This window comes from Hippocampus bargibanti, linkage group LG05 (assembly GCF_051943395.1).
Source record: "Hippocampus bargibanti isolate YZ-2025 linkage group LG05, ASM5194339v1, whole genome shotgun sequence".
Taxonomy (NCBI): Eukaryota; Metazoa; Chordata; class Actinopteri; order Syngnathiformes; family Syngnathidae; genus Hippocampus; species Hippocampus bargibanti.
This window is the reverse complement of record NC_142738.1, coordinates 17787109-17931287: the sequence shown is the minus strand read 5'-3', so window position 1 is coordinate 17931287 and position 144179 is coordinate 17787109. Positions and strand designations below refer to the sequence as shown.

The following is a 144179-nucleotide window of genomic DNA, read 5'->3' as shown; positions in this document are numbered from 1 at the left end:
CAAACAACTCCGACAAAAGTTTTTTGCATACGAATTGAAACCTCTGCTTAAATGGAATACTTTCCCTGCTATAAACACCATGCCCGCTGTTGATACATGTGAACTACCATGGCTCAATCAAGTCACCATAGGGAACATGTTTCTCGGTAAACATGGTTTGTTGTCTATTTTATACAGCTCATCAACGAGCTTAGCACCATCGGCAAGCCACAAATCTTTTTCGGATTTTGTAGCTAACGCTTGCATGTCCTTCAAAACTTGTGTAGGCACTAATTCACGCATTTCTTGATTTACCAAATTGAAAGTAGTCTAAGCAGCGTTCTTGGCGGCTGCATCTGCTCTAGCATTACCTGAGCCGATTCTGTCTTTAGCCCTCGTGTGCGCTGCACATTTGCATACAGCTACACTTTTTGGAAGGAGGATAGCTTTCAATAAGCCTCTCAATAAATCTGCATGTTCGACAGATTTTCCGTTCGATGTAGTCATTCCTCTGCGGTTCCACTGAGCTGCAAAGCAGTGAAGTGTGGAAAACGCATATTGACTGTCTGTAAAAATCGTCACTGTTTTCCCTTCCGCCCATTTACACGCTTCAGTCAATGCAACAATTTCTGCTGCTTGTGCTGAATACGTTTTTGGTAATGAGCCATCAGCAATAATTTCAACATCGGTCACAACAGCATAGCCTACCCTGTTAGCCCCTGCATCTGACCTAGACGCAGAGCCGTCAACATACAGGTAGATGCTGTGTCTTTCAAGTCTGGTCGTGGTTTGCAGTTCTCATTTATTCTGTCAATGCATGAATGTGGTTCTCCGTCAACAGGTAGAGGTACAAGTGTCGCTGGGTTAATGCTATTGCACCTCTCAAAAGTTATGTGTGGTTGTTCCAGCAAAGTTGTCATGATAGACAAATGTCGTGCTGGTGACAAGAAGGTCATTTTCGTGCCTGTAATCAATAAGTCAACCGAGTGTGGTACCATCAGCGTTGTGGGATGAAAAAGTACTAGTTCAGCTGATGACTGAACTGCCAACACTGCGACACACACTGCTCTAACACATGCTGGAAGAGCTGCAGCCACTGGATCCAGTCTTTTAGAATAAAATGCAACTGGTCTCAGCTTTTGTCCATGCTTTTGTAACAGGACTGAAGTCATGTATTTGTCTTTACAGTCAACTGTTTGAACAAAAGGTTTGTCATAGTCAGGTAAGGCTAAGACGCTAGTGTTTGCTATCAATTTTTTTAATTCTGTAAATGCTTTACTGCCCTCTTCAGTTCACTGAATAGAGTCTTTCAGTGCCATCTCGTCTTGGTATATAAGTGTCAATAATGGTTGAGTAACTTGTGCATAATGCGGAATCCAAGTTCTGCAATAATTGCACAGTCCCAAAAATGTCATCATCTGTTTTTTCGTCTTAGGTCGAGGAATCTGCAAAATTGTCTGTTTTCTTTTAGTTGTCAACTCTCTTCCCTTTCTTGACAAAAGATGTCCTAGAAAAACAACTTCTTGGCAAAACTGTAATTTATCCAAAGAAGCTTTGTTACCTGTATTCGCTAAATATTGGAACAAAGTTATTGATACAGTCTTGTTCTCATCTTCAGTTGGTGAAGCAATTAAGATGTCGTCAACGTACAAAAGAATCTGAGAAGACTCAGGATGTTTAAAATCAGCAATACACGAAGACATTTCTTGTGAAAAAATTGTAGGGCTATCTGTAAACCCTTGTGGCAATCTTGTATATGTATATTTTTTCCCATTAAATGTAAATCCGAACCAATGACGTGATTTTTTGTGTAACGGAATGGAGAAAGAGGCATTGCTCAAATCAATTACTGTAAACCATTTTTTGTCAGGTTTTAAACTGTTCAATAATGTGTGTGGGTCTGGCAAAACACGGAGCACGTGATTGTATAGATTTATTTATCTGTCGTAAATCATGCACCATTCTCCAAACTCCAGATTCCACTTTTTTAACAGGAAATATCGGTGTATTACATTCACAAGTTGGGTCTTCAATCAAAATACCAGCTTTCACCATATCCCGTATTACGGGAGTGATGCCAATAATAGCATCCTGTTTTAATGGATATTGTTTAAGTCTTGGTCGATAAGTCGTTTTAGGCAGTACTTCAACTGGTTTTGCTGTTTTAAGTAAGCCCACATCTGTTTTTCCCGATGACCAAAGGGTGGCAGGGACGTCTGGACAGTCCTCCGCCCCTAAAGTGGCCATTAGTCATAATTCTAGTGAATCGACCTTTACTGGGTCTCCCATAGCGTCAACTACGAAAGACTCCAGAAAGTTCACTTTTCTGGGTTTGTACCCTTCTTCTGTTGGTATTAAAGCTATTTGTAGTTGTTGTAACAGGTCTCTCCCCAACAAATTTATTGGACACTCTCCACTCAAGACCATAGTGACCTTGTATGGAGTTAGTCCCTCATCTAAAATTTTTATTGGTTTAGAAATAGGTAACAATGTCACTTTCTCATCTGCAGATACCACAGAAATTTGTTGTCGACTCGGAGTGACACCTGGAATAGTGTCTCTTAACACTGATCTGCATGCACCACTATCGCAAAGAAATTTGACATCCTTTTTCCCAATTTTTAGCCAATAATAAGGCTTTTCATTTTCCGGCAAAGTCAAGGCAAAGACATTTGTCAAATCCAAGATTTCAACTGGTTTCATTGATCCCCATTTCCCACTGTTGTGATTGTTGTCATCAGTGTTGAAATGGGGTTCCGCGTGTCAATCTGAATGTTTTGTTTTTTGTCCTTCACCATATCGTGTATTATATGGTGGAGGTCTGTAAGATTTCCCATGTTTCCTTTTCGGTATATGTTTCTTTTTGCAGTGGCGAGCAATATGCCCTACATTGCCACAACTGTAGCATCGATCACTGGGCGGCATCCGTCTCTTCACCCGATCCTGGTATAACACGTTCTCCATTATGTTACCCATGGTAGATGCCATCACATGTTCCATCGGCGAATTTGCACCATTTCCCCACTTTTTTCTCACCACTTCTTGGGCGTGTATTGCCCACTCCATGAGATCAACCAACCTTCCAGTCCGGTGTTGGACATAATGTTTCCGAATGAAATCTCCAATCTCTGGCGTCAAATTCTGGAGAAATGTTTGCTTGAATTGGTTGACATATATGGAATTCTCATCAGCAGATTCAGGAATACAGCAGTGGTTTCGAAAAACATCTTCCAAGCGTCCTCGAAAAATGTTAATATCTTCCCCACGTAACTGTCTACAATTCTGAATCATGCCAAAGTTTGGTGATTTTTTCCATAATGTTCGGATGTTTTCACAAATCAATCTCCGTTGGGTTGTCACCTCCTCGTACGTCATGTTCGTTCCCGTCGATGTTTTCCCAGTAAAGTCACCTTTCACCCGATTCCAATGGTGTCCCAAACATCTCCTGAGAACCTTAAGCGTTTCTTGTCCATTCAACTGGTAAGAAGCACACAATTCCTCAAAATTCTCAGTCCAACTTTCCGCATTTTCAACAACATTACCTAGTCCTTTGCACGCCTCAGCGGCATCACTGTCACACCACGGCCTATAGACCAAGATCGTTTGATCATTGAGGCCAGAAGCATGAGGGTTAGCTACCTGGATAAGTGGGAAAGCTTCACAATCGCTTTCATTATTCATTTTAATTTCATTCAACTCTTCAAGCGGATACAATTGTCCAGAACAATTTGCTTTGCTCCTTGTACGCGAAGAAACACAGTCACCAGCAATCTGATTTTTAATATCAGGTTGCAATTCTCGTATTCCTCCAGTAGGGGTCATGAGCGCTCCATTCTGCTGGTCTGCCCAACAGACATTTGGAGTCATCACCGGGGGGGCCACCCGCCCCACAGGGGTTGAACAGATTGCGTCCTCCCCTTTCTTCAGCCCTGCGGAGGAGGGGTAGAAGGAGGAGGGGGAAGAGAAGGAGGAGGAGTGGTAGGAGGGGTGGGAGGGGGGCTGTGGCGCCTGCCCGGGGCAGCCTCCCGCCTGTCCCCCTCGTCTCCCATGGGGGAGTTCTGGGGATTGAAACAATGGCTGCTTTTTATTTTCCACGAACTTTTCATTAGGACGTGCAACAGATGAAGCCACAGTCTCATCGTCAGAGCTCACTTTGGAAGACATCGCGACCATTGCTTTCTCCTCTTTCTTCATTCGTTTCGCTTCAAGTTCCTCTTCTCTGATCTTTGCTTGTGCCATCCAAGTCTCACAAGCAAGGATTTCGGCCCGAATCTTCCTAAGAGACTTGTTAACCGCGGATGCCTCCTGTAATTTTAATCGAAACATGATCTCTCTCAAAGGTTGAACTTGCAAAGCACAAGAAAATTCACCATGTTCCATCCACTTCTTGCAATAAATTTCGCTTCCTGGAAATTTTTTGGACATGAATTCGACGTCCCGATGAATTGGAGTCTTTTTAGAAAATATAGCACCCATTTTCAATTTTCCAACAAACAAATTCATTCAGTGACTATCACTCAGAAAAGAGGCACACACTCCGTGATGTTGATTCAAACCCAAGAACAAAGGGCGTGATTCGCGCCAATTCTCAGTCACGATGCGCGTTCACGCACACACAAGGAATGCACTTACACATGCACACACACACACACTCTCTGGCACGCACTAACGGCTCAAATGACTTCGCGCCCACCCTTTTTTTCTCTCTGAGACAAAGAACCCTCTCTGTGTCACTATTCTAGCATAGAACAAACCATTTTAAATGCATTAATTTTTCAGATAACCCAGTACTTTTGCAGCTGCTCTTTAAAATAACATATAACGTCTGCATCAGAATTAAAAACCTTTCGGTTTTGTCAACTGAACCAGCCCTCACACAAACTGATTTCCAGATTATCACCACCTTGTGATCAATTTCTTTCGCTGGAAAACTTCCGAACCATAAGTCGGCGTGTTGAACAAAACCAGACACTCTAGTCCATAAAAGCACTAGGATGTCGCGTACACAAGTCCTTTTTTGTGCACCACCGGTTCCGTCTTCTTATTGGGCTCACCTTAGTCCAAAGAAAACCGCGTTACACCGGCACGTACATGGGTTAAATGAATAAGATACCTCTGGCCAGGAAGAGTCTCACAATACATTCAAATAATGGCTGCTAGCTAGCGCGTTACTCACCTAGCGAACTTTTGAAAAAACAGCCGTGTTGTCCTCCAGCCAGAACGTTAGGAGCCCCACCGCCACCGGAAAGGAGTGATATTCTTTCCGTCTCTCGTGCGGACTTCACAAGCAGGCTTCAGCGAAGAGCGAAAAAATCTTTGTTTCTTCCGTAGGTTGGCGCCAGCCAAGGAGCAGGTTCGCCGCGCGTCCCCACGCGTCGTCTCCCGTTGAATTTTAAAACAGGCTGAACCACCGGGAGCTTTTTGAGCTTTTTTCCCGTCTCTCGTTAACTGGGCCGCCCAGGTGGTAGTCCTCAACCGCTAAGGCTGGCAGACTGGCATCGGGTTTTGGCACCAATTAATGTTCGGTTTAAATTCTTGTTTCTTTCCTGGTTCGATTTTCAAAGAAGTTCAGTGATAAAAATATCAGTAACGACGATAGATGGTGAACAAAAAACTACTTTATTCTAATGAGAAAGAAAAAGCACTTCTCGTGTCGGTCGGGGCGAAGATATGAGCACACGGACAAAGACAGGAAACAAAGAGAACGAGCTCCCGCTCTGACAAGTTTTTGAATGTCCACAGCAGCGATCTGTTGTCCAATCAGCTACGGACAACTCAGTGTTGGGAGGGTCTTAAATTGAAGTTGGAGCCGTTGCTTCTTTGCAACGACTATTGAACTAATAAGATTGATAATGCTATTAGACTGAAATTAAACGTGCACTAATCATAATGTGTACTAAGCTAAACATGAAATAACATAATATGTTTACTAATGTGCATAAAACACTCTATCAATAATAATTAAAGGAAGACCAACACCGGACTGTACAGCTCACAAACGGTGAGGGATGAATGTAAATCTCCTGGATAGCTTCTGAGCTTTTTGGCCAAGAAGGATCTCATTGAAACTATTCCTGAAGCGACAAAGTTGCTCCAGCTCGTGCTCACTGTTCCAGCTACTACAGCATCAGTGGAGCGGTCATTTTCAGCACAAAAGACTGAAAATATACAATGGGAAGAGGACTGATCAAGGACGACTTTCTTCACTGGCAGTGACCTCCATTTAGACAGAGAGACTTGGACTTCATTTATAAGTAAAGGTAACACGATAATAAAGTTTTTTTTAATTCTTTTTTTCTCTTCTACAGTTTGTATACAGTATATAAAGAATGCTGACATGACATTTTAAACAAAACACGTTAACTGTTGCCAATCAAATGGTGAATAAGCTACTCTGTGGAGTTCATGTTTGTAAATCTTACTGTGATGACGTCAGTGCCTCACCAGCCATGAACCTCACCACACGTCACTGTCGCAGGTATAATACTAGTGGGCCGCAAGCGGCAGTACATATGCACCTAAAAGCTAGCAACCACTCATTTGACAACAATAAGGTAAAATCTTAGCAAAAGAAAAAAGATGGTTTGAGTAAAAGAAGTAAAAGAAGCTATTTTCATAAACCAGCAACATCCTTCACTAAACCGACATGGTGGTGTGAGGTTCAATTTGGATCGTTCGTACAAGAAGCAACCTAGGCTTAATTATGCTGATGAGGTGATACCAGAGCAAATAGGGCAATCAGGACGTCAGGACGTCGTCAGTCAGGACAATAGAAGCAATCAGTGGAGCCGCAGGGAGTAGTCCTCTGCTAACCCCAACCTGAGGGCAGGGACCTACCATAGCAGAGTCCGGCAACGGTCTCTGTGTTGTCGGTGCCATTCGACTGTCATCGCTGGACACTGTCACGTTTTGCAAGGTGGTGATGGCGGGTGCGGATCCCAAAAAGCAGGCAGGAGGGAGCAGGAGGTTGTATTTGAGAAATTGTATTAAAATAAAGTCAGCAGGAACAAAATGTAAAACATCAAAATCATCTGAATGGAAAAAATACAAAGTATCAAAAGAAAACCAAGATTAAAAGTCCGCCAAGATTAAACAAACACACGCACTGCACACAATGCATAAAATTGCATCCAACAGCATACAATGTGTTCAACAGGATTCAATGACATTTGACATACTGTCATGATCTGGTTGGCGACCAACGGGGGTCGCTGTCGGCCCCGCCTACACCTGCACAGGTGCTGGTCGTCCTGACCAGATTGGCGACCAGCGGGTAGCGACGTTTTGTTGTTCTTTTGACTTCAAGACGGCGCCGCGAGAGTGGCTGCCTTTCCAGCAGCTCCTGTGTTTTGCTTTTCTACTTTCATTTCTTTCATAACTTTGCTGCTGTGAAATGTAAATTTCTCCACTGCGAGACTAATAAAGGCAAATCCAATCCAATCCAAACCAATCCAAAAAAAGTCATCTGACAGCAAGCAACAGGAGACAAAAACACTGATATTCAAGCGCCTGTCGTCTTTGTGCTCATGCAGTCACACTTTCCTCAGTTTTTAAATGCTTCCTTTTGAATAAATAATCCCAATATGAAATATGTATTTGGGCATCATCTCCCAATGCTTTGGATTGTTCCTCATCTCATTCAGTCCTTTCAAGCACACAGCACACATATTCTTGGAAACTGTCGTGTGGAGCGTTGACCTGATGCAAGAGGAAGAAGCTGCACGGTGGAAATAAGGATTTACACTGAAATGGCTGCAACATCAAATGGCAGAATGAACGGTCGAAAGTAAAATACAGTAAAGTCTCGTTATATCGATATTCTTGGGAGTCCGAAAAATATCGATATAACCGGGACTATCGATATATCCGACCCTGCGCGCATGTAATTTTCTCCTTGCGTGCATAGAAATAGTATCGTAATAAGCGGGACTATCGATATAACCGATATCGATATAACGAGACTTTACTGTACATCGAATTCCTTGACAATTGGCTTGATAAACGGCTTCAGAATTGGCATGAATATTTGCAATTCCAAAAATTCAAACACCAGAGTTCACCATCCTTTCATTACATTTCACCACAAGGAAGAGCACTACTTGATTGAGATAAGATTTTCAAAATGAGTGACATCAGTTTGATTTCGATGGAACCAGCCAGTACATTCAGAAAATAAAATGTTAGTTAACCTGGAGAGAGTAATCGAAAGCACCACAGTGGACGTTGAGATTAGAATCTCAATCAGAACTAAACACAAGACTGTGCTACAGTATACTGCATTAAAGCATATTAATTAAATAAACAAAAGAACAAATTACCGCAATAACATCGTTTCACACAAACAAAGCATCCAGATATTATGAATTGGTCATCGTTTTTGTCAATACATGTAGAGAGAAACATCAATTTTTGACTTTTACCCATGATCACTAATCCAGTCATCCATTTTCGAAATGCACACGGCTTGCGCCGGGGCATATCCACACTGTCTCCGTGCAGGAGACATCCTGGACTGGTTGCCAGCCAATTGCAGGGCACCCAGACCACTCATGCTCAAAACAAATGACATGCTTGATATTGGAATGTGGGTGGAAAACAGAGTACCTAGAGAAAACCTATGCGGGCATGGGAGGAACATGCAAATTCACATAGGAAGGCCGAAACTGTAGAGAAACCTCTGCACGCTGAGTAGTAGATCGTTGTGCGACTCCATCGATGATGGTTGGGAGTAGGGAAACAGGGTGTTTCCCTCTTTGAAATGGATCAATACGAGACTGTTGCCGGACATAACCAGATGCTCTTGAGCAGTTCTTCTTGCTCAATTTAGAAACTAATTGAGCTTGGTACTGTAATCCCCGCTCTATCACCGGGGTTATGGTTCAAATCACACCCACGAAAAGTATAGTCCACAATTTATGTAAAACATTCTATGAAGCACTTTATTTTGGGTGTCTATAAAAATAATAATGACTCAAAGACATTAAAACATTTTGAAAGAAAGCAAGAACAAGGGATAACTATTTCTTGCACAATCCTTCATCGTTTACAGTACAGTGAATATTCATTTTTTTCCAAACTACCAAATTCAAGATATCACGTCACAGTTTCCATCAACCATCATTGTTTAACAATGTAACATTTGTTATGCTGATGAGGTGATACCGGGGGGAATGGGGGTAATAGGCCAGTCGTTAGTCAGGAATGTAGGAACAATCAGTGGGGCCACAGGGAGGGGTCCCCTGCCCCCCCAACCTGAGAGTAGGGACCTATCATAGCTGTGTCCGGCGCCACCATGTCTGGACATTAGGGATATATAAATGGGGCCGATACGACCAGTCAGACTTTAGTTCGCTGACGAAGCCTCTTGGATAGGAGGCGAAACGTCCGAAACCTTCACTTTTGTACAGATGACGGCTGAAGAAACCTTCTCATCGACAATGTAACATTGTACATTGTTCATCATAAAACCAATGTAATTATTGTTGCTTTGTCTTCTTCTTCTAATTCTTCTTCTTTTCGTTTCGGCTTTTCCCCTCTGGGTAATCGTTGTATTAAGTTCATCCTGTCTACTTGATATCTAATTTAAAACAGATTCTTTACTTACAGACAGTGTATTGTAGGTGTTCAAATACCTGACATGTTTCGGCGTATACTTCCGCCTTCGTCAGAGTGTCACGGATGTTGTTGTGACCTCCAGGGTCGCCACAGCGAGTAAAATGATCCCTGTAGCATCACTCTTGCACTTGGATACCTGTCATTCAAAAATATATTAATTCCTCTCCTTTCCAGGGCATACTTCCACCTCTCTAGTTTCTCCCCCACCTATTTCCTGTTCTCGCTACAGATAACAATGTCATCTGCAAACATCATGGTCCAAGTAGCTTCTGGTCTAACATTGTTTGTCAGCCTGTGCATCACCATAGTGAATAAGAAGAGGCTCAGAGCTGACCCCTGGTGGAGTCCCACCTCCACCTTGAATTCCTCCGTCACACAGCACATCTCTCAATTGTATTACAGTTATGCTACATGTCTTGCACCGCTCTGACATACTTTTCTGTCACTCCAGACTTCCTCATGCAATACCACAGCTCTTCTCTGGGCACTCTGTCATACGCTTTCTCCAGATCAAAAAAGACATAATGCAATTCCTTCTGACCTTCTTTGTACTTCTCTATCAGTATTCTTAAAGCAAACACTGCATCTGTCGTACTTTTTTTGGCATGAAGCCACGCTGCTGCTCACAAATGTTCACTTCTGCTCTTAGTGTAGCTTCAACTACTCTTTCCCATAGTTTCATTGTATGGCTCCTCAACTTTATTCCTCTGTAGTTATTACAACTCGACAAATCTCCCTTGTTCTTAAAAATGGGCACCAGTACACTTCGTCTCCATTCTTCAGGCATCTGCTCACCATCTAAGATCTTGTTAAATAACCCAATCAGGAACACCACCGGCACCTCTCCAAGACACTTCCATACCTCGATTGCTAAATCATCAGGCTCAAATGCCTTTCCCCCCTTCATCCTCTTAGCACCCTCCTCACTTCATCCTTGCTAATGTTTGCTACGTCTTGGTCCACAACAGTCAAGTCTTCTACTCTTTGTTCCTTCTCATTTTCCTCATTCATAAATTCTTCAAAGTACTCTTTCCATCTTGGCATCACACCACTGGCACCTGTTAATACATTGCAATCTCTATCCTTAATCACCCTAACCAGCTGCAGGTCCTTACCATCTTTGTCTCTCTGTCTTGCCTGTAAAGATCAGTCTCACTTTCCTTGCTGTCCAGCCCAGCATACAAGTCATCATAGGCCTCTTTTTTGGTCTTTGCCACCTTTACTTTAACCGTGCGCTGCATCTCCTTGTACTGCTGTGTACTCTCGTCCATCCACTCAGTGTCCCACTTCTTTGCTAACCTCTTTCTCTGTATACACTCCTGCACCTCCCTATTCCACTGCCAAGTCTCCTTATCGACCTTTCTTCGATTCGATACACCAAATACTTTCTGACCTGTTTCTGTGATTATGTTCGTTGTAGTTTGCCAGTCATCTGGAAGGATCTCTTGCCCACCCAGTGCTTGTCTTACCTCCTGCCTAAATGACATGCAACACTCTTCCTTTTTCAACTTCCACTTGCGGGGCATACCCACAAACAACATTTAACATCACACCTTCAATTTCTAGCTTCAGACTCATCATTCTATCTCATACTCTTTTTACTTCTAAGACATTCCTAACAAACTTCTCTTTTAAGATAACCCCAACTCCATTTCTCTTTCCGTCTTCACCGTGATAGAACAATTTAAACCCTGACCCTAAGCTTCTAGCTTTGCTCCCTTTTCACCTGGTCTCCTGGACACACAGTATGTCTACCTTCTTTCTCTGCATCATGTCAACCAGGTCTCTACCTTTACCTGTCATTGTTCCTATATTCAAAGTTCCTACTCTTAGTTCTCTACTCTTGGCGTTCCATTTCTCTCTTTTCCTCCGGGCAAACCTCCTCCTCTCCTTCTTGGACCAACAGTTGTCCATTTTCCACCGGCACCCTAAAGGTCAACAGTACCAATGGTGGCCGTTGTTAAACCAGGCCTCGACCGATCCTGTATGGGATTCAGAGGTTTGATTCACATATTTGTTTTGGCAAAACATTTTACGTCGGATGCCCTTCCTGACACAACCCTCTGTATTTATCCGGGCACCGGACCGGCACAATAAGACACTGGCTTGTGCCCCCGTGTGGCTACATTCTTCGTGTAGAATTTAATTGCAGATTCCTAAGGATGACACTAAATTGTAAAACTTGTGCAGACAACTCCTGGGTTTAGGTTCTTCCCTCTTCTCTTTTATCCCTCATAGCCAGCACTATCTTCCCAGGCTGAGCAACACACCTACTTACGCTCGCTCCCATTAGTTCTGCTTGCTCTGTTTACCAGCATAATCAAATTGCTCAGAAACATTATGCATCATTCATGAGGGCATCCTTTCTATTTTTCCCATTTAAACATTATCCCTAGCTTGTTCTACTGGACAATCCAAAACAACACGACTCCATTTTTTTCCTTAAACACCTTCCTTCATATTGGTGTGTGGGCTCTGATTAAGACAGACAGCTACCCTTTTTGGATGCCTGTGACACACGCTCAGGTGGAACCGCGTTTGGTCTGTAAGGCCATAAACTCTCAAGTAAATATTCTGTTGTTATTAAGACAAGGCTCGATTGAAGGTGTGTTCATCTCAGAATGTGTTAAGATTTGAGTTTTGTTCACAGTTGTATCACAACACTCAGCTGTTTCAAATACTTAGTTCTTATCTTTATTTTTTATGCTGTTTCTGTGCTATTAAAATCATATAACTGACTGTACGGGAAGAAAAACAACAGGGTTAAAATTCCTGCAACGAGCCAAGAACATAAATGTAGTTAAAGAAAAAGTGTGCTCCACTTGCCCAACTTTGTTGCAACTTCAATCTTTAATTATTTGGGGCAAAAATAATACCAGTATGCTGCATGTTCAATTCACAAACGGCAATGGTCCCTTATTCAAGGTATGAAGAAAAAGATTTGTGAATAGATTTTGCCCCATGTATGTTTCGGACGGACTTGTAGACGAGAAGGCAAAGTTGCTGAACAGCAATGACCTTGGTGCTGAAGTTGAGGCAGTTGCTGATGAGGAAGATGGAATTAAAGAGGTGATGCATCACTGGAGCGATTCACTGCTTCTAACATTTGCTGGGAGAGTATGACAGAGACAGAGGATGAGGACATCCAATTAACTACACTTGGGCTCCCTTATTCTCCTGTTCTCTTCTCTCTTGTTACATCTGCCTCAAATACAATCTCACGGACGCGATTGCATCACTAAACGTGTCAGTAAATGACAAAAAAAGGAGTATGAAAAACTGTGACAATTATGCTACTTTGGTCATCATCTATACTTAGACTTAGAAAAAAATGCTATAAAAATAAATGCCTTTTGAACATGTTCATAGCGATCGATACAAGACTTTCAAAATATTTTTGTGCTTATAAATGCACAAGTCAAGGTAATAATTTCCAAAAATGCCCAATTACCCAACCAACTCATGGGTTGAAAACTAATTAAATATAATGAAATAACATAAATAGTGCACCCCTGTTGCTTTATGTGAGCGGTCTGAAAGAAATTTAATAAAATAAAATGCACATTGAATTAAAATGTGGTCACAAATTTTCTTCAAGGAAGTAGTTCTTTCCCACACTGAATAGTGTTGACATGAACATTCATTCACCCCCACAACCTTTTCGATGCTGCTGTCGATTGCAAATTTTCCCATCGTGGGACTATTAAAGACTTTCTTATTCTTATTGTTATTCATATAAGCACATTGCTGGTTTTACGATGAGCAAGTTACGGTGTAGAATTAACAGCAGCATTTAGTTTAGTTAGCGGTGTAGTTAGCACATCCCAAATGCAATTTATCATGTACTAGCGTAAAAAATATGTTTCTTTTTGCCGTTGGTCAGTTGAAGGTTTTGAATGTATTTTGTGTGTGTGTGTGTGTGTGTGTGTGTGTGTGTGTGTGTGTGTGTGTGTGTGTGTGTGTGTGTGTGTGTGTGTGTGTGTGTGTGTGTGTGTGTGTGTGTGTGTGTATCTGTGGGTGTGTGCATGTGTTTGTGAAGGTGATCAGGTCAGATAATCAATTGTTGACGTGGGAGGAAAGATCTAGGGGTAGAGATAACAGCCCAGTGGACCAAACAATTTAATATGGTCAACTAGGGCAGACACATCATGTGAGGCTTTCTTCCTCATGAGATAAGCATGTATAAATGAAATATATTGTGGCTAGAAAATAGAGCTGAGGGGAGAAAGAAATTGATAGCAATTGATTGAAGGCACAATAAAAGGGTGCAGTCAAATGCTTCATTCTCAAACTGCCATCCTCGAGGATGTATTTATTTTCACCACCAAGTACTGAAGTAATCATAATGTTGATCAAGAGTGATCAGGAGTGGTTAACATCCACCAAAACTGACACTCGTATGACCAGATACAAAATTACTAATACTAATTAGAATCACAGTCAGAATCATCTTCAGAGCCAAGTTTGTAGAAGGATTTTTGTCTCCAGTAGAACACGCTGCACTAGTATCATCATCAATAAATACATGACAAATAAATATGGAAGGGCATTCCTTAATGTAAGTGTTATCCCTCAGGAACAACTGAGAGACAATGTGCAAAATATCAATCAGAGCTGAAGTGATCAGTGGTAGAATAAAATAGGAGAAAATGTGTACAGTTGGTGCAGAAAATCATTGAACCATTTTAAAATGATCAGTCATTGTATTTCAGAAAACCAGAATCAGAAAACCTTTATTCTTCCCACACTGGGGAAATTTGCAAATCAGAAAAAAATGTTGTACAAGTGTGCGATTATGCACATGTCATTGAGCGCCTCAAAGTGTCTTTTGTTGGAGATTATATAGATCAGTGACAGAGGTACAAGTGAGTCCAAAGCTGGAGCTACAATGACTATGATGGGCTGTTGTTCCATAGGGATGTGTAAAATTTCAAAGAGCCACTAAACAGTTAGATTTGGGTTACTGTTTAGAGAGTTAATGTCTCGAGGGAAGAACCTGTTAAAGCGCCTGCCTGAGAGGAGTAGCTAGAAAATGGGGTGGGCGGGATGTGGAGGGTCCAGTAGGATTTTCCATGAGGAACTCATCGCATCTTTAACTGGTTTTGGCAGTTTGAATGACAAGATAAAGTACCACACGTGAAAAAGGGGCAGGTGTGCAAATACACACCGCAAAAATATTCTTCAATTATTTAATGTCCAACATATTTTTTTGAAACACAATGTATATTCATAGGTAGCCAATGCTGATTAAACTGTTAATTATTTAAATGCTTTCAACCGTTCTTAAAATCCGTCAAGTGCTGTTTTATATTCAAGAGTTTACATCCAGTACCTGAGTTATATTGCTGTGCTAACCAGTATTTTTTTAATGGGCGATGCATACAAACAAGAGAAAGTTAGAGAAAGGACTTCATTTGCTCAATTAACCTCCTCGAGATACAATTAGCCTGCTCCAACCCGGTCCAAGAGCATAATAATGAACACAGCAGGGCCTCATTAAATGTTATTTAGATGAAGTGCAAACTGACCTTCATATGGCCCATTTAACTGCTCGCCACCAAAGCACCAAAACAGTGCGGCAGAGATGAGGAAGAAGACCCACACCGCCATTTCTGGGACTTGCAACTTGCTTGTTTAAAACTGAAGAAAGACTTCTTGAATTGGACTGTTGATTCAAGAGACTAAAGCTTTGTTTTGAATTACATCACTTGACAAGTAATTAATTCCGTTTGTATTGTATTTCAACGTAGTATATTTTTGATACGAACAGGGAAAAGAGAATGGGAACATGTAAGGTTTGCAACCGAAAGTATAAAACATCTTATTTTAGTTGTCACTATGAAACCCACAGATGCAGGTAAACTAGAGTACGTCAGTTGATGAAAAGGTTTCTTCAGCCATCGAAGTACAGATGACGGCTGAAGAAACCTTTTCATCCAATATTTTCCAGCTTTTTCCCTGCTGTGCCCACTTGTTGCTCCAAGATTTTCGTCAGATCGTTATTGACGGTTTCCCACTCTCTTTTTTCAATAGCTTTTGGCCACTTCACACTTGGTCTGTGTCCTTTGATCTTGTCCTCTTTGGGAGGTCTCTGTGGTTGGGTGGGCTCTTCCACCTGTCGTTCTGTAAGTTCATTACGATCCTCATTGACAGAGGTGTTGACACTCTGCGAACTTTGGTTTTCGTCCCATCGCTGTGCTTCACTCGACTTATTTGACGTCTGACTTCCTAAGAAATATTGGTCAATGCGAGGCCCTTGTCTCTGCTTTCCCAAGTACTGTCTTTTCTCTTGGTGGATCTTTAACCCGATAGCTGATGTTACTTTTGCCCAGCCACACACGCACACCTTGAGTGAGTGTCCTGCTACCGTTGTCTCATGTGCCTTGTTTTTGCTCGTAGTCACGTTCGTTCCTGGGTCGGTAGCCGTGTTGTCAGTCATTGAGCCATCTTGCGCCCCCGCTCTCGCAAGCTCTAGGGGTATCTTTCTCTGTATCCTTTCTGTAGCATTTAGCGGGTGTCTCCAACAAACTGAACCAGCATTGGTGACTGCCACCATGGGTAGCTAGCCCATGACAGCCCCAGTGGGGTCTATTCCCTCCTGTCAGCTGTCTCTCCAAGCTGTCACACAGACATTCCTGTGTTGTCAGCTGTCCTTTCACAGCAGTCACTGGATGACATCCAGATACTCAGAATCATGAAACACTGGAAATGATGTTATTTTGTCCGTTTGAGCCAATGGATGGTCCGCACATGAGATTTAGCCTTGTTGTTGAGAGTGGTGTGGGAGCTGTGCCTCAGGGATGGGAAGGTTGTAAAATTTGAGACACATCATCAGTAGTGCTCCAAAGAATCATTGGGTGTTTCGGCCTTTTATCACTAGACACCCTCATCGATGGTGGACAGCGACAGGTTGATCACGCCCACGCTTGTGTCTCATGCCCAATCAGATGTTCAGAAGCTGGTGAGGGGGGGGCGTCTTAGGTTGCTGACCTATGAGCCCAACAAGGGTCCTTCCTCTTCATCCAGATCCTGTGGCTGCTTCTTTCTGCCGCTTCAGAGAGTGACCTAACTGTGTGCCACAGAGCCTGTCCATGGATGCCCAGGTCTTTTAGCAGTTTGATGGTGGAGGAAGCCACAAACACTCTACATCCAACTTCAATGGGATAGACCTTGGCTTTCCATCCTCGCTGTTGCGCATCCACTGCGAGTACTGCATAGCGCAGCTTCTTACGCTCATAGGCCTCTTCAACTGAGTTTTCCCACGGGACTGTAAGTTCTGTGATGTAGACAGCCTTGAGTGAAGGGGACCAGAGCACCAAGTCTGGTCTTAGGGTGGTGGCTGCAATCTCCGCTTGGAAAACCAATTGTTGGCCAATGTCAACCCGCATCTTCCAATCCCGGCCGGGCCCTGGCCAGCTGTCCAACCTCTAGTTTTGCAGGAAGATGTTCGCCATGATGCCGACTTCTACACGCTGCCATGATGTTATGAAGTCAGGTGTTGTGAAGCACAGTTGCCGGTCTTCGAAGTAGGCTTTTACCAAGGTCGTAATCGGTAATGGAACCTGGAAGAAGTTGAAGGATTCCCAGAGAAGGTTATGGGGAACAGGTCGAGGAAGATGACATGAAGATCTCTCTTGTCTTTTTTTGCCACTTGGATTTGGTGCCAGATCATACTGGTGTGCTCCAATCAACTAGAGAACCCAGGGATGCCAGCCTTCTATACAGAAGTATCAACATACTTGTTCTTCTCCAGGTAGGTGGAAAGTCTCCGTGCTAACACAGTAAAAAAGATTTTCCCCTCAACGTTGAGAAGGCTAATTGACCGGAATTGACTAATGTCTGTGGCATCCTTCTCCTTGGGAATTAGTACGCCTCCGGCCCTTCGCCATGCCTTTGGTATTATCCCTTTCTGCCACACAATCCTCATGAGCCTCCAAAGATAGCGCAGAACATCTGGTGCGTTCTTGTAGAGCTTGTACGGAACTCCAATTGGCCCGGGGGCTGATGCTGATCTGGCATGCCGTACTGTGTTGTCCACTTCCTTCCATTTTGGAGGGCCAGTAACGTGAGAACGGGGAACAGGTGGCGGAGAAACTAGAGATGTGGAGATATGCCCTGGAAAGGAGAGGAATGAAGATCAGTCGCAGCAAGACGGAATTCATGTGTGTGAATGAGAGGGATCCAAGTGCAAGAGTGATGCTACAGGGAGAAGAAATAAAGAAGGTGGAAAATTTTAAGTACTTGGAGTCAACTGTCCAGAGCAATGGAGAGTGTGGAAAAGAGGTGAAGAAGCGTGTCCAGGCAGGCTGGAGCGGCTGGAGAAAAATGTCAGGTGTGATGTGTGATAGGAGGGTTTCAGCTAGGATGAAAGGAAAAGTGTATAAAACAGTGGTGACACCAGCCGTGATGTTTGGACTGGAGACAGTGCCACTGAAGAAAAGACAGGAAGCAGAGCTGGAGGTAGCAGAGCTGAAGATGTTGAGGTTTTCTTTGGGAGCGACCAGGTTGGATAGGATCAGGAATGAGTACATTAGAGGGACAACTCATATTAGAGACTTTGGAGAGAAAATCAGAGAGGCCAGACTGAGATGGTTTGGACATGTCCAGAGGAGAGAGAGTGACTAAATCAGGAGAAGGATGCTGAGCCTTGAACTGCCAGGCAGGAGACCGAGAGGAAGACCGAAGAGGTGGTTTATGGATGTGGTCAAAGACGACATGAAGGTAGCTGGTGTGAGAGAAGAGGATGCACACAACCGGGATAGATGGAGGACATTGATTCGCTGTGGTGACCCCTGAAGGGAAGAGCCGAAAGGAAAAGAAGAAGATTTTGAGAACATTGGAATGTTTTATCTGTGCTTTTCTTGTGAAAATCCTGATGCGGCCCAGCCTCAACCAGACTCTGCCTCCAGCGGCCCCCGGGTAAATTGATTTTGAGACCCCTGCTCAAGATGGTGAAAGAAGGCTACGTTCCTCATCAAGTGGACACTTGTTTGCCGCTCCAGCCTGCCTGGACTCCATTCCATCAAGCCATCAACAACCATCACAAAGGTAAATAAAACAAATTTATCATACATTACAGTTTATTTCTTGAATTATAATACCATAGCACATTTATTATACATAAAATAAGGTGGTGTTCTTCAACCTTTTTTGAACCAGGGCACATTATTTAACATTGGATTTTTTTTTGCGGCACACCACAAACCATCTCGCAGGAAAGAAAGAGGCAATCTTTGACATGTTGCCACACGGACGAATATTAAATTACCGTCCCAGTCTTTTCAGCACGGACACAGGACAATGATATAATAATGATTGAGAAATGAGAAAATGATTAATAAATGTTTGTCAAATTTTACATTTGAAAAAGGGGCATTGTATAGTTTCTCAGGGCACATCTGACGATCTCCCAGGGCACACTATTTTGTGTAGTTTTAAGGCCTAGAAAATTAGAAAGTAGAAAATTATGTTTTATGGGGACCTGGGATTATTCTCATTTTAATTGTTTCCTATGGGAAATTAATTTTTGGGATACACACTTTTCGCCTTACACATGCTGTCTGGGAACCTATTTAGTTCGTAAGCCAAGCTATCACTGTATTTTTGTGTGTGTTTCATTGAGTGTCACGTTGTGGGGTTTAAAATCAATCATATTAAAAAAACAGCAGTGAAATTGATAGGAATATTGTTTTAATGCATTTTGTTGGTTGGTAATTTGGATCTTTCTCTGCATTAAATTGTCCATTTCATTTAAACTTAAATTTTAATGCTGAACAAGATCCCTCTTCAGCCATTAAGATGATGATCTGAATTAAAGTGTGAATATAGAATTAATTTTTTTCTCAAGTCAGGTGGCATTTGTGATTGTATAAGTCATGTACATTAAGTATCTGGAAAGTGATTTGGCAACATCATCAAAAAGAATCTCATTTCAGTGTGGAGCCACGATCACTGACCAAACTGGCAAGTACAGCAGATTATATATACATACAACATGCACAGCCAGGTCAGTGCATACTGTCAACTTCTGTTCTTTGTTACGGTTCATTTCTTTCTGACTTTGTGCAGTTTGAATTTGTGTTTTAGCACATCTCTGACTTTTAGGCGATTCAATGGCTGTATGTTGGAAGGACACATTTTCAAACGAAATGAAAAAGTGTTCATGTGTGTGTCGATGAAGCCTACAATAGTTTGAATCCATTACTGTGTCCTGTATTATGGGTTCCTGTGTGCCTGAGAAACAAAGGGCGTTTTGCGGTATGAATGCCGGAGGGTATGAGGGTCTTACTCTTATCACATCATTCCCTATGATGGGTCTAATAAGCGAGCACTGCGCAACAAAGCCCTGGGAGTGGAGGAGCAATTGTTGGGGGCTGCTGAGCTCATTTCATTTTAGCCTAATGGGGGGAATACAGTAATGAGCTTAAAGCTCACAGAGATGTGTGCCTATCTCGCCTCATCCTTGACATTGCAGTGTCAAGGACCGACATGCAGTATGCTGCCAAAGAATGACAGGATTACGTCAAAATAAAATCCTCTGAATTCATGCACAAAGGCCTGAAGTGAACTTTTCTGATAATGCAATATGTCCTGTGCACAAACACAGTGTGAGATTTCAACCAAAACAAGCCCCTACAGCGGTAAATACATCAATTTACTGCAATTGCTAAAGATTGCAACTAACTTTATTGACATTGATGTTTTAGAGAACTGAGCAAGAACTACTGAACGTATTTTACGTTTTAAAACTTGCGCTGAATGTTCATGTCAAGTCTTGTTTTTGAGTTGGTGACGATGCCTGACGTTTCAGCACGTCTGGAACACCTCTGACCGAGAAAGCGACACACAATGCATTTTGGGTACTTTGTTTGGTCTGAAAACTTTGTGTTGATCCGTGTTGATGGCGAAATTAGAAGGAAAAAACATAAATAATGTGATTGTGAATCGTTGTGTGTTGCACCAAGACTACTATTTCATACTAGACACAAATTCCCAGCAGACAAATCAGCCCAACAGAGGTCGGGCGCAATCTTGTGCATTTTCTGGGCGCTACATTGGAGTCCAGACGCCTCAAAATGAGACGGAATGACTTCTTTAATTGATCGCACACATTTATGCTTTCCTCTTCAGAACTATTTGAATCATATTCATAATTGTGGATGAGTAACAAGAAAGCATCTTCTCCGAGCAAAGCACGGCGTACTGGCGTGACATCACGAACAAGGGGGCGGGACCTTCTGACACTGAAACTTTCTGAGGTCATTTTGAAGTAGTTTTGGGACACTATAAGTCCTTTTTATTGGTGTTTTGCATTTGACAAAAAAATATCAGCCTGTGTGTTTTGGGTATTTTAGATGCTATAAAACGTTTTTCTGATGGCAGTTAGGAAACAAAAAATGATGTCAGTTGTCATTTAAACATTAGGACTCCCGCTAAAACAGCGAGAACAGAGACTCGTCTTGATGGTCAGAAAGGAACCCAGGACAACATCTCAAGATCTGAAGGGCTCTTTTGCGGCAAATCTTTATGACTCATGATTCAGGAAGATACAATTAAAAACCTGATTTAAAAATTGCATTTGAGTGATCATTGATCAATGTTTAATCAGAATTGTCTGATACAATGTTCCCTCACTTTTGAAGTAAAACCTTCATTTGTTAGGCTTTCTGTGAGTGTTGGACAGCCCATATTAAGATAAACAGTTTAACTGGGTCAGCAACAGCTAATTTAAATTTATAAATAAATAAAACAGGGGCGGCCCGGTAGTCGAGTGGTTAGCACACCGGCTTCACAGTGCAGAGGTCGCCGGTTCGCGTCCCGGTCCGGCCTCCCTGTGATGAGTTTGCATCTTCTCCCCAGACCCGCGTGGGTTTTCTCCGGGTCCTCCTGTTTCCTCCCAAACTCCAAAAACATGCATGGCAGGCAGATTGACCACTCCAAATTGTCCCTAGGTGTGAGTGTGAGAGTGACTGTTGTATGTCTTTGTGTGCCCTGCGATTGGCTGGCAAACCCCCGCGACCCTAATGAGGAATAAGCGGTATGGAAAATGAGATGAGATAAATAAAACAGGTTGTCAGGGCGGACGCTGAGACTGACAAATAGATCGATAGATAGACTGACAAAGTGGCTCAATATCATGTCTACATTGAGGATGTTTTATTAAATTGTGTCCTAAAAGGGAAAAAAAGCTCTCCATAGAATAGATTCTTGAGCATCACCACGTAAAGTAAATTACGTTAACTGTTGAGCTTTTTGTATACTTCTGTGTAAGCTCTCAGTCGTACAGGAGTGGTCCATCGATGAGAAGGTTTCTTCAGCCGTCATCTGTACAAATTTGAAGGTTGCGGACGTTTCGCCTCCTATCCAAGAGGCTTCGTCAGCGAACTAAAGTCTGACTGGTCGTATCGGCCCTATTTATATATCCCTAATGTCCAGCCATGGTGGCGCCGGACACAGCTATGATAGGTCCCTACCCTCAGGTTGGGGGGAGCAGAGGACCACTCCCTGTGGCCCCACTGATTGTTCCTACATTCCTGACTAACGACTGGCCCATTTCCCCCATTCCCACCGGTATCACCTCATCAGCATTACGAATGTTGCCTAACCTGTTTTGCCTAAGCAGGCTATTGTATGAACGATCCAAATTGAACCTCACCCCACCAGACCGGTTTAATGAAGGATTTTGTTGTTTTATAAGAATCGCTTCTTTTACCCCCCTTTCAAACCATCTATGTTCTTTCGCTAAGATTTTAACCTCATTGTCGTCAAATGAGTGGTTGCTAGCTTTTAGGTGCAAATGTACTGCCGATTGAGGCCCACTTGTATTATCCCTGCGATGTTGATAAAGTCTTTTTTTGAGAATTTGTTGAGTCTCCCCAATGTACTGCTCTTTACAATTTTCCTTCTTAAAATGTATGGAATAAACTACATGACTTTGTTTTTCATTTGGTAGCCTATCTTTTGGATGCACTAATTTTTGCCTTAACGTGTTTATCGGTTTGAAATAAGTAGGAATTTTGTGTTGCCAAAGGACTCTTTGTAATTTTTCAGAAACTCCTGCAATGTAAGGTACTGCTACTTCTCTCTTTTTTGTATCTTGAGAATTATTGATTTCATTCCCTATTCTTTCTTTCTGACATTTGTTGAATGACCACTGAGGGTACCCACAGTTAGTGAGTGCTCGTCTGATATGTTTTGAAACAAAAAGTAAGTAAAGTAAGTATAACAGAAGTCTTTAGGAAGGCTACGCACACTGACCAATACTTACTTGCACTCACTAGTTCTTCATCAATTGTGATCTGTTTAGCTGGGTTGATAGCTTTTTGCATCAAGTGTACAGATCACTTGTGCGGGTTATTTGTGGAGCCTGATTGATGGGATATTTGAAATGTTTTCTATCCATTTTCTCACAACTCTCACACTTTGGTTTTTTGTTTCAAGCTCTGTCATCTCCCTTTCGTGTGTGTTTTTTTCACTCGCTCACTGTCTGCCTGTCTCTTTAATTTTTCACCCCCCCTCTCCCATCCACTGCTAGGTTCTTGACCAATCACGTGGCTTTAACCGAACACACCATTTTGTTTTTTGGAGAACGGCCTCACTCTCTCTCTGTCTGTAACCCCATCCCGCGCTGCTGCGTTCTTGACCAATCACGTGGCTTTAACCAAAGACTGGGGGCAGGGATTTGAGGACAAAAACAGTGGCCACCATTTTCTTGTTAGGAGAACGGGCTCATTCGCAAACGACACATCACTCATTGTGGCAGCTCCGTGTGTATCCCGAAAAATAGTTCGTATGCCAAGGTAAAATTTTCATAAATGTAACGTTCATAAACCGAAAAGTTCGTAAGCCAAGGGGTTCGTAAACCGAGGTTTCACTGTATATGTTTCCGACAAGCCAAGTCAAAAATACAATTTCTACAATTGCTGAACAATAACAGGGTTTAAATTAATGCACTGTCGTGTCGAAATAAATCATACAATTGCGTGCAGGAGTTCTCCCTCGGCTGCATTTCTTCTTTAGGACTGACCACACTGACCAATACTTACTTTTCGATTCTAACCACCCTTTACAACACAAACGAGGAGTTATCACCCTCCAGCATAGGGCTAAACTAATACCAACAAGCGTTGAAGGTAGAGAAAAGGAGTCAAAACATATCAGGAGAGCACTCACACTAACTGTGGGTACCCTCAGTGGTCATTTAACAAATATCAGAAAGAAAGAATAGGGAATGAAACCAAAAATTATCAAGACACAAAAAGGAGAGGAGGAGTAGTTCCTTACATTTCAGGAGTTTCTGAAAAACTACAGAGTCCTTTGGCAACACAAAATTCCTACTTATTTCAAACCGATAAACACTTTGAGGCAAAAATTAGTGCATCCAAAAGATAGGCTGCCAAATGAAAAACAAAGTAATGTAATTTATTCAATACATTGTAAGAGTGAAAATTGTAAAGAGTACATTGTTCATTGGGGAGCCTAAACACATTCTCAAAAAACACATTCTCAAAAAAAGACGATCAACATCACAGGGATAATACTAGTGGGCCTCAATCGGCAGTACATATGCAATACTAGTGGGCCTCAATCGGCAGTACATATGCACCTACAAGCAAGCAACTACTCATTTGACGACAATGAGGTTAAAATCTTAGCGAAAGAACATAGATGGTTTGAAAGGGGAGTAAAACAAGCGATTTTCATCTTCTTCTTTTCCTTTCGGCTTTTCCCTTCAAGGGGTCGGCACAGCGAATCAGTAACCTCCATCTTCAGAGGTATGATACGCATGTTTGTTTTGGCCCAGCTTTTACGTCGGATGCCCTTCCTGACACAACCCTCTGTATTTATCCGGGCTTGGGACCGGCACAAGAAGACTTATGTCCCATTGTGGCTACAGAACAAGCAACTCGCTCAGTAAAAGGCTCCCAAACACAAAATAGTCATCAGCACAGCAACAAAACAACAAAATCCTACATTAAACCGGTTTGGTGGGGTGAGGTTCAATTGGGATCGTTCATACAACAGCCTGCTTAGGCAACATAGGATTAGTAATAATGATGATGTGATACTGGTCGAAGTGGGGCAATCAGGCCAGTCGTTTGTCAGAACTATCAGTGGAGCAGCTGCAGGGAGCAGTCCTCTGCTCCCCCCAACCTGAGAGCAGGGATCTATCATAGCAGAGTCCGGCACCGCCATGTTCGGACAGTAGGGAATATATATATATATATATATATATATATATATATATATATATATATATATATCTATAAGCTGATTAATGTCTCTGTCATGGTCTCTGTAGCGAGAACGGGGAACAGGTGGCGGAGAAACTAGAGATGTGGAGATATGCCCTGGAAAGGAGAGGAATGAAGATCAGTCGCAGCAAGACAGAATATATGTGTGCGAAAGTCAAAGTCAGCTTTATTGTCAAACGTGCTAATATGCATGACATACAGCACAAATTAAATTAATGTCCTCTCGGACCCAGCGTGCAAGACATGCAAGGCACTTATAACGTGGCTAAAGACATACAATTGACAACAGACAATACTTGTAATTTCTGTATGTAATGAATGTGAATGAGAGGGATCCAAGTGCAAGAGTGATGCTACAGCGGGAAGAGATAAAGAAGGTGGAGGATTTTAAGTACTTGGGGTCAACTGTCCAGAGCAATGGAGAGTGTGGAAAGGAGGTGAAGAAGCGTGTCCAGGCAGGCTGGAGCGGTTGGAGAAAAATGTCAGGTGTGATGTGTGATAGAAGGGTTTCAGCTAGGATGAAAGGAAAAGTGTATAAAACCGTGGTGAGACCAGCCATGATGTTTGGACTGGAGACAGTGCCACTGAAGAAAAGACAAGAAGCAGAGCTGGAGGTAGCAGAGCTGAAGATGTTGAGGTTTTCTTTGGGAGTGACCAGGTTGGATAGGATCAGGAATGAGTACATTAGAGGGACAACTCATATTAGAGGCTTTGGAGAGAAAGTCAGAGAGGCCAGACTTAGATGGTTTGGACATGTCCAGAGGAGAGAGAGTGACTATATCGGGAGAAGGATGCGGAGTCTTGAACTGCCAGGCAGGAGACCGAGAGGAAGGCCGAAGAGGAGGTTCATGCATGTGGTCAAAGAGGACATGAAGGTAGCTGGTGTGAGAGAAGAGGATGCACAAAACCGGGATAGATGGAGGACATTGATTTGTAGCGGCGACCCCTGAAGGGAAAAGCCGAAAGGAAAAGAAGAATCGTATATATATATATATATATATATATATATATAGGGCCTAAACTACCAGTAAGACTTTAGTTTCCTGACGAAGTTTCTTGGATAAGAAGCGAAACGTCCAACACCTTCAAAGAAGTACAGATGACGGCTGAAGAAACCTTTTCATCGATGGACCACTCCTGTACGACTGAGAGCTTACACAGACGCACTACCAGGAACAATGAGAGCTGGCTTGACTAGCTGCTGCTCTACTTCCCTCTATTGGTGGTGTAGCACTGATTTATAACAAAGTCAAATCGTCAAACTCCGTATTGAATTCAAGATACTTCTGTTTACATTTAAAGCCATCCATAGCCTTGCTCCCCCCTATCTGTCTGACCTAATTCAAATCTCCCTTCCCTCTCGGGCCCTCAGATCCTCTTCCTCCCTCCACCTCTGTATGCCCTCTGCCCGTCTCACAACGATGGGGTGCAAAGCTTTCAGCCGCTCCGCTCCAAAAACTCTGTAACTCACTTCCACCCAACATCCATAACAATGACTCCCTTCCTACTTTCAAATCTCAACTGAAAACCCACATGTTTAAACTTGCTTTCATGGTTTAGTGTAATCTGCTATTTTACTATTTATTGTTTTATTCATGATTTTACTGTTTTGTGTATTGTCTTTGTTGTAAAGTGTCCTTGGGTGTTCAGAAAGGCGCTTGTAAATTAAATGTATTATTATTATTATAAATGAACGGCGCCTTATCAATGTCCATAAGCTTGCAATATGGAGATCTAAATGGCTTGCTTGTCAAGTTGGTTGTAGATAAATCTTACTTTTTGAAGGCGTGCTGTGGTAGGCACAAGGACAGTCATGGGCAAACTACGGCCCGCGGGCCACATACGGCCCGTTAGGCTTTTTAATCCGGTCCGCCGAATTTGTCCAAATTATAGTATAAACAGTGTCTGTCGTTGGTCGTCATGGTACACAATGCAATGTTTGCGTTGCGTTGTCTGCTACAAGCCACAAAGCGCCTTTCATAACTGTCAAGTACACTTTACAGTCACGGTATGATGTAAGTTTACATTTTGTAGTGTCACAAATTTTGTTAGCTTCTTTTGAATCTTTCTTCTAGGCTGAGGTTCTGTGCATCTATTTTGGAAAATAATATGCAAACGCACGACCTTATAACGCTTGGGAAAGTCTGAAGCACGAAGCAGGCTACTGATTGGCTGCCGTGCCAAGTAGGCAAATTTCAACTCCAGGTAGCCTATGTCTGTGTGCTTGGCAACGATACACGTGTACTGTTTGCGCGTGAAGGCAAAGTTTAACACAAATAGATATTATTGAGCTTGAGTATTTTGTTGTGTAATATGTTTTGAATGTTGAAAGTGATTAAATTTTCAATAAATGTTGATTTCTAATTTAAAACATTCTTATCTTACAGACAGTGTATTGTCGGTGTTAAAATACCTGACATGTTTCGGCGTCTACTTCCGCCTTCGTCGTTGACGCCGAAACATATCAGGTATTTGAACACAGACAATACACTGTCTGTAAGATAAGAATCTGTTTTAAATTAGATATCAAGTAGGCAGGATGAACTTAATACAACTAATGTTGATTTCTTTATCTTTGCACCTTTGATTGAAATTTATTAAAAACAAACGAAATCTTGATAAATCACAGTGCGTATGTTATTTTAATCTATTTCCATTTCCTCCTCCCAGTATCTGTGAAATAGTATGTAAATGACATATCTTGCATATTCTTCAGCATACCTGTCAACCTCCACGGCTCCATGCCCTTACAAACTGTCGTATTTTCCCTTACAAAATACAAAATAATCGTACACCATATTTTTTTTCAAAAGTGTTTATTTATGTAGTTTAACATGTTATATCATACATGTTTCGTTATATCATTCTGTACATATTCTTAATAAATGATGAATTTACAGGTGTTACTTAATTACTCCAGTGTTCTCTATTGTATGCTTTTGTATAATCGATATGTTTTCCAGACTTCTATGTTTTTGGCGGGGTTCTTTGTATCAAAATGCGTCTTTAAATCATAGAAACTGGAGGCAGCTACTTTCACGTATTTTTTGCAAGCAACACAATACGAATATTCCACACCTCTCTTCGAAGCTTGTATCAATCCCTCGTATCATGCTGACTTTCGCTTTGTTCACGTGATCGGAATGATGCAATGGGAAATCCCCAGGCGGCAGACACATGCGCACAGTAGCATCAAACTGCTCGCTTCGTTTGCAACAAAAAAAAAACAATACGGAGATAGAGGCTACCGCGCCAAACTCGTTTGACTTGATAGATTTGCCATTTCATGATAGTCGGTGCCTACCGGATGGTACCCATAATGGACAAGTTTTTCCGTACAGATTTTCTTGTACGCCATACACGTTTTAAAATGCATAATAAATGTACTTTGTACAGCAAAAACGCACAGGTTGACAGGTATGCTTGAGACAAATGTATTAACTGATAAGGGCTATTTTTCACATTTGGAAAGTTAATAAATTGGGTTGTACTGTTCTGACTGTTCTATGAGGTTTGCACACACTACATTTAATGCTTTAGTATATCCGGGCCAAACACTCCCTCCAAATGCTCCTGGCCTGGCCCCTCTGTGAAATTTTAGAACCCATTGTGGCCCGTGTAACCGGCCTCAGGGATACCTGGGTCGGTCCAAAGGCGTCACAGGCAGGTAGCACTGTGAACGACGAGGAAAAGACGACACGAGACAACCGTATTAATCAGCTTCACACTTTTTGCATTTATGACAACTGCGCATGCGTGAGCTGAGCCTACATCGCCTTCCTCTGTTCCATTCACAGGCGCGTAGAGCTCTCTCCTGACTTGGTAGTCTAATCGAATAACATACAGTAACGGAGGTCGTTTCTAACCCCCTACACTCTCCCCTGCTTTAAAAGATGTCCCCCGACATCTTGACTATACCAACAACAAGTAGTCAAGTACCAGTAGAAGCACAGTCATCTGTCTGGTCTCCGTAGGGTGGTGTCAGTCACATTCAAATGCAAGTCTGCTGTCTAATACGTCTATACCGTCGGGGTAGGGTAGTAATAGGGTTCAGGTCGCACTAGATAATGAGTCGTGGGGTAAGGCATGCAAGTATACAAGATATTTGCCCCAGGTCTCCAGGGCTGGTATGATGGATGACCCAAGTGTTCATATGTGAATATCTCTCTGGGTCTTAAAGTACGAGTGGACCTTCTTGGAGTGGGACCCCATTGAGTGCACAGGAGACCATACATCGCTTGCCAATTACTTGTGCTACACGTTTTTTTGATGTTGACTGACACTGGGTCGTCAGACTTATGGATGTTACTGGTTCAACCGAGTTGTTTTGTACTGGAGGCTTGTCATTGGCATTGATCACTGGAAGCCTCACTCCAGTGACCTTACCCCATTTCCCGGTGCCTTTCTTCGCAGACAGCCCACAGCTCTATGTCCTTCCTGACCACAAATGAAACAGTATACAAAAATACAAAGTATCAAAAGAAGATCAAGTGTAAAAGTCCGCTAAGGTTAAACAAACACATGCACTGCATACAAAGCATGCAACAAACATGCAGCAAACAATGAACCGACACCGGATGGTCGTGCCGGGTGTCCTTTTAAGTGTCAGTGATTAAACGACCAGCACCTGCGAGGCTGCAGGCAGGGCTGACATCGCTACCCGTTGGTCGCCAATCTGATCGGGACGACCAGCACCTGTGCAGGTGCAGGCGGGGCCGACAGCGCCCCCTCTTGGTCACCAACCAGATCATGACAAATTCAGAGTCAACTCTGGTCTGGTTAATCTGGTCAGTTTGATTAGTTTGAGCAGCATGGACATTTACAGATCGATTTTAGTCACCGTACCGAGGTGTTTCACCCTCTCAGCCTCTTCACTTGTGGACTTTGTAAGTTGTTCTAACAGGACATCATCACGAACCTGTAAATCGGTAAGGAATGGTTTGAGATCACATCTGACATGATAATTCTTCTCATTTAGCCCTTGATAGAGTGTGTGCAGAAATGTACCTTGGACAAGTTTTTGATCGTAACCAAAATCTGCACCTGGTTGTTGTGACTCAAACATAATTCTCTGCTTCAAACCCATCAGTCTATATAAAAATTGCTGTGGAGACTCACTGTCTCGCTGCTGAGCGGTACTGAGCTCGTTGAAGAGCTCAGAGCTGCTCTTATCTCTGATATGTGATCGTAAAATTGTTTTTAACTGTGACATTGTAAGACCCTCTGTATCACTTAGCATGTCTCGGAATGTCCCAGGTTTAGTTATCTTCGACACAGTGCGGATAACCTCAGACTCGCTAAACCCTTCTTGTAGTCCCTCATCCATTTGTCTACACAGGCAACGGTATGACAGTTCAGACCCGGTGTCAGAAATCTGACCACCATAAATTTTGAACTCCCTCCGTGGAAACAGAGCAGCTACATCCGTGTACTTCACCACCTGCTCCCCCATACCGGAGGATAAGTCGGCATGTTCAGGAGGATCCTGAATGGCGATGGAGTGGTGACGTTCCTGACCGGTGTGGGGATGTCTCTCAGTGGAAGAGGTGTGACCTCAACTCCTCCTCTCAGGTCAGCTCCTTCCCCAGTAGGTTCCTCCGGGGCATCTAAGAGCTCGCTGATCATGTCATTGAGGTGAAGGAGCTGAGACATGCCTTCATCTTCTATGTGTCTTAATTTGTCACCTCTGACGTAGTCAATAATCACATCAAAAAGTTCTGGTTCACTAAGGGCTACAAGGTCCTCAGTGTCACTCTCATCCACTGCGCTGGCAACAGTTAGTAGCTGATTGACATTCAAGGCTAATAGTCTCTTTTGGATCTTGAAAATCAATACCCGTCGTGGAGTTGTGGGAGCCATCGTTAGCCCCTGAAGCCTCTATTCTCTGAAGAACGGACAGCACTACAGTCTTCCCTGAAGCTTTAGGCACAGGTTCTCTTCGTAGCAGCTCCCACTCTGCCCACTAGCGGCACGTATCCCGGACGAGCCCCCAATTGTAACCGGCCTCAGGCCTAGGGGATACCTGGATCGGTCCAAAGGCGTCACAGGCAGGTAGCACTGTGAACGACGAGGAAAAGACGACACGAGACAACTGTGTTAATCAGCTTCAGACAGCGGCATTTATGATAACTGCGCATGCGTGAGCTGAGCCTACATCGCCTTCCTCTGTTCCATTCACAGGCGCGTAGTTCCCTCTCCTGACTTGGTAGTCTAATTGACTAACATACAGTAACGGAGGTCGTTTCTAACCCCCTACACCCGCGAGTCAAAAAGTTCACCCACCACTGCACTCGGACCATGCATCTCACCCAGCAGGTGTAAAGCAGGGGATGTGTTTATGTTAAGAATATTTTACTGCATTGCTCCATGTTTGAGTCAGATCCACTTGTTAGCAGTTGGAATAAACACTTGTCTGCAATCAGTCATGTGTGCTCCTTCTCAACTGCTACAGTGCCATATTTTCCCTCTCCCACTCTCCACATACATACATACATACATACATACATACATACATACATACATACATACATACACATACATACTGTAATGTCATGAGAGGCTAGCTCTCAGCGGGACAGGACAAGGAGCGCAATGGGCGACAGGTTTGAATACAAACAAAGGTTTTAATAAAGGGTTTCAGAGGGGAATTCACAAAGGCAAGAATAGGGTCTCTTTCAATATTTAAATCATAATAAAAGTCTCTTCTGAGGTGAAACTGAAGACGGAGTGCTTTTCCAAGAGTTTCTAGGCCTCACCCCTCTTGACGTCCTCCTCATGTAGCCTAGCCACCTTTAGCAAGGTCCGAATCCAGTGTCCTGTCGTGTGGTCCCAACTGGCAATGAGTTCCACGCGGCAATCAATTTCTCCACAGAGCACAGCAACAGAGTTTGTCTCCCCCCGGGGCCCACACTCAGAGGCTCTCCGCCTTAAAAGCCTTGCCCGTGTTTGAATTGCTGCCTTCCACCAGATGGGGCCAAAACTCTCTCTGGGTGAAGCCATCTTAGGGGGATGTATTTGCCCTCCAGTACCCAGCCTCTCGTGAAATCACACATCCCCCCCCTTGAGACCGACGTCCTTGGCGGGGTGAAGGATGCGAAACAGGCAAGGAAGGCCTCCCTTCGGGAGAGGGCATCCGCATTGCCTTGGCGCTTGCCAGCCCTGTGGACCACAGAAAAGTTAAAGGCCTGCAGGCTCAAAAACTACTTGGTTATTCTGCTGTTGGTCTCCCTATTTCTGGCCATCAATTGTAGAGGAGGATGATCAGAGACCACCGTGAAACGTCTACCCAGGAGATAGAAGCGCAATGACTCCAGCGCCCATGTAATGGCAAGACACTCCTCCACTGTGGAATAGTTCTTTTCTCTGGGCAACAGCTTTCTGCTAAGGTAAAGGATGGGATGTTCCTCTCCTCCATGTACTTGCGAGAGTACAGCCCCCAGACCAACTTCTGATGCATCCGCTTGAACAATGAAGTCCTTGCTGAAGTCTGGTGCCACCAGGATCGGACTGGAACACAGCGCCTGTTTTAGATTGGCGAAGGCCATTTCGGCCTCTGGGCTCCATTTCACCAATCGGGAGTGTTTTTTGGTCGTCAATTCTGTCATGGGGGCTGCTATAGTAGCAAAATCAGCGATAAAGCGTCTATAGTAGCCAGCCATGCCTAAGAACGACTTCACCTCCTTCTTGGTAAGGGGTTGGGGCCAATCTTGTATAGCCCGTAGTTTTGCTTCTTGAGGCTTCACCAGCCCCCGTCCTATAGTGTAGCCCAGGTAGTTGGTCTCGCCAAATGCCAACCTGCACTTTTTCGGGTTTGCTGTGAGACCTGCTTTTCTGAGGGAGTCAATCACAGCTTGCACTCGGGGTAAGTGACTCTCCCAGTCGGGACTCTGTATGACAACATCATCCAAGTATGCTGCCGCGTACCTCTTGTGGGGGGTGAGAATCCGATCCATTAGGCGCTGAAATGTGGCGGGTGCTCCATGGAGACCAAACGGGAGCCTGGTGTACTGGTAGAGTCCCTCAGGTGTGGCGAAGGCTGTCTTCTCCTTTGATGCCGGGGTCAGGGGCACCTGCCAATAACCCTTTGTGAGGTCGAGAGTGGTGATGAAGCGTGCCTGTCCCAGGGAGTCAATAAGATCATCAACACGAGGCATCGGATACGCATCAAATTCAGACACCTCATTCAGCTTCCGATAGTCATTACAGAATCGTATTGACCTGTCTGGCTTGGGAACCAACACACTCGGACTTGCCCAGGCACTTTGGGAGTCCTCAATTACTGCAAGTTCCAGTATTTTCCTTATCTCCTCCTGTATAGCTGTCTTACGGGCCTCTGGCACACGGTATGGACGTTGGTGGACTGTTTTTCCGGGTGTGGTGCGTATCTCGTGTTGCACCACGCCTGTGTGTCCAGGTATGGAGGAGAAGACGTCTTGGTTACGCTCAACCAATTCGAGCGTACGCTGGCATTGGTGTGGGGACAAACTTGGGCCCATCTGAACTTCTTCTCTTGCCGGTTTCTTAGCTACGCTGGGGGGAGACAACTGAACAGCGCCTCTCTGGCATTCCATTTCTTTAGGAGGTTAACGTGGTAAATCTGCTCAGGTTTCCTCTTACCAGGTTGCCTCACCTTGTAGTTTACCTCCCCCATGCGTTCGATGACCTCAAAGGGCCCCTGCCAGGATGCCAGGAATTTGCACTCCACCGTTGGCACCAAGACCAGCACTCTGTCCCCTGGCTTGAACTCTCGAGGCTGGGCAGGTCTATCGTAGGAGGCTTGCTGCTGTCGTTGGGCCGCTTCCATGTGCTCTCGCACTATCGGATAAATGGCCTTCATCCTTTCCCTCATGTCCCCCACATGCTCGATGAGGGTACGTTGTCGGCACGGCTGCTCTTCCCACGCCTCTTTGGCGATATCCAGCAGTCCCCGGGGTCTGTAAGAGTACAACAGCTCAAAAGGTGAAAAACCAGTAGAAGACTGTGGTACCTCCCTCACGGCAAACAGCAAGTACGGCAGCAGTTGGTCCCAGTTTCGGCCATCTTCTTTGATCACTTTCCTCATCATGGCCTTGAGGGTCTTGTTGAACCGTTCTACCAACCCATCCGTCTGTGGGTGGGAGATGGAGGTTCTCAGTTGCTTGACCTTGAGCAGGGCACATAGGTCCTTCATGACCTTGGACGTAAAGGGGCTTCCTTAGTCTGTCAGTATCTCCTTTGGGATTCCCACCCGGCTGGTGAGAGCAAATAGTTCCTTTGCAATCTGCCTAGTGGTAGCCTTTCTGAGGGGAACAGCCTCTGGAAACCGAGTGGCATAATCAACCATAATTAAAATATATTGGTGTCCCCTAGCACTTTTTGGTAGAAGTCCAACTATATCCAGCCCATGCCTCTGAAAAGGGGTCTCAATGATGGGTAAGGGAATGAGCGGTTTCTGTATGTGGGCTTTGGCGCCACCTGTTGGCACTCCGGGCAAGAACGACAATAGTTCTCCACATCCTTGTGCACCCCTGGCCAGAAGAACCGTTGCAAGATTCTCTCTTTCGTCTTTTCTACCCCTAGGTATCCTCCTAGCAGCTGTGTGCCAAGTCCAGGACTGTATCTCAGTGTGGTTGTGGTACTAGAAGTTGTTCACGTACTTCAACATTTTGCTTCGTTACCTGGTATATTAAGCCCCGGTCAACAGCGAAATTGGGGTATGTGGGACTCGTCCGCTCCCCCAGTACTACACCCTCTAAAACCTGCGCATTTTTCATGGCGTTGGCAAGGGTAGGATCCTGTAACTGGGCTGTATCATACCGGCCTGTTAGAGGAGGCAGCTTCTGGGTCCCTGGGTTCTCATCACCACTGGAAGCTGGGAGATTTTCTGAGACTGGAGTCTCCTCGGCTGTCTCTGGGCCAGACTCCGTCTCCGGTGGTGCATTTGCTGTCCCTAGGAGAGCACAGGCTGGGGAGAGTGAATCAGGGGGGTAGGCTTGAGCATTCACGACACGCGTCTTACCTCTCCCCTTCCGAGGTAGTCGGGCCAGTCTTTGCTGTGTTTCTCTCCACAGTGGGTGAAAGGCCGGGCAGTCGCGTCCAATCAGGATGGGGACAGGGAGAGAGTCAACCACGCCAGCTACTATGCGGATGATTCCCTTGGTTGTGGTCCTGGTGAGTTCGGTGGTGTGGTACTCTCTGGTGTCTCAGTGGACACAGGAGACTGGAAGGGTTTTCTTTGGAGACAACCTGGTTGGATCCACCAGTGTTTGGCGCACCAAGGCGACCAGGAATCCGGAGTTCAGTAGGGCTTCAACATCCTGTTGATTCACTGTCACTGGACAGGTGGGGGGTCTTGTTAGTGAGCTGTTACTACCCCCCAGGAGGGAGGCATAGTGAGCAGGGTGGGCACTGGAAGAGTTGGCATGGACTCTTCCGTTGGTTTTCCACACTGCCGTGAGATGTGCCCCGTCTCTCCGCATCTGTAGCATCGTCTGGGCTCAGTGCCCCTGGGTAGCTGCCACTGCCTGGGTGGGCTTCTTTTGCCGCCTGGAGCCATCTTGGCTGTGTTGGGGAGCTTGGGCGCCTTTGTGCGGGCCATTCCAGTCCTGGGTGGGGATGTGTTGCCAGTTTCCTTCCTGGTTGTTCGCAGCATCTCCGCTGTGGCCTGGTACTGTTCCACTGCTGCCACTGTTTGACAGGCAGTAGTCAGCGACTGCTGGCTGATGATTTTTGCCTCATAGGGCAGGGCTCGTAAGTAGCGATCCACGACAATGGCCTCGACCACCTCAGCTGTCGTGCTCCTTTCCGGTTCCAGCCACTTCCAGGCGATGCGGGCCAATTCGTGCATCTGTGCTCGTGGAGGTTGGTCTGGCTGGAACCAGGTGTGGAAGCGCTGTGCCATTCCGAATTTGGTAAGCCCATGTCTGCTGAGAATTTCAGCTTTTAGATAATCATAGTCTTCTGCTCTGTCTGCGGTCAAGTCCAGGACAGCATTCGGTGATTCCCCTGTCAGGAAGGGTGCAAGCAATCCCACCCACTGCTGCTTGGGCCACCTTTCTCGAGTGGCTGTTGCTTCAAATGCATGCAGGTACGCCTCAATATCATCCGTCGCCCCCATCTTGGCTAAAAAATCACCCGCCTTCACCCGGGGAATGTTCTTGGCGGCCATTTGTTTTTGCAAGAGCAATTCCTCTGCCTTCAGTTCATTTGCTCTCTTTTGCTCCTCTAGCAGAGCCAAATTGGCCTTATATTAGGCTTCCTGACTTGCGAGAAGGGTTTTCAAGATATCTTCCATTTTTTATTTTTTTTTGTAATTGAAGATATTTTCAATTTAGAAAAAACATAACACAAACCATCTATGTCCATGCACTTATTAACGCTTGTCCAGTGCCCGCATCCTCCACCATATGTAATGTCATGAGAGGCTAGCTCTCAGAATCAGAATCAGAATACCTTTATTCGTCCCGCAATGGGGAAATTTGCAGTCCACAGCAGCAATTGAAGAGGGATGGGGTTGGGGTGGGAGTGAAAGGATAGAAAACAAGATATTCTAAGCATAACAAAATAAAAATGTCAACTGTATACTGTGCAAATGTAGATGTGCAAAAACCGTTCTATAAACAAGACTGTACATAGTGCAGAATCAAGGGATGCATTTAGATATATTGCAACAACCCATATTTACAAGTGTCCAGTTTTTTTTTTTTTTTTGTTTTTTTCACATGTGATCATTGGGAATTGTGAAGCCTGACAGCAGTCGGTAGGAACGAGCGGCGGTACCTCTCCTTCTTGCAGCGCGGGTGTAATAGTCTCTGGCTAAAGGAGCTACCCAGAGCTGTCAGGATGGGCAGGAGGGGGTGGGAGGGGCTGTCCGTCATAGCTTTTAGTTTAGCTAGCGTCCGTCTGTTGCCCACCTCCTCTAGAGAGTCCAGCGAGCAGCCCACGACAGAACTGGCCCGCTTGACAAAGCGCTCCAGTCTTTTTCTGTCCCGGGTGGTGATGCTGCCTGACCAGCAGACAATGCCATAGTGGATGGCTGATGCCACCACAGAGTCATAGAAAGTCTTTAGGAGTGACCCCTGAACTCCAAAAGACCTCAGTTTCCTGAGGAGGAAGAGGCGACTCTGTCCCTTTTTGATTAGGGCATCCTCAGCGCAATGGGCGACATGTTTGAAAAACTCTCTCTGGGTGAAGCCATCTTAGGGGGGTGTATTTGCCCTGCAGAACCCAGCCTCTCGTGACAACACAATACATACATACACACACACACACACACACACACACACACACACACACACACACACACACACACACACACACACACACACACACACACACACACACACATACCTCAGTTTTTTTTAATTATAATTTTTTTGGGTGTGTGTGTGTGGTTATTAATGAGTCCATATCAAACCATTTTTTTTCTTTTACTTCAATTAACTGTTCCAAAATAAATTGAGTTGCTTCCACACTAATTTACAACGACAACTGAAATGAGGTTATTGTGATGCTACCGGTGCAATTCATATGAGCAGCATTGGAACCAAGGAATGTAGTTGACATGAATGGAAGTGAGGCTTAATTGCCCCATTAATAAACAACAAAAATGTGTGGACATAAACTGCTATTCATTTTGGTCAGACTCTCACAAGGGTTGCTGGAATATAGCACACATCCGGGCTCTTTGAAGTGCAGCCTATGTAGCAATTGGTGAGTGTTATTTTTAATTATTGTTTTGTACTTTTTTTCTACAAACCCATTTGCAGCAGGGAAACAGATGATGGTTAGCACATCGACCACACATACAGTAAAGTCTCGTTATATCGATATCGGTTATATCGATAGTACCGCTTATTACGATACTATTTTCATTTCCCTTGCACATTTCTAGTCTTTTTATGTATAATTAGTACCGTTTAGTACGATACCCGGTTATTACGATAATCCGGTTATTACGGTGCTCCTTTTCATCCCCCGCCGGCCATTTTTGTTGTTTATATCGATATATCCGTCGCGCCATTGGTCAACTTGGTCACGTGTCTTGTTACGTGAGCCGCCATCGGTCGCGCCATTGGTCGACTTGGTCACATGAGCCGCCATCGGTCGCGCTATTGGTCGACTTGGTCACGTGTCTTGGTTACGTGTCACGCCATCAGTTGCGCCATTGGTCGACTTGGTCAGGTGACTTGGTTACGTGCCCAGCACCCGTGTAGCAGAGCCATTTTCATTTTCAGACGCTAGCTCGTGTGTAGCAGACGAGATTGAAGTGTTTGTGTTAAAAGGTAAAAATGGGAAGCAGAAGAAGATTGATGACTTTTTTAAATTGTATACATAATACAGTAAGATGTAAGCGTTGCAGTTTCCCTGTTGTGTTATGTACATGCCCACTGTACTGTATATGAATGCAATCGTTTTTTGCAACAATGTTTCTTGTTTTGTCTGCTGAAGCGCGATGATTTTGAAAATTATTAACATTCCATACTGTGTATTAAAGGACAGCCGATGTCACTTTTTATTCAAATGCAAATAAAAATGACTTCACGCCAAGACGTCTTGCATTGCTTGTGAATCCAAACAATGGCTTCAGATTCGGATAATATGCTTTCTTGTTACACATCCAGTTATGAATATGTTTCAAATACACTGTAGTTCTGAAGATTAAAGCATACATGTTTACAATCATTAAATAATTATATGTGCCATTTTGAGGCAACATTGGGGGAACATCTCTCACCCAAAAAAAAAGGAGCTAATGGCCAGCTCCGTTTCTTATATGGCGCTTGGCTGCCCTCTTTTGGCGGCTTTTGTTTAATGCAGTTCGGCGCAGGATCGGATATATCGATAGTCCCGGTTATATGGATATTTTTTCGGACTCCCTTGAATATCGATATAACGAGACTTTACTGTATATGAAGTGCTCTGGCTTTCCTGTGTGCTGTTACTACCATTATTCTCATTTATACTCATTAATGGTCCTCACATAGATTTTCTTTGAGCATACTGTACTGGTTTCTTCCTGCGCTCTAAAAGTAAAGCATGGTAGGTGTTGGGGTAATTCGGCATACAAACATCTCTAAACATCGCTTTCTAATCTTTGTTTACGTTTAGGACTTCCTGATACGTCATATCCTGCCTTCCCTTACATGACGTCGCATCTACATTACGTCACATCCTATCAGGGATGAACGATCAAAATAAACCCATTATTATTGGTGCCGGAAGACTTCGGGTCCTAGCTGATGGCTTCGGGGGGGGGGGGGAGAAGTGGGACATGTGTTGCTTCCAGTGAACGAAGCTCTTTTTCTTTTGAGAGTGTTCGGAAAAGAGTGGGCCGTCCCTCCCTTCTGGTGTACGTCACTCAGGATTTTTTCACGGGTGAGTTGGCACCACTAGAATGCAGCTATGTTGAGTGAATGTATTGTGGAATTTTTCCGGCCAAAAGAATTCTAACTACGGTTACTCTGCGCATCGCTGAGCTTGAGGGCAGGTGAATGTAAGGTAGACCAATTCTAGCCGAGCTCTGTGGGTGTAGACTTACTACACCAGACTCTAATGCTTGTATGGGTTAAGAGTCGTATTCCCTGCGCTCGGCGTACGATAGGGCATAAGACCGAGACCCACGCGCAAGGGCTGGCGAAAAATTGATTTATTAATTTGGAGCCGGACGATTATGTGTTCTTTTTTTGTTTAATTGCAGCTGCAATAGATCGTGTGTTACCGTAACATTAATGCATTCACCAACACTAGCGCATTGTCAGCAATGCAGTACTACGGGGTTTCCTGGGGCAGCTCGTGGAGACAAGAGAGGGGTGGGCTGGGGGGGGGGCATTTGGAGGAGCCATTTGTCTTGTGTCTTTTGTCTTCCCTTTTCGTGTGTTTCATTGTGTGCTTTTGTGTATGTTCGTGCATTGTATTTGTGTATTTATGTGTATGTGTGCGCGTTGGACTTCCTGATACGTCATATCCTGCCTTCCCTTACATGATGTCGCATCTACATTACGTCACATCCTATCGCGTCACACCCTGTGCGCCATATATAAATGCTCTCCCAGTTTTTCTCTCTCTCCATGCCTCCTCTTCGCCGACACAGCGGTGTCTCCTCTCTCTTCAAGGTTAAACCAACTTTCTGTTCAACACCTGGCTTCCTGATGATTTAACCATCCTCTGCCATCAACTGCCCGAAGAAGCAATGAATCAGGGACGAACGATCAAAATATTACATTAGTAAAATAAACAGTAGGTTTATTAAGGCTTCTCAAGTGTCTATTGGTGTGAAATTAACATTGAATGCCCTTTTGCCTCGACATGTTCTGAGATTGATTTGAGACTAGCTCAAGTAAACTGGAATAAAGTCTTGCTGACTAACAATATTATTAAATTAGTTTCAAATAAAGTAAAATGCAATACAGTGAGACCTTGGCTTACGAAATTCATTGGTTCCCAGACAGTGTGTAAGGCGAAAAGTGTGTATCCCAAAAAATATTTCCCATAGGAAACCATTAAAATCAGAATAATCCGTTCCCAGATCTCCATAAAATATAATTTTCAACTAAATAAGCCTTAAAACTACACACAACATACTTTATTCTATGTATAATAAATGTACTATTGTATTGTAATGAAAGAAATACACTGCACTGTATAATAAAGTCACTTTATTTACATTTGTGATGGTCGTTAATGGCTCTTAATTGACACCTGTTGCTTTCTGACTTGTAAGATCTTACGAAACTGAGGCATCACATTATCATTCATCATGTTGATGATTCTCATAGCCTTTTCTGGATGGAACTGTTCAATAAAAAACTGCACATCAACTCCTGAATGGCCTGCTTCTGCTTGTCCTCTTGAAGGCAAATCAAATTATCTTTGTTGAGGACCTCATTATGATCAGCAACAAGCTCCTCGATGTCAGCTGCATCCACTTCGAGTCCCATAGGTGCTGGCAGAGATTTTATCACAATAAAAGGTGCGAGTCCGATGATTCCACGGACGCGGAATAAAACGCGACAAAAGAAGGCGGGGCGATCCGTCCAGCCTGTCAAGCTCGGCAAAATAAAATGGCACACTCGCGATCCCAGAAAGCAACAAACTTACACGATCGTGGCTAACAATCACCTCGGGCAAAGCAAACTCTTGGACTTGACAGCACAAGACACAGGGAGGCGCGAGGCGTCGTAATCATGTCACTGGTGAGGTGACAGCGACTTGTTGAAATGTCCCAGTATCGGTGATTAGGGGATCAACACGCACACCATGAACAGTCGTGATCCCGGAAAGCAACAAACTTACGCGATCGTGGCTAACAATCAACTCGGGCAAAGCAAACTCTTGGACTTGCCAGCACAAGACATAGGGAGGCGCGAGGCGTCATATTTATGTCACTGGTGAGGTGACAGCAACTCGTTGAAATGAAATGAAATTGAAGTGTCTTCTTCGGCTGGCGGAGGTCGCGAGCGGCGGTCCTGCCCCAGCTGTCAACTCGCACGTGACAATTTCGGTGTCATTAGTTACGTGGAAGCATCGACGAAATAACACCTTTGTGTAAAGGATGGTAGCAATGGTGGACTTTGGTGGATTTGTAGAATGGTCGTAGAAAGTTACTCTCAGGGAAATGACACACAGCGTAAGAGATGTGTCGGGCTGAGATTCACATGCAGCCGCGGTGTGCACATGTGACGCCACAAACACACACTTCGTTCGTGTTTCTCAATGATCTCCTTCTTCTCCTCGACGGTGATTTTGTTTTCTGTCTTCTTCGGCTGAACACGAGCCTGTGGTGGGTTTTTTTTTCGGTCCCATAATAGTAAAATTATCTGCAAAAAGGTCCTTGGAGGCGATCGACGTGTGAATTCAGAGAGACACCTCCTCTCTGAAAGGTGCGCCGGCTGGAGCGCTGTTTGGTCGTGTGCTTCCGACAAAGATTCAAAGATCACTCCGCCAGCCGTGGTGGGTGTGTATCGCGAAAAGTAGTGCCTATTCCAAGGTTTAATTTTCATAAATTTGACGTTCGTAAACCGAAAGGTTCGTAAGGTAAGGTGTTCGTAAGCCGAGGTCTCACTGTACCAATTTCCAAAGTAAATTATCTTTGCCAGATTGCCAATACTGACTTCAGCCAGCAGAGGAGCTGTATCACAACTTGAGTGAACTTGACTTAACAATCATGAGGATGGATTGTTTAGGGGAAACCACCATCCGTTATTTGCCCAGGAAGCAGTGACTAACATACAAGTGATTTTGTGTATTATGGATTGTGATTGATGAATACAGTTTGTAGCATCTGTTTGCAGTGGCAAGTGTCGGAGACGAGAAACCAGTGATTTTTATAAAATGAGAGAAGATGATGAATGTGATGAGAGCAGCTCAAAAATGTCCAAATTGTAGTAAATCAAGAAGACGAGAAAGGGAAGTAAAGTCAGGTAAGTATGAAAGAGTTGCACAGTTGGAAACATTGCTGACACAAATCTAAAAGAGGAAGTTCCATAATATGACGTTGATTCTTCTTAGTTGGATAGGTTTGCTAGGGTAGAGACGACAGCTCATTTGGCATTTTCATTTAATGGCTACTCTGATCTATTCTCGTTCAGAGCACCCCCAACAACACCCCATGTGCAACTCCATTCACTGAAACTGGACCTCATGAGGCACTTTTATAAGGCAGGCCTGCAGTTGGGCAATAGAGGAAACACTTTCTCACTTTGTAGGCTTGCTTGATGTTTAACTGAAGTTTTTACCTTGTTGTTGTATTTTCAGTGCATCAGTAGAGAATATTGTCCGGTGTAAGAGTGCAATCAATGGACTATTTTGCACAACTTTACTGACAACAGCTATACAAACCATTTAATGGCAGAATGCACCCAAACTGTACCCCCTGAGTACCAGTAACAACACAACAAGGAGAAATACTCTGGAATGCAAAATTTCCCAAATCTAATATTTGATCAGACAATTTAATATTCTGTTGAATCAGTTTGGTGTCAATAACAACAAATTCTTTTTCCAAGCATCCTCACAAAAAATGACTATTTTCAACCAATTCAGTGTGTGTATAGTATATCCACACACACAGACTTGCATGCACATGCACACACGCACGCTCCCCCCCCCCCCCCCCCCCCACCCACACACACATTAAATTCAAGGTAGGTGAGGATGCACCTAACATCACTTGCTGCTAAAATTTACAAGTTTTTTAGGGGCAGCGCCTTGGTTTATTGGGTAGTGCGTCAGCTTCACAGTGCATAGGTCAGGGTACAATTCCAGCTACGACCTTTTTGAGTGGAGTTTGCATGTCTGCGCGTTTTTCTCTTGGTACTCTGGTTTCCACCCACATTCCAAAAAAACATGCATGGCAGGTTGATTGGGCACTCCAAATTGTCCTTCAGTGTTATTCACAGTATATTTGTATAGGCCATAAGACTCCACTGTATCATACATACAGACTGAATGATGAATAAGACAATGAAAATGTGTGGAGGGGGAGGGCTTTTGAGACAGTGCTTTGATATTTCAAAGTTTTCCAATGGGCCCCCTCTTTTGGCAAGACGGGGGAGTTGTTTTGCATGCTACACTATTTCCCATCACTGTGCCAACAATATTCAGGTGTCATGCTGGTTACCTGAAAGTCGATGCCGCTTCGTGGTCACACAGTTGGTGTTTTGGACGGAACAGCAAAGATGGAGCATTGCCAACATGGTGAGGATCATCACCACACTCTGGAGCAGCAAAGTGAGCTCAAACTGTTTTCCTGTCCTGCACAAGTGGAAGGGAGCAAATCATCAGTTAATGTAACATACAGCACTGATTTTGAATGATAACTTGTTGAGTACAACAAACAAGTCATATTTAGAGCAGCAGTGTTATCAATTTTTGCATTTTGGAGAGGGTGGTCAGTCTTTTAAAAGGCTCTTAACGGCATCTTTGTAGCAACAGACTGCCGTGACTGTGTTATCCTTGTGCTTTTCGAGTCTACTCCATTTGACAGTAACGTTAAACCTATCAGCTTATCCTGTGCAGGGTCGCGTTGAAGCGGTGCTGGAGCCTATCGCAGCTGACCTTGGTCAGCTCCATTCTGAACTCATCCACTTTCAGTTTCAGGACACATAAAGGCCAACAAATTGGGTTTGAGGCTGGGTTGCTATTTGGCAAACGGGTCCTTTTGCATTGGTTTCGCTTATGTGTGGGCTCACAACAGGAACCTCTTGTGTTTTGTTTATGCCTCACTTGTTTAGTTTATTTTTGTGAAGCTGTGGTCGCGAACACTCACAAAACTGTCAAGTCAAAGTGTTTAGTATATTAACATTCATTCATTTTCTGAACCTCTTTATCCTCATTAGGTTCGCGGTTAAAACTCCTTGTCCCTTACCAAAAGAAGATTCGCAGGATGTTGGCATTGAGCAAGACCAGACACATTTTAGTAGAAAACCCATCAGTGTTGCTACTTCTCTGGAGCTCTTGGTACTGGGGCACAAAAGGCAGGACACCCCCAATCACCATGAGGCAGGATGCCAGCCAGGACAACAGCATACATAATCCTTCGGTTTCCTCCTCCTGCAGAACTACCTGGGAATTCCTCATTGTGGGGGGGGGGGGGGGGGGGGGGGTCAGCAAAGTCCTGAAAAGAACAAAAGTGATTTACATGTATTTGTATGAGCACGATGTAATATTATTAAATTAGATTAGCCTTTATATAGCACGGCGATCTTGGTTTATGATAGCCTAGAAATACATGTATGCATTATGATCACCGACACACAGTGAATTTACCCATGCAGCAATATTACAGTAATTACAATTTTACTACTGTGCTAGTGGAAGTTACTGACAGAGAATGACATGTTTCTCATAAACCAAGGATCCCTGTAAATAAATTACTTTGCTGGTGTATTTGAAATGTGGATGGCAGTCAATGTGTAGCATGCCTGGTAACACCCCAGTCTTGAAGCTAGAGGTAATGTTGAGTACTAACCGAGCATGTCACGGCACTGGAGGCTCGAGGGTAGGACTCGAGTGACGAAGGAAAGCGGGGAGGTAGGATCCGAAATACACGGCGAGACAGATACTCAGGAACAAAAGTCTTTACTGAGACACACATGCAAAGATAACAACTGGACGAGGTAAGTGACGGTAATAGATAAAGGCAGACCTGACGGCAAGGCAGTCGCGAGGGTAGCTTTCAGAATACTCCGACGGAGACGCTAATGTGCGATCGGCTAATATAGTCAGAAGGCACAATCAGTAAATGACAAACAGCTGTGAGAACCCAGGTGAGTGATGATGGGAGGGGCCGTCTCCAGGGAACAGCGGAGGAGGTGACAGGAAGGGCGGGGCGTGCCCAGGACGGCGACGAGATGTGACAGTGCCCCCCCCTCAACGGACCCTCTTGGCGGCCCACCAGGTTAGGATGGGTGAGCCGCATGGAACGCCCGGGTGAGAGACGGGTCGAGGATCCAGGAACGTGGGACCCACTGTCGTTCCTCCGGTCCATAGTCCTCCCAGTCGACCAGGTACTGCACTCCCTTGCCCATGCGCCTGGAGTCCAGTATCTCCCGCACCGTGTAGACCGTCGTCCAACATCCGAGGGGGAGGTGGGGGGTGGGCGTGGGGGCTAAGGAGCTGGTTTCCACTGGCTTGAGGAGGGAAACGTGGAATACGGGGTGGATCCGCATGGTGGGTGGCAGCCGGAGCCTCACCGAGACCGGGCTGAGGATGGCCTCGATGGGGAAGGGACCCGTGAAGCGTGGGCCCAGTTTGGCTGAAGTCCCTGCTAGCCGAAGGTCCCTCGTGGACAGCCAAACCTCCTGCCCGACCTGGTAGCTGGGTGCTGTTCGATAGACGGGACTTCCACCTGGCCCTCCTGGGTGGGGAACAGAGGCGGCTGATAGCCACAGGCGGACATGAACGGGGACCGAACTGTGGCTGTGGAGACCAGGGAGTTATGGGCGTACTCCACCAAGGGTAAGTGAAGGGCCCACGATGCCGGAGTGTGGAGGCACACGCACCGGAGGGCCGCCTTCAGATCCTGGTTCTTCCTCTCCGTCTGTCCGTTGGTCTGGGGATGGTATCCAGACGACAGGCTCGCCGACGCCCCTAGGGACCGACAGAAACGCTACCATACCTTGGACACGAACTGGGGTCCCCGGTCCGATACGATGTTCGTCGGAATCCCGTGGTTAACGGGACGAAGTGGGCCGACTTGGAGAATCGGTCCACTATGGTGAGGACGACCGTCTTGCCACGAAACGGGGGGAGGCCTGTCACGAAGTCGACGGAGATGTGGGACCAGGGTCAGGACGGTACCGGTAGTGGCTGGAGGAGTCCTGCCGGGGGCTGGTGGGAGGCTTTCCCACGGGCGCAGGTCGGGCAGGCTTTCACAAAGAGGGTGATGTCCCTCCTGAACCCCGGCCACCAGAACCGTTGGGCGATGAGTTGGATCATCCTGTTGACCCCCAGGTGACAGGCTATCTTGGATGTGTGCCCCCAGATGAGCACCTCTGTGCGTAGAGGAGGGGGGACGAACAGGCGATCCGTGGGACAACCCCTGGGGATGGAGGCCGTCCCCTGGGCTTGCTGAACTTTCCTCTCAACCTCCCACCTCAAGGCGCCCAGGATGCGCTGGGCCGGCAGGATGTTGGCGGTGGTCTCCTCCCTTTCTGCCGGCTCATGAATGCGGGATAGGGCATCGGGCTTGGTGTTCTGCGACCCTGGGCAGTTGGTGAGAGAAAAGTTGAAACGGGTGAGGAAGAGTGACCATCGGGCCTGTCGTGAGTTAAGTCTCTTGGCAGACCGGATGGCCGCCAGGTTTTTATGATCCGTGTAAACGGTGAAGGTGTGTTTAGCTCCCTCAAGCCAGTGTCTCCATTCCTGCAGAGCCAGGACGACCGCCAGTAGTTCCCGGTTGCCGACGTCATAGTTCGCTTCGGCGGGGCTGAGCCGGCGGGAGAAAAAGGCGCATGGGCGTAGCTTCTGGTCAGTGGGAGAGCGCTGGGACAGGACGGCCCCTACTCCGGACTCGGATGCGTCAACCTCGACCGTGAACGGGAGGTCCGGGTCGGGATGACACAGGACAGGGGGATTGGTGAAGGCTAGGCGGAGGCGGTTGAACGCCCCCTCCGCGTCGGGCGTCCACCTAAAGGGAACCTTGGTGGATGTGAGGTTAGTGAGGGGGAGTGCCTTCTGACTATACCCGCGAATGAAGCGGCGGTAGAAGTTGGCAAACCCCAGAAACCACTGGAGCTGCTTACGCGTCTTCGGGGTAGGCCATTCTACCACCGCTTTGGTTTTGCCGGGGTCGGCCCTGAGCTGCCCCTATCGGCCCTGAGCTGCCCCTACTCCACGACGAACCCTAGAAAAGACAGGGAGCGGACATGGAACTCACACTTCTCTGCCTTCACGTAGAGCCGGTTTTGCAGGAGCCGCGCCAGGACCCGTCGGACGTGTTGCCGGTGCTCCTCTGAAGAACGAGAAAAAATAAGAATGTCGTCAAGGTCGACGATCTCCTTAGGGGAAGGAGATCGATCAGCTGACAGCCCAACGAGTCAGCCAGCTGGGGATCGATGATGCACCCGTCGGCCCCCGAGTCCACTAGCGCCCGCACGGTTTGGGAGCTGGAAGGGCCGATTAATTCACTGTCCAGCTCCAACCGCGTAACGGGGGTCGTGGGTTTGACCTCCAGAGGTCGCCGTGGTTGGCGTTTCAACTGGGACTTGCGGGGACCGGAGGGCTTAGGCTGGGGGCCTTGGGTGCAACGAGCTCCGGGGTTGGTGTGGTCGTTCCCTCCCGCTATCAGCATGGGTTCGGGGGATTCCTCCAGGTGCCGCACGCGCTCGCTGCCGGGTGTGGTAGTCCTGGACCGGCTTTGGGGCTCGTTGGACCGGCGGCCGCGCTGCTCCCTCTGCCGCTCCCGAAGACGGTGATCCAGGCCGATGACTATGTCGACCAGGTCGTCGAAGGTGGTGCCAGCGTCGTGGGTAGACAACTCGTCCTTGAGATCGGCGTTCAAACCGCGACGAAACACCCCCCTCAACGCTCGGTTGCTGTAGCCGCTGCCAGCGGCCTGGATGCGGAAGACGACGGAGTATTCCGCCGCCGAACGGGCCCCTTGGACGCAGTCGAGTAGTCTTCCCTCAGCTTCGACCTCCGTCACCGGATGATGGAAGACCCGGCATATCTCGGCGACGAAGTCCGGGTACGAGGCGCACAGCTCCGGTCGGGAGTCCCGGACAGCCAGCACCCAGGTCTCGGCTTCTCCCGTGAGCAGGCTGGTAATGAAGGCTACCTTAGCCTCATCGCTAACGTAGGCGTATGGATCTTGTTCAAACACGCGCGTGCACTGCATTAAAAACTGTGCACAGTGCCCGGTTTCGCCTGCGTAGCGTGAGGGAAGAGGTAGCTGTAGAGCGCACCTACTCACGGGCGGGGAGGACTGGGCTGTGAGGGCGGCAATGCGTGTCTCGACCGTCTCAAAGTGTTGAGCCAGCGTGGTGGTAATTTGGCTGACTGCCGCGATGGCTCGGGCCAGCTGGCTCGAACGCTCCGCTTGGATGGTAAGGGCGGGGAGGAATCTGTCTTCGCCGGCGGGATCCATGGGTGGTCGGAGTATTGTGTCACGGCACTCGAGGCTCGAGGGCAGGACTCGAGTGACGAAGGAAAGCGGGGAGGTAGGATCCGAAATACACGGCGAGACAGATACTCAGGAACAAAAGTCTTTACTGAGACACGCATGCAAAGATAACAACTGGACGAGGTAAGTGACGGTAATAGATAAAGGCAGACCTGACGGCAAGGCAGTCGCGAGGGTAACTTTCAGAATACTCCGACGGAGACTGTAATGTGCGATCGGCTAATATAGTCAGAAGGCACAATCAGTAAATGACAAACAGCTGTGGGAACCCAGGTGAGTGATGATGGGAGGGGCCGTCTCCAGGGAGCAGCGGAGGAGGTGACAGGAAGGGCGGGGCGTGCCCGGCACGGCGACGAGATGTGACAGAGCACCGACAGACAGCACACACAAAGTATTTTTCTGTGTTTCTCTATTTGCTGAGTAATTGCGAACTGTACCGATAATGGCCCAATGCAACTGAAAAAGTAAAATTGTATTCCAAAATATGGGATTTTACCTGGAACTGCCCAAAAAATGTATTGGGTTCTTCCTCACCATGCCAGTAGCCCTTCAAGAAAAAAACAGCTATGTGGAAACGTATTATTTTTGTTTTCATAACTTTGGTAACTGACAAACAGAAATGAAAATGCAGCAAGTTGAGCAATTCACCAGATTCTTGTAGATATCTATGAGTCAAGCCAATTGCATGATACGTCTTATGTGTTGGGACTGCCTTTCCAGTGCAAAAAAAAAAATAGTTAAATTGAACAGCAAGGTGTAAAGGCCTGTGTGTTGACACAGAAATGCTACAAGCATTCATTATCTGATCCCGAGTGAGTGGATCACAGCCACAATGACTCATATGATGTTGCATTTCTGGCCTACTCTTGTGACGTTAAGTATTCACTGTAAATATTACAACCACATAAATAATTATTTCCCACACCTCCTAACGAGCACCTGCATTGAAAAAAAGAACACATTTAAGAATTCAAACAATTATTTATTTATTTGCCACTGTAGGATTTGCAATACTGCCAAATCCAGGAGCATGCAAACATGAGCCAAACGCTTGCAATCTAAATAGACTGTAGATTGTATGCACTTGGTGAATATGATTGTATAATCCAGGTGGGGCAAACTCATTTTTTGTCGCAGGCAACTTTGGAGTAATGTGTTGCCTCGGAGGGCCACTGCAAAATCACTGTTGTTTTATATCTATGGGGATTTGACATTTCCGTACAGATTTCAGCAAGAATAATTTAAGTTGACAGACATAATTTGCTCCCACGGGTCACACACGATGACGAGATGGATCGGATTTGGCCCCCCGGCCTTGACTTTGACAATGTGGTCTAATCTAAGATCAACACCGAAAGGTGTCTTTGTCCAATACAACATTGTTTCGTTGTCAGATTAGATGGAAGTTTTGGAAGTCCCGAAAAAGTATTCATACCAATGTGCAAAAATCACCATAACACATGTAACATTACATTTTGGCGTTAATAGAAAAACTAGCAATTTTTAACTGGATGAGATAAACGTAATGTTGAACAACTTTCAGTTTTACCTGTTGGCTTCATCCAATTTCCTGCACCGAAGCCAAACACTGGAACATTTGTGGTTTCTTGACACCTCAAACTTGAGAATCTAAACTCGTAGAGGAGACGAGATAGTAGCAGGGACGCGCCCGTATATACAATCTCCTTTTCCGAAAACCGAATAGTGTCCTCTCAAAATGAGTGTACATCAACCATACCAATAGCGCACATCGCACGGATGCTGGTCAGCCTTCAAAGCTTACGGAGTATCCTTGGCGCTTTCCGTGTCACAGGCTTCAAAGCAAAACTACACGCTCCTGTGTATGGCCCTCCTACAAAACACAAAGTCCCACATTCCTTTGAGTGGCGCTCTGAACTCTCGCGCGAGTTTTTTTCTTTAGCGGAACAGCTGACTGAGCAGTGGCCTGGTCGTATTGCTAATAATTCCCAACAGGGTGTCCTCATATTGCGAAAATCCAAAGGGACCTTTCGGGTTTTTAATTTATTCACAGCAGATAATGGCTGAGACAGATCCCAAAACCGTGCAGGACTTTACAAATGTGGTGAGTTGTAAGCTTTGAGAGCAATCTTACATTCGCTACAGTAGTTTAGCTAGACGTGGCTAACGAAGCTAACGTAGTTGGAGAGAAACGGCTGGTTTGCGAGGGTTTTACGTTCAATGTTGACTTGCCACGCTAGTTTTATAAAATGTTTGTCGTGCGAACGAAATCATGATTGTACGTAGCGGACACCGGGTCCTATAAATTTCCGTTTTGTCTCAAAGTAAACAGTCAATGAACCTGACAACTATCCTGGTCAGTTATTTTGTCTAAATTTTATCCAATCGGAAAAAGGTTTGTGTTCATCGTGGATGGCATAATTCAGGGTTGCCGGACGATTGCCATGGAAACAATTCCGACGGGAAAAGCGCATCCTCCCGAAACGCTCACGTTATTCTGCGGTTTTTCCACTGGCAACTCACCCGCAACAAGGCCATTATTAATTGTTGTTTTGCAGGTGCAAACCTTGCTGCAACAGATGCAAGACAAGTTCCAGACCATGTCGGACCAGATCATTGGAAGGAATATCCAGCCATTTCAAATGATTGTGTTTTATGGTTCCAATGTGAAGATAGTGTCACTTTTACTCAACAGAATTAATGATGTAAATGATCATACTAATGGCTTATAGCCCCACATTTTCATCTAACTTGACGCATGTAAAGTTTGATGAAGCCGGTCGTTGACCCACTCAGACGTGCGATTGATGCAGGATACCTTAACTGCTTCTTTACTTGATGAAATGAGCACACGGATTGATGACTTGGAGAAGAACATTGCTGACCTAATGACCCAGGCTGGCGTAGATGAAAACGGGGCAATCCCAGAAAAGCAGAAGGAAAGTCAAGGTTTATCATGAAAGTAAGAGATTTCATCAAGTCTGTTCAAATGGCCGTTGGCCCGGTAGTTGATTGATTCGCACACTGGCTTCACAGTGCAGAGGTCGTGAGTTTGAGACTCGGTCCAGCCTCCCTGTGTGGAGTTTGCATATTCTCCTCTGGCCTTTTCTCCGGGTCCTCCCACATTCCAAACGCATGCATGACAGGCTGATTGAACAGTCCAAATTGTCCCTAGGTGTCAGAGTGACTAGATCAGGCATGGGCAAACTACGGCCCGCGGGCCACATACGGCCCGTTAGGCTTTTCAATCCGGCCCGCCGAACTTGCCCAAATTATAGTACAAACAGTGTCTAAAACTCATGACAAAAAGCTAGCGAACAACAGGGCAGATAACTGAAAAGTTGCCTGCCCCTTTTTCCCAACTTGAAGCAAAATGAGACCAATCCCAATTAGAAACATTGTCACAAAGTATAAAGTTTATTTTTAAATCAAGAATGCACCAACTACAAATGCTAGCTTGCTTAATTTACGTCAAATGCGCATGGCTGTAAATTTCGCCACAGTAGTTGATTGTCATTGTGGTGCACAATGCAACGTTTGCATTGATTCCTACGAGCCTCTAAGCCCCTTTCATAAGTCTCACGTACACTTTACAGTCACGGTTTAATGTAAATTTACGTTTTGTAGCGTCACATATGTTGTTAGCTTCTTTTGAATCTTCTAGTTTGAGGTTCTGTGCATCTATTTTGGAAAATGACATGCAATTGCACGACTTTGTAACGCTTGCGAAAGTCCGGAAGAAAGAAGCAGGCTTCTGATTGGCTGCCGAGCCGAGTATGCAAATTTCAACTGCAGGTAGTCTATGTTTGTGTGCTCGGCGACGGTACACGTGTATTGTTAGCGCGTGACGGCGAGAGCGTCAGTGAGGAGTTTGTTGAGCGCGCGGTCAGGACAAACCATCTATGATTTGGCGGAATTTAACACAAGTAGGTATTATTGAGCTTGAATATTTCGTTGTGTAATCATATGTTTTGAATGTTGAAAGTGATTCCATTTTTCAATAAATGTTGATTTCTTTGCCCCTTCGATGGAAACTTAAAAACAGACGCAATCTTGATAAATCACAGTGCATATGTTATTTTAATCTATTTCCATTTCCTCCTCCAAGTATCTGCGAAATAGTCTGTAAATGCCATATCTTGCATATTCCTTGAGACAAATTTATTAACTGATCAGGGATATTTTTCACATTTGAAAGACAGTTAATAAATTGGGTTGTAGTGTTTTTACTGTGCTATGAGGTTTGTACATACTACATTTAAAGGACAACCGGCACCATTTTTTGTTTTTGTTTCCCACTGACATCAGAAAAACGTTTTATAGCATCTAAAAACCCAAATCAGGCAGGCTGATATTTTTAGTTAAATTAAAAACACCAATAAAAATGACTTTAAAATGAATCCGGAAATGGTCAGTTTCAGAAGGTCCCACCCCTCTGTTCGTGACGTCACGCCAAGACGTCTTGCCTTGCTCGAGAAACAAAACAATGACTTCAGATTCGGAGATGTTTTCTTGTTCTTGTTCTTCTGAAGAGGAAAGCATAAATGTTTGCAATTGATTCTAGGAGTCCTCCCATATCAATTCGAGCCGTCAATGACAGCAATGTAGCACCCAGAAAAAGCAGAAGATTGCGCCCAAGCTCCGTTGGAAATGGGCTGATTTGTCAGCTGGGAATTTGTGTCAGCGAATATCAAATAGTAGTCTTGGTGCAACACACAACGATTCACCATCGCTTTATTTATGTGTTTTCCTTCTAATTTCGCCATCAACACAGATCAACACGAAGTTTTCAGACCAAACAAAGTACCCAAAATGCATTGTATGTCGCTTTCTCGGTCAGGGGCGGTCCAAACGTGACGTCACATGGGGATCGTCATCAACTCGAAAACAAGACTTCATATATTCAGCGCAAGTCTTAAAACGTAAACTATAGCTATATGCTGTGGAATCTTTGTAAAATACGCTCAGTCGAAGTCATTTGAAGTGATTTTATAAATTATGGACATAACTTGTTCGGAGTATTTCCGGCCCAAACACTCCCTCCAAATGCTCCTGGCCCGGCCCCTCTGTCAAATTTTAGAACCCAATGCGGCCCGCGAGTCAAAAAGTTTGCCCACCCCTGGACTAGATGTTTGTCTCTGCCTGCCTTGCGATTGGCTGGTAATCATATACAGGGTGTCAAATGGCATTTGATTCTTCCCAAATATTAAAAATAACAAAATAATCAGATAATAAGACTTGAAATAATCTGTTTCATCGTGAGCAATGGACTTCAGCTGGCCGATAAGTGTGTTCAAAACAATTCTGAGTCACTATAAAATCAGACTGACAAATATTGTTCTTGCCAAGGGATTATTGAAGAAAGATGGAGAAGTAATGCTAAGTGGCATTTTTGATTTCTTGAAAGTTTGTGATAGTACTTAGGACTGTCCCTGACAGTGGTGATATTTGCACAAAAATCCAATGACCCATTGTGTACTGTAATGTTTGCTTTATGAGAAGTGAACACTTCTGTGTTCCCTGCAGGTCCAAAGAAAGACGGCCTGATGCTATGTACTGGAGCTGGGGAATTCCAATCCTGAAAATGACTTGTGTGACATTGTTTTTATATATATTGACTGTGGTGACAAATGGTTATGTATTGATTTAAAGATAAATGGAACGTTATTTGTGATATAGACTTGCGTGCTTTGCTTGTTAGTACTTTAGCTGTGCAAAAAAATACAAATGAATGCAGTTTGTGCACTGACAGGGATGTTGTCCTTGATTATAATTGACTTTTTGTGACATCTTGCTGGCTGATGGGGACACTTTTGCCCAGGCCTGTCATGGTGTCACTGCAAGTCAATAGGTTGGAAGAAATACCTTTCAAAGCCCAGAAATTAACATCTGATGCCTGTATTACTAGACAAGCACTGTTCATGAGCTGTGAGATGCATTACTTCTTAACAGATTTTGTTCTATGAAATACATATTAATAAAATGGTGTTGAATTACATTGTATTCGGTGTGAGGTGCTCTTAAAGGACAACCGACATCACTTTTTTGTTTCCTAACTGACATCAGAAAAAACGTTTTATAGCATCTAAAATACCCAAAACACGCAGTATATTTTTAGTCAAATGCAAAACACCAATAAAAATGACTTAAAGTGTCTAAAACTTCTTCAATTTGAAACAGGAAGTGGGCAGTTTCAAAAGGTCCCGCCCCCTTGTTCGTGGTGTCACGCCAAGACGTCTTGCCTTGCTCGAAAATCAAAACAATGGATTCAGATTCGGAAAATATGCTTTCTTGTTACTCATCCAGTTATGAATATGATGCAAATAGTTCTGAAGAGGAAAGCATACATGTTTGCAATCAATTAAAGAATTTATTCCGGTCATTTTGATGCATCTGGAGAGAAATGTAGTGACAAACTCTTTAGTACTCACAGTACCCAAAAAAGGCAGAAAATGGCGACAAAGCTCCGTGGAAATTGTCTCCTGGGAAGTTTTGTCAGCGAACATCAAATAGAAGTCTTGGTGCCACACAACGATTCACCATCGCATTATTTATGTGTTTTCCTTCTAATTTTGCTATCAACACGAAGTTTTCAGACCAAATGCATTGAGGTGATGAAAGGAACTGCGACAATGTGTCCTTTCTCAGTCAGGGGCGTTCCTTACGTGACGTGAGGACTCGTCACCAACTCAAAAACAAAACTTCCGGAATATTCAGTGCGAGTCTTAAAACGTAAACTATAGCTATATGCGGTGGAATCTTTGTAAGATATGCCCAGTAGAAGTCATTTGAAGCGATTTTACAAATTATGAACACAACTTGTGAGGAGGTGTTGGTTGTCCTTTAAGTATAATCAGGTGTTGCTTTTTGTAAACAACCGTTTTACTAAGCAAATTAATTGCACGATACCTTTTTACTCTGTACACTAGTTATTCAAAATAAATGGTGTAAAAGACACTCGGCACTTCAATGCACAGCACAAACTTTAATACAAATAAATGCAAACAAAACTGTAAAAACAAAATACAAAAGTAATCTAGGAAAGTAAAAGGCCAAACAAAGCAAACCTGTCGACAGTAGAAAAAAAACAGTAATTGATCAACACTTCATCAAAAACAACAATAGTGTGAGAACCTCTTATCAATGTTATTAAGTCTACTGAACAAAATGACAGAGGTCATCTAATTGCAACTGTCCAAGTGAAAAGTTAGAATTCAAAGTCAATATCTGTCATGTCAATAGCCCAGGCAAACTTGTCCCTATGGCTCTTATTATATATTTTTTCAAGCGGTACCCCCATTCTTTTGCACCTGAAATAAGTAGAAAAAAGAAAGTATCAGATGACACCCAGTCAAATATTCCAACAGAACAGCTTTTTTTGCACAGGGTTTTAGGAGCATCATGCCTATGCCCGAAAGTCTTGGGGTTGAAAAGCATTTGGGAACTACCTCCTTGAAAACTCATTTCACAAAAGCAAACCATAACTCAATTTACTGTAATGCTACTAGGTGAGCCAATTAGCACGGTGAATTATAAACAAGACAATATAAACTAATGACAATTTATCAAGGTCATTTATGGATAGTGTTTGAGGACATACCTGTGTTCTGACTCATTAACAACTGATGGATTCATCAAGGATAACCATTGTTAGTATATGGGTTAAATACTACTCATTAACAAAAAATGAAATGCCTCACATAAAAACAATTTGGGGTCTTGCAGGCACTGTTTGCAAATTGTAAGGTATAAAAATATACTGTACACCAAAATAAATTGTTCAATATTAATTTTGGTCATCTTGCCATAAACTAGAGGGGTTGCCTCATGTACTCACCAAGCCACGCTGATACGTGGATCCAAATAGTTAAGCTTGGAGGTACCCAGCGCAATCTGCTTGTTTTCCTCTCGATCAGTGGCCTGAACTTCCAGCTTAAGAAGCCTCTCCTTACAGCGCTTCACAGCTGCTTCCTTCTTTTCCATTGCTCTTGAGTATCACAACAGACAACTCACAAAATGACCTCATTTTCAGGAGCTCAATGAATGTCCCTAATCAGAGCTCAAAGTCTTGCTAAAATAGTGATTCGATTTGTGCTGTACAACTGTGGACTGCAGGCCAAGTCTGTTGATCATTGCCATAAAATTTTGTCTGTGATATAAAAACTACTTAATTATAGTTTGATGTACACTTCTGGTTTAAATACTTTGTTTCTCCCTGCTTACACCAGCTATTCAATGATTTTAGGTAATATATAGCAGTTGGGCACTGTCTCATCCCGCCACGGATGGTGGGAGTCCACTATACATTAAAAATGCATCACATTGATCATCAATCAACCGGTGGTCTATTTACATTTAGGCTAAAAATGCATTGATGGCGATAACAAAATAACGTTTAAGTCATCTTGATGCAGCTTCTCATGAGGAAATAAGCATTCATATACATATGTAATAATACTGTCAGCGAATTTTTGATGTTTTAAATACTTACATCTGTAGCTTGGGGTCTGAGTTGCCTTTTTCCTTTGCATCCTTTTTAGCTTGCTTCAGCTCCTTCTTGGCAAGTGCCAGCTCCTCCTTTCTTGCATCAATCTTGATTAAATGAGAGACAGTTGTGATGTATAAGGGTCAGAAATGTTCAAGGACTGGTGTAACATAAGACACATTTCAAATTCAAATTGCAATCGTTCCCCTTGAGGTATTCCTGAACAATTTCCCAGTCTTCTCTGCCTCATGCACTCCTGGAAGGATTCTTCCTAGATGCTTTGGAGGTCTGCCATTACCGCCATCTGGATGTCATCCATGTCTTCAAAATGGGGACCAAGGATGACTTTTGAGCTTGGGAAAGGTTGGTGTGTGTGTGTTTTGGGGAGCCACACACGGAACCCAGTCAGGTGGGTAACAAAATTGCCAGCATCTGTCACATGTTCAGAACATTGTGAGCAAGAGCGTTGTCATGGTGAAGCAGCCAAAAGTCTTGCCTGTTCAACTTCCACACGGATCTGTTTGGACATACTGAATGATTGTCTGTCCCACAATTGGAAGGGAAGACCCAGCTTATCGTGTGGGTTAGAAATATATTCTTTGTGACACAAATTCTGCAACTTTTCTGCCACAACTCATATGTGTGGTTGAAATATTCAGTATATTATGTAAATAGAAAAAAACTAAACGGTTGTTGCTGGTCTGATAATTAAAATAGACAAAAGATATGAAATGCCACCCTTGACACGAGCGACGTCAAGTAGGTAGTGTTGGGAAAAAAATGCTGCCACACAATATCCCTTTTGCCGAACATACCTTTGCCTGAAGATTCGCCATAGACTGCTCAAAAGTCTTTGGCGGTGCCCGCTGATGGTTACAGAGAATTGCAACCGCTCTGTTGGCTCTATTGTAGCACAGCAATTTCTCCGCGTCATTTTCCATGGACTCTTTGGAGGGCAACGAAAAAAAAGCTCGCATTGAGACAGTTCTGACGGGGAACACTGGCTTTCAATAAACATACTCTGATTTGCTGGTATATTAATTACCCTGCTCGACTCTCTCCTCATAACTATCAGACAAGCAATCACAATTTCAAAGCACTGCACTCAAAAGTCTACTAGGTCCCTTCTATCTTGGGAAGTAGTGGATCAAGAAGATAAAACCGTAAAAAAAGTGTTGGAATTTGTATTTAAATGCACTTGGAAAAAGAAACCATAAATTGGACAGATATTATGATATAAATAATTCAGACATGAAAGGCAACTCATTTGGGGCATACAGCTATAAGGTGATGTCGTCTTTAATTGCCACCGCAATGAGATGACAACATCAAGGAGTGCACATCTACTTTTTCCAAATACAGTGATACCTCAGCTTACGAACTTAATTGGTTCCCAGAAAGTGTGGAAGGCGAAAAGTTCGTCTGAAAAACATTTCCCATAAGAAACCATTAAAAATGAGAATAATCTGCTGAGACTGCTTCATGTCATCACAAAGAGGGTACAGCAAGTCCTGAAGAATGAATGTCTCTCTGTGTCTTTGTTTTGTCATGCTGTCTCTATGCTGCCATATTATTTGTTATTTAGTTTTTTTTTTGTTCTTTTGACTTCAAGACGGCGCCGCAGGAGTGGCTGCCTTTCCAGCAGCTCATGTATTTTGTTTTTCTACTCTCATTCCTTTCATCACTTTGCTGCTGTGAAATGTAAATTTCTCCACTGTGAGACTAATAAAGGCATATCCAATCCAATCCAATTCAATAATCTGTTCCCAAGTCCCCATAAAATACAATTTTCCACTAAATAAGCCTTAAAACTACACAAAATATACCTTATTTTATGTATAATAAATGTGTTATTGTATTTGTAATGCAAGAAAAGCTACTATACAATAAAGTGCTTTTATTTACCTTTGTAATGGTCGATGTAGTTGCCTCTGTCCCCTGCTAGCTGCTTTTCGTGAATCCAAATCAGAAGTTTTTCCAACCTCTTATATTGCATGACACCGTTGCTGAGACAACACAGAAACACCCTTAGCCACACGTAGCAATGGTCGACTTAGCGTACTGGTACGCAAAGTCACACAAACGCACCCCTCGTTTGTGCTTTTCGATGATCTCCTGCTCGACCGTAATTTTCTTTTGTGTCCTCTTCGGCTTAGCACTAGCCTGTGGTGGGGTCTTTTTCGGTCCCATAATAGCAACAGTACTCCACTCGATAACAAACCACGGGGTGACGAAAACTAGTCCGCCAGCCACCGTGGTGCTGTGTGGTTTGGTTTGTATGCCAAGATTATATTCTCGTGAATTTAATGTACGTAAGGCAAAAAGTCCATGCGCTAAAGCATTTGTAAGCCGAGGTATCACTGATTTGTTTTTTTCAGGGTTCTACTGTGAGTGGGAAAAATGTTTAGCGCTGGATCAGGGTCATTGAAATCCGGAAGCGAGAACCAAGGTCCAACAACAGGGTTGAGGGAGCTTACATGCTACCTACCACCTAGAGCAGTATCCTGGAGGGACGAGCAGAGAGCGGGGCGGCGGGGGGGGGGGGGGGGGGGGGGTGTGACTTGCCTTGTCTGCTGGCAAAATAGTAATATTTTTGTCTTTTTGTAGAGTAGTTAACGCCTTTCTCTCTTCTAATGTTATGTTGGACGGAGGTAGTTTGGCACTACTGAGAAGGGCTGATATTTTAATGCGTAGATCATCAGCCTCTGCATACGAAAGTTTGTTATTTTTAATAGCCGTTTCAGTAGCTGTGATGTAATCTATTGTAGGTATTGTTTTAGGAGTCACTGAGAAATTTAAACCTTTGGTTAGTACCGCCTTTTCTGTCTCTGAGAGATCTCTGTCTGACAAATTTTTGATCAAATTCTCCCTTGAAATCTGCTCATTCCTAATTTTTCACGTGTTTATCAGTATCTGGGATTGTTTCAGTAAAAGTAATTTTTGAAATTTACCCTTTTGTCTCTCTTTGGGTTTGCTGTGGTGCCTCATATATCCGGATTTAGTAAATTCACCCACTTCCTGATAGATTTTGTGGGTAAGTTTAGTTTGTAATCGCTGATAATAAGTTTCTATTTCTGACTGTTTGTTTTTTATCTACAGTACAGTTGCACCTAAAAGCTAGCAACCACTCATTTGACGACAATGAGGTTAAAATCTTAGCAAAAGAACATAGATGGTTTGAAAGGGGGGTAAATGAAGCGATTCTTATAAAATAACAAAATCCTTCATTAAACCGGTCTGGTGGGGTGAGGTTCAATTTGGATCGTTCATACAATAGCCTGCTTAGGCTAAACAGGTTAGGCAACATTCGTAATGCTGATGAGGTGATACCGGTGGGAGTGGGGGAAATGGGCCAGTCGTTAGTCAGGAATGTAGGAACAATCAGTGGGGCCACAGGGAGTGGTCCTCTGCTCCCCCCAACCTGAGGGTAGGGACCTATCATAGCTGTGTCCGGCGCCGCCATGGCTGGACATTAGGGATATATAAATAGGGCCGATACGACCAGTCAGACTTTAGTTCGCTGACGAAGCCTCTTGGATAGGAGGCGAAACGTCTGAAACCTTCAAATTTGTACAGATGACGGCTGAAGAAACCTTCTCATCGATGGACCACTCCTGTACGACTGAGAGCTTACACAGATGTAAGGTAATTGAACACCTAAAAAAGGCAGTCTGTAAGAAAATAGTATTTTGCAAATTAGATAAGTAGACAGTATGAACTTAACACAAATATGTTTACGGAGGTTGCAAATAGAGAAATGGCATTTGACCATCGACGCTCACTTCGCACTAGGCCGAGAAGCGGTTGTAAACAGTCTTAGCTAAAAAAAGGAGCATAAAAGTAGATAATGTAAATGTAACAGAGTACATCTGACATAGTACAAGCCACCTCGGATCGAGCGTATATATATCACCGCCAGGTTCAAGTCACTATGAAGTATCTCTGGTAAACTGTGAAGCTCAAACCTCACCGGATGAAAGCCAGTAAAAAATGGAAAGGCCGAGGGACATCAGCATTCTTTTGAGCACAGATGCCACAGAAGTGCCACACAAACTTGGATAAATGCGTGCCCGCCAATCCATTTGAAATTCAAATTCATATCGCTGCATGTTTTCAATGGTAATTTGCATGCATACCACATGTAACAAATCTTCAAAGCCACTTCCGATCGATTCTTGAGACAAAATGTGATATGAGCAGGCTGCTGGTGTACATTCAATGAGAAACAGCAACCGAGACAAGTGAAGCTTGTAAATAGTGTGGTTCGAACACCTTAAATTACCATTTGTGAGTTTTTGGAGTTGCTGCTGCAGAGTGATGGAGGCATTGTATGTCCTGAAAACCTTTGCCGTCAGACCTGGCATGAGGGTACTCAAATGCTTATTCAGCATGCTGGTCTGTCATGGGAAGAAATAGAACAGGATTCAAAGATTAACAAGGTGTAATCAATATATGAAGTGATGGAATACCACTTTAATGCCACGAGGTGTCACTGTGGCATTCAGATCCCACGTCTAGGCTGTCGTCATCAGTTCTCATTTCATAAAGTTCACGGACACCTTGCACCCTCTGGCAGTGTGTAGGTATCATAAGTTTGACGTGTCATGGGCAGCAGCAGACCATTGGAGGCAACAGGGATGAAAGGCTGCAATACCACTGTGCTAACATTCACTTGCGGATCATTTAGAGGTTTGTCCAAAAGAATGAATTATTCAGATTAAAATTGCAATAATGATGACGCTTGGTTTAATCAAAGCGGGGCCAGGACCCTGCTTTCTGAGGGCATATTTTTGCATGAACATGAGATGATTAAATAGAGCAATTGTGTCAATGGACATGTAAGCATCCATGTGCATGTTGAAAGACATGGTGCACACATCGACTGCTGCCTTTACCTGACGAATGAGGGGCCTAACTCTGCACTGGCCATGCTAATGAAGGTGTCGGAGAGTCTGAGGGGTGAGAATAATTCCCCTTCGAATTCATTGTATGTACAAATGTGTGTTCTTCTATGTCCTTTTCTGAGTACTTGTAAAAAAATTACGGTAGAATGTTTTAAAAACGGGCAAACTATTATAGATCTAAGTAAACATTTTGATTTAAGTGCCTCTAGTGTCAGTTTTCTATATTGTTGCTCTCCAAGGAAAGTGAAGAGGTGCATCAAGTCAAAACCTGCACAAATTCAGTTAAAAGCATACAATTTGAGTTATGTGCGCTCACATTCCCTGCAATGCTATTTATCATTATAAAACGAGCAAACAAGCAAGCACAGAAGCCAATGCGCTCTGTCATTTGATTCCCATGATTGTTCAAAACCCAGACGGCTGCCTTTTAGGAATGTTATGTTGAGAATGTGGCTATAGATTTGAGAAACCCTAATGTCTCCTGACAGAGTTGCATTTTATACTTGCATGTAGTTGAGAAGAATCTAACATGATTAACTCAGATCCAGTCGCTCCTACGTCTCAGACTAATAAACCGTCATCAATCAGACTTGAGGCTCTTCTTCACCTTTTGACATCCCCCCTCTCTTTTCAGCTGTAGCCCTGCCATCATATACCATTTGTTATTCCTGCACTCCCCTCACTACATCTTTCCCCCGCTCTTTGGTGGCCTGGCCTTTCTGTGTGTCAATCAGATCTGCCCAAAGCAGCCATTACCATGCCACCTCCAACACACCCTGACATTTTCTAACGTGCCGAAGGCAACGCAGGAGAAGCAGCGTACATTTGGCGCCAATTGCCCCCCATCTAATCCTGTTTCAAGTCTTTTTCCACAAGCTGGAGGTGGAAGACCGACAGACCCTCTCATGCTTTATCTAAACGATTTTCTTTCAGCTTCATGCAAGTCTTTTGCTACAAAATGTCAATTCAACTGTTGTATATGCCCTCACCTCCAGCCCAGTTGCGCTAGAGAAAAGTGTTCCTCAACAGTCAAAGCACTTAACACAGGGTCACCTGTCTGTGCGCCGACAGCATGACTGCATTCCAAGAAGCGGTCCTGAACGGGAGATCCCAGCGAGGACAATCTGTTACCACGGGTTGTGTTTTCACATGACAAACTGTTGCAATCCTTTGCCAGCAGCTAGTTGCCGAAAACAAAAAAGGCATTTTTCTCAGGAGACATTCATCAACCTGCCATGTTCACTTCGTGGACGGTTTTATTTTGTTTCAAACCTTCAGTTTTTATTATCTCAGGGCAGCACGAAGGTCAAGTGGTTAGCACGCCGACCTCACAATACAAAGGTACAAGGTTCAATTCCTTCTCCGTCCATATCATGGGGAGTTCGTCTCGCTGGGCCTGCGTGGGTTTTTTCCGGGTCCTCCGGTTTTCTCCGACATTCCAAAAGCATCCATGGAAGGATGATTGAACAATTCAAATTCTACCTCGGTGTGAGGGTGAGTGTAAATGTTTTTTTTTTTTGTTTCTGTGTGCCCTACGATCGGCTGGCAACCGTTTCAAGGCGTCCCCTGCCTACTGCCCGAAGAGTGCTGAGATAGCCTCCAGCATCCCAGCTACCCTAATGAGGATAAAGCGGTTCTGAAAACGAATGATTGAATGAACGTTTTTATAATCTCCTTTTCCACCACCTGTCTGAAACAAATTCATCTGTTCTGCTCATCTACAACCTTGCATAGCAACAAGTCCACTTTTGAAATTTACACTCCACACTTCTGACAGCCTCCTGCTCAGAATATATCTCAGAGCATAAAATATTGTTTTCCAATTCAACCAATTCCTGAGTTTGTTCAACACGTACTCCAGATATCCACTAACTAGCAATTAGTAATTAAGTTACTCTGTGGATAACACAATTGAGCGAAAATACTGACAGAAACGGGGAGATAGGAAGCTATTAAGACACTTACAGTTAGGCGGTCAAAGAGCTCATCTCCAGGGTCCTTATTTTCAATGAAAATCTTCAGATTCTTAAAGACCTGTTGAAAGGAAAAACAATATTACAAATGTTGTTGTTGGAACTGCACAATGAATGTTAAAGAACCTCAAATGTCCAGCTTGTGTGTCAAGATAACCTCCCAAATTTAAAAATTGGGTCAACTGAGCTCCCAGCTCACACTGCATGACATTACCCTTCAATCTTGAGTGCAAAGATAAGGTAAACCAGAGGTATACCATCCTGTGCATTTCGGACTCGTGGATTTCACAAATGGAAATGTTTAAAATTCAGAGTGACATTTGGCAATCTCACACATTTCATGGGAATCAGTTTTGCTATCAGGCAGGGGACCAATTAATACTGTCAAGTACATTGCTTTTGCATACACTCATTTAACTGCGCAGGTCCGCACACACAAACACGCACACACAAAGCAGACACTATGAAACAGATATAACATTTCTAAGACTCCGAAGATACAGTATTTGATTGGCCATCCTGATTAAATGTATGACATTTTGACCAAGCCATTTACAAATAACCTTCACTTTCTGATTAATGTCCAAATGTATTGATGAAACCTGCATTCCATGCTAGAGAACAAACATTCCTCTCTACAGATACTAAACCCCCGAGAGCACATTTACTTTTGTTACTCTAAAAAACACCACCTGGTGGAGAAAAAAATACCAAATTGTCTATTGAGCCGAATATGATGCTGAGCTGTAATGTAAAATCTTTATAGCCTCAAAAATAATACAACTTTACCTTAGTGAGCATAAGAGTGAAGGACACTTCAAAGTCTCCAGTAGGGATATAACCCCAACCCATGGATGCATTATATCAGGGGTGTCCAAAGCACCTGATTCAAATCATCAGGACTGTTTTGATGCTGCTTCAGAGATGGCTGAAGAGCTGATAATCTGAATCAGGTGTGTTGCAGGTGGGTCAGGTAGAAAACAGACAGGACAGTGGCCTGGAGCTGGACATGTCTGTACTATATGTACTATATCAGAAAATGTAAATTTTTTGTCCGTGTGTGCGCATGTGAAAGAGAGAGAAGCTGTCAATGAGCTGAGATGACATGTTCTTTTACCTTGTTGATGACTGGAACCTTATTATAGTAGCGAATGGAATCTTTGCCCAAGAAATCAAATTCCACAACGCAATCTTTGTCGTCCAGATGCTTGTGGAGTGTGATGTGCTCAACACGTAGTGAACAGCAACCCACTGTGTCGGCCGTCTCTCCCTCCTCCTTTTCATTACCAGCTCTCAGCGCCAGCTTTTTTGGGTCAAAAGATGCAGTGATTCATATAAAATTTAAACCAAGCACGGATAATGACAGAAATTCAAAATAAGCATCTCCCAATAAAATCAACAAGACACAGTTCAACGATTTTACAGAACTAACATCAAATTCAGGTTTTACTCCATTCCTGGCCAAAATCTGGAAGTAGCATTTGGAAATATCAAATATAATATGAAATATCAAAATACCAATATTGGTAGCTGCCCGTCCATTCTTTCATCAGGTGGTTAAGTAAATGTCAAGCAGTTTATATAAAATAGTTCTACCAGAAATTAATTGAGAAGCCTTGAAATAGGCAGTCTGAGAGGGCCTCACGTGGACAGAGTTAACAACTTGGTATAAAACCTGCCCCCATGCGGGCGAGGAAAAACTTCCCAAAAGCTATTAGGGAAAGAGAAGGAACCTTGAGAGTGAACACAGGAGGAGGAAGGAAAGGTTACATCTAATTAAGTCTACCCTTGGCAAAAGCTATTTTATCTTATAAGGCAGAAAAGGTTATCAAGACACCATTGATTTTCCATATGCTCATGTCTTCAATTTCGACTGGAACGTTAATGGGAACTTGGGATCTGTATTACTCGAGTCATATATTGAATGTACAATTCAGACCTTGTCTATGAAGTAGAGGGCCACGGCTCTTTGTCGAATGTTCATCTCTCTGGACTTCATATCCTCAAGGTACTGCTTCCGAATGCCATCCACATGCATCTTTAGCTTGCGAGCAACCTCAAATTTCTCCCAGTCTTTTTCACCCTGTTACAAGGGGAAAATATGTTTTATTATTAAAATGGAATATCAGAAGTTAAAAAGCAACTATGTAACAATCTTGTACGTATTTAATGCAAATGGTTCAGTTGTGCAGATGTCAAGAAAATTTGCTGACTTTGAGTTTGGAGTTGGCATTAAGCATGACATATTTAATGGCCCCCTGGATATTTTCTGTCCAACTGGCCAGCCATGTCACAGAGTTGTCGTGTCGAACTTCCTTCCAGTGATGACCGGCGGGAGGCACAGGAATGGAGGATTCTCTGTGTCACAGTAAGCAGGAAAGAATCACCAAATACCCCAAGTGCATTTTATTGCAAGAAATCTCAAATGTCACTTAACTGTATTGTGCATTTTTTTCAAACGTGAAAGAACACTTCCCATTAGAATGCAGAACTTGATTTCCAGAGGGGAAGTGAACAGGCGTCAGCTACTGTTATATCTTGTTACGCCAAATTAATGTTTGACAGTCAGATTTAACATTTGGAATCAAATTTGGAATCCTGGCAGACAAAACAATCACGAAGCTCTGGCCAAGTCAGCCTTTACTTTTCCTTTATTTCAAAGTCACATTTGTGGCTCAACGTTTCTCACTTACTTGCTGCAGTTGATTATGACATCTTCGGGCTGGATCCTTTTCTTCAGCATGCCTTGTTTGGGATGCTCGCCTCGGCCCCTGAACAACCCCGGAGGCTCAATCTTGAAGTTGCCAATACGTTCTCTGTGGTGGTCTAGTAGACAGTAGCCAAACTCCTCTACTATCTTCTGATTGGCTTCTTTCAAAACCTCAAATGGATTAAACATGTTACCAAAGTCCAAATGAAAGAAACTGAAATCAGTCACAACAATGCATCAAGTAGTAAAACGGCCACAGGCCGAATCCTACCCGCCTCCACATTTGGTCCAGCCCCGTGAACAATACCAGACAGTGTTTAGATTTGTTTTCCATCCAGGTGTATTTGTATTTGATCATAAAGTTGGGCATTTGCAATTAAGTGTTCCTTAGTTCTGAAGTAATTTCATGATTACTTCTTTATGATCCACGATTTAATAAATACAGGTAACGTGATATGTGACCCATCCTTCTGCGGTCTGTGCTGTTATCCATTGTGGGACGAATAAAGGTTTTCTGATTCTGATTATTATTTCTTTTTTTCAATGTAAAGAAAAGGCTGTCTGTCTAATCAACAAAAAAAAAAATAAAACAATCTGCAGAGACACTATGAATCACATGTACGACAGCTTGAATGGCCAAATGGGAGCAGACAAACTGTCAAAACTAATATGTGGAATGCTGGCTAATTAAAACACATTTGTACACCAAGCCTAGTTGAGTCAGTCATCTGTGTGCAAGCTTTCGGGTTGCTCAACTGATAGCAAGCAGTGAAGCTTTTACTGATTTTACCGAGTTTGTCTAGAAATGCTGATGCAGGAGGGCGGGCGGTACTGAGACGAAAGACACATTTCATACTTGCGAGTCTATCAGCGAGTACAGTCACCAGATGTATCTACGAAATGGCAGGTAATGTATATGCCCAGCAGCAGCAGTAGAAAAAAGTATTTGAAATATTTTCATTTGCATTGAAAGATATGACGGATGTGCAGACACTACTAATTTTTATTTGTGGAGTTCACACAAACTTTGAGATGTGTGAGGAGCTGCCGGCCCTCCGAAGTCTCAAGGCCTATGATGGGGGAGAATATTTTGGCCAAAGTGTGCCAAACTATGAAAGAGTTTGACGTAGACTTGTCAAAGATAGCCTGCAACAAAACTGGCGAGGTTCTGAGTATGGTGGGCGCGTCATGGGGGTTAATCAGACGCATGGACTGGATGGAATAAGGGGGTTTCAAATTAATCAATTAATCACCAGCAAGCAGTGTTGAAAGTTGTGGTGTCACGCATGAATTTCAGCGCAAAGTTGATTTCCTGGCTTTTTAACTGTGAAGAATGCAGGAAGGCTAATTTGGGTGTTCATTTCATTAATAATGTTATTTATTTCCTGACCTGTGTTCTGTGAAAAATCCAGAAAAGGTGATTTGATTTTGTGTGGGTTTCTGGAAAATATATTTTTTTACATTTAGCTCCTCTTACAGTCACACCTTTTCTGTTACAAACTGTTTTTACATTTCCAGTCAAAAAGTCTTTTCATCAGGAGAATGATCTGTGATGCATCTAAAATATTTGACACCACCAAGATTCCTCATCGTATGATGAACTTGCAATCTTCAGCAGCAACGTAACCCACATTTGTACATAAGTCAGGATGTGTCCTAGACTATTATTCTCTGATACTTAAGCAGTAGTAACATCACAGCAAATAACTATATGGAAAACACTTAGAAGCCATAAATAATAAAACAGCATATGCCTTGCCACTGTGCAAATTTCTTTGCCATGCCTTATATTGTTGGAAGCGGGAACCATCATAAATTGAGGCTTGTCCGTACCCACCCACTCTCTTCACCCAAGCTGTTTTTATTTTATTTTTGGGTTCCGACCGACAGATGAGAAACCCTGCACTCACATGCAGAATTTCTAACCAGTTGATGCTCGAAATTCGAACACATCCACAGTTGCAAATAAATAAGTGACATGACAATATCTGCTATAATTTTACTTCAGTGATTTATAATTGACAATGCATATGCTGGTCGCTGAGGAGCCCCTTGAAGCCAAAACACGTTTACTAAATACTGTACACAGTTTATTAATATTGACAAGCCGATGCATACATATATCACACTGCAATCTTACCAGTTTGTCCTCTTTGCTCATGTTTCTCTTTTCCTCAACCTTAGCTTTATGCATTGCATGAATCTCTCCAAAATCACATTTGTCAATATCTTGAATCAACAGCTTCTCGTCCCGAGTCATCACCTAGAAGAAGTGGAAGTTTAGTTACCTGTACATTTTGCTCCAAGTGCAAGGAGGGAAATATGGTGAAAAATGTTTGACACAACACTCACATTTACATATTTATGGATATCATCATTTCAATGCAAAAGCCATTGGATTGAAATGGGCTGTGTTTGGGTACTTCTTTGACACTTCCCTTATAATACAGTATATGGCATCTGTGACACTAATGTGACAGCTGTTTCATAAAAGGCAGTCTTCAAGTTATTGATAAAAGGTTTATCTCTTCAAAGAAACTGCTGAAAAGGAATCAAGAAATTGTTTCTCCATATGGACACTTGGTGGAATATTTCAGATTTTTAGGATGGGGAAAAAATCATGGCAACATATGGGAGTATTTATATTCCTCAAGCTGTCAAACTGATAACAATTTTCAAGACCATTTAATCGAATAAAATACTTTTTAAAAATCATGACAATGTTGTTCCTGTTAGTGCCCCCAACTGTGCCGTGTTGCATCATATGTCACATACACAATGAGTCAACTAGTTGCAATTTGGGCTGAAACAATTATACTGCCAGTTGACTAAAAACATATTTCACCAGGACAGCCTACAAAGATGAAGACAGTGCAATGCAACCAAAACAAATGGAATCTGATTTTTTGATGCAAACCTTTTGTCTCTGACCAAGTTTTTTCACTATTTCCTCCCTAGCAGGAATTTTGCATTTCTTCCCCCACAGCCTACAGAGCCTGCAGCCTAGCTTTGTAGTGTGCTCGAAGAGAGCCTTCAGGGGGAAATTCATAACATGTGTGTTCAAATAAACTGTTATAACTTCTTTATTTGTTGTTCAATCTTTATGAAACTTTCAGTACATTTTCATAACATATAATAGAATAAGATAACGTTTTTTTTTTTGTGAAATTGATTGAAGTTTTAGAAAATTATTGCACTGTTAATGAAGAATTTTTTTCCAAAACTTGCAAATTACAACAAAATACATTCACACCAAGTCACATATGCATGAAATAAACCTAGAATGCATTTAAAACAATTCAGGATGTTTTTCTTTGTGGTATGGTTTGACACATGGAATGCATAGGTTCACCTTGCATTGCTCACAACCTGTTCTTGGTTCGCGACAAATTTTCTTCTTTGCATGTTCTCTTTTTATCTAATTCTATTGGCCAATGAAGGAGGGCAGAAGTGTCTCCTTCATGTGTTCTCTTTTTCTTTTCCTTCTGTAATTGCCAAACAACTGGTGAGCTAAGTTTGTCCTGAATTCTAACTGAGTCCTTTTTCGGAGGCGACCTGTTCTGGCTTTCACTTGATGGTTTGGAGAGAGTTTCATCAGTATAAATCCATTGCAAATACAAATATCCACTAGAAACCAGAACAGGTATTTCCACCATTTGAGTGATTTCCTGGAGATAGCGTATAAAGCACGTAGTTCAGGGGTGTCAAAGTAATTGTTTGCCGCGGGCCACATTGTAGTTAAGGTAAATTTGGGGAAGCCATTAGAATGTTGAATCCCCTCCACATATTACATATAGAGCGCACAACAAATTAATGAATAACTGGTTTTCAAATCTGAAGTCAAGAAGAATGACTGTTATTGTGGTTTACATCCAAAAATATGAAAATTTGGTTCAGATTTTAGCAAGCATCATGGAATTTTACAAGTTTGATTTGTTTTCACGGGCCGAAAAAAATGATGTGGCGGGCCAGATTTGGCCCGCGGGCCTTGACTTTGACACCTGTGACGTAGTTCATCAGCCCGATCGACGCCGTTCATGTGTTGCGTGTAATTCTTCAGGGGTACTGGGCAAATCACAGTTGTAACAGTACCATTGTTCTGCTTCTGTTGCACTTCGCCGACTTCAGCTGGATTGGTATTTGTTGCCAATAACAAGACAGTTCGCTTATCATGCCAGGCAACCGACGTCATATTTCCTTTTTGCATCAGAACAAAGTCACCCTGTTTTTTTAACTTTGTCTTTTTGACGGCAGCAGGCAGGCATTTCCGGTTCGCTCTAACAGTCCCGCATCCGTACGTTCCATGTTGTAATAGGTGTTCGAACAGCGGCACTGATGTAAAGTAATTGTCACATGATGGTTTTTATCCTGAATGTTTCTCGTCAAGTCCTTGACAACGCGTTCTCCGAGAGCCTTTTCTGCTGCACCATCCGTCCCTTATACACGTGAAACTGGTTGACGTATCCAGTGTGAGGGTCTGCCCGCATCCACACCTTGAGTCCGCGTTTGATCGGTTTCATGGGCATGTACTGTTTAAATCCCAACCGACCATTGAATGCAATCATGGTTTCGTCAATGGAGACTTCGCGATGTGGGTTATAAGTTGCTTGGCATTTATCTATGACAATGTCCATGATGTGACGAACATGGGCGAGTTTATCGAAGCCAGGCTGTCCACGCGCAGGATTGTTGCTGATGTCGTCGACGTGGCAATACTGGTTTAATTTATCCAGCCAATCTCGCGTATAGCGTTCACTTAATCCAGTGGATTTGAGTGAAAATATGTATCCTGGTCGGGTGCAGCAATTATCCCCATAATAATTTGCACTGCATCTCCTGTGCTGTTGTGTCAGTGCAGTATGGATCCACGCAACCCTTCTGCTCCTGTATCCTCTTTGCGTAATTGTTCGTTTCCATGGCAATGTAGTCAGACTTCTATAGGAAACATTTGTAAAAAAAAATGTAATTCTAATTTATCACTACCTAATTCACTAGTAGGCCCAACACTTTGTACAAACTCATTTATGTTTACGTCCGTCAGCTGTTTGTGCGACTCGATTGCAACATCGGCGTCGTCATCGCCATCGCTTTCCAACGAGTTGTTATCGTCTTCACTGCTCAACTCGCTAATATCTAAATCAGAATCATTTAATGACTGTTCTAGATTGATTTTAGCACAGTTTTCCTCAGCTTTTCGAACATCATCCACAGTAAATCCGTCGAAGTCAGACTCGCTGTCGCTCGAGGAATATGACGGCATGTTGTCAGGTCTTACCAAATATGGTTCGTTTTTTCTGACGTTCGTACTATTTATATCACCGAACTTTGCCGAAGATAAATCGGTCAAGACACGTGTAAACTATTTTTCTATTGGCTGAAATATTTATTTAGACTACACAAATGAAGAACGGAACCAGGAAAAGAACAAGATTTAACCCAACATTAAGCAGTACAAAATTAATTCTGCATTATATGCCCACCGGCTGAGTGCATCCCTGCACAAGACACCCTGACTGATACCAGTCAATGATGGTAGCTTTACTTGCATGTTATTTAAAGGACAACCAACATCACTTTTTTTGTTTCCTAACTGACATCAGAAAAACGTTTTATAGCATCTAAAATACACAAAACACGCAGTATGATATTTTTAGTCAAATGCAAAGCACCAATAAAAATGACTTAAAGTGTCCAAAATCTGCAAAAAAACGAACCCGTAAGTGGCCAGTTTCAGAAGGTCCCGCCCCTTTGTTCGTGGCGCCAAGACGTCTTGCGTTGCTGGAGATTCAAAATAATGGCTTCAGATTCGGAGAATATGCTTTCTTGTTACTCATCCAATTATAATATGATTCAAATATTTCTGAAGAGGAAAGCATACACGTTTGCAATCGATTAAAGAATTTATTCCGTGCCATTTTGAGGCAATAGGGGGGGGGAGAATGTAGCTTCTGCCTCTTTTTGGTGCAACATGAAGTTTTCAGACCAAACAAGTACAGCAAAATGCATTGACGTGATGGAAGGACTGCTACAATGTGTCCTTTTTTCGGTCAGGGGCGTTCCTTCAGTGACGTAGGATGAGGACTCGTCAGTAACTCAAAAACAAGACTTCCGGAATATTCAGCGTGAGTCTTAAAACGTAAAATATAGCTATATGCGGTGGATTCTTTGTAAAATACGCTCAGTAGAAGTCATTTGAAACCATTTTACAAATTATGGACACAACTTGTCCGGAGACGTTGGTTGTCCTTTAAATATTTATTGAAACATACATTGAGAACAAACCTGGAAAATATGCAGGCAAAACAATATTTTTTTTTCAATCTAAGAAAATATATTGTGTACCTTAAAAAAGTTGTGTGGACCTGATCTAAAATCTAAATCCAATAAAGCAAATTTCCCCATCACAATTCTAAATACCAACATGAAAAGTGTTCTTTTTTAAGTAACAAAAATCTCAGGAGCATCCTGTTTCCATCAGCTAATTGGAGTTCATTATGTCTCCATTAAAGTTCAGAATCACTACGACGACATTTTTCGAACCGCCTGATCCTCACCGTGAACAAAGGGGGTGCTGGAGCCTATCCCAGCTGTCTTTGGGCAGTAGGCGGGGGCACCCTGAAACGGTTGCCAGCCAATTGCGGGGTACAAAGAAACAAACAACCATTTGCGTTCACACTCACACCTAAGGACAATTTAGAGTGCTCAATAAGCCTGGAATATTGGAGGAAACCGGAAGACATGGAGAAAACAGAAGCAAGCACGGGGGGAGCATGCAAACTCCACACAGCATGGCCAGACCTGGAATTGAATCAAGTACCTCTGCACTGTAAAGTCGACGTGCTAACCACTTGACTACAGGGATACCCTCGTATGTTAACATTGCTGACTAAAATGTAAGAAACCATAGTAAACTAATTAAACATAATCATTATTTTTAAATGTACATTTAATAACTTAAACATTTTAAAAAGAGCCATGTTCATTGACCACATCACCTGATAAACACAACAATACACACACAGATACTGCAAATAAAATGTTATCTCAGGTTGACCCTGAAAGGATGAACCTCCACAAAGTGAGATTACACTTTTGATGTGAAAGACGTAGCAGCACTGGGTGATCATTTAATGACACTGAATATCCATCAGGAGTTACATTATGTTCTGTTGAATTTTACATAAATATGGGTAATCCCGGAACGCATGCTGAGTTGGAATAGTATCTCGGTGGCTTAATTTAGCACGGACTCACTTTGTATTTTGTAAAACCCCCACAAGCATAACAGATGGTCAAGCTTTTTGAGAGGAAGCCCACATCCTATGGGTTGTTAAAAAAACTCAGCACAACATTGGTTTTTAATGTCACGTGTGTGGCGTGTCTCATTTCACTCTTTAAATTACTCCACGTCCACAAATGGTTCACAGTACACATGTGCAAGTCTGCTTGGCAGTGTGTGCCACTGGGGGCCTGACAAAATTCGGACACTTTGCCATTTCTAGTCAACCACTTGCAAAGATTTGCAATGCATTATGGCATTGTTTTTTATTATAATAATAAGCACCTTTCAAAAACGACTATTATACAATACACTTCATTTCTTTAAGTACAATACCATAGCACGTTTATTATACATAAAATAAGGTATATTTTGTGTAGTTTAACGGCTTAGAAAATTATTTTAATGGTTTCCTATGGGATATTAACGTTTAACGTTAGCGAGCTATCTATTAGATATCTGGCTGTCTTTGTGTTCTCAATGACAAAAGTGTGTTGTTTGTCCAGCAGTCATATGTCCTGAATACATCACGTCTTGCCAGAACACACATGAATTTACCACATGTTCAAAATGTGGCCTAAAAGTAAAATACATATTAATACAAATGAATATTTTTCAGCGCTAATGCCTTTTTCCAAGGCACACTTATTAAATACTACTCATCAACTCACGCATGCAAAATTAATGAATCTTTCCTTCATTAAATTTTCATCAATCTCACCATATTTCAAGTTGCTATTATAGTGTTGTGCACAGAATTTATAAAGTGAAAAATAATCCCTTTCAGAATTATACTGTAAAATAAATGCACCAATCTGATCACATAAACGGAGCCATGCACATTTTTATAATAAAGGTTTTATAATTCATTAATGTGATTATTAATTTTATTCAGTTAAAGTAATGTGCTGAGGATTTAAGCCTCTTAAAGGGGGAAAAATAAATTTAAGCACTATTAAAAAGCTAATAAAATAGTTGGACTTATTGAAATACTGTAAAAATTACAAGAATGCTATACAGTAGGGATGCCAAAGTTGGGTCCTCGAGACAGACGTAAATAAATTGATCAGGACCATTATCAGGCCTATCAGAATTTGCTGATGTGCTGGTTTTGAATTTGATTTGAATCTGAGGTATTTGATAAAACAGGCTGAATAGGGGCTCCCGAGGATCAGACCTGAGCACCCCCTGCTCTATAGTATGTACCATCAGGGATGTTCCTACAGCATAGTAGCTTTATTCTTTTGAACACCAATTTGTATTTACCCGTGTCCAGTCAGTGAAGAAGTTCTCACGAAAAACCTTCTTAGTAGTGTATTCATGATCTAACATCTGAGCAAAGAACACAGCAACTTCCTCTGCTGCCAGGCTCAGCTTCACTGGCTTACCTGTGCACAAATACAGGCAAAAATAACACTGTGATGATCTTGTTACAATGCAAGATGATTTATTTGTATTTATTTAATTTATATATTGATATGGACATAGAATTAATAAATTCCACATTAGGTAAGTACTCCTAACACAAGTGACATTAAGAATAAAATTTATCATGCAGCAAAATTCCAACACTTCTAGAGTCCCGACAAACTAACTATACTTAGAGCAATTTATCGACGTTGGCTCAGGGGGAGAAAATGGCATTCTAACCACTTTACAAACAAAAACATGCACCCTAAGGATGTCAGGATGAAATTATCTTCCTACGGTAAAAAGGCTCAGGAGTGACAGCCTTGAATAAAGCCGGCCAAATGGCGTGGATTCGGGACTAGTGCAATCATGATGCAATACAGAGTGGAACTGCAGGCATTCAAGAAATTACACCACACTTTGGCCATCAACACTTCATACGGCGGTTGTAGTAATATCCCTCAATTGACAATATCAAGTGGTCAGCAACAACAGTGGACAACATGAGTCACCAAATTTCCTTTTCTCCAAAACATCACAACTATTTTTGTTTTCAAGCTGCTTGAACAATTTCACCTCTTATGTATCTATTTGTTGTGCATCCTGAGCAATAATTGTTCCAGACACTTGTCACCATGATAATGAGCCACAACTTGACAATCGTCATATAGCTAACGCAGATCAAACATTCAACAAAGGAAATGTTACAATAGTGAGGTACAGTGTAAGTTAATATTGATATCACTCTCAAAAATGTGGGTTGGACCTAAAACACAGTTGATGTCTTCAAGCAAGGTCTATGTGACGAAGAAATCTTGTCACAGTGCACATTTTAAATTGAAATGCTCCATCACATTCACCATTTTTGACACATTTTTCTTGCCGTCCATCAACCACATGTGGCAAATCAACTTTTATAGGGATAATATTAAAATGCTAAATGTCAAAACAGTTCAGGTTCGAATTTTTCTTTGATAAGTTGTATGCATGGGCTGTGCACCAAGTGTGCAATTGTGCACAAGCCCAGCTAAGAAGGAACGCTGACAGATAGTAAATTTATTGACAAAATACCATGGTACCAATCATACCTATCAACGAACCTCACCCACTGCTGCCACTTTATGTTGATTCAATGCAAGACTACAACCATTATTAAGTGTTATGTCACACAGAGACAGTGAACAAGGGCACAGCCACATAATAATAAATAATAATAATAATAATAATAATAATAATAATAATAATAATACATTTCATTTCTAAGCGCCTTTCAAGTGCAATGAACTCTGGTACAGTGGGAAAAAAATGAGAAAATAATGTAATTCATCGGAAAAAAGATGATTGGTTATTTGAATTGCGAAATGAGTAGAAATTAATTGTATAACCACACTTACACACAAACACAAATCCCAAATGAAGAGTGAAAATATGACACCTTAGATAACATCTAACGCAGCGTAGCAACAGGCAGCAGCCACCCTCGAGTCAAACATGTCTCGTACCAGTTTTACCAGCTCATGACCTTGCCTAACTCGGCCCGAATTGAGCGTTAATTACTTCTTCACCCCCCCCCCCTGTTTGGGCCGTGTGGATTGGGAGGGGTTCATATATAATAGATCAGTGCATTGCAGACCAGACTTGATTAATTATGATGGATGGATGTGGAAGCTGCAGTTTTTTTCTGGGTGAAGGAGGTTAGTAATCCTCAATATCAGAGTTGGCTGCTCTGAGTTGAACAAAACGATGTTCACATAAAAATAAAAGCATCGTTCATTTTCTATCAGGTCATTTGTCAGCTACTGCTTGATGCAGGAAAAAAGTTTTTGGTAATGAAAAATATGAAGCAAATATCTTGAATCATAGGCAATCTTAAGAGATTTTCCTTGAGTAAATGTCTGCATGTTCTGTTGGCCAGATCTCTTACCTTTGTAGTAGAAATGAACATTGTCTGGTAGAGGCTGGTAGTTGGGTGGGAAGTAGGGTCCTTTGTGTTCCAAAAACCTCCATTTTACCCCAGCTTCATATTTCTCTTCTTCCCACCTGACAGGGTGTGATGTAACGATATATTTGACAATAGGAATTGCTCAGGTGTGTGTGTGTGTGTGCGCGCGAGAGAGAGACAGAGAAAGACAGAGGGAGACAGAGGGAGACAGAGGGAGACAGAGAGAGGTGTGAGAAAAAAGAAATACGCAAAACACCAGGATCGGTTCAATACAAGTTAAGAAGCAGCATCTTCAAACCATCGCCAGCGCTTCTGCTCCTCTTCTTCCTTCTGTCTCATCTTCAATTCTCTTGCTTCCTTAATCTCCTCCTTTGTCTTCTTCGGCTTTTTGGAAACTGTTATTTCTCCTGTCTCTACCTTCACATCCTGTGCAGAGAAAACCACATAAAATGTGAGTTCAATTATTCCCAGAACTAAAAATTCTTACAACTCCTACGTTATTGCTGGTGAAAACAAATTTACCGTTTCACTATTCTTCTTTGCGTTCTTTTTGAGAGGTTCGCCATGATTTTCTTCCACTGAAGGTTGTTTTTTCTTCCTTTTGGTGCTGTATCCAGATAAAGGCAATATTGGTCTTTTAATGAGGTTAAATAATTTAAACAATATTGATTTACATAACAATTTAACAACAACTGAAGCTATAACAAAACGTTAACATGGACAGTGTCATGATCTGGTTGGCGACCAACGGGGAGCGCTGTCGGCACCGCCTGCACCTGCACAGGTGCTGGTCGTCCCGATCAGATTGGCGACCAACGGGTAGCGACGCCAGCCCTGCCGGCAGCCTCGCAGGTGCTGGTCGTTATCACTGTCACTTAAAAGAACACCCGGCACGACCATCCGTTGTCGGTTCATTGTTTGTTTGCTGCTTGTTTGCTGCATGCATTGTGTATGTGTTTGTTTAACCTTGGCGGACTTTTACTTTTGGTCTTCTTTTGATACTTTGAATTTTTTCCATTCAGATGATTTTGATGTTTTACATTTTGTTCCTACTGACCTTTATTTTAATACAATTTGTAAAACAACCTCCTGCTCCCTCCTGCCTGCTTTTTGGGATCCGCACCCGCTATCACCACCTTGCAAACCGTGACAGAATGAACCGACCCACCATCGGATCCCGCAGGTACATCGGACCCGTCTCATTTCCACCCTGTGCCTGGCAATTCTACGTCCACGTTAGCGCAAGCCTCGTCGAGTTTGAATTGCGTCACTCGACGAGCCGCAACGTCCACGTAAACGTCCGGCCGAGACCTCCTTCCAGGTGGCCGTCCAGGGTGACACTGGGTGACTGGCATTGCACGCCCACGTCCAGCCACGCTGTCGTCGTGCATGACGAATTGAGTCTCATCCACAACGAGCCGTGCAACGTCCGCGTCAACGTCAGTCCGAGACCCCACTCACCGCTGGATCCCGGAGCGGCTCTGGACTGGTCTCGTTCCCCCGGAGCCGGGCAGTTCACGCCCACGTCGGCGTCCGGCCGAGACCTGGTCCCATACGGCCGTACGGGATGCCATTCTGCGCCTGGCAGTTCGACGTCCACGCAGAGCCATGCGCCGTCGCGTGAACGTGCGAGAGGGATCGCACTCACGCCCACGACGATCCGTGCCGCGTCTTCGTCCACCCCAGGCCGAGTCCCGTTCCCATCAGGCCGCCGCCCGTCGTATGCTGGAGAGGCAGCGGTTGCCCTCTCCACCGACCGTTCCCTGGCGAGTGGACCTTTTGGGAGACTGTCGGGACTTTGGAAGCAGCCCCTTGAAGGGGGGGTACTGTCATGATCTGGTTGGCGACCAACGGGGGGCGCTGTCGGCACCGCCTACACCTGCACAGGTGCTGGTCGTCCCGATCAGATTGGCGACCAACGGGTAGCGACGTCAGCCCTGCCGGCAGCCTCGCAGGTGCCGGTCGTTATCACTGTCACTTAAAAGGACACCCGGCACGACCATCCGTTGTCGGTTCATTGTATGCTGCTTGTTTGCTGCATGCATTGTGTATGTGTTTGTTTAACCTTGGCGGACTTTTACTTTTGGTCTTCTTTTGATACTTTGTATTTTTTCCATTCAGATGATTTTGATGTTTTACATTTTGTTCCTGCTGACCTTTATTTTAATACAATTTGTCAAACAACCTCCTGCTCCCTCCTGCCTGCTTTTTGGGATCCGCACCCACCATCACCACCTCGCAAACCGTGACAGACAGCTATCATATATAGGCAAACATCCTGACTTTTTTGTAGAGGGGGAACTCCTGGAAGGAAGAAAAATCATAATTAACAATGTACTTATATGTACAAAGTAATTTGGTATGATAACAGTTATTGATTGCTTTGATGGTCTCATCCTCGTCACTTTCATTACCAAGATTCAACTGATTAATAGCGCAAACACATTGCATTACTCCAAGGAAGCATAGAGGTTGTACTTTGTTTTGGGAAGCCCCATTTTATTTTACCAACAACAGAAAAAAATATATATAGTGCCTCCAATAATATACAGCAAAGGTCCTCGCCGACAAAACCTACATGTGCGAAAATACACCCCAGAGTGAAAAAAAATCGTCATATATTAAAGTTCTGCTTCCCTCTACAACAAAAAGATCCCCTGCATAACACGAAATAATCTTCTCCACCTTTGCCAGGCAATGAGGTTCACTACAATGAAAACAACAATCCTTCCGCAAAAGTCGAATAATCCAACCTCAGCCTGCCACAGAGAATCCTACTGCTTAGCTTGGAAATAATAATACATTTAATTTATAAGCGCCTTTCAAAACTCTCAAGGACACTGACAATCACCACACTGATTTACACATGTTCAGTCATGCAGGAAGTATTTGTTAGTTTCAGACGCAGCATGAATGTTGTGTTGACAAAATGGCGACAAAATGGACCTTTGCAGACCCATGGGTTAAGAAAACAGAAACTAATGCTAGAAGGCTGATAAAAGTACTAAAAATTAAAGATGGAAGAAGCAGAGTAAGAACATTCTGCAATAAATTGATTTAAAAATGAATGCTGAACGTGAAGTTTGCAATTTCTTTCCTGTTTTGATGAGTCAAATGAGTGTATGCTCATACATATGCACTATTCCTTCATTTTCCGAAGTGCTTTATCCACGCTAGGCTGGCATAAATTCTGCTGTCCACAGCGAATGTCAGTGCCTCCGTGGACGCGTTATTAATGCTTGTCATGTGAAACCCCAAGAGCCGTATTGAACCGGTCCAAGAGCCACATGTGGCTCGCGAGCTGCGTGTTGGCTGATGAAGAAGAAAATTCAGTTTTAAATATGAGTCTCTCTGTAGCAATGCGATTCATTACTTCCTTTACAGTGACACAGTTTGTTCACTCAACACCTTCAAATGCTGACATTAACTTACTTCTGTGTGTCACTGGTGGCAATGTCAGCAGGTTCATCTTTGATTCTTTTTCTTTTCGTGCCTTTCTTCTTTGTAGTGAAATTACCGTCGTCCAACTCCCTATTGCACACAATAATAAACATAAAAAATAAAAAAACACCATTCAGGTGACATTACGTTAAATGTCTGTCCACCACGATTGCTTGAGATGCAAAAACCATCATTGTTTGAATCTTTGTTAAAAAAAAAAAAAAAAAAAAAACGCCATCTCAAGAACCAGAACCAGAATCCACATAGCAATTAAAGAACAAAACAAATAATTTTATCTTTTTTTAAAATATACATATCATTAAAGGACAACAGACACAATTTTTTGTTTCCTAACTGACATCATAAAAACGTTTTATAGCATCTAAAATATCCAAAACACGCAGGCTGATATTTTTAGTCAAATGCAAAACACCAATAAAAATGACTTAAAGTGTCCCAAAACTACTTCAAAATGACCTCGGAAATGGAGTTTCAGAAGGTCCTGCCCCCTTGTTCGTGACGTCACGCGAGAACGTCTTGCCTTGCTCTAGAATCAATACAATGGCTTCAGATTCGGAGAAGATGCTTTCTTGTTACTCATCCAGTTATGGATATGATTCAAATAGTTCTGAAGAGGAAAGCATAAATGTTTGCAATCGATGAAAGAAGTTTCCGTATCATTTTGAAGCGCCTGGACTCCAATGTAGCTCCCAGAAAATGCACAAGATGGCGCCCAAGCTCTGTTGGAAAACTAGTATAAAATAGTAGTCTTGGTGCAACATACAATTCACCATGGCATTATTTATGTGTTTTCCATCTAATTTTGCCATCAACACGGATCAACAGGATGTTTTCAGACCAAACAAAGTACCCGAAATGCATTGTGTGTCGCTCTCTCGGTCAGGGGCATTCCTGACGTGACGTCACGTCAGGAATCGTCACCAACTCGAAAACAAGACTTCCTGAATATTTAGCGCAAGTCTTAAAAGGTAAAATATAGCTATATGCGGTGGAGTCTTTGTAAAATACGCTCAGTAGAAGTCATTTGAAGTGATTTTACAAATTATGGACAAAACTTGTTCGGCGGCGGAGTACAAATTACCCGAAACTCTTCGAAATTGTGACACCTCTAGTATTTGGTACTATTATGTGTGCAGTAAAGAGATTTTTCATGTTTTGCAGGTATAGGTCTATGTTTTATCTTAAAAATAAGATTGGAAAAACAATGGTGTATGCTGTAGGTTTTGAGGGAAGGGAAGGACAAGAAACAGACAAAAATCACGATGACAAGTTCCTCTTTTTAATGATGATTAGTGATAGGCCACCCTTATCGTGCACCTCCATCCATTTCTCCACTGCGAGACTAATAAAGGCAAATCCAATCCAATCCATCATTAAGACATTTTAAAATGAATAACATGACCTTGGGGGCCCAGGAGGAAGAAACAAAAAACATGACACACACGGGAGCGATTTTAAAATTGGTGTCATGTGCTACCATGCTCAAGTATTCCCAGGGCACGCGCTACTGAGTTCTGCAAAGACTGTAAATTAGAAACCCATTGTGGGGAAAGAGGAGTAAGAGCATGGCGATAACATCGGACTGCACCACATCTTCGACCACCTTGACAACACAGGAACCTACGCAAGGATCCTGTTTGTGGACTACAGCTCTGCGTTCAATACCATCATCCCAGGACTCCTCATCTCCAAACTTCTCCAGCTTGGTGTGTCCCCTATGATCTGCCAGTGGACCCTCAGCTTCCTGACAGGACGGACACAACAGGTCAGACTGGGAAATATATCATCCACAACACAAACCATGACCACTGGAGCCCGCAGGGATGCGTCCTCTCTCCATTGCTCTTCTCTCTCTACACGAACGACTGCACCTCAACGCACCCAGCTGTCAAATTCATAAAGTTCGCAGACGACACCACGGTCATTGGTCTCATCAAAGACGGCGACGAGTCTGCGTACCGACAACAAGTGGAGCAGCTGGAGCTCTGGTGCAGCCGTCACAACCTGGAGCTGAACACGCTCAAGACAATTGAGATGATCGTGGACTTCAGGAAACATCCATCACCACAGCTACCCCTCACACTATCCAACTGCCTTGTGTCAACCGTTGAGACCTTCAAGTTCCTGGGAATCACAGTCTCCCAGGACATGAAGTGGGAGGTCAACACCAACTCTATCCTGAAAAAGGCCCAACAGAGAATGTACTTCCTGAGGCTGCTAAAGAAGCATGGCCTGCCACAGGAGGTGCTGCAACATTTCTACACGGCTGTCATCGAATCCATTCTGTGTTCTTCCATCACCGTTTGGTTCGGGGCCGCCACAAAAATGGACAAAATCCGACTTCAACGGACAGTTAGGTCGGCGGAAAAAATCATTGGCATGTTCAATATTTGATGTGTTATTTATATGTGTTATTATTTGTGAGTTTTGGAATTTAATTTCCACTGCATCATCCACAGGGAGCAACTCGTGTCTAAATTATTGAATTTAGAGAATGTCATGAAGCCTGTGAAGGAAATCGTCAACTCCATCCACACTCATGCGCTTCACCACAAACAATTCAAGAATCTCATCGCTGAGCTGGACCAAGGGCTTCCAGGTGACCTGCCGCTGCACTGCACTGTGAGGTGATTGTCAAAAGGCAAAGTACTCTCTTGCTTTTTTGAACTGTTGGATGCCGTGAAACTGTTCATGGAAGAGAAAGACAAGGACGATTCTGTGCTCTCGGACCACGAGTGGATTATGGATGTGTCTTTTTTGGTCAACATGCTGTGTCACTTGGACAAACTGAACCTTACCCTGCAGGGTAAGTCAAAAATTCTGCCCGACTTGGTGCAAAGTGTGTTTGCGTTTGTCAACAAACTGAAGCTGTTCAGGGCGCATATTTAAAAGGGAGATTTAACACATTTTTCAACTCTGCTAAAAGCCAGCGGGCAAGTCACCAGCAATAAGAAAAGAGCCAGATATGCAACACTGGTTGAAAACTTGCACAGAAACTTTGTGACCCGATTCCGTGATCTACAACTGAAAAGGCCGCAGATTACGTTCCTTGTCGACCCGTTTAATGCGGAGACGGACTGTGTGAAAGCCCCGCTAGTCACAGATGAAGCTGCAGCTGAGTTAGAGATGATCGATCTTTGTGAGGAAGATCAATTGAAACCGGCTTTAAGGGAAGGGACCATTGAGTTCTGGAAATGCGTGCCAATGGAAAAATACCCCAATGTCAAACCGGCTGCGCTTAAGATACTGTCAATGTTTGGGTCAACATACGTCTGCGAGTGTTTTCTACCCTGAAACATGTGAAATCAAAGCATCGATCGGTTCTGACTGACACTCATGTAAAAGAATTGCTTCGAGTGGCAACAACAGAATGCAAGCCAGATATAATGAGGATTGTCCAAGACAAACAATGCCAGAAGACCCACGAAGCAACATGCACACTTTTGTAAATTATTATATTTTTGTTTGTGGACTTGGTTGAACTGAGTGTGTGTGTGTAAAGACAGTGTTCTTTGTTACCTGTAGTTTTAGTGCTCTAGAAGTCAATTTCCGATATATTTGTTGGTTTTGTATTTAAAATGTGATACCTATAATAAATCTGTCTGAGCAGAGGTCTGTGTGTGTGAGGGATGGGGCGATGGGGTGTTCATGAGTGCCCATGTTTATCAAAGTCAGCGTTAGTGTTAAATATGCTCATATGCACGACATACAGCACAGATGAAATTACTGTCCTCTCGGACCCAGCGTGCAAGGCACTTATGACTTTAACAAACATAATAAACACGAAAACACCAATTTGCCGGGAGTGAGAGGGTAGCCGCTGCGTGATCACGCGCCGTGATCTTGATGTGGCTCTTTGCAGTAACATAGTAAAAAATGTCTTAGTCTCTGACTGGTTGGCCACCCCTAGGTTAAAGGATATTACTTGTCCTTTGTTTAGCTACCTCACTTTCATCCTTGTTAAGCTAAAATGTTGACAATAAATTGATGTTGACTGGCATCAAGGTTTTGATGTCTAAAATGCAGTTTAAAGCAAAGCATCTGTCGGCCTTGTATGATCAAGAGACAGCTGCATATGATAAGCATAACTATGGCCATTTCCGATGTGCCTTCTGCTGACACTGCCACTGTATAAATTGAACAAAAAAAGTAATAACCACACCTTACTTCATGCACTTTGAAAGACCCAACTCGACTACTCACCTTTAAACTTGATGTATCAACTCATGTATTTCTTTTTTCTACTTTCATTCCTTTCATCACTTTGCTGCTGTGAAATGTAAATTTCTCCACTGTGAGACTAATAAAGGCAAATCCAATCCAATGTCATAATAATTAGTTTTTTTTGTAATAATTTGTTTTCGAGCGTATGAGATGTCACTCTTCATCGAGGGTGGAGATAAAACCACAAATGGGTTACAAGTCTCCAGAAACATTTTAGTGAGACACATTTGACACAGCAATACTTTGGCCACCGTCTTCCCTCCCGGGCAACACCCCGTGGAGTTCCCAGCTAATCATACCATGTAAACTCATTTGTTACTGTACTTTGCTAGAAAGATACAGACAGAGATTCAACACAAAGTAGATGTGTTTTTGTGGGAAGGTCAAACATGTTCTATGAAACGCAAATGTGTTTTTTAAACAAGATTGAGAAAATGAGATTTTAGGAGCAATCATTGAAGGGTACACTTGTCACATATTATTTGGGGCTTAAAGAAACACAGCTCTACCTGGAATTGTTAGGTGAGTTCAACTTCTCAATTTTTGGTGCTTTTTCCTGCAGTGAAAGACAGAACAAAACTCAAAAATGGTGAAACACAATAAATGTACAGAAGCTGATTAAGATGGGTCCTCTGCTAATCTGGGCATTAAATATTTTTTAAATTATAAATAAATAAATTGGGATTTCTTTCAAGTCATAGCTAACACTGAGAACATAGATGTGCTGTACACATGAAAATTTGGAAAAAATAACAATTTGGTTGCATATTATTAATGTTTGCATAAAGTTTTTTGTGTGTGCATATTTTAAACTTTTGCATCAACGTTCTGAAGTTTATAGTTCCAAAGTTTTGAAGTTTTGTTTCCAATTTGATACTTTTGTTTCCGAAGCCATACTTGTGGGCAGGTCTTCCTTTGAACAACCTTACAAGCCTTTTCATTGGTCAATTCAGAGTGATTGGGGACCATTTTCAGTGGTAAGCTTGGAGCTATGGTGTGACAATGACTTTCAATTTCAAAATGATACATCTTACACTTTAGTATATTTGTATTAATTATATTTAATTAAATTTTATACTGTACATGTGTGAGCAGGCAAAGTTACTCCCATATATTTGGTTACTGTGAACAATTGGAATACCCCCACATACTGTGACCCACCAAAAACATGACGCCAACAGATATCATTTCTACTTTTAACTTTTTACAGTCAATAAAAGACATTGCATTAATGTAGCCACAAGGGGGCACAAGCCAGTGTCTTATTGTGCCCGTCCCAAGCCCAGATAAATAGAGAGGGTTGTGTCAGGAAGGGCATCGGACGGAAAAATTTTTGCCAAAACAAATAGGCGAATCAAACCTCTGAATCCCATACCGGATCGGTCGAGGCCCGGGTTAACAACGGCCGCCATTGGTGCTGTTGACCTTCAGGGTGCCAGTGGAAAATTGACTACTGTTGGTCGAAGGAGAGGAGGGAGGTGTGCCCGGAGGAAAAGAGAGAAATGGAACGCCGAGAGTATAGAACTAAGAGTAGGAACAATGACAGGTAAAGGTCGAGAGCTGGTTGACATGATGCAGAGAAGGAAGGTAGACATACTGTGTGTCCAGGAGACCAGGTGGAAAGGGAGCAAGGCTAGAAGCTTAGGGTCAGGGTTTAAGTTGTTCTATCATGGTGAAGACAAGAGAAATGGAGTTGGGGTTATCTTAAAAGAGGAGTTTGTTAGGAATGTCTTAGAAGTAAAAAGAGTATCAGATAGAATGATGAGTCTGAGGCTAGAAATTGAAGGTGTGATGTTCAATGTTGTTTGTGGGATGCCCCACAAGTAGGATGTGAGCTGGCGTAGAAGGAGAAATTTTGGTTGGACTTTGATGAAGTCATACAGAACATCCCGAGAAGTGAGAGGGTGTAATTGGTGGAGACTTCAATGGACATGTTGGCGCAGGAAACAAAGATGATGAGGAGGTGATGGGCAGGTTTGGACTCCAGATGAGGAACACTGAAGGAGAGATGGTGGTTGACTTTGCTAAGAGAATGGAAATGGCTATTGTGAATGCTTTCTTTCAGAAGAGACAGGAACATTGGGTGACCTATAAGAGTGGAGGCAGAGGTACACAGGTAGACTACATTTTGTGTCAACGGCGCCATCTAAAGGAAATCAGTGACTGCAAAGTAGTGGTTGGTGAGAGTGTAGCCAGACAGCATAGGTTGGTGGTGTGTAGGATGACGCTGGCAGTGAGCAAGACTAAGAAACCAATGGCTGAAGTGAGGACAAAATGGTGGAAGTTGAAAAAGGAAGAGTGTTGCATGACATTTAGGAAGGAGGTAAGACAAACACTGGGTGGGCAAGAGGACCTTCCAGATGACTGGCAAACTACAGCAAACATAATCAGAGACACAGGTCGGAGAGTACTTGGTGTATCGAGTGGAAGAAAGGTAGATAAGGAGACTTGGTGGTGGAATGGGGAGGTGCAGGAGTGTATACAGAGAACGAGGTTAGCAAAGAAGAAGTGGGACACTAAGAGTACGGACGAGAGTAGACAGCGGTACAAGGAGATGCAGCGCACGGTAAAAGTAAGGGTGGCAAAGGCCAAACAAGAGGCCTATGATGACTTATATGCTCGGCTGGACAGCAAGGAAGGTGAGACTGAGTCTGAGACTACGTGGCCAGTAGTGTGATGGCAAGATGGAAAGAGTACTTTGAAGAATTAATGAATGAGGAAACATTGCCATCTCTATCCTTAATTACCCGAACCTGCTGCAGGTCCTTACCATCTTTGTCTCTCTGTCTCGCCAGCCTGTAAAGATCAGTCTCGCCTTAACAGGCTGGCGAGACAGAGAGACAAAGATGGTAAGGACCTGCAGCAGGTTCGGGTGATTAAGGATAGAGATGGCAATATATTAACAGGTGCCAGTAGTGTGATGGCAAGATTGAAAGAGTACTTGGAAGAATTGGAATTGATGAATCAGGAAATTGAGAAGGAACAAAGAGTAGAAGACGTGACTGTTGTGGCACCAAGACGTAGCAAGCATTAGCAAGGATGAAGTGAGGAGGGGGCTGAAGAGGATGAAGGGGGGAAAGGCACTCGGGCCTGAAGATTTACCAATCGAGGTATGGAAGTGTCTTGGAGAGGTGGCGGTGGCGTTCCTGACTGTGCTATTCAAAAAGATCTTGGATGGCGAACAGATGCCTGAAGAATGGAGACGAAGTGTACTCGTGCCCATTTTTAAGAACAAAGGAGATGTGCAGAGTTGTATTAACTACAGAGTAATAAAGTTGATGAGCCTTCCAATTAAACTCTGGGAAAGAGTAGTTGAAGCTAGACTAAGAGCAGAAGTGAACATTTGTGAGCAGCAGTATGGCTTCATGCCAAGAAAGAGTACAACAGATCAGAATCAGAATCATCTTTATTGCCAAGTATGTAGAACACACAAGGAATTTGTTTCCGGTAGAACACGCTGCACTAGTATCGTCGTCAAAAAAACTGCTAAGTGGCACTGTACAGTTCCATTTTGGCTACTGTTGAAGAGTTCAAAGAGTTAATGGCTTGGGGGAGATGCAGTGTTTGCTTTAAGAATGCTGATAGAGAAGTAAAGAGAAGGTCAGAAGGAATTGCATTGGTTCTTTGTAGATCTGGAGAAAGCGTATGACAGGGTGCCCAGAGAAGAGCTGTGGCATTGCATGAGGAAGTCTGGAGTGACGGAAAAGTATGTCAGAGCGGTGCAAGACATGTATCATGACTGTAAGACAGTTGTGAGGTGTGCTGTCGGTATGACTGAGGAATTCAAGGTGGAGGTGGGACTCCACCAGGGGTCAGCTCTGAGCCCCTTCTTGTTTGCTATGGTGATGGACAGGCTGACAGACGATGTTAGACAAGAATCTCCTTGGACCATGATGTTTACAGATGAGATTGTGATCTGTAGCAAGAGCAGGGAACAGGTGGCGGAGAAACTAGAGATGTGGAGATATGCCCTGGAAAGGAGAGGAATGAAGATATGTGTGTGAATGAGAGGGATCCAAGTGCAAGAGTGATGCTACAGGGAAAAGAGATAAAGAAGGTGGAGGATTTTAAGTACTTGGGGTCAACTGTCCAGAGCAATGGAGAGTGTGGAAAAGAGGTGAAGAAGCGTGTCCAGGCAGGCTGGAGCGGCTGGAGAAAAATGTCAGGTGTGATGTGTGATAGAAGGGTTTCGGCTAGGATGAAAGGAAAAGTGTATAAAACAGTGGTGAGACCAGCCATGATGTTTGGACTGGAGACAGTGCCACTGAAGAAAAGACAGGAAGCAGAGCTGGAGGTAGCAGAGCTGAAGGTTTTCTTTGGGAGTGACCAGGTTGGATAGGATCAGGAATGAGTACATTAGAGGGACAACCCATATTAGAGGCTTTGGAGAGAAAGTCAGAGAGGCCAGACTGAGATGGTTTGGACATGTCCAGAGGAGAGAGAGTGACGATATTGCAAGAAGGATGCTGAGCCTTGAACTGCCAGGCAGGAGACCGAGAGGAAGACCGAAGAGGAGGTTTATGGATGTGATAAAAGAGGACATGAAGGTAGCTGGTGTGAGAGAAGAGGATGCACAAAACCGGGATAGATGGAGGACATTGATTCGGCTGTGGCGACCCGGGTCGCCACAGCCAAAAGAAGAAGAAAAGACATTGCATTGATGTCTTTCACCATATGAATAAAGGGTACTTCTGGGTATGGATGGATGGATGGATGGATGGATGGATGGATGGATGGATGGATGGATGGAAAACGAATGTGACTTACCTCATTGTCTTTTCCATTAGTTGAGTCTGTAGATTTTGTTGGCTCAGCACTGCAGGTCAAAAATAGAAAAGAGAAAATTGAGGCGTTGTGTGCAGTGTATAAAATACAAGCATTGACCTGAATTAATGGATTAAAAACTTGCTTTAACTTGACATATTGGCTTGTTTTATCTGTCTTTCTTTTATAAAAGCAGCCAAAGCAGCAGTTAGGCTCATGTCTTGAACCGGTTGGTTTTCTAATAAGACGATGTAGTAAAATGTCACCAATTAGTGGATCAGTGCCTCAGAAGTTCCCATACAGATCTTTCACTTTTCTTCTCTGGCTAACCTTTACACAGTTGAGAAGCAAGACATCGCATTGAAATTATGAGCCAGTGTCGTCACTGTGTCACCTCTCCATGAGTCGTCACCTTACCGTGGTGGAGGGGTTTGTGTGTCCCAATGATCCTAGGAGCTAGGTTGTCTGGGGCTTTATGCCACTGCTGGGGTCACTCATGGCAAACAAGTCCTGGGTGATGGACCAGACAGAGTACGACTCAGAAGACCCCATATGAAGAAAAACACAAATGGATTTGGTTTTCCCTTGCCCGGATGCGGGTCACCGGGGCCCCTCTATGGAGCCAGGCCTGGAGATGGGGCCTGGTGGCCGGGCCTACACCCATGAGGCCCGGTCGGGCTCAGCCTGAAGAGGAAACGTGGGTCCCCCTTCTCAAGGGCTCACCACCCATGGGAGGGGCCAGAGGGGTCGGGTGCATTGTGAGCTGGGCGGCAGCCAAAGACGGGGACCCTAGCGGTCAGACCCTCGACTGCAGAAGCTAGCTCTTGGGACGTGGAATGTCACCTCTCTTACAGGGAAGGAGCCCGAGCTGGTGCACGAGGCCGAAAAGTTCCGACTAGGCATAGTTGGGCTTGCCTCCACACACAGCCTGGGTTCCGGTATCAGCCCTCTCAAAAGGGGTTGGACTCTCTTCCACTCTGGAGGTGCCAACGGTGAGAGGCGTAGAGCAGGTGTCGGCATACTTATTGCCCCACGGCTCGCCACCTGTACGTTGGGATTCACCCCGGTAGATGAAAGGGTTGCTTCCCTCTGCCGTCGGGTGGGGCGACGGGTTCTGACTGTTGTCTGTGCATATGCACCAAACAGCAGTTAAAAAAGGATGTGTACACATCCTTTTTGGAGACCTTAGGGGGTGTGCTGGAGCACTCTCCCTGGGGACTCCCTTGTTCTGCTGGGCGATTTCAATGCTCATCTGGGCAATGACAGTGAGACCTGGAGGGGCGTGATTGGGAGGAACCCCCCCCCCCCCTGATCAGAAGAGGATTGGTGTTTTGTTATTGGACTTCTGTGTTCAACACGGATTGTCTATAACAAACACTTTATTCAAACATAAGGGTATTCATATGTGCATGTGGCACCAGGACACCCTTGGTCGCAGTTAGATGATTGGTTTTATAGTTGTATCATCGGATTTACGGACTCATGTTTTGGACACTCGAGTGAAGAGAGGGGCGGAGCTGTAAACTGATCACCACCTGGTGGTGAGTAGGCTCCGTTGGTGGGGGAAGATGACAGTCCGACCTGGCAGACCCAAACGTGTTGTGAGGGTTTGTTGGGAACGTCTGGCGGAATCCCCTGTCAGAAGGAGTTTCAACTCCCACCTCCGGCAGAACTTTACACATGTCCCGGGGGAGGTGGGGAACCATGTTCCGTACCTCCCTTGCTGAGGCGGCAAATCGGAGTTGTGGCCATAAGGTGGTTGGTGCCTGTCGTGGCTGATAGTAAGGGATGCCGTAAAGCTGAATAAGGACTCCTACCGGGCCTATATGGCCTGTGGGACCCCTGAGACAGCTGACAGGTATCGATTAGCCAAGCGGAATGCAGCCTCGGTGGCATGGGAAGAGTTCGGTGAGGCCATGGAAGCCGACTTCCGGACCGCTTCGAGGAAATTCTGGTCCACCATCCGGTGTCTCAGGAGGGGAAAGCAGTGCACCACGAACACTGTGTACAGTGAGGATGGGGCGCTGCTGACCTCGACTCGAGATGTCGTGAACCGGTGGGCAGAGTACTTCAAAGACCTCCTCAACTCCACCAACACGCCTTCCTTGGAGGAAGCAGTGTCTGGGGACTCTGAGGGGGGCTCTTTGATCTCTGTGGCTGAAGTCACCGAGGTGGTTAAAAAGCTCCTCGGAGGCAAGGCCCCGGGCGTGGATGAGACTCGACCGGAGTTCCTAAAGGCTCGGGATGTTGTGGGGCTGTCCTGGCTGACACGCCTCTGCAACATTGCGTGGTCATCGGGAAAAGTGCCTCTGGATTGGCAGACCGGAGGGGGGACCGGAGGGTGTGTTCCAACTACAGAGGGATCACACTCCTCAGCCTCCCTGGAAAGGTCTATTCAGGGTTTCTAGAGGGGCGGGTCTGTCGGAAAGCCGAGCTTTAGATTGAGGAGGAACAGTGTGGTTTTCGTCCCGGCCGCTGAACAGTGGACCACCTCTACACCCTTAGCAGGGTCCTCGAGGGTGCATGGGAATTCGCCCAACCCGTCTACATGTGCTTTGTGGACTTGGAGAAAGCTTTTGACCGTGTCACTCGTGGAGTTCTGTGGAGGGTGCTCCGGGAGTATGGGGTACAGGAACGCCTGATACGGTCCATATACGACCGATGTCAGAGTCTGGTTCGCATTGCCGGCAATAAGTCGGAATCGTTTCCAGTGAGGGTTGGGCTCCGCCAAGGCTGCCCTGTCGCCAATTCTGTTCATAACCTTTATGGACAGAATTTCTAGGCGCAGCCGAAGCGTTGAAGGTTTCCGTTTTGGTGGCTGCAGTATAGCAACTCTGCTTTTTGGAGATGATGTGGTACTGTTGGGGCCTTCAAGTGGAGCTCTCCAACTCTCTCTTGAGCGTTTCGCAGCCGAATGTAAAGCGGCTGCTATGAGAATCAGCACCTCCAAATCTGAGACAATGGTTCTCAGTCGGAAAAGGGTGTAGTGCCCTCTCCGGGTCGGTGAGATTTTGCCTCAAGTGGAGGAGTTTAAAGGACAACCGACGTCACTTTTTTGTTTCCTAACTGACATCAGACAAAAAGTTTTATAGCATCTAAAATACCCAAAACACGCACTATGATATTTTTATTCAAATGCAAAACACCAATAAAAATGACTTCAAGTGTCTAAAATCTGCAAAAAATTGAGCTGCGAATTGGGCATTTTCAGAAAGTCCCGCCCCCAGTTGGTAACGTCACGCCAAGACGTCTTGCATTGCTGGAGAATCAAAACAATGGCTTCAGATTCGGAGAATATGCTTTCTTGTTACACATTTTTCCAAGTTTGCAATCGATTAAAGAATTGATTCCGTGCCATTTTGAGGCAACATTGGGGGAGAAATTGATCACTAAAAAAGAGGCAGAAAATGGCCACCAAGCTCCTGTGAGGAATTAATCAGCCCGTTTCCACAGGCTGATAAATTCCTTCCATGGAGCTTGGTCGCCCTCTTCTGATGGCTTTTTGGTGCAACACGAGGTTTTCAGACCAAACAAGTACAGCAAAATACATTGACGTGATAGAAGGACTGCTACAATGTGTCGATTTTTCGGTCAGGGGCGTTCCTTCAGTGACGTTACATACAGACTCGTCACCAACTCAAAAACAAGACTTCCGGAATATTCAGCGCGAGTCTTAAAACGTAAAATATAGCGATATGCGGTGGAATCTTTGTAAAATCCGCTCAGTGGAAGTTATTTGAAGCCATTTTACAAATTACGGACACAACTTGTCCGGAGACATCGGTTGTCCTTTAAGTATCTGGGAGTCTTGTTCAGGAATGAGGGTGTAAGGGAGCGAGAGGTCGACAGGCGGATCAGTGCGGTGTCTGCTGTGTTGCAGACTTTGTACCAATCTGTCGTGGTGAAGAAGGAGCTGAGCCAAAAAGCAAAGCTCTCAATCTACCGGTCGATCTACGTCCCAACCCTCATCTATGGTCACGAACTATATGGGTTGTGTCTGAAAGAACGAGATCCCGCATGCAAGCGGCCGAAATTAGCTTTCTCCGTAGGGTGTCCGGGCTCTCCCTTAGAGATAAGGTGAGAAGCTCGGTCATCCGGGAGGGGCTCAAAGTCGAGCCGGTTCTCCTCCACATCAAGAGGAGCCAGATGAGGTGGCTCAGGCATCTGATTAGGATGCCCCCAGGACACCTCCCTGGTGAGGTGTTCGAGCATGCCCCACTGGCAGGAGACCCCGGGGGACGACCCAGGACAAGCTGGAGAGACTATGTCTCCCAGTTGTCCTGAGATCCATCTGGACGAGCTAGAAGAAGTGGCTGGGGAGAGGGAAGTCTGGGCTTCCCTACTGAAGCTGCTGCCCCCGCGACCCGACCTCAGATAAGCGGCAGAAGATTGATGGATGGATGCCGTCACTGTGTTTTTTGAGACAATTAATAAATAAATAGATTAATTAATTAATATGTCCGCACATATGAACATATTGACACAAATCGGTTCTATGGCACTGGAGGAAACAAATCAATCAAATCAAATGTCTTTGTAATGCTATATTCTAGTATTAAATAGACGCCTGAGAGGGCTGCCTTCACAGCAGCTCATATATTTGCTTTTCTATTTCTTCCTTTCGTAACTTTGCCATTGTGAATTGGGAATTTGTCCTTTGTGAGGCTAATTAAAGTTTTCTAACATTATCTTATCTTACAATGAGTGACATCATGCATGTTACCACGACATCTCTGATCAACTGGTGAAAGGAGACTTATAATGAGGATGTTGTCATCAAGAATTGCTTCAAGCAACAATGCCATCCTCTTAAAATTATGGATTCATGCCGTGTTTTTAATTTTTTTCAGACAAAAAAGAAATATTTAACTGCATTGTGATCAGCTTTTATACGTTAATTTCATTTCTGGCATAGAACTGAATGATCTGTCTCACTAAGGACATGGCCGATTTTGCCAAAGGTGGTCAGCATCCTGAAGAGATTTACGGCAAAAATAATAATAAAATAAATACATACATGTTGTAAAAAATATGACTTGATTAATGTTTCAGATATTGCGTATTCTACTCATGTTTTATTTTGTGTTCTATAAAGTGCTTAGATACAGCTGCAACTGTTGCGAAAGTGCTAGCAAATGAATTTGAGATGAGTTTTTGCAGTATGTGCTGGTGTCAATTTCAAAAAATACTGCCAGATGCCTTGGTCACTTGCATTTTTCTGCTCACAAATAAATGAAAATACATTGTTCATTGTGACTGTATGATAGATTGTACAGTGGCTATCGAGTAGATCAAGAAAACTTTCAGCTAAGTTTGGATATACTTTGGAGTGAAAGAGAAAACGTGTTCAAACCATTTGACTGTTTGCACATATCAGATAGTATCCATTTGCATTTGTGCTCAGGGCACATAAATGGATTGTGCTTTCGATTTGTGTGAAATGCTGGTGAATTTCATAGTCACTTTCTGTTCTAGGTTTGAATCTCTTTGAAAAGGTTCCAGTGTTCAATTAATGATCAGTTTATCATTATCATCATGAGTAGTACTAATAGTAAATGAGGAGTGGTAGTTGTAATTTTCTTAAACATAGTATTGTGTTAAATGAATGCCAATTTAGTCATTATTATAAATTTGTTGGATCACATGGGAACATCACTGTACATATTCGTGGTAAATATTAAACTCACATGTAATTTATACCGTCACCTGCGGCCCCAGCAAGCTCCTTGTCATTTAGCCTCTTGTTCAATTTAGGGACTGTGTGGTTGGCCTTTCTGGTTTCTGCAACGTTTTTCTCTCCTCCCATCTCTCACCAGTTCCTTTGACAAACATTTGATAAGATACGTGAATTAACAGGTAAAAAACTCCACAAATTACTTCATTTAATTACCGTCCAGTCGCGCTAGGATAAACACGTCTTCCGATGTTCGCCAATGAACACAAACTAGTCAATCCAGCTGCAGGTTAACTACAGTACTTCATAAAATGGTGGGGTGTCACGTACATTTTTTTTGTACGCACCCGATGTTGCGAAATAAACTAAACAGCGTTTTTCTGCACACGTAAATACAAGGTGAAAGCTAAAATGTAAGCAAACTTTTCACGTGGTTCTATCACGAAAGCAAGGAACTAATGCTGCATTCACTGACAGAAGGAAGTCCCATTTTCTGATCTTAATAAAAATCTTTATTATAGCCGAAAACAAGGACAGGACAATATACTGTTTTGCTTTTCTACATCTTCGCACATTTGAATCATAAAACAACAGTACACTAGTGTGGATAGGAGGCGAAACGTCCGAAACCTTCACTTTTGTACAGATGACGGCTGAAGAAACCTTCTCATCGATGGACCACTCCTGTACGACTGAGAGCTTACACAGAAGTACACTAGTGTGCAACATGGAAAACCAACCATAACGACAGTGCCAGGTGTTTCATATACCTACTGTACAGGGTGTTCCAAAAGTCTTGGGCATATTTTTACATTGAATATCTCGGTAACTATTCAGGATACAAAACGCATTTGGTAAATTTAGAATGCTTTTAATCTCAATTTTTACATTGGATGTTCAAAGATGTTCAATGGAAGAACCATTGGCTAAACAACACACATCGAGCCTATAATTTTTGAAAATTGAAGCACACAAAACCTTTTTCTATTGGAGTGAACGTCTTAATTGCATTTTGCATTGACAAGTCATAAAAAACAATAACCTGTATAAAAAAACCAATGTAATTAGCTTTAAAATGGCACCTTTATCTTATAACCATTTATTGTGAAGGGGATATGGCGACTTCAAATGTGCCAAAGACTTTTGGAACACCCTGTACATTCAAACACATTTAAAGTATATCTGAACTCCAACCAGGAAAAGTGCATCAAAACTTCACATAAACTGTGGAATCCAAAATCGCAAAGGAAATGAATATGTACCTCATTTTAATCGACACGATTCAATGTGATGTCCCTCGACAATGACGAACCTAAAAAGAAAACACAGCGTGAAAGACAAGATGGTGTAATGTCTCGTGCTTGTTAATTGAGGCTTGCGTCACCCCCCAGCTCACTCCCACCCGATGCGGTTCCCCGCACACACACCGGTGTATTCACGCTGAAGTGCACTCGTTGGGCTCAGTTAAAGGGGCGTTTACCTGTTTCAACATGACGGCCACTATCATCCAATCAACATGGCGCTTTCGGCCATTCTAGGTCAGTGTCATCCAATCAAAATTGCGCTTTCCGCCAACTGCAGCGCCAACGGGAAATGAACGGCGAAAAAAAACGACGAAACGAAAAAGTAAATACATATTTTAGTTTTATCGGCGAGCCATATGCAATCATCAAAAGAGCCATATATGGCTCGCGAGCCATAGGTTCCCGACCCCTGCCCTACGGCAACATCAGACGCATCGGTAGTCAACCTGCGCGTGAGATCAGGTAGACCAGAAGAGTTGCACCCGCAAGAGCTTCCTTGGCTCGTTGAAAGGACTATGCTCGTTGCGGGGGCCACTCGACGGGGTCATTAGCCTTCTTTTTTCTCAAGGCGCCGTAGAGAGGTTGTAGGAGGACGGCTGCGTGAGGGAGGAACCGGTTGTAAAAATTAACCATGCCCAAAAACTCCAGCAGAGCCTTAACTGTGGCCGGGCGGGGATCCACCACTTTGGCAGGTAAGGGGATGGCACCCTACGGAGATGGCTTCAATCAAACGACGGTTAGCAATGTCCACAAGTAGTTCGTGAGCACATAAAAAAATCGCGCTGATTATCGGAACTGTGATCGAGGCAACAATAAAGTTCCATTTGAATTCCCGTCCGGCGCACAGTCACCGACCTGGAGCCAAAGTTGCCGATGGGTGAGCCGTTAGCTGCGCACAGGGGAGGCCCGCATCCACTTGCCGTCTTGTCCGCGGCGGAGGGCGCCAGCAGGCTTACTTGTGCCCCGCTGTCCACAAGAAAACGTCTTCCTGACGAGGAGTCCGTGATGAAAAGCAGCTCGCTTTCGTTGCCGGTGCCCACGGCTGCTACTGGGTGCCGGGCATTGGAGATTCCCGGAGCCTCGTAGGAGCAGGGGGGTACGCAGTGTCGAGCCTTGGCGCCGAACCGCTGATGGAAAAAGCAGATGGCTTTCCCGCGCTGCTTCTGCGATCCCACTCCGGCCACGGCGAACCACCGTGTTGCCAGAATCACTCTATCTGCTTCTTGCGCCAAACCACGATAGTCGCCGGTGGCTAGGTACGTCGAGTTAGCTAGTACGGCGCGCATTGCGGGTGGTAGCTGGTGAAGGAATATGGAATCCGCCATCATCCGAATTTAACAGCGACAGCATTTTGTCCATGAGATCCACTGCTGTTCCGTCGCTGAGTCCGGGAAGGGAAAGAAGTCTGTCTGCTCTCTCAGAGTCTGATAGCGTGAACTGCCTGAGCAGCAGTTGTTTGAGCGCGTCGTACTTCCCGCATCGTGGAGGCGTGCGCAGAAGTTGCATCATGCGATGTGTTGTCGGTTGGTCGAGGGACGCCATGACCATGTATAATTTTGGCTCAACTGTCATGATGCCTCGTAGGTGGAAAAGCGCTTCCACATGCTGGAACCACGAATCTGGCTCGCTGAGCCAGAACTCGGGCAACTTCGTGCCATAGGCAACAGCCGCGAGTTGGGGCGTCGGTCGTGGCGACATGGCCGTAGAAGACACATATTCGTCTGTTGCCATGAACATTTTCAACGTCGGGGTCACCAGTGTTGCCGTTGACGAAAGAGCACACACGACTGAATGTGGAGACGTGTTTATTCCAACGGCTAACAAGTGGATCTAACTCAAACAGAAAATGCAGTGAAATATATGTAACATAAACCCGCCCCCTCCCGTGCACCTGCTGGGTGAGATGCCTGATCCTAGTGCCCGCCACATATATGTAACGGAGTTGTGCGCTTAGATTATTAAATTATGAAGGAAGTGACGCAACGGCGCACAGTGTGGCACTATGTCCCGCCCATAGTTTCCAGAACAATCTCGAGGAGATTCAGGGTGAGTCGCAATTTTCTGTTGGTCTTGATTAACGCGCATTTTCATGACAATATCTTATTTTGTTTCCCCTTTTGTACTGTCTAGTGTTATCTAATTAGTTCCCTTATTCATTTCGAGTCCAGGCGCACCGCGTGTTCTGCCGAGTCTCCGCCCATGATACGTTCAGGGACATCTTGTAAATAACAGTGAACTTGTGTTGTATTCTCTTTTTCTGTAAATAACCACTATACGATCACACGTTAATTCTGTTTTGTTATCTACAATGTTTTGCATTTGAGAACAATCTCGAGGAGATTCAGGTTAATCACAAGACGAAACCCATGCGACTTCACCCATCCCTTCTGCCATACTGTGTTGCAGAAATAAAAGAAATAAAAAGACACATCCACGCGTCTCGTCTTCATTAATACGGCAGCATCGTGGAGATGAAGACAGTCACTGTTGTGACACCCGTCACATATATACAGTATTTCGACATATTAGTGTTACGTATACAGTACATTACTGAGTTTTTTACGAGCTAACCTTGTTGCTGTTATTATATATTACCCATGAGTTATTATTTGATGTTTACAACCAAGCAATCAATCAATAGGGCCAACGTGGAAGCAATTTATGACCACAATACCAACGGATCCTCATTCAAGGTGCTAAATGTTCATCGATACACAAATCATCATTCCATTTCAAGGAGTCCTATTCGTCAAAAAGACTGGCATCACAATAAGATGCACTGTCTTTTTAAGAAACCCGGAAACAGTTACTTTTACGTGACGTCAATGTTTGTGTCTCCTAACACGCGCTGATCCCACTCAACAATGCTACCCCAACCTCTTATGTGTCTCCTTCGTGGCACTCTGAAGAGCTGGCGACACCGGGCTGTCCTAAAAACTTCATTCGGGGCGTTGGACTTCGGCAAGTGCCGTTGGTTGTCTTCGCCAACAAGCGGGTCCGTTTTTGTTATGGAGGAAATTTTGGCGAGAGTTGTGTCACCTTTACCCACATACGAAACAAGAGAGAAATCTCCCCCTCCTCCAGAAGCCAACAGTTTGGAGTTTATGCATTTCTACAGAACTCTCGACAAGCTAGATAAACTAGATTTCCTGGCGAGGCTGTCAAGTAACTTTGGGGTGGATCATAAAAGCGTTTCGGAGTTCGCTGGGAAGCTTCTGCACACCCGACTCAGGGATTTGGCGACCATTTTGCAAGTTGAAGATAGACTTCGATACAGTTTGACCCCACGCTATAAACAGTTACTTAACCACATAAGCAGGGTGGAAGGGGGAGTGAAGTTTCTGGTGGACCTCAGAGCCGACGTGCTTGACATCATCTCATCAAAAAGTAGCGAGAGCCCGGACCTCAGGGTAAACCATGTTGTCTGTTTACATTTTTCTACGGGTGGTCGCATGATTCAAATCATACGCATTGTACGGTTTTCAAGAACATATATTCGGTAATTTAAAAACAAAATCCTAATGTAGCTTGATACACCAATCTGAGTAACATTTGGGTGGGAAGCATTTAACCCACACAGACATCATTGACCAAACCATAACCCATAAGCGTGGTTCACATTTCAGCGCGCACTGCCACAACGCCCTTTACCCCACTTACAACGTACTGTCATAGAGGAAGCATGGCTAAATAGTTTGCAAATCAAAGGATACCCCCACCCCACCCTCTATTTTTTTCTCATTGCATAATGAGTCTGGACTCTGATAATTACAAACCTACAATACATAACACTGCATTTACTGGAAATACATGTATGTTTGGTTGCTGTATCCCAGCCAAATATCATCTAGGGGGACGATCAATTAATTTAAAGGCATGAATAATAATAATAATAATAATAATAATAATAATAATAATAATAATAATAATAACAATACACTTCATTTATAAGCGCCTGCCAAAATTGGCCAGAGTCAAACTCAATAATACAAAGTGACCTCGCTACATGAAAGTAAATTATAGTCTCAATCATAATTTGTAGAGTACATTGTTGCCTGGTTTGGGTTTAAATTTCACACATTTTCAGTGTTTAGGTGCCAAAGTGTATGACTCAAGGTAACAGTCGTCATTCGCAATGAATTGGCGAACCTTAAAATGTTATTTATACTTCTACAGCTGTATGCTTAGTTCGTCTCTTGCTGGTATGGAAATAAAATGGAATTTCCCCTCAACTTTAGCATCACTTATTTGGTACATGCTTGTTTATGTCATTCACTTATGTAGAGTTCCAAGCCTTACGTACGACTTCTGACCATTTAAATCACTATATTTTACAAAACCATTTGGATTAATACAATCACAATAGTAATCTTGCGTGTGTGTGTGTGTGTGTGTGTGTGTGTGTGTGCACGTAACTCACAATAGGTCAATTTAGAGCACAGGTGTCAAAGTCAAGGCCCGCGGGCCAAATCCGGCCTGCCACATCATTTCTTTCGGCCCGCGAAAGCAAATCAAACTTGTTAAATTCCATGATGATTGCTAAAATCTGAGCCAAAATTTCATATTTTTGGATGTCAACCACAATAAAAGTCATTATTCTTGACTTCAGATTTGAAAACGAGTTATTCATTAATTTGCTGTGTGCTCTATATGTAATATTTGAAGGGATTTAAACATTCTAATGGGTTCCCCAAATTCATAACGGCCCTCGAGAGGAAACCATAACTACAATGTGGCCCGCGGCAAAAAATGACTTTGACACCCCTGATTTGGAGTAATTAAAAAAACAATTGAGATGCTAACTAATTTTGCATGCGTCAGATCTACTATATCAGTGACGTCGGTCAGTGGTGTGAGTTACATTAGTGTCAAGCTGGCTATTTTTGCACTGTACTAACCGAACCCTGGAGTGTATCTGTGGCACCCATCTTACTGGGGTAAAGGTATCAGCATACTGAAGTGGTCAGTTGGATACATACCTCCTTTAAGATTCCTGAGGTGACCTTTGCTCTAATGGACCCAGTGTTACTGTGACATACAGCAGCACTGAAAGTGTGCAGAGCTTACTAATGATATTATGAAACCTGGAGCCATCCAATGGAGCTGTTTGGATTCCACTGTGTGAGTGCCTGAGTGTGGGTTCATGAACACATCAGTTGTGTGTCTGCAAGATATTTGCTATCACTGTCTGACCTTTTAAGGGCATCCACCCTACTCTAAAATGGCAAAGTGCTTATTGAAGAGGATTCTGGGTAAATATTACAAGCTCAAAAACATCATTACTCATAATGTGGGACTCAAACTGCATACAGACGTCAGGGAACCATGCAGCTCACAATGGGTCCATGGTATACAGGTATGTAAGGTAATTTAAGTAATACTGCTCAGACATACTACGATATGTGGGGATTCTTACATTAAAATGGATTATTTCTTTAGTCCTTTAGTTTGTCGCCGTGTAAATTATGAGAAGAATTCTCCAGTCTTCATGACTCACTATCCTCTCTGTTAGGACCTGAATGGAACTCTGAAGAGCTTGCTGTCAGAATGGTTCTCTGTCGGTCTGCTGCGACTTGAGCGGATCACCTGGCAGTCACCCTGTGAGATACTCCAAAAGATCAGCCAGTAAGGCAGCAATTGTTACTCTCAAGTCTTTTAGTAACAAATGTTTAAACATGAATCAAGCATAATTCTTGAAAATGAAAAATGTAATAACAAATCCTCTTATCAGGTATGAAGCGGTGCACCCAGTTAGGAACTGGGCTGATCTGAAACGCAGAGTTGGGCCATACCGTCGTTGCTATGCCTTCACCCATGCTGCCATGCCCGGGGAGCCTCTGGTTGTGCTGCATGTCGCTCTCACAGAAGAAATCTCAGATAACATACAGGTTGGATAGAAAGGATTTGGAGAATGTCTCGGACTTTTCCACACAATAAATGCCAGTGGGAATATATCATTCCTTGAGAAAATGTGCACCTTATCAGCAAACTCACACATTGTTCTTTTTGCATTAATGTGGTCCGCTTCCAGTTAATTTATATTGACCAAAGGAATGAGCATCAGGACTGCTCGGTAATCAAGTTAGCACGTTGACTTCAGTACAGAGATTCCAGCTCTGGCCTTTATGTATGGAGTTTGCATATTCTCCCCGGGCCTACGTAGGTTTTATGCGGGTCTTTGGTTTCCTCACACTTTCCAAAGACTTGCATGGCGGGCTGATGTAATTGGACACTCGAAATTTCCCCTAAGCGTGAGTGTGAGTGCGGATGGTTGTTTGTTTCTGTGTGCCCTGCGATTGGCTACCAACCGGTTCAGGGCGCCCCCCCTGCAGCCTGTGACATCGCTGGGATAGGCTCCAGTGAGAATAAAGCAGTTTGTAAAATGAATGAAAATCAAACAAACTTTAAAAAGGCTCAGATTGTGAGGTTTTAGCTTGCCAAAATATTTTCCAAATGCATCTTTATGTCATGCAGAATTTTTAAGCAAACTGTGATTCCCTCTCAGAGTATTGTTCGTGAAATATCGATTCCTGACCTGGAAGAAGATGTAAACAAGGTGAATGCAGCCGTCTTCTACTCCATCTCCTCCACTCAAGCTGGTCTACACGGTGTTGAACTAGGAAACTATCTCATCAAGAGGGTTGTCCGGGAACTCCAGGTGGGCACACTGTAGACAATTGTACTAGTAGTTGTTTGTACAGAAGCTGTGAGTCAATACAGTACAGTACAGTACAATCGATGAAAAGGTATCTTCAGCCGTCATCTGTACTTCTTTGAAGATGTCGGACGTTTCGCTTCTTATCCAAGAAACTTTGTCAGCAAACTAAAGTCTTACTGGTAGTTTAGGCCCTATATATATATATCCCTACTGTCCGAACATGGTGGCGCCGGACTCTGCTATGATAGGTCCCTGCTCTCAGGTTGGGGGGAGCAGAGGACTACTCCATGCAGCTCCACTGATTGTTCCTATTGATTCTGACTAATGACTGGCCTGATTGACCCACTTCCACCGGTATCACCTCATCAGTATTACGAATCCTAAGAGCATTAAGTACATTGGGGAGACTAAACAAATTCTCAAAAAAAGACGATCAACATCGCAGGGATAATACTAGTGGACCTCAATCGGCAGTACATATGCACCTAAAAGCTAGCAACCACTCATTTGACGACAATGAGGTTGAAATCTTAGCGAAAGAACATAGATGGTTTGAAAAGGGAGTAAAAGAAGCGATTTTCATAAAACAGCTAAATCCTTCATTAAACCGATATGCTGGGGTGAGGTTCAATTTGGATCATTCATACAATAGCCTGCTTAGGCAACATATGATTAGTAATACTGATGAGGTGATACCGGTGGAAGTGGGGCAATCAGGCCAGTCGTTAGTCAGAACAATAGGATCAATCAGTGGAGCTGCAGAGAGTAGTCCTCTGCTCCCCCCAACCTGAGAGCAGGGACCTATCATAGCAGAGTCTGGCTCCGCCATGTTCGGACAGTAGGGATATATATATACATAGGGCTTAAACTACCAGTAAGACTTTAGTTTGCTGACAAAGTTCTTTGGATAAGAAGCGAAACGTCCGACACCTTCAAAGAAGTACAGATGACGGCTGAAGAAACCTTTTCATCGATGGACCACTCCTGTACGACTGAGAGCTTACACAGAAGTACAATACAATACAATACAATACAATACAATACAATGATTTATATATCATCCTCTGTCCAAGCTATCCATTCGCAGTTCTAAATTTAGCATCCATCATAGTTAGTATATCTTCAATTATTATTCATACCTGACTAACATCACTTACTTCACCAGTAATTACGTGTGTAGCCATATTGAAATCTCATCCAGCTTTCCCCAAAGGTTTAGAAGGACTTTTCATGTCAGCCCACTATTGCTAGAAATGTTTGAAACAATGACTGGAACATCAGAAGCCACTTTGCCAACTTTTGGGGGTACAACTAAACAAGATTGAGGTGGAGAAAGGAGAAAATGTCATCTCCACAACCGAATCATGACATTGAAATCAAGAAACATTAATAAAAAAACATTGGCAAATTGGCGCTCTTTGAGCTGGAGTTGTGGCACGGCACATGACAAATATGATACATGGCAACCAAAGAAAAATGTTCCTATTTAATCCATAATTACTTTCTTTTTGTAGAGTGAGTTTCCCCACCTTGCCCAGTTTTCCAGCCTCTCCCCGATTCCAGGCTTCTCCTTGTGGCTCCAAGGACTCCTCAGCCAACACCGTAAAGAAGGCCGTGGTTTGGACCTCTTATCTGAGCACGAGTGGCAGGAAGTTGAGCAAGTCACTGACTTAACGCCAGGCAACAACAATGCTATAGATGGCCTTCGCAAGTTAATAGCCACAGGCGAATGGATGCGTTCGGAGCGACTCTCTCATTGCCTGGAGCCTGTCCTGATGCGACTCTGTTCCTGGTATCTCTACGGGGAGAAGAGGCGAGGTTATGCACTGAACCCAGTGGCCAATTTCCACCTTCAAAATGGCGCTACCATGTGGCGGCTTAACTGGCATGCTGACACAAGCCCAAAGGGTGTCACAAACTCCTGCAGCATTATGGTGAACTATCGTTACTTCTTGAATGAGACATCAACGAACAGTGCGCTTTACCTGCAGAATAAAGTCATCACGGCATCAGATCAAGTTCTCGGATTGGTGTCGCAGTTTCAGAAGTACAGTAAACTCTGAAAAATGAACTACAGTAAATTCTCGTTATATCGATATTCTCGGGAGTCGGAAAAAATATCGATATAACCGGACTATCGATATATCCGATCCTGCGGCATGTAAATTTTCTCCTTGTGTTCATAGAAATAGTATCGTAATAAGCAGTACTATCGATATAACCGATATCGATATAACAAGACTTTACTGTATTTCAATTATCTGTACGACACCATATAGAGTGTATACCAGTGACGTGCGGTGAGGTTCATGGCCGGTGAGGCACTGACGTCATCACAGTCCGATTTACAAACATATGAACTCCACAGAGTAGCTTATTCACCATTTTACTGGCAACAGTTAACGTGTTTTGCTTAAAATGTCATGTCAGCATTGTTTGTATACTGTATACAAACTAGCAGAGAAAAAAGTAATTAAAGAAACGTTATTATCGTGTTACCTTTACTTATAAATGAAGTCCAAGTCTCTCTGTCTCAATGGAGATCACTGCCAGTGAAAGAAAGTCGTCCTTGATCAGTCCTGTTCCGACTGTATGTTTTCAGTCTTCTGTGCTGAGAATGACCACTCCACTGATGCTGTAGCGGCTGGAACAACTTTGTCGCTTCAGGAATAGTTTCAATGAGGTCCTCCTTGGCCAAAAAACTGAGAAGCTGTCCAGGAGATTTACATTCATTCCGCACCGTTTGTGAGCTATGCAGTCCGGTGTAGGTCTTCCTTTAATTATTATCTCCTGATTCGATTGAAAGTTCAGTTTAGAAAATTCCTTCAATTTAGATATGTAATCCACCATTCTGAAAATAAGGCCAAGCAACACGAAAAAATGACTGGATGGTTGCACTTAACTTGCTAACTGTTTACTGTAGCTTGCTGTCACTAATTCTATTATTCTGCAGACGAGGACTCACAAGAAGAATCTAATCACCAGCGCCCCCTGTCAAGAGGTAGGAGAACTGTGTGCCTCACCTTTGCACAGTTTTGATTAAAATAAAATAAACACTGTAGTACAGTGTTTATAATGTACAGTGACTCTACATTATATACATCAGCTAAACTGTAGAAATTTAGTTCATATACTAAAAGCTTTTGAACACTTTAATAGCGACATGCAGAGGGACAGCAATGCGGTCTCACTGCAGAGCAAGCAGCACAGTTAGCAGAGTGATTGCACAATCCATGGTGAGGCTCAGCTGGCTGCTGCCTCATCGCTCGTCTCCATTTAGTATGTGAACGGTAAATGAGAAAATTCAGCGATTTTGAAAAAAAATCCAAAAATGGTGAAGTTAAATGGAAAAGAACGTTAAAGTACAATTCACTAAATAAATACAACTGTTTAATTTATTTTGTCATTTGATATTTCCATGATGACAGGTGAGGCTGTGCCTCACCTGCCTCCCCTGACTGCACGTCACTGGTGTATACTGTGACAGTCATAGCAACATCCACAAGATAAAACAATCTTGTTTGGTTGAGGGACAGCTTGGTGACCATCCCTTCGATTAAAGCATCTGGTATTTGAATTACATTCATGTTTTTTTCCTCTTTTTTTGCATCTGGTTGCCTTATCTGATGAATAGAGCCTGCATCGAATGAAGCATCCAACATCATTATACATTTTAGCAGTATGCTACTGGTGAAATAGGAGCAAAGAACAACACTGGAATAAATGATACTTACATTTCGTTGCTCTGTCTCTTAGTAAACAATAGGGGAGTGCATTGGTTTTCTATTTTTAAGCCTACGAACGGCTACTTTTTGTGTCACATATTTCACTTGGTCACATTTTAATTCAAACTGGAAATATTCTTGAGAATCCAGACAAAAGAGGTTTTATAATTGTCCACATCATGGATCACCTCAGATGTTAGTGGTGCTAAATGTCATGGCAACATCTCAGGCTTTTGTTATATGGTCTATGTCAAACAAATGTCTGAAATGAATGTAATAAAGGTAATCTGTCCACATAATTAATGACAGTACAGTATGTCAGACCATGATGATGAACATTTAGCAATGCTTTCATTATATTTCCCATCTATTGTGACCTTCTTAATTTACCAATTTCTCCCCTGAAGCCTTAGGATGGATCATTTCGATAAATTTCCCCCTTTTTCCTTTCAATAATTTTGCTGACACACAGCGGCTGCTCCCCCTGAGAGCCATTGATGACGTTCTAACATTTCTGCAGGTGCCGAGGAGGGCTCATATCTTCCCAAACCCCATTGTTGTGAAATAATACATCACACCAAGTTGACTGTGAAATTACATTTTATGTCTCCAAGGAACCAACTTTATTCCAATTTTTTTCCTTTCATGCTTTCCCCCCTAGGTTTTCTCTGAGTGCTACTCTCCGTCCTGAAACTAATGGAGTGAGAAATAAAATTAAAGTAAATGGTTAGATTGATGGTGTTCAGTTTCAGAGAATTGGGGAGGAAAATAAAGAACCATAAAAAGGACTGTTGGTTAAAGGATGCACTTGAGAGATGTGTTTGCCTCTTCAAATATCTGTGGTGCTCTGTATACATGTGGAAGGGATGCAAAGAAGGCTGCCACAGCATGTTAAGACTGAGGAGGATGTACTGCAGGGTTAACATGAAAAAAAGCAAATCCATTGCAAATCCATTGCAAAACCACCTGTTGTTTCTTGAGTCACCGCTGACCAGAAAGGTACAACATAAATGACCACAGCAGTTTATGAGGAAATAAACCATAGCTTCTAATCATGGAATTAAACATTTTTATTATGCTGTAAAGTTAAAATAAATATTTTTTTAAATTGTAATTCTGACATTTCCCATTAGACTAAGAAGACAAATTGCTTGTTCAATAAATGGTGATAGCACTGAAATTTGATTGATCGACATTCCATCCTTCTAAATGAAATGATTCCAACTTCATCAGTGGAAGCATTTTAACAATCTGAGTTAATTAGGTGAAGTACAACTGATAGAGTTTGAATTATTTTTCTCATGATATGAAACTTGTTTTCATATTGAAATCAATTTCAAAAATACTGATAAACACACACGCACGCACGCACACACACACACACACACACACACACACACACACAATGTCCATCCATCCATCGATCTTCTGCCACTTATCCGGGGTCGGGTCGCGGGGGCAGCAGCTTCAGTAGGGAAGCCCAGACTTCCCTCTCCCCAGCCACTTCTCCTAGCTCGTCCTGGCGGATCCCGAGGCGTTCCCAGGCCAGCTGGGAGACATAGTCTCTCCAGCGTGTTCTGGGTCATCCTAATCAGATGCCCGAGCCACCTCATCTGGCTCCTCTCGATGTGGAGGACAAGCGGCTCGACTTTGAGCCCCTCCTGGATGACCGAGCTTCTCACCTTTTTGGGGTAATTCGCGATACAGACATCTGTAAACATCGCTTTAGAATCTTTGTTTACGTTTGGACTTCCTGATACGTCATATCCTGCCTTCCTTTACATGATGTCGCATCTACATTACGTCACATCCTATCGCGTCACACGCTGTGCGCCACGTATAAATGCTCCCTCTCTCTCTCTCTCTCTCTCTCTCTCTCTCTCTCTCTCTCTCTCTCTCTCTCTCTCTCTCTCTCTCTCTCTCTTGCCATGCTTCCTCCTTAGCCGACACCGCGATGTCGCCGCTGTCTTCAAGATTAAACCAACTTTCTGTTCTACACCTGGCTTCCTGATGATTTAACCATCCTCTTCCATCAACACCCGTAGAAGCAATGAACCAAGGGCGAACGATCAAAATAAACCCATCACACCTTATCTCTATGGGAGATCCCGGACACCCTACGGAGAAAGCTCATTTTGGCCGCTTGCATCCGGGATCTCGTTCTTTCGGACACAACCCATAGCTCGTGACCATAGATGAAGGTTGGGACGTAGATCGACCGGTAGATTGAGAGCTTTGCTTTTTGGCTCAGCTCCTTCTTCACCACGACAGATTGGTACAAAGTCCGCATCACAGCAGACGCCGCACCGATCCGCCTGTCGACCTCTCGCTCCCTTCCATCCTCATTCGTGAACAAGACTCCCAGATAACTCCTCCACTTGAGGCAAAATCTCCTCCACGACCCGGACAGGGTGTGGTGTCACACGTGTGTATGATTTTGAAGTGCGCCTTTCAACCCTTTCATGTCTTTCAATTCCTTGATCTCCTTGATGTGCGTCTCACCCTGACGCATAGCACACGCTGGAAAATGGTATAAAAGGAGCTGTCGCTCGTGGGCGAACCACGGGGCAGACTCATCTCGGACTCACAGACTCAAAGAGACTTGCAAAGCCCCGCACAGGCACGCCCGGCTCGTGCCGGGCGTCGGCCGGACATCACAACACGACTTGCTCGACTGCACGCCACGATCGAGCTCTGCGCGTCACCTGTCTGGGAGATCTTGTTGAGAAAGTTACATTGTATCCTCATTTTATGTAATGCTGTAATACTGAACTGATCTGGCAACCTAGCCACGACGCGACATCACATGACTTGACAGCGATAAAAGCCAGTTTGTGTGTATATGTTTTGGACTCCTCGTACGACGATGAACGCAGCGGTTGCTGTCTGTGCTTCGGCAATAAATATCCTACTTGTATGATCTAAACAAGAGGACCATCTCGACTCTTTATTCTCCCAAATGCATCGCAAAAGCGCTGAAGATCTCAACAGATCTGACAACGAACCTACTTACAAATAAAGAGAAACATCAAACTCTTTATTGGCGAGCTAGCCAGGAGGATTTTTTTCCCTCCTCCTCAGCCCAATCAACTCTCCAAATGGAAAGACCCAGATTTCCCAGCCGCCCATGAACCCGGCATCTTCACAGCAAGACCCCTCGAGCCGAGCTCCAGATGGGCCGCAACCACCCGTGGGCGCCCCGACCCCACCGTGAAACCTGCCGCACCCTGATGGCCAACACCGTCCAATTCGCCTGGCGACTGCAACTAGCTGCATCGTTTATGTCCACGATCGGACATCGTATATGTCAGGGGTCGGGAACCTATGGCTGGCGAGCCATATATGGCTCTTTTGATGATTGCATATGGCTCGCCGATAAAACTAAATACATATTCTCGTCTTTTCCGCCGTCGATTTCCCGTTGGGGCTGCGGTTGGCGGAAAGCGCAATTTTGATTAAATGACACTGCCCGTCAGTCGAAACAGGTAAACGCCCCTTTAAATGAGCCCACGAGTACACTTCAGCTTGAATGCACAGGAGGATTCATTAGCCTTTGAGGAGAGAAAATGTTATGATTCTAATTTGCAATGAAACAACACCATCGATGAAACAGTCGAATGTCAGTGATTTTAACAATCCCCATGTTAATGTTAGCATCAACATACTTCTGCCACAAGTAGATTGCAGATAGCAAGTGTGGAAGCTTATGAGCCGTGCACAGGCTAGCTAGCAGTAACTTCGCCTCTGGACCGGCAAGTTGAATTTCATTCCGATCGTTTGCCTGGATTTTTACCAATCGCGAGGAACGGAAAACCATTCATGTTAGCGGTGAGTACTATCACAAAGTTATATTAAATAATACATTCTGATATTTGGTTGAAAAGTGGCCGCGCGTGTTTGTGTGTGTGTGCGCGCACGCCGTGTGTGTGCGCGCGCGCGTGGCTCTCGCTGAAGAACATTTCTAAATATTTTACTTTTATGGCTCTCTTAGTCAAAAAGGTTCCCGACCCCTGGTATATGTCCACGATCGGACATCGTTGGACATCGATTATGTCCACGATCGGACTTCGGGAAGACGCTTCATGGCCGACTCGACCGCCGACGTCAGCGTGCTTCCTCAGCGTCCTGCAGAGTGCAATGGCAGCGCGATCAACGCCACCGTAGTCGATGACCGGCCTGTTCGTGCCCGGCAGCATGACCAACCCCACGCTCCTTCGTCCTCACACTCCCTCATCGATTCCCCGACTCGACCGACCCCAGGTTAACGACTCCGCGGTGAGAAGACCTTCCGGAATCCACTCGACGGCCGCGATGAAAGTTTCCATTGATCGAGTCCAACTGGCAGTCGCAGAGCACACGTTGCGCGTGCTCCTGTACAACGACTTCAGGCACCACCGAAACTTCCTCTGCAACCTCCCCACCGACGCCTACCATGCCCAGTGATTGACCGTCATCGTGCCTGGCCTCTCCGTGTCGCAGAATGAATTTTGTTTTTATTTCTTTTTCCTTCATCGCTTTCACCGACTTCGGATCCAGGAGGGGAGCCCTGTGGCATCACACGTGTGTATGATTTTGAAGTGCGCCTTTTAACCCTTTCATGTCTTTCAATTCCTTGATCTCCTTGATGTGCGTCTCACCCTGACGCATAGCACACGCTGGAAAATGGTATAAAAGGAGCTGTCGCGGGACAGAGAGATTGGGCGAACATCGGGACAGACTCATCTCGGACTCACAGACTCAAAGAGACTTGCAAAGCCCCGCACAGGCTCACGCCGGGCGTCGGCCGGACATCACAACACGACTTGCTCGACTGCACGCCACGATCGAGCTCTGCGCGTCACCTGCCTGGGAGATCTGACAACAAACCTACTTAGAAATAAAGAGAAACATCAAACTCTTTAAGGGCACTCCACTCTTTTCCGACTGAGAATCATTGTCTCAGATTTGGCGGTGCTGATTCTCACCCCATGCAGCCGCTTTACATTCGGCTGCGAAACGCTCAAGAGAGTTGGAGAGCTCCACTTGAAGGCCCCAACAGTACCACATCATCTGCAAAAAGCAGAGAGGCTATATACTGAGGCCACCAAATCGGAAACCTTCAACGTTTTCGGCTGCGCCGAGAAATTCTGTCTCACCGTCAAGGCTGCCCTTTGTCACACACAATGTGAATCTACAGATATCACTGTCCTGACAGTACAGATCGACAGGCCGTGCTTTCTCACCTTTAAATGAAGAGTGCTTCAAATGTACAATGCATCTTGACATCATCCGCACCAGAAACACCATACTCTATTTTAATTCATTTCCAATTGACTGTAGCTAAGCTCGAATGTGTGAAAAATTAAAGAACACAACTTCAAAACTGAACACATACAACCGTTATTTGTGTTTTGCTATTACCGTCTGACATCTAAGTACGGTATATTTGGAATGACAGGAAAATATAGATGAGAGCTCCATTTATTTTATGAAACAGTACACACAAAACAATTCAAAATTGATCTTACAGATCAACTTGGATTGTGTTGGTGTACAGCAGGGGTCGGGAACCTTTTTGACTAAGAGAGCCATAAAAGTAAAATATTTAGAAATGTTTTTCAGCGAGAGCCACACGCACGCGCGCGCGCACATACAAACGCTCGCGCGGACACTTTTCAACAAAATATCAGAATTCATTATTTAAAATAACTGTGATAGTACTCACCGTTAACATGAATGGTTTTCCGTTCCTCGTGTTTGGTAAAATTCCAGGAAAACGATCGGAATGAAATTCAATTTGCCGGTCCAGAGGCGAAGTTACTGCTAGCTAGCCTGCACACGGCTCATAAGCTTCCACACTTGCTATCTGCAATATACTTCTCGCAGAAGTATGTTGATGCTAACGTTAACATGGGGCTTGTTAAAATGTCACTGACATTCGACTGTTTCATCGATGGTATTACGTCTGTGTAAGCTCTCAGTCGTACAGGAGTCCATCGATGTTTCTTGATCTGTACTGAAGGTTTCGGACGTTTCGCCTCCTATCCAAGAGGCTTCGTCACGAACTAAAGTCTGACTGGTCGTATCGGCCCCATTTATATATCCCTAATGTTAAAATGTGGCGCCGGACACAGCTAGGTCCCTACTCTCATTCGGGACCCCCCTAGTTTCATCGATGGTATTGTTTCATTGCAAATCAGAACATTTTCTCTCCTCGCCGTCTTGCTGGAGCTCAAACACTTTGAAAATATTTCAAAAGGAACAGGCCAAGATTCCCCCGTGCACGCCCGCATTCGGTGATCGAAAGCCGGCTTGAAGACCTCCGCAGACGCCCGCTGTCACACTTCCAGGGAGGCTGCGTCACCCCCCAGCTCACTCCCACCCGATGCGGTTCCCCGCACACACACCGGTGTATTCACGCTGAAGTGCACTGTTGGGCGCAGTAAAAGGGGCGTTTACCTGTTTCAACATGACGGCCACTATCATCCAATCAACATGGCGCTTTCGGCCATTCTAGGTCAGTGTCATCCAGTCAACTGCAGGACCATGTATAGGAAGGCGTTTTGAGGCGATAAAAAGACCATATATACTGAGGCGTTTTGAGGCGATAAAAAGACCATGTATAGTAAGGCGCCAACTGCAGCCCCAACGGGAAATGAACGGCGAAAAAAAACGACGAAATGAAAAAGTAAATACATATTTTAGTTTTATCGGTGAGCCATATGCAATCATCAAAAGAGCCATATATGGCTCGCGAGCCATAGGTTCCCGACCCCTGGTGTACAGTATTGTTTTTCTGGCCAGCGTCCATGCAGTACAACTTTAGTGGTTGCCCAGGACCACTTAATCTCCTTTCAACGTTGCACGCACATGCTTATAGATTTAAAGTGAATAGGGTATCCTGTAGCAGTTGAGGAATGAGAACACACGGTCGATTGGAGTACGTCTTTATTCCAACTGCTAACAAGTAGAAGAGAGACACAACGGAAACTGCAGTGAAATATATGTGATATAAACCCGCCCCCTCCTGTACACCTGCTGGGTGAGATGTCTGGTCCTCGTGCCCGCCACAATCCCATGTTTTGTTATTAAAACACAGATCAATCATTTTAGGCTTGAGCCATTTAAGTGATGTGACGTTTACACTGGAGATGTTTGAAATGTGAATTCATAGCAGCCCTACGGTAATTGATGATGGAATCAGATGTGTGTGGGCGCGCGTGCGTGCGTGCGTGTGTGCGCGTGTGCGTGTGCGCGTGCGTTTTCTGTGTCCACTTGGGGCTGCTCCAAAGATTGTCTGCACCAGTATTCTCCTTCACGTGTATCTGTAGGCGTAATTTAGTCAGGGAAAGGACGTGGGGAGGACGTGTGGTAATTCATTCTTGGTTAGTTGTCGCTGGCCCTCTGTCATGCATCTCACCACACACCGTCACCATTTTCCACCTTCTTCATGTCCTGCTAAATTCACATTGTCTCCACCACTTTGCAAATCAATGATCCCACAGTCCCACTCCACAAAAGGTTTCACGCTTTGGGATCAATTATCAGTCTTAGACACACTGAGGACTTAAAGAGTTTGATGTTTCTCTTTATTTGTAAGTAGGTTCGTTGTCACATCTCCCAGGCAGGTGACGCGCAGAGCTTGATCGTGGCGTGGAGTTGAGCAAGTCGTGCCGTGATGTCCGTCCGACGCCCGGCGTGAGCCGGGCGTGAGTCTGAGATGAATCTGAGATTATTCTGCCCCGTGGTTCGCCCAATCTCTCTGTCCCGCGACAGCTCCTTTTATACAATTTGCAAGCGTGTGCTATGCGTCAGGGTGATACGCACATCAAGGAGATCAAGGAATTGAAAGACATGAAAGTGTTGAAAGGCGCACTTCAAAATCATACACGCGTGTGACGCAACAGACTCTCTTTAATTTGCTTGTTATAGTCCATAGAGGGCAGTGGTGTTCTACTCTTTCATTCTCCTGTTTGACCGTGACATCTCTGTGATGTTTTCCCTCACTTCTCCATAACTTACCGTGTTTTTCATTTATGTCAAGTGACACCTGTCCTTCCGTTTCTTCCATCATGGGTTCCTCCCACGCAGCCATCTCGTTATTTTTCCCACTTCATCTCGATCACTCTGTCAGTCCACCAGTCACGGTAACACGGTAAGATTGGGAAAGCTGCCACATCTGGTTGCAGGCTGTAATTAAAACTCATTTGAATTGCTGATGGTATCCCCTCGTTATTTATTCCAATTGGTCATTATTAGCTGACCTGGTGTCTTGTATCATTTTGAATTATTAAATTGGGGGGGGGGGGGGGGGGGAAGGTTAACAGACAAATGTAATATTGGCAACAAATGGAGATGATCTTCTGCAGGCTTGATACAGTTAATAAATAATTTGAAATGAGAGTCCAGTATCTCCACTCACAGTCGTGCACTTTTCAGATATTGTTTACGAGCGGACTCTGATTGTGTGTGTTGTTTAATTGTGTTAGGTCAGAATATTACAAGCTAATATTAGCGTTAACAGTTACATTTAATCTTTTAACAATTTTGAACCTGAATTAAATATTTACCTTATTGTGCATCCTTTTAACCTAACAATAGGCATGTTCGTTATGAGAGGGATGACCAAAGTCCAATCTTAAATGTCCAGCCAAACATTTAACGACCAGCATCACCAATTACAGACAATTTCAAAAATGAGTTTGACGAATAGTTGTATTAAGTTCGTCTTGTCTCCTTGATATCTAATTTAAAACCGATTATTTTCTTACAGACAGTGTTTTTTAGGTGTGCAATTACCTGACATGTTTCGGCGTATACTTCCACCTTCGTCAGAGTGTCCGGTTGATGTGTGTCAGAGAAGGACACTCTGACGAAGGCGCCTAAAAAACACTGTCTGTAAGAAAAGAATCTATTTTAAATTAAATGAGTTTGACGAATGTTTCTATGTAATGATCCAAATAAGGTCCGTTTCAAACTTCTCCTGAAAAGTTGATTAACCTTATTTATTATGAATTGAAAGATCTCACACAACATCGAGTGAAAGACGGTGGCCCGAGTAATGAAATAGGAATGAATCTGAGGGTGCATTAGCTCTTTCGTATTTGCAGTATGTCCGGAGACAAACAGAATGAGTTAAAAGCTTTTCTTATCAACAGACTGCCAAGCGTATTCCAACTTATTGCATCTCATCATGCTGTATTGTGAAACCTCCCTAGAATTTTCTCACTCATTAATCAGCATTTGTTTCCTCCATCTCAACTTCTTTACCATGTATGCCTCCCTCTGTGTCGATTTTATTCACACTCTTTATCCAAACTGCTCGCTTGCTGCAGCATTGCATATTGGAAGGAAACGCAGTCTGATTTCCAGTTGCTGTGAGTCTCGTTTAAAAGATGCTGGAAGCAACTGAAACGAAAAGGAAGATTGTATGAGGCATCCATGGGAGGCAAGCTGATGATGTTCTGACAAATTGCATGTTCTCATTTTATCATTCACTGATTCATTCCTTATATGTATCGCAGATTACACTACGGTGACAACTAACAACAACCTGCACTCTCATTGACACAATTATTCACCCATCCTGTTGCACATCTTGAACTACGCTGTTGAACGGTAGGCTTGTATTGGTGCTTATGACCGAGACTAATTGGCTATGGCAAGTCTTTGGGAGAGGGCGGCCTGGTAGTTGAGTGGTTAGCCCACCGGGTTCACAGTGCAGAGGTCGCCGGTTCGTGTCCTGCCCCGGCCTCCCTGTGTGGAGTTTGCATGTTCTCCCCGGGCCCGCGTGGGCTTCCTCCGAGTCCTCCGGTTTACTCCCACACTCCAAGAACATGTATGGGAGGCAGATTGACTACTCCAAATTGTCCCTAGGTGTGAGTGTGAGAGTGACTGTTGTACGTCTTTGTGTAAACTGCGATTGGCTGGCAACTAATTCACAGTGTCCCCCGCCTCGTGCCGAAGACAGCTGAGATAGGCTGCAGCACCCCCGCGACCCTAATGAGGAATAAGCGGTACGGAAAATGGATGGACCGATGGATGAAAGTCTTTGGGAGACTGGAGGATTTTAGCAGCAAAATGATGGTTGTGTCACAGTGTTTGGATTTTCAACACCCCAGCAAACAATGTAATGAATGTCTATGAAATAATATACCGATTTCCCATACAAATACACACACAAAGGACCTCGACATATAAGTTTGAGTTCAGTCATTTAAAAGACTGACACGGAAAATGAATGAGCTGTTACAGTCTCTGTTTGTTGACTTGCTATGGTTGGTTCTTTGAGAAGATCTCGACGGTTTCTTCTTAAAACAGCACCTTCCTCTGTCTGAATGTTGTATGACCTTGGTTGGACCTGACGCAGAACAGTCCCTTTCTGTGACCATGTGTCTGTTTTGTCTTTGTACTGTACTTGGTCACCGGTGTGTAGTTCAGGTAGGCTCCGTGTTCCTCTGTCATGGTAGAACTTTTGTCTTTGTTTGTGTTGTTCTTTGATTATCCTCACTTTCTCCCCTTCCTTTGTGTTTAGCAGGTTTTCCGGGATGGGAAAGTTGGATCTCAGCACGCGTCCCATGAGTAGCTGGGCCGGGGACATACCACACTCGAGCGGCGTTGTGCGATACACCAGCAAGCTCTGGTAGAAATCCGTTCCACTGTCTGTTGACTTGTACATCAGCCGTTTCACAGTCTTGACAGAACTTTCCACCAAGCCATTGGATTGTGGAAAATGTGGACTTGAGGTTATGTGTTTAAAGTCCCATTCCTTCGCAAACTTTCTGAACTTCTCATTGGCGAATTGTGGACCGTTATCAGAAAACACTTGGTTTGCAATCCCGTTTCTAGCAATGGTCTTCATGCATGTTATCAGTGCATCTGCTGTTGTAGCTTGCAGTCTGCAAACTTCTGGATACAGGGAGTAGTAGTCTGTGACCAAATGATAATCTTTTCCTTGACACGAAAACAGGTCAGCATCCACCTTCTGGTATAGTTTTTCTGGTGCTTGGTGTGGGTGTAGTGGTTGATTTACTTGATATTTGAGGCAAATTGTACATCTCGACACTTGATCTGTGATGTCTTGATTCATTCTAGGCCAGAACATCAGTTGTCGTGCCCTTTTCTTGCATGTCATCCATCGAGGCATCAACTCCTTCCAAATGCTCATATATCATGTTGATTGTTTTGTGATAAACTTCAGGAGCTGAAGCAATGCCAAAAGTTAGTCTTAGGAATCTGTATCTTCCAAACGGAGTGTTGAAAGTACATAGTTTGGAACTTGGCTCATCCAGCTTCATCTGCCAAAATCCTGAAGAAGCATCTAGCTTGCTGAAATACTTTGCCTTTGAAAACTGTGCCATAATCTCTTTACGAGTAGGTAGATTGAAGTGTTCTCTCTTGATGGCTCTGTTTAGATCTCTTGGTTCCAGGCATATCCTGAGTTTTCCATTCTTTTTCTCTACGACAACGAGGGAACTCACCCAGTCTGTTGGCTCATCAATTTTCCTTATCACATGCCTGTTTTCCATGTTGTCCAATTCTGATTTTAGCTGCTTTTGTAGAGCAAATGGGACTTTCCTGCATGGATGTATGACTGGTGGCACACTTTTGTCCACTCTGATTGTGAGTTCTCCTGGTAGGCAGCCTAACCCTTAAAACAAGTCTTTGTACTGCTCCATCAGTTGATCATATACTGTCTCTTTTTGTCTGTCCACGACAAAAACTCTTCACTAGGTGTAGTCTCTCACATGCCGACAATCCTAGTAGACCCTGCACATCCCTTGGAAATATGACGAAAGATAGCTTATGTAATTGGCCTTTATGTGGCACATTCACAATGCATTTTCCTTTCATTGGTATGACTGCCCCCGAATAAGCTGTAACTTTCATGTTTGCCCTATGTATTTTTGGTCTCGGTCTGAACTTCATGAAATCACTCTCTGAAATGACATTCATGCTGCTGTGAAATGTAAATTTCTCCACTGTGAGACTAATAAAGGCATATCCAATCCAATCCAATGCTATCCACATTGGCTCCAGTCTCCAATTTGAGTTTTAGATGAATGTCGTTCACCTTGTGCAGTGATCCAATCTTTTTCTTCTCTTTCATCTTTTAAAGCATTTACATAAAGTTCCTCCTCTTCATAATGATCATCTACTGCATCAATCTTGCCTTTCATTTCTTGGTTCCTGCAGCAACGAACATAGTGATTTGCTTTGTCGCAATTTTTACATATTTTGGACACTGCTTTGGGGGATGTTGCGTACCATGAGTACAAGATTTTTGTTTGAATATCCTATTGTTGTTGGGTTGTCTCACTTTTGCTTTCATATCAGCAGTCTTGTTTTTGTTGAATCTGTGTGCATTTCTTTCCACTGCATCCACATTGCAGCTAGAAGCAGCTCTTTAGCCTGTGATTTAACAGTCTCAGCGGCTCTACACAGTGCTAAGGCTTTTTCCAGGTCCAGATCTGATTCTCTGAGTAGCCTTTCTCTCAGTTTATTGTCCCAATGCCATATACTATTCTGTCTTTGATCAGTGATTCTGTTAATCCACCAAACTCACGTCTTTGATCTGTTTCTCAGCTCATTTGCATATTGGTCAATAGTTTCTCCAACTGTCTGTACATGTGAAGAATCTGTGCCTTTCAAACGTTTCGGGAATGCAGTAAGCTTCAAACTTTTCCATTTTTTTGAAAGCTTCATCTTGTCATCCTCAGCATCAAATGTAAAATTATTGTAGACCTCTAGAGCCTCCTCTCCCACAATGTGCAACAACATGGATGCTTTCATCTTCGAATGGCTTTCATCAGCTCCAATTGCACACAAATCCAGTTCAAAACGCTGCTCAAATCCCTTCCAGTTTTCAGCCACGTTACCTGTTGAGCTATGGGTGGACGTAAAGCTTCAATTTTTGCCGTTTTCTGCCGGGGGTTGTGCTCAATGTCTTTCCTCCGTGGAATTGTGGCGTCACCGGTGCGCACTGCAGCTTTAATGTCTTTCAATTCAAAGTCAAAGTCAAAGTCAAAGTCAAAGTCAGCTTTATTGTCAAACGTGCTAATATGCATGACATACAGCACAAATGAAATTAATGTCCTCTTGGACCCAGCGTGCAAGACATGCAAGGCACTTATAACTTGGCTAAAAGACATACAATTGACAACAGACAATACTTATAATTTCTGTATGTAAAGTGAGGTAGTGTCGTCTGGAAAGTGAGGCAGTGACATATGTAAAGTGAGGAAGTGACGTACATAAAGTGACGTAATGTCGTAATTGCAAAAACAAACAACAAGAAAGGATTGAAGTGAGGTCTTGCAGAAAAAAAATTAGAAAGAACAAAAAAATAGAGTTCAGGATGATCGTACAGCATGTAGCGTGTACTCAGAGTTCGGTGAGTGTGGCAGTGGGAAGGGGCAGGCTGGGCAGGGCTGGGAGGGAGTTGAGTCTCCGGACTGCCTGGTGGCAGAAACTGTCCTTGAGCCTGCTGGTCTTGGCTCGGAGACTCTGCAGTCTCCTACCCGATGGCAGCAGGCGGAAGAGGATGTGGGAGGGGTGTGTGGGATCGCCAGCGATCCTGATGGCTCTGCGGGTGAGGCGGGTGTTGTAGATGTCCTGAAGGGGGGGGAGAGAGACACCGATGATCTTCTCAGCTGTCCTCATGATGCGCTGCAGAGTCTTACGGCAGGACACGGTCATTTCCTTGATCTCCTTGATGTGCGTCTCACCCTGACGCATATCACACGCTTGAAAATGGTATAAAAGCAGCTGATGTGGGACAGAGAGAATCAGACTCATCTCGGACCCACAGACTCAAAGAGACTTGCAAAGCCCCGCACAGGCATGCCCGGCTCCTGCCGGGCGTCGGACGGACATCACGGCTCGACTCCACGCCACGATCAAGCTCTGCGCGTCACCTGCCTGGGAGATCTGACAACGAACCTACTTACAAATAAAGAGAAACATCAAACTCTTTATTGGCGAGCCAGCTAGGAGGATTATTTTCCCCTCCTCCTCAGCCCAATCATCTCTCCAAATGGAAAGAACCAGATTTCCCAGCCGCCCGTGAACCCGACATCTTCACAGCAAGACCCCTCGAGTCGAGCACCCGATGGGCCGCCACCACCCGTGGGCGCCCCGACCCCACCGTGAAACCTGCCGCACCCTGATGGCCAACACCGTCCAGTTTGCCTGGCGACTCTGCAACTAGCTGCATCGGGAAGATGCTTCATGGCCGACTCGGCTGCCGATGTCAGCGTGCTTCCTCAGCGTCCTGTAGAGCGCAGAGAGAAGACCTTCCAGAATCGACTCGACGGCCGCAAGGAAAGTTTCCATTGATCGACTCCAACTGACAGTCGTAGAGCACACGTTGCGCGTGCTTCCGTACAACGACTTCAGGCACCACTGAAACTTACTCGGCAACCTCCCCACCGACGCCTGCCATGCCCGGTGATCGACCGTCGTCGTGCCTGGCCTCTCCGGGTCGCAGAGTGACTTTTGTTTTTATTTCTTTTTCCTTCATCGCTTTCACCGACTTCGGTTCCAGGAGGGGAGCCATGTGGCGTCACCGGTGCGCACCGCAGCTTTAATGGCTTTCAATTCCTTGATCTACTTGATGTGCGTCTCACCCTGACGCATATCACACGCTTGAAAATGGTATAAAAGCAGCTACTACGAACAACGAACCTACTTACAAATAAAGAGAAACATCAAACTCTTTAGAATCTTCCGTTCCAAGTCCTTTTATCGTCCTCTTGTCTTTCAGACCAATTCTGACACCATTTGTTGCTTTGTGTAAGCGGGTTCGGTAAATGATACAACTTCTGGATAGAGTTGAGGTTCTTTATTAGGACGGCTGTGTTGGTTGGAGGGAGAAGGCAATTGACATGTGTGGGTCTCGTAGGCTCTCATCAGACGGACTTGCAGCAGCGCGCATGCTCCTTTGGTCTATAGCCAGGCATCACTCGTAGAACATGCAAATACGATTTGCTCATATCATTACAGCATGTTGACAGCTGGGGCGGGGCCGCCGCTCGCAACCTCCGGCAGCCGAAGAAGACACTTCAATTTCATTCCAGTCGCTGTCACCTCACCAGTGACATGATTACGATGCATCGTTCCTCGCTGCGTCTTGTGCTGGCAAGTACAACAGTTTGCTTTGCCGGAGGTGATTGTTCGCCGCGATCGCGTAAGTTTGGTGAATTCAGGGATCGCGAATGTGCGTGGTGTGCGTGTTGATCCCCTCATCACCAATACTGGGACATTTCAACCAGTCGCTGTCACCTCACAATTAACATGATTATGAAGCCTCGCTGTGTCTTGTGCTGGCAAGTTCAAGAGTTTGCTTTGCCGAGGTGATTGTTAGCAGTGATGGCGTAAATTTGGTGCTTTCCGGGATTGCGAATATGCTGGACGGATTGCCCCGCCCGCCTTCTTTTGTCGCGTTTTATTCCACGTCCATGGAATCATCGGACTCTCGCCTTTTGTTGTTATAAAATCTCTGCCAGTACCTACGGGACTCGAAGTGGATGCAGATGACATCGAGGAGCTTGTTGCTGACCATAATGAGGTCCTCAACACAGAGGATTTGATTTGCCTTCAAGAGGACAAGCAAAAGCAGGCCATCCAGGAGTTGATGTGCAGGCTTTTATTGAACAGTTCCATCCAGAAAAAGGCTATGAGAATCATGAACATGATGAATGATAATGTGATGCCTCAGTTTGGTAAGATCTTACAAGTCAGAAAGCAACAGGTGTCAACAACCATCACAAATGTAAATAAAGTGACTTTATTATACAGTGCAGTGTATTTCTTTCTTTTTATTATACATAGAATAAGGTATGTTGTGTGTAGTTTTAAGGCTTATTTAGTTGAAAATTATATTTTATGGAGACCTGGGAACGGATTATTCTTATTTTAATGGTTTCCTATGGGAATTTTTTTTGGGGGATACACACTCGCCTTACACACTCTGGGAACCAATTAAGGTCGTAAGCCAAGGTCTCACTGTAATACAATGTGGGGTTCCGCGGAGATTGCGATTGGAACAATTCCACGAGATTCTCAGTTTCCTTCTATATAGTATAACAAAGGACAAACAAACAAGACTCGCTGGTTATGCAAATAGAGTTAGCATTGAGTATGTAGTTCTCCTTTCTGTTGACGATGGCCCAATTGGGACTTGCAGTTTTTGCTCTAATGTAAATGGCATATTCTCCATGAAATAAACATTGGACCATTTTGCTTCATCTCCTCTTCTCTTTCATCATGATTGGAAATTTACTTTGTGGGTGGCTATATTATTATTATTATTATTATTATTATTATTATTATTATTATTATTATACTTAAATTCTGCTATCCATTTGGCCTCGTCTTTTTTATTTAGGCTAGTGTACATATTAACAAACACGGCCATTCTTTCTGCACCAACAATGCGTGCCTCTCCTGATTACACCATCTTTGTTTTCACACAAAAAATAGTTGAAAAATGTATGTGTCCTATAATTAAGTGCAGCCAAAAATCAATTTACATATTTGGCAAAATTATGTAAAAGTACTTCCGCCTTGCTCAAGTGAATTGGCGAAAGAGACTGAGACTTAGCAGGCATGGGAAATTCAAAATGTCAGCGATATCGCTTCAAGATGGAATATGTTTTGTCTTTGTCCTGTTTCAACACATCATATCGTGACATTTTTATGAGTAAATGATATTCATGATTTTCACTTTTGTATGGAAACTCCATCCATATTTATTTATTTACATTTCTAATCATATCATAAACCCACATTTTTGCTTGCTATTGGGGCATACAAACCTTTTTTTGGGTCACATGATCTCCATCATATAGAGGATTAAAGGACAACCGACGTCTCCGGACAAGTTGTGTCCATAATTTGTAAATATTTATTGCAGTTCACATTTTCAAGTGCATTTTTGTTAAGAAGCCACATCACTCAAGTAAGCGACCCAGAGAGGCGTTTTAGCACCCTTGCCAAATAGCTTTCTCATTTTCAGACCCACACGCTGGCAGGAAATGTAATCAATGCACATTTCTGAGCTGTTGTGGGAGGAGGCTACTCGAGGCCATGCATCTATCTTACCTGTCACGTTGGCTTGCTCTTCTGGGTGAACCCTGAGGCATATCCAGTCCAGAAGGGATATGTAATCCCTGCAGCAGGCTCTGGTTTTGCTTCGAGGTTCCTCGGGTGGATGTGGTCAGAATAGCTCCACAGGGATGCATGTGTGAAGCTGATTCTTTTGAAGGCAGCGAGCTGGCTCTAGATTTTACAAAACTCCAATTTATTGAAATGTCAGAACTGCAAAATAAATTCATCTTCGTCTCTTTTTTCCCCTCACTCAATTTATTTCAGTAAATTCAGAAGAGTTCACATATCGTTCATGATTGTAATGCAGCCTTTTTCCTGCCAAAGCTGCAGTGTGCCCTAATTCTTCAATATTTCTTCGCAACCACACACATTTTATCTACAAAAATGACTATTTCCCCACGCTTACTGAAATTGTCACTTCATGTTGAACTAAATGGAAAAGAAATAGCACAACAGATATTAAAAAAAATCTCAATCACTCGAAGGACAGGACCAGGTAGCTGGTGTGAGAGAAGAGGATGCACAAAACCGGGTTAGATGGAGGACACTAATTCGCTGTGGCGACCCCTGAAGGGAAAAGCCAAAAGGAAAAGAAGAGGAATAGAAGGACAGGAGCAGCCCCTTAAAGGACAACCGACGTCTCATGACAAGTTGTGTCAATAATTTGTAAAATGGCTTCAAATGACTTCTACTGAGCGTATTATAAAAAGATCCCACCGCATATAGCTATATTTTACGTTATAAGACTCGCGCTGAATATTCAGGAAGTCTTGATTTTGAGTTGGTGACGAGTCCGTACGTGACGCCACTAAAGGAATGCCCTCTGACCGAAAAAAAGACACATTGTAGCGGTCCTTCAATCACGTCAATGTATTTTGCTGTATTGTTTGGTCTGAAAACCTTGTGTTGCACCCAAAAGCCGTCAGAAGAGGGTGTCCAAGCTCCATATAAGGAATTTATCAGCCTGTGGAAACGGTGGTGGCCACAGGAGGTCGCCATTTTGTGCCTCTTTTCTGGTGATCGTTTCTCCCCAATGTTGCCTCAAAATGCTATGGAATAAATTCTTTAATCAATTGCAAACATGTATGCTTTCCTCTTCAGAACTATTTGGATCATATTCATAACTGGAGGCGTAACAAGAAAGCATATTCTCAGAATCTGAAGCCATTGTTTTGATTCTCAAGCAATGCAAGACCTCCTGGCGTGACGTCACAACCTGGGGGCGGGACTTTCTGAAAATGCCCAATTTGCAGCTCAATTTTTTGCAGATTTTGGACACTGTCATGATGCCAAAGAAATGTTAAATAATTTTGTGTGTTCTGGATTTTGGATGGGAGAAAGGTACGCATTTCTCCCCATCCAAAACAGTAGAGTTGTGCGACCACTAATTAACTCTGAGGTGATTTCAACCACCTGGGAATGGCCAATTGCCGCTGGGACCCGATTGGCCAGAAGCTCAGGTGAAGCACCTTTAAAGCCAGACTGAGCGAGTCACTTCGAGGAGGAAGAAGAGGGACAAAGGACAACCATTGTCGTGCGGCGAGACAGCAAGCAGGTGGAAAGTTGATAAAAGTTCACTCAGCCAGATGCAGGAAGGGTATTGTGAGTTTTCTTTATTTGAAGTTCGATGAGAAGGTTTCTTCAGCCGTAATCTGTACAAAAGTGAAGGTTTCGGACGTTTCGCCTCCTATCCAAGAGGCTTCGTCAGCGAACTAAAGTCTGACTGGTCGTATCGGCCCCATTTATTTGAAGTTGTTTTCGGCAGACCCCAGGTAACACTGCTCTCCAGGTTGTCCCTCTTCTTCCAAGTCTGGTTGAAAGATTTAAAGGGACATTAAAACAAATGCTGAGGAAGTTCATTCATGAAACTGGTAAAGACTGGGACAAATGGCTGCCTTTTCTATTATTTGCTTATCGAGAAGTGCCCCAAGCGTCAACTGGTTTTTCTCCTTTTGAGTTGCTTTATGGTAGACAGGTTCGTGGACCCCTGGACATGCTGAAGGAGAACTGGGTGGCTGGAGAGGCGACGTCACGCAGTGTCATCTCCTATATTCTTCAAATGAGGGACAAGTTGGAGAACTTCAGGGAGATGGCAAAGAAGCACATGGAGGAGAGTCAACGAAACCAAAAGGTGTGGTATGATAAACACGCCAGAGAGAGAGATTTGCACCCTGGACAGAAGGTGTTAATATTGCTGCCTACGGGACCAAGTAAGCTACTGGCAAAGTGGCAGGGCCCGTACACTGTGACAAGGAGAATAGGACCTGTCACATATGAGATTCTCTGCCCTGACAGACAAAAGAAAAAGCAGATTCTACATGTGAACCTCCTCAAGGTGTATGCAGAGAAACAAGCGGAACCATTGAGCTCCCAGAGCCTATTCATCAGAGAAATCTCGGTTACTGAGAAGGAGGAGATGGATGAGGCTGTGATGACACCCAAGAGGGAATGGGGTAATTCTAAAGAGACCTTGTTACACCTGACCCCAAAGCAACAAATTCAGTTAGCAGAGGTAAGGGAATCATTTCCTTCCCTATTCAAAGATAAACCCGGACGAACTAATCTCATCACCCACAAGATTGTGCTCAAAGAAAATAAACCTGTACGTTTGAGGCCATATCGGATTCCGGAGCGGCAGGTTGAACCACTGAAGCAGGAGGTACGAGCAATGCTTGATATGGGGATCATCGAACCATCTAAAAGTGAGTGGTCTAACCCAATAGTGTTAGTACCTAAAAAGGACACCGCTCAACTACGATTCTGCTCAGACATGAGAAAGCTCAATAGTGTCTCATGTTTTGACTCCTACCCTATGCCTCGTATTGATGAGCTGCTGGAGAGATTGGGGCGAGCGAAATTTATTACAACGCTGGATCTGTGTAAAGGATACTGGCAGGTCCCTCTCGATCCCACCTGCAAAGAATACACAGCTTTTCAGATTCCGGGGTTAGGGCTCTTCCACTACACAGTTTTACCATTTGGTCTGCATGGAGCACCAGCGACCTTTCAAAGATTAATGGATATTATCCTGAAGGACTGTTCCAGTTTCTCAGCTGCCTATCTTGATGACGTCGTGATCTACAGTGAAGGTTGGGAGGACCATCTCCTGCACATCAAGACCGTCCTTGGGAAAATACAAGCGGCTGGACTCACCATTAATGAGCAAAAATGCTCCTGGGCACAAGATGAGGTGCGTTACCTGGGACATTTGATTGGGAAAGGAAAGATTCAGCCCCAGGTGGAGAAAGTGAAGGCCGTGGAGAAGATACCACCTCCCCAGACCAAGAAGCAATTGAGGTCATTTCTTGGGCTGATTGGTTGGTATAGGCGGTTTATTCCACACTTTGCTACATTAGCTGCTCCTTTAACCGACCTGACAAGAAAGAACATCAAATCACCTCTACCATGGACAGCAGCATGTGACCAAGCTTTTAGGGCATTGAAATATTTCATCAGTCAAGCTCCTGTCCTACAGAGTGTAGATTTTTCCAAGGAGTTTCTAGTCCAGGTGGATGCTTCGGATGTTGGTCTCGGCGCAGTTCTGGTACAGGGCAGTGCTGGAGAAGAGAGACCCATCCTGTTCCTGAGTAGGAAACTCTATGAGAGGGAGAAGTAATACTCCACAATTGAGAAGGAGGCCCTAGCCATCAAGTGGGCAATTGACTCACTCCGTTACTACCTCCTAGGACGGGAATTCAGATTACAGACTGACCATCGCGCCCTGAAGTGGATGCACTCCATGCAACACCAGAATGCGAGGATACTGCGGTGGTGTCTTGCCCTTCAGCCATACCAGTTCACCATTGAGCATTGCCAGGGTAAGAAAAATGTCATAGCTGATTATTTGTCAAGAATGTCTGAACTCTGAGGAGAGGGTGTGAATGATGTCATGATGCCAACAGAAATGTTAAATAATTTTGTGTGTTCTGGATTTTGGATGGGAGAAAGGTACGCATTTCTCCCCATCCAAAACAGTAGAGTTGTGCGACCACTAATTAACTCTGAGGTGATTTCAACCATCTGGGAATGGCCAATTGCCGCTGGGACCCGATTGGCCAGAAGCTCAGGTGAAGCACCTTTAAAGCCAGACTGAGCGAGTCACTTCAAGGAGGAAGAAGAGGGACAAAGGACAAGCTGGAGAGCGGTGTTACCTGTGGTCTGCTGAGAGCTGATATCAACTTCAAATAAAGAAAACTCACAATACCCTTCCTGCATCTAGCTGAGTGAACATTTATCCTCTTTCCACCTGCTTGCTGTCTCGCCGCATGACAATTGGTGGCAGTGGTGGGATCGTTTCACCCTGCATGAAGAAGGTGGGATCGTTACGCCTTGCTCAAGTGGAAAAGATAAGAGGAAGCCGAGAGGAAGAAGGTGGGACGAGTAAGAAGTTGTGTAGCACGGGCCAACCAAACTGGACTGAAGAGTTCTGAAGGGGATCAAGGGAACCAGAAGCTTGAGTTGCCCCAAGAAGATGCCGTTCTTCTTTTCCATGAGGCGTCTGACAGTTGCCAAGCCAAGGATGGAACTGAGCAGAGTGAGATGGAACCAGTGGTGAAGCCTAAGACTCAGACAAGTCATTTTTATTGGTGTTTTGCATTTAAATAAAAATATCATATTGCATGTTTTGGCTATTTTAGATGCCATAAAACGTTTTTCTGATGTCAGTTAAGAAACAAAAAAGTGACGTCGGTTGTCCTTTAAACAAATGGTTAGTGCCTTAACCTCACAGTGTAGAGATACCAGGTTTGATCCTGCATTTTGAATTACATCCTCAGAAATCTCCGAACCTGCTGCCAATTGTTCAGAAGAATCAGAACCCGGATAATGCCAGAGATGTCTGTCTTCCCGTCACACCAGCACTTGACACTTGGCTTTCCTTTTCAATGGGAACATAAATACCTTGTTTTTTGTGGTGCGGTGGTGCCTAAGTGTTTCACAAAGCATGTTTACGTTGCCACAAACATCACAAACCAAGTCTGAGATATTTGTGTTGCTAAAATGGCTCCACACATGAATGTTTACGCTCTGGATTAGTGCCATTGTTTATTTCGTGTTGAAATGACAGAGTGAGTACTGAGATTCCGCCCCAGGGGAAAGACAAAATACTTCCCACCTGTTTTAACAGTTAATTCACCTAAATTACCTCAAATGACTTTAGAAGTAATTTTACAGCATTGGATCTGGTACTGGCGGAATCAATATTTCATTGTGCTTCTTTACATCACTACTGAGCAGTTTCACAATTAAATCAGAAATGTTCCTCCTGGTAGACAGCTGTGACGACCGCTCTGTCAACATACAATCCTAAGCTTGACCCAGTCAAAAATCATTGCAATGAATTGGAACAGAAACATTCGGTGGTGAATTGATCTATAATTGTCATCTTCTAGAAAATCTTCCCCAAGAGTGGAAGCTGTTATTACTACAAAGCAGAGATGAAGGCCATATTTTCTTCAATGTGTACAGTACATTGGCAAGGTGTTCCAATATGATTTGCTTATATATGGTTGTGTGGGCGGCCTGATTGTCTACTGGTTAGCACGCCGGCTTCACAGTACAGAGGTTGCCGGTTTGCGTCCCGCTCCGGCCTACCTGTGTGGAGTTTGCATGTTCTCCCCGGGCCCGCGTGGGTTTTCATTGGCACATTGGCAGGCAGGCAGATTGAACACTCCAAATTGTCCCTAGGTGTGAGTGTGAAAGTGACTTGTTGTTAATCTTTGTGTGCCCTGTGATTGGCTGACAACGAATTCAGGGTGTCCCCCGCCTGATTCCTGAAGACGGCTGGGATAGGCTCCAGTACCCCCCGCGACCCTAATGAAGAATAAGCGGTACAGATAATGCATGGATGGATAGATTGTTGAAGGTAGGAGGCCAAGTGGTTGAGTGCTGAGCACGTCGACCTCTCCGTGCAGAAGCTGTGGGTTATATCCTGGCTGCGGATTTCCCCTCAGGAGTTTGTATGCTCTCCCCTGGTTTGCGTGATTTATCTTCTGGTACGTCGGTTTCCTCCCACATTCCAAAAACATGCATGGCAGTTTAACAGAACACTAAAATTGTCCCAAGGTGTGAGTGTGACCGCAGATAGTTGTTTGTCTCTGTGTGCTCCGTGATTGCCTGGCAACCAGTTCAGGATATCCCCTGCCTACTGATCAAAGTACCCTGATTCTAAGCAATATATGTTCAAATTTAAATCAGATTCTTTACTTACAGACAGTGTATTGTAGGTGTTCAAATACCTCTTTGTCAGGTATTTGAACACCTACAATACATTGTCTGTAAGTAAAGAATCTGCTTTAAATTAGATATCAAGTAGACAGGATGAACTTAGTACAACGAATATATGTTCAGTTATTTAGACTAGACCAAAATTGTCTTGTTTTTCAGCTTGTTACACCAAGTTATGGATGCAAAGAGGGAGGTGTATCCACATTGGACAGCAGGATAATGACATTACAACATTAGTGAATTATTTCCTCATTTCAAAACAAATTGATAACATTCAAAATGCAAGAATCATATTCTTGATTATTTTTTGGGGGGGAATTTAAGAGGGAAATATGGTCGCCCCCCCACGAGTCACTTAAACACTAAAACTGTCATGTTGGAAAAGTAAGTCAAAAGTATTTCATACATGCGCACACACGCACGCACACAGACGCGCGGACACACACACACACACACACACACACACACACACACACACACACACACACACACACACACACACACACACACACACACACACACACACACACACACACACACACACACACACACACTCTTCTAGCTGTCCATCATAGGTGATGATGACGCTTGCTCCCAGGGAGGGGATGTTGGGGCGGGAGTTAACGACGATGTCGCTGGTGCCACTTTTCATGGGCATAGAGCCCAATCCTTGAGCCGCAGACACGTCCACAGATGGAACATGGGAGCCCGGATGTCAGGGGGGTACCAGCCGCCCGCTGGTGCCGTTGAATGCGTCTCTCTAATTGTCTGTCTATGTGGATTTGATGTATTTCAGAGATTATCCTGGCACAAGTGGTCTGCCAGGTTTGTCGGTTTGAGTCCAAAGTTTCGAGCTTCGTGATGTTGATGTTGGCTCGTTTGAGGAGGTCCCTGGTGTAGTCCTTGAGGCGTCGCTTTTGCCCCCCTGCAGAGCGCTTCACATCTTTCAGCTGTCCATAGAGCACTTGGCGGGGCAGGCGGTGATCGGGCATGCGGATGGTTAGTCCAATCCACCGAAGGTGTTTTTTTGCAACTGCCGCTTCCATGCAGATGGAATTTGTGCGCTGAAAGATGTCTGAGTGGGGAACTCGATCTTCCCAGGACAGGCCAAGGATCTTCTGCAGGCTCCGGATGTGGAAGGCCTCAAGGGTAGTTAAGTGCCGGCGGTATGTGGTCCATGTTTCTGCCCCATAGAGGAGAGTGGACAGACATACTGCGTTGTATATGGCAATCTTGGTTCCAATTCTCAGGTTTCGGTTCATAAAGACTCTGCTGCGTAAACGTCCAAACGATGATGAGGCTTTATTTATACGATTGTGTATTTCCATGTCAAGGGAGCAATTGGTGGACAAAGTGGAGCCAAGGTAGGTAAAATAATCTACTATATTTAGTGAAATGCCATTGATGTGAAGGCTGGGTGGTGTGGGAGTTGGCGACACAGGTTGGAACATGAGCTCTGTTTTTTCAATGTTGATCTGGAGACCAAAAGACTGGTACAAGTTAGAAATGGTATTGAGAGCCTGCTGCATAAATTCTGAGCTGTGAGCTAGTACAGCACGGTCATCAGCATACTGAAGTTCGCAGATGTGGCAGATATTTGTCTTTGTGTGGGCCTGGAGCCATCTGATGTTGAAGAGGTTTCCATCGAGGCGGTACTCCACGCGGATCCCATCTTTATGTCCGATGCCTTTGTGAAATAGGCACGTGACGGCAGAAAGGAGGATATTAAAGAGCGCTGGAGCCAAGACACAGCCCTGCTTCACCCCAGTGTTCACCCCAAAGAGCTCTGACTGGAGCTCTCCGAAGAGTACTCTGGCTTGCATCCCGTCATGCAGCTGCTGGAGGATGCAAAAAAACTTGGGTGGAACCCCAAGTTTGGAGAGATGCTTCCATAGCAACTCACGGTTGACGGTGTCAAATGCTTAGTTGAGATCTATGAAGGCTATGTAGAGGTCCAGGTGATGTTCTCTGCTCTTCTCCATAAGCTGCCTTAATATAAAAATCATGTCTGTGGTGGATCTTGTCTTCCGGAAACCACACTGCGTTTCTGGAAGCACAGACTCTGAGAGATGCTTGACCAGCCTACTGAGCATGATTTTGGACAAAATTTTCCCTGCGGTGGAGAGGAGAGAGATTCCTCGGCTATTTCCACACACTGTTTTGTCCCCTTTCTTTTTGTAGATTACAATGATGTTGGCGTCCTTCCAGTCCTGTGGGAGTTTCCCGTGTTCCCAGATGTTATGTATAAGGAGGTGCAGACGGCGCGTGAGGAGATAACCTCCGTGTTTGTAAACTTCTGCAGGGATGCCATCAGGTCCAGCACTTTTGTTGTTCTTAAGGCTCATGATGGCTTGCCTGGTCGCCGAAAAAGATGGTGGGGTGTCAAGGCTCATGATTGGCGGCAGGTCTGGAAGATTGTCCAGAATTTTTGAGTTGACGGGATTGGTGGTGTTGAGAAGGGTCAGTGCTGTGCAGCAGAGCTTTCCATTGGGAGCTGTCCTTGGACGACGGGGATGTATGCGTATAAGGAGTTTGGATCTGACCATATGGTGGTCAGTCCAACACTCAGCTCCACGCATGGCACGGGTGATAAGGACATCCTGTATGTCCTTCTGACGGACAATCACATAGTCCAGGAGGTGCCAATGTTTGGAGCGGGGGTGCTGCCAAGTGGTCTGAACCTGTCTTTCATTTGGAAGATGGTGTTAGTAATGACCAGGTGATGCTCTGCACAGAGGGAGAGTAGCCGAAGGCTATTGGTGTTCATCTTTCCCACTCCATGCTGGCCAATAACTTTATTCCACACGAGATGTTCCATGCCCACCCTCGTATTGAAATCTCCCATGATGAGGAGCTTATCCGTGGCCGGAGTTTTCTGCAGGATGGTGTCCAGAGCTCTGTGGAACTAGTCCTTGACAATGTGGTTGGCATCCAGAGTTGGTGCGTAAGCACTGATGAGTGTAGCGAAGCGTCCCTTTGCCAAGGGAATGCGCCAGGTCATCAGCCTTTCATTGATGCCAATAGGGGATTCCGGAATGCATTGCAGCAGTTGGGACTTCACAGCAAAGCCAACTCCATGGATACGGGGGTTGCCTTCGGGGACCCCTTTCCAGAAGAAGGTATACCCTGCACCAACCTCTGTCAGGGAGTCTTCTCCATGTAGTCTGGTCTCGCTGAGGGCTGCAATGTCGATGTTGTATCTTGCGAGCTCCATGGCTACAAGTGCTGTCCTCCGGTGGGGCCTCTCAGCGGTTTGAGCCAGGTCCAACAGCGTGCGGACATTCCACGAAGCAATGCTGAGTTTTTTTGTGATTCGTTTTTTGAAGTTTCGACCGCAGGAGGGATGCTCCGACGATTGCGGTTTACCGTCTGGAGTGTGGAGAGCAGACAATTTTTAGACCACTTTTTCTAGGTCCTTCCCCAACACAGGGGTGAGCAGTGTGGAGCTGCTCAGACACAATGGAAGCTGCCGAGGAGATGCGCTGCTCCATCAACGACCATCACTCCAATGTTGCCTGCGTGCATGGTTTGGCTAGGCACTTCCAGCCACATCCTTGGCCTGTGCCCACCGCCATTCCACATCGCCACAGGACTTTGGGTTTTTATGGGATGGGGGGGGGGGGATTGGGGCAAGAAGCTTGCGCAAAGGTAGAGATTAAGGTGAGTGTGTGGGTTTATAGTCCACACTTCCACCATCTTCACTCTTACCAGATGAGATTCTGGTGGCATGAGGACACTCATGACGACCATTTTCTGGAAGGCGTTGTATTAGAAGGAGTTGCGTTATTGGCTCAATTCACACACACACACACACACACACACACACACACACACACACACACACACACACACACACACACACACACACACACACACACACACACACAATGCTGCAGCCTCTCATTCCTGTTGCACCTTCATTCTGGCCAATATCAGGACACAGATTGGACAGACTGATTAAGTTGCTACTTCGTGGAACAATGCAGTCATATTAAAGAAATAAGGGCATTATGGAAGAATCCTTCCTTCATACTTTCCTCAGGAAATATGTTATTTCAGTTTCTTCCAATTATAACCATTCTCCTTACAGAGCTCAATCGGATGCTATCTCTCTGTTGTTTTAACCCGTCATCGCTGTCATCCTTATCAGTATGTGTGTTCGATCTGGCCACATTTTATCTTGCTTTCTCAGGCAAAGTACAGATCCAAGTCAAGTTATTGCTGGCAGTGGTGCCTCTTGATGAAAACTCAGGGGATGTGCTAAGAATTGCTATCATTTTGAAAAGATTGGGCCATTCTGTCCTTTTTGTGTTCAACACAGCCAGGCCTAGTTATTGGCTCAATTCAGAACAAATGGGTTTCGCTCCTCGATTTTTCTTCAGTCTTGCTCTATCTCTTTTGTTGGCACTAAGTGTACAGTTGTAATTAACTTGCTCTGGTTTCTCAGACCAATTGAAACGGAAATGGCAACAGATTCATATGATTTTTAACAGAATGCACACAGAGAGAACATGTCTGCTCAAGCATAATTTTACAACTGAGAAAAGGATGAAATGCGCAATCTGTTTTTAGGATCCAGCCAAGAACAAAATGAGATGTTGATTAAAGACAGGGCGCGGACTCTTCTTTACAGCGGACTGAGTGGGTTGTCGATGAATGCTGGATAAATGTCAAGTTGTGAGCTGATTAAGTTCTAGTTTTTAACCCCTGATGTGTCTCCTCTCTCAATTTTGGCTCCCGGTCTCTGATTCCCTTTTGTAGTGGAAAGGGTACAGGTTTATTTCAATAGACGAAAAGCCAAGAAAAAAAATATGTAAAGCAAATTTTAAAAAAATGGTCAGAAAGGGGCTTGCCTAACATTTAACAGAAATTCATTGCAGAAGGAAAGACCACCAACAGAAAATGTTTGATCACCTCTTAAGCTCGGCCTAGCTCTGGGCACCTCCAGTAGCACACGCTCCACGCACCTGACTCAGCGAATAGTTGCAAAGTGCTGGAGGAGCTCAAAGAGGTAAGATGGGTGGGTAAGGTCATTGAAAGATTTTAAAACAAATCTCAAAGTATCTATAGATGGACTCGAAATTGTACGGGGGGGACAGTGAAGGGCTTGAATTGTGGTTTTTGTCCCACAATTTACCAGATCTAGTTAGGAGGCAAGCACCAGCATTTTAGATCAAACAGAAATACCTTTGGGATGCTTGGCTCTCTCCAAAATATTGTGCATTACAGTAATCCAGCCATTATATAATGAAGGCGGGGATTACTGTTTCTAAATGCTGCCGCTTGATGTTGTTGATGTTGAGCAACTGGGTCCCATAATGGCTCCCAAGCAACTGCATCTCGGGTACCTGCAGACCCAGTTGGTGGTCGTTGATTGGGAACTGTTCGTAGCCCAAGGCACACCCACTTGGTGGTCGTTCCCGACTTGGGCGGCAGGTGCTGTTGGTGATAAAGGAACAGGTTTACCTCAGACAGCTGTGTAAAAAAAAAACAGTTGATTTAACAGGAATACAAATTCATGATGCACTATTATGTCTTTTTTGAAAAAAAAAAAAAAAAAAGGCATCCTGTAGGAAAGCTGCTCAGCAGTCCAAGGACAACAAGGGGTTGTTAAGTATATCTACACACAGCTATTGTTGCCTTCTGCTCAGCTCCTCTTCAGTGTCCCAGAAATCCCCTGTGTGATATTGATTGTGTTCAAGTAACAGGCGGCAAAATGGCCATCTCATTATTTCTAATGGGTGTTTGAGATGGGCTTCATTGCCATGCTGTGCTGTCATTTATAAAACCAGGAAGAGGAGCTGAATTAAACAAAGTGACTGAGTTGTGCTGGGAAGAAACGTCACTGACAGAAGTCTGTTGTGGCACACTGTTTTCAGACGAATGTCATTGGCCTGCAAAACAGTGACATAGTAGGAGCAACCGAGAGAAAGAGTTGTTACCTGAAGCAAAACTATGTTTGCATATGGACGGTGTAATTCAGGCCTTTGGAACACATGCTTATTGCATTCATTTTTCAATCTATATTAGACAGTTGGCTGGTGGGTTCTTCTTCATTCAAACACTGTGATTAGGCACAGATACAGTTGCTTATACAACCCTGGAGGTTCCATCAGGTCCCCAAGAAAATGACCCCCCCCCCCCATCCTCAGCAGTTTTTCATCTAGATGATTTTTAATATAAGTCTCCTCCCGGTTCTCCCCTGTGGCTGCTGTAATCAGACCACGGAAGCTCTGCCTTTTTCTTGCTTCTTGCTTAAAGGACCTCACAGCATCCGTACCACTCAAATGGCCTTTTCATTTTTTTGTTTGTTTTATGTTTTTATTATTGTTTTTACCTCCAGAGACCTCTTGGCCCCTGCTGAGAATTACATTTATTGTTGATGCAGTGCTGCAAAAGGCATGCTATTGATCATGAAAGTGATATTGTTTGGGCCATGATACACAGACGCTTTGTGGTTTACGCTGTGACTTGTGGGCGAGTTCTCTCGTCAAATTCTGACATTATAGGCATTGGAAGATAAATCGATGAGAAGGTTTCTTCAGCCGTCATCTGTACTTTTTGAAGGTGTCGGACGTTCCGCCTCTTATCCAAGAGGCTTCGTCAGCGAACTAAAGTCTGACTGGTCGTATCGGCCCTATTTATATATCCCTAATGTCCGGACATGGCGGTGCCGGACACAGCTATGATAGGTCCCTACTCTCAGGTTGGGGGGAGCAGAGGACCACTTGTCCTTGATTGTTCCTACATTCCTGACTAACGACTAACGACTTTGCCCCACTCCCACTGGTATCGCCTCATCAGCATTACGAATGTTGCCTCACCTGTTTTGCTTAAGCAGGCTATTGTATGAACGATCCAAATTGAACCTCACTTATGAGAATTGCTTCTTTTACCCCCCTTTCAAACCATCTATGTTCTTTCGCTAAGATTTTAACCTCATTCTCGTTAAATGAGTGGTTGCTAGCTTTTAGGTGCAAATGTACTGCCGATTGAGGCCCACTAGTATTATCCCTGCGATGTTGATAGTCTTTTTTTGAGAATTTGTTGAGTCTCCCCAATGTACTGCTCTTTACAATTTTCATTCTTACAATGTATTGAATAAACTACATTACTTTGTTTTTCATTTGGTAGCCTATCTTTTGGATGCACTAATTTTTGCCTTAACGTGTTTATCGGTTTGAAATAAGTAGGAATTTTGTGTTGCTAAAGGACTTTTTGTAGTTTTTCAGAAACTCCTGAAATGTAAGGTACGCTACTCCTCTCCTATTTGTATCTTGAGAATTTTTGGTTTCATTCCCTATTCTTTCTTTCTGACATTTGTTGAATGACCACTGAGGATACCCGGTTATTACGATAATCCGGTTATTACGGTGCTCCTTTTCATCCCCCGCCGGCCATTTTTGTTGTTTATATCGATATATCCGTCGCGCCATTGGTCAACTTGGTCACGTGTCTTGTTACGTGAGCCGCCATCGGTCGCGCCATTGGTCGACTTGGTCACATGAGCCGCCATCGGTCGCTTTTATTGGTCGACTTGGCCGTGTGACTTTGTCACGTGACACGCCATCGGTCGCGCCATTGGTCAACTTGGTCACGTGTCTTGGTTACGTGTCACGCCATCAGTCGCGCCATTGGTCGACTTGGTCAGGTGACTTGGTTACGTGCCCAGCACCCGTGTAGCAGAGCCATTTTCATTTTCAGACGCTAGCTCGTGTGTAGCAGACGAGATTGAAGTGTTTGTGTTAAAAGGTAAAAATGGGAAGCAGAAGAAGATTGATGACTTTTTTAAATTGTATACATAATACGTGTTAATAAGCGTTGCAGTTTCCCTGTTGTGTTATGTACATGCCCACTGTACTGTATATGAATGCAATCGTTTTTTGCAACAATGTTTCTTGTTTTGTCTGCTGAAGCGCGATGATTTTGAAAATTATTAACATTCCATACTGTGTATTAAAGGACAGCCGATGTCACTTTTTATTCAAATGCAAATAAAAATGACTTCACGCCAAGACGTCTTGCATTGCTTGTGAATCCAAACAATGGCTTCAGATTTGGATAATATGCTTTCTTGTTACACATCCAGTTATGAATATGTTTCAAATACACTGTAGTTCTGAAGATTAAAGCATACATGTTTACAATCATTAAAGAATTATATGTGCCATTTTGAGGCAACATTGGGGGAACATCTCTCACCCAAAAAAAAAGGGAGCTAATGGCCAGCTCCGTTTCTTATATGGCGCTTGGCTGCCCTCTTTTGGCGGCTTTTGTTTAATGCAGTTCGGCGCAGGATCGGATATATCGATAGTCCCGGTTATATCGATATTTTTTCGGACTCCCTTGAATATCGATATAACGAGACTTTACTGTATCTGACATCTTTCGCGTATACTTCCGCCTTTGTATCCGTTCCGCATTCCTGGTTGGGATCGGGTTTTTAATCTTCAGACTGGCCGACTGGTTGCTAGCTTTTAGGTGCATATGTGCTGCCGATTGAGGCCCACTAGTATTATCCCTGCGATGTTGATAAAGTCTTTTTTTGAGAAATGTTTTAGTCTCCCCAATGTACTGCTCTTTACAATTTTCATTCTTACAATGTATTGAATAAACTACATTACTTTGTTTTTCATTTGGCAGCGTATCCTTTGGATGCACTAATTTTTGCCTTAAAGTGTTTATCGGTTTGGAATAAGTAGGAATTTTGTCTTGCCAAAGGACTCTGTAGTTTTTCAGAAAAAAATACTTTATCAACATTGCAGGGATAATACTAGTGGGCCTCACTCTGCAGTACATATGCACCGCAAAGCTAGCAACCACTCATTTGACGACAATGAGGTTAAAATCTTAGCGAAAGAACATAGATGGTTTGAAAGGGGAGTAAAAGAAGCGCTTTTCATAAAACAACTAAATCCTTCATTAAACCGATATGGTGGGGTGAGGTTCAATTTGGATCGTTTATACAGTAGCCTGCTTAGGCAACATAGGATTAGTAATACTGATGAGGTGATACCGGTGGATGTGGGGCAATCAGGCCAGTCGTTAGTCAGAACAATAGGAACAATCAGTGGAGCTGCAGGGACTAGTCCTCTGCTTCCGCCATGTCTGGACAGTAGGTATATATATATATATATATATATATATATATATATATATATATATATATATATATATATATATATATATATATATATATATATATATACACAGTGACACCTCAACTTACAAATACCTTATCTTACAAACGTCAAATTTATGACAATTAAACCTTATAATAAGGACTATTTTTATAATACATACCCACCACGGCTGCCGGAGTGATCTTCGGCGGAAGCACACGACCGAACAACATCACAGGTTAAGTTACCAACAGTCCATATGGAAGGTGACTCTTCTTCCATAAGCCATCAACGACCATCAAAAAGGTAAATAAAACTGCGCCTCTCTTTCCAAACAGCAATTCCCTTTGACCTTAGACCTCCAACGGCATTCCATCAAGCCATAAATGACCATCACAAATGTAAATAAAGTGACTTTATGATACTATGCAGTGTATTTCTTTCATTACAATACAATAGCACATTTATTATACAAAGAATAAGGTATGGTGTGTATAGTTTTAAGGCTTATTTAGTTGAAAAGTATATTTTATGGAACCCGGGAACGGATTATTCCCATATATATATATATATATATATATATATATATATATATATATATATATATATATATATATATATATATATATATATATATATATACAGTAAAGTCTCGTTATATCGATATCGGATATATCGATAGTCCCGGTTATATCGATACTATTTCTATGCACACACGGAGAAAATTACATGCAAACAGGGTCGGATATATCGATAGTCCCGGTTATATCGATATTTTTTCGGACTCCCTTGAATATCGATATAACAAGACTTTACTGTATATATATATATATATATATATATATATATATACGTATATGTAAAGGAGTCCAAGATGGCGCCCGAATAGGCAGCCGTCAGCAAGTGCTCTCATGAGCCTTGCTTTCTTTTGTTGTTTTTGTATTGTTTTGTGTTTTCTTTTGTCACTTTGTGTTGTTGTGCGTCGTGTGGAATGGATACGGATTGTTTTTCAGCATTTTTGACCACGACATTCATTAAGGAGGAGACTGTGCTGAGCGGTTGCGCCTTTTTGGCAGCATGAATATGCCAGTACTGTTTTTGAATTGAATTGGATTGGATTTTGGATTGGATTGGATAGGCCTTTATTCGTCTCACAGTGGAGAAATTTACATTTCACAGCAGCAAAGTGGGAGGAATGTCGGTGCCATTCGACTGTCATCACTGGACACCATAGGGGCCATTGTGCTTTTTTGCGCCTGTAATGGGCAGCATCTTCACAGCCCCGCTTTGTTCAGCGGAAGGTCGGTGCTGTTGGACAATCTGCGGCTGGATGGATACATTGCTTGAGGAGCCCGCGATAAGAAGGAGCGCCGATGCGTATGTGGAACTGTCGCGGCTTGGAATTAAAGTGGATTTATGTGGGACAGGTGATGTCACACAATCTCTTCGTCAATGGATGCTACAGCTGCGTGTTTGCTTTCAACATTTAGCTTGTAGTCGACGTGCACATTCCACCATGATGTCCCTGATCCACTGGTGAAGAGACGCTTTGATCCTCTCCTCTTTCATGTGGAACTGCTTTGTGTAACAAAGACGGTACAGAACGTGCTTAAGAATGAATGACTCTCTGTGTCTTTGTGTTGTCATGTTATTTGTTATGGAGTTTTTTTTGTTCTTTTGACTTCAAGACGGCGCCGCGAGAGTGGCTGCCTTTCCAGCAGCGCCTGTATTTTGTTTTTCTACTTTCATTCCTTTCATAACTTTGCTGCTATGAAATTTCTCCACTGTGAGACTAATAAAGGCAAATCCAATCCAATCCAATCCATCAAAAGAAAAGTGCATGTGGTAAATAAGCGATGTCTGCACCACCCTTTGCATTTCAAATTAAGAGGCTAAATGTTATACCAATGGCTACATTGTCTGCCAATTGTGATATGATGTTCTTTTTTCTGAAATTCTGTGTTACATTTGGGGTTAAAATTCATGGAACGGCGGTCGATTGGCTTGCACGTCCGCTTAACAATGCAGAGGCCGTGGATCAAATCCTCTGTGGAGATGGCACGTTCTCCCAATACTTGAGTGGATTTTGTCTGGGTACTCTGTTTTCCTTCCACATTCCCAAAACAATCATGGCTGGCTAAATTGTGTGTCGCTGTGACTGTGTGTGTGAATGGTGGGTTGTCTATGTGTGCCTCATGGTGTATCCTTCATACTCCTCAAAGGCAGCTGGCATGGCTCCAGAATGGCCGCAACACTTTTTAGGATAGACAGTGCGGATAACACATGAATATTTAGGTGTTGGTGACTTTTCTTGAGGGTTTCTCTGCTGAGTGCTACATAAGTTTGTTGCTTTTATTGTAATGCCCATCCATCCGTCAATGCGTCAGTCCGTCCATCGATTTTCAACGCTGCTTATACTGAAGAAGGTTGCAGGGACTTTTGGAGCTGAATTTTGGTGGAAGGTAGTCTACATCACAAATTGGTCACCAGTCGGGCACAGGGAGAGATATAGAGACAAACGACCTTTCACACCCGCATACACACCATCATTGAGTCGGAACTGATCCTACGCTTCCCGCACACAAGTCAGGCGGGTGTACCTCTACACAATCAATGACCTAAAACATCATTTGCAGTCCATCTCCACACCCCTGAGCCTCGTAATGGACGTCTCTGGATTTGATCCTATGTTTTGAAAAATTCAATGTGGTAACATTGACCACTCGACGACAGGAGGAGCGGTAATGCCCATATAACATATTTTGGTGTGATAAAAATTATGCCAGGTTATTGGATGTATCTTTATTCGTCTCACAGTGGAGAAATTTACATTACACATTGTTATGCGTCACTACATGTCCAGTCATTTGTTTCAGAAAAATATTCAGGTCTCTTTGGTTGAAAACAAAAAAGGTGAAAAAGTGTTCCAAAGATGAACCATGGTAAGGTTATGGAGGAGATGGGGGAAGGCAAGGGATGAATAAGGATGATAGAAGACTGAGTGTCAGAGATATGACAGTCCGACATCTCGAACCATCATAATCCTTCTCCATGCACCAATATCACAATTCCACACAACACGCATTCCGTCAGAATGCCATCCATCACTAATATGATTTTTGACACTCTATTTCCGGATACAGAATGTACAATTCTAACTCACGTTACCCTCTGAAGTCTAAAAACCAATACTTTGGGACCTTTTTGGACCCAACTCGCATTTCTCTGTGTGCGAAAATGCGGTCCGTGTCCGTTTCAAAATAATTTTGGCAGTTTTCTTGCCTTCAGGCACTTGTCTTACTTAAAACCATACGGTAATAATATGCTAAATTTGCCTTTCGCCCAATCTTTATAGTGAGACCTCGGTTTACAAACCCCTTGGCTTACGGAGTTTTCGGTTTACGAAGGTCACATTTATGAAAATTTTACCTTGGCATATGAACTATTTTTCGAGATACACACGGAGCTGCCACAATGAATGATGTGTCGTTCGCGAACGGGCCTGTTCTTCTAACAACAAAATGGCAGCCGACTGCATTTATCTCTATTCTCTATTCCCCGCCCCCAGTCTTCGGTTAAAGCCACTTGATTGGTCAAGAACGTAGCAGTGGGGGATGGGGTTACAGACAGAGAGAGACTGAGGCCGTTCTCCAAAAAACAAATGGCGTCTTCGGTTGAAGCCACGCGATTGGTGAAGTACCCAGCAGTGGGGGGAGCGGTTAAACATTAAAGAGACAGGCAGACAGAGAGTGAGAGAAAACACACACGAAAGGTAGATGACAGTTTTAAACCACAAAACAAAAGTGAAAAATAAAAGTAAAAACATAAAAAAGGTTAGAAAATGTATAGAAAACTGTGAAATTTAGACTCGTTTCAACTTTGAAAATTCAAAAGCAGAGTGTCGACTGGAAGGTTAAAATATCCCATCAATCAGGCTCCACCAATACAGTAAAGTCTCGTTATATCGATATCGGATATATCGATAGTCCCGGTTATATCGATACTATTTCTATGCACGCACGGAGAAAATTACATGCAAACAGGGTCGGATATATCGATAGTCCCGGTTATATCGATATTTTTTCGGACTCCCTTGAATATCGATATAACGAGACTTTACTGTAACTTGTCATCTGTACACTTGATGCAAAAAGCTCTCAACCCAGGTAAACAGACTAACACTAATAATAATGTAATAACTACACTGTAAAACCCAACAAGTTGAGTGTACTCAAAATTTTTGTGGCAACTGATTACGTCAAAATTTTTGAGTACAGTTTACTCAAAATTTTTGAGTAGTGGAAATAAATTTTAGGAGGTTGACTGAACTTAAATGTTATTAGTTTGATTGGACATAAATGTTATGAATTTGATTGAACTTAAAAGATGTACTTTCAGTTTACTCATGTTTTCTTGTTAAAATTAAGTTTCCTATTTAAGCTTAACCAACTTAAATTTATGTTACATGAAAACATATATTTATGTACACTGTACTTACATTTGCCTTCTATGTCTAAAAACAAAAACACACCTCACGTGTCTTTTTTAGTTCACATTTTTTAATTAAGGTTTAAAACAACATTTGATAAAACGTTAATTATAACAATACCAAAATGCACAGCATGTCCGCATACCAAAACAACAAATAACACAACATTGTGATAAAGATGTGAAATAAACACAACAAAACAAAACAAAACAGAACAATCAACAAATTATACTCTGCTGTTAAAAAAATATCTGATAAGCATATACTTGATTAAATACAAGAGAATACATTTCAATGTACTCGCTAGAAGGT

The 144179-nt window shown here is 43.8% G+C and overlaps 4 protein-coding genes across 7 annotated transcripts in view; 2 read left to right on the top strand and 2 right to left on the bottom strand.

The window, feature by feature from the left end:
* Positions 1 to 44425, bottom strand: part of LOC148898119 (solute carrier family 66 member 2) — a 50260-nt gene extending 5835 nt beyond the window's left edge. The window contains exons 1-3 of one of the 2 annotated variants that reach the window (XM_088997050.1): positions 44194 to 44425; positions 43447 to 43580; positions 14035 to 17709 (exon numbers count right to left, since the gene is read on the bottom strand). In XM_088997050.1, the coding sequence (XP_088853176.1) occupies positions 17312 to 17709; positions 43447 to 43580; positions 44194 to 44405 (744 nt within the window). In that variant the 5' untranslated portion in view covers positions 44406 to 44425 and the 3' untranslated portion in view covers positions 14035 to 17311. Of the gene's footprint in view, positions 1 to 14034; positions 17710 to 43446; positions 43581 to 44193 lie in introns of those variants that run through there. The other variant, XM_088997051.1, reaches the window with a different exon arrangement.
* Positions 44426 to 50357: 5932 nt separating this feature from the next.
* hsbp1b (heat shock factor binding protein 1b) lies at positions 50358 to 54425 on the top strand. The gene is made up of 4 exons (XM_088997046.1): positions 50358 to 50533; positions 50988 to 51054; positions 51265 to 51391; positions 53956 to 54425. Exons 1-3 carry the CDS (start codon positions 50489 to 50491, stop codon positions 51387 to 51389), a joined length of 237 nt encoding a protein of 78 aa, XP_088853172.1. The 5' UTR covers positions 50358 to 50488; the 3' UTR covers positions 51390 to 51391; positions 53956 to 54425.
* A 148-nt stretch (positions 54426 to 54573) lies between these two features.
* On the bottom strand, positions 54574 to 99228 carry LOC148898117 (DNA topoisomerase I, mitochondrial). 3 transcript variants are annotated; one of them, XM_088997042.1, is made up of 21 exons: positions 97416 to 99228; positions 96519 to 96568; positions 95270 to 95401; positions 89586 to 89634; positions 85328 to 85374; positions 80565 to 80663; positions 77655 to 77739; positions 77431 to 77558; positions 77115 to 77230; positions 75047 to 75168; positions 68642 to 68764; positions 66485 to 66672; positions 66005 to 66149; positions 65731 to 65874; positions 64909 to 65094; positions 63784 to 63852; positions 61197 to 61311; positions 57730 to 57860; positions 56921 to 57021; positions 56267 to 56416; positions 54574 to 55739 (listed from the first exon to the last, which is right to left on the bottom strand). In XM_088997042.1, the coding sequence occupies exons 3-21, from the start codon at positions 95386 to 95388 to the stop codon at positions 55637 to 55639; spliced, it is 2220 nt and encodes a 739-aa protein (XP_088853168.1). In that variant the 5' UTR covers positions 95389 to 95401; positions 96519 to 96568; positions 97416 to 99228; the 3' UTR covers positions 54574 to 55636. The 3 variants fall into 3 exon arrangements, with proteins under 3 accessions (XP_088853168.1, XP_088853167.1, XP_088853169.1); XM_088997041.1 differs by lacking the exons at positions 96519 to 96568; positions 97416 to 99228 and adding an exon at positions 95473 to 95683; XM_088997043.1 differs by lacking the exons at positions 80565 to 80663; positions 96519 to 96568; positions 97416 to 99228 and adding an exon at positions 95473 to 95683.
* Positions 99229 to 99368: 140 nt separating this feature from the next.
* On the top strand, positions 99369 to 107857 carry mlycd (malonyl-CoA decarboxylase). Its single transcript, XM_088997045.1, has 5 exons — positions 99369 to 99970; positions 102073 to 102185; positions 102292 to 102448; positions 103066 to 103218; positions 104733 to 107857. Exons 1-5 carry the CDS (start codon positions 99425 to 99427, stop codon positions 105279 to 105281), a joined length of 1518 nt encoding a protein of 505 aa, XP_088853171.1. The 5' UTR covers positions 99369 to 99424; the 3' UTR covers positions 105282 to 107857.
* Positions 107858 to 144179: the final 36322 nt, after the last annotated feature.

What these genes read in the sequence shown, in the direction of transcription:
- hsbp1b (XM_088997046.1), top strand. Translation starts at nt 50,489, where the DNA reads ATGGCTGAGACAGATCCCAAAACCGTGCAGGACTTTACAAATGTG. An exon ending in TGCAGGACTTTACAAATGTG is followed by an intron (nt 50,534 to 50,987) that starts GTGAGTTGTAAG and finishes GTTGTTTTGCAG; the next exon opens with GTGCAAACCTTGCTGCAACA. An exon ending in GGACCAGATCATTGGAAGGA is followed by an intron (nt 51,055 to 51,264) that starts ATATCCAGCCAT and finishes CTGCTTCTTTAC; the next exon opens with TTGATGAAATGAGCACACGG.
- LOC148898117 (XM_088997042.1), bottom strand. Translation starts at nt 95,388, where the DNA reads ATGGGAGGAGAGAAAAACGTTGCAGAAACCAGAAAGGCCAACCACACA. An exon ending in GCCACCAGTGACACACAGAA is followed by an intron (nt 77,740 to 80,564) that starts GTAAGTTAATGT and finishes ATCTGGATACAG; the next exon opens with CACCAAAAGGAAGAAAAAAC. An exon ending in TCTTCACTGACTGGACACGG is followed by an intron (nt 68,765 to 75,046) that starts GTAAATACAAAT and finishes CACTTCTTCTAG; the next exon opens with GTGATGACTCGGGACGAGAA.
- mlycd (XM_088997045.1), top strand. Translation starts at nt 99,425, where the DNA reads ATGCTACCCCAACCTCTTATGTGTCTCCTTCGTGGCACTCTGAAGAGC. An exon ending in GCGAGAGCCCGGACCTCAGG is followed by an intron (nt 99,971 to 102,072) that starts GTAAACCATGTT and finishes CCTCTCTGTTAG; the next exon opens with GACCTGAATGGAACTCTGAA. An exon ending in AAATCTCAGATAACATACAG is followed by an intron (nt 102,449 to 103,065) that starts GTTGGATAGAAA and finishes ATTCCCTCTCAG; the next exon opens with AGTATTGTTCGTGAAATATC.